General features: G+C 53.4%; 39 protein-coding genes and 1 non-coding gene across 40 annotated transcripts in view; 20 read left to right on the top strand and 20 right to left on the bottom strand.

Annotated features, from left to right (window-relative positions):
• BDP55DRAFT_205466 (UMTA methyltransferase) overlaps positions 1-292 on the top strand; it is a 2,117-nt gene extending 1,825 nt beyond the window's left edge. Inside the window, exons 9-10 of the mRNA XM_060565964.1 lie at positions 39-52; positions 119-292. Coding sequence (XP_060435484.1) covers positions 39-52; positions 119-152 — 48 coding nt within the window. The 3' untranslated portion in view covers positions 153-292. The remainder of the gene's footprint in view (positions 1-38; positions 53-118) is intronic.
• Positions 293-1,581: 1,289 nt separating this feature from the next.
• BDP55DRAFT_723380 (uncharacterized protein) lies at positions 1,582-1,976 on the bottom strand (the record flags this gene model as incomplete). Its single annotated transcript, XM_060578741.1, has 2 exons — positions 1,582-1,889; positions 1,958-1,976. 2 exons carry the CDS (start codon positions 1,974-1,976, stop codon positions 1,582-1,584), a joined length of 327 nt encoding a protein of 108 aa, XP_060435483.1.
• Positions 1,977-2,805: 829 nt separating this feature from the next.
• BDP55DRAFT_723379 (Yqey-like protein-domain-containing protein) lies at positions 2,806-3,390 on the top strand (the record flags this gene model as incomplete). Its single annotated transcript, XM_060578740.1, has 1 exon — positions 2,806-3,390. The coding sequence occupies one exon, from the start codon at positions 2,806-2,808 to the stop codon at positions 3,388-3,390; it is 585 nt and encodes a 194-aa protein (XP_060435482.1).
• A 569-nt stretch (positions 3,391-3,959) lies between these two features.
• BDP55DRAFT_626428 (Spc97/Spc98 family protein) lies at positions 3,960-7,047 on the bottom strand (the record flags this gene model as incomplete). Its single annotated transcript, XM_060571627.1, has 3 exons — positions 3,960-4,406; positions 4,494-6,457; positions 6,522-7,047. The coding sequence occupies 3 exons, from the start codon at positions 7,045-7,047 to the stop codon at positions 3,960-3,962; spliced, it is 2,937 nt and encodes a 978-aa protein (XP_060435481.1).
• An 817-nt stretch (positions 7,048-7,864) lies between these two features.
• Positions 7,865-8,794, top strand: BDP55DRAFT_723377 (proteasome A-type and B-type; the record flags this gene model as incomplete). The annotated part of the gene is made up of 3 exons (XM_060578739.1): positions 7,865-7,889; positions 8,021-8,559; positions 8,621-8,794. 3 exons carry the CDS (start codon positions 7,865-7,867, stop codon positions 8,792-8,794), a joined length of 738 nt encoding a protein of 245 aa, XP_060435480.1.
• Positions 8,795-9,238: 444 nt separating this feature from the next.
• BDP55DRAFT_540942 (C6 finger domain-containing protein) lies at positions 9,239-12,664 on the bottom strand (the record flags this gene model as incomplete). The annotated part of the gene is made up of 6 exons (XM_060568164.1): positions 9,239-9,583; positions 9,703-10,576; positions 10,631-10,693; positions 10,760-11,366; positions 11,422-12,396; positions 12,514-12,664. 6 exons carry the CDS (start codon positions 12,662-12,664, stop codon positions 9,239-9,241), a joined length of 3,015 nt encoding a protein of 1,004 aa, XP_060435479.1.
• An 8,226-nt stretch (positions 12,665-20,890) lies between these two features.
• On the top strand, positions 20,891-22,504 carry BDP55DRAFT_723374 (methyltransferase-domain-containing protein; the record flags this gene model as incomplete). Its single annotated transcript, XM_060578738.1, has 1 exon — positions 20,891-22,504. The coding sequence occupies one exon, from the start codon at positions 20,891-20,893 to the stop codon at positions 22,502-22,504; it is 1,614 nt and encodes a 537-aa protein (XP_060435478.1).
• Positions 22,505-28,552: 6,048 nt separating this feature from the next.
• Positions 28,553-29,679, top strand: BDP55DRAFT_540443 (acetyltransferase; the record flags this gene model as incomplete). Its single annotated transcript, XM_060568122.1, has 3 exons — positions 28,553-28,831; positions 29,067-29,480; positions 29,548-29,679. The coding sequence occupies 3 exons, from the start codon at positions 28,553-28,555 to the stop codon at positions 29,677-29,679; spliced, it is 825 nt and encodes a 274-aa protein (XP_060435477.1).
• A 696-nt stretch (positions 29,680-30,375) lies between these two features.
• On the bottom strand, positions 30,376-31,080 carry BDP55DRAFT_723371 (orotate phosphoribosyltransferase; the record flags this gene model as incomplete). The annotated part of the gene is made up of 1 exon (XM_060578737.1): positions 30,376-31,080. One exon carries the CDS (start codon positions 31,078-31,080, stop codon positions 30,376-30,378), a length of 705 nt encoding a protein of 234 aa, XP_060435476.1.
• Positions 31,081-31,740: 660 nt separating this feature from the next.
• Positions 31,741-34,149, top strand: BDP55DRAFT_723370 (nucleolar GTP-binding protein 1; the record flags this gene model as incomplete). The annotated part of the gene is made up of 6 exons (XM_060578736.1): positions 31,741-31,751; positions 31,853-32,175; positions 32,285-32,416; positions 32,485-32,713; positions 32,778-34,020; positions 34,108-34,149. The coding sequence occupies 6 exons, from the start codon at positions 31,741-31,743 to the stop codon at positions 34,147-34,149; spliced, it is 1,980 nt and encodes a 659-aa protein (XP_060435475.1).
• A 497-nt stretch (positions 34,150-34,646) lies between these two features.
• Positions 34,647-37,005, bottom strand: BDP55DRAFT_204576 (GDP dissociation inhibitor). Its single transcript, XM_060565961.1, has 8 exons — positions 36,743-37,005; positions 36,595-36,619; positions 36,469-36,528; positions 36,373-36,400; positions 35,962-36,307; positions 35,360-35,899; positions 35,150-35,304; positions 34,647-35,089 (listed from the first exon to the last, which is right to left on the bottom strand). Exons 1-8 carry the CDS (start codon positions 36,786-36,788, stop codon positions 34,895-34,897), a joined length of 1,395 nt encoding a protein of 464 aa, XP_060435474.1. The 5' UTR covers positions 36,789-37,005; the 3' UTR covers positions 34,647-34,894.
• Positions 37,006-37,409: 404 nt separating this feature from the next.
• Positions 37,410-38,789, bottom strand: BDP55DRAFT_644583 (mitochondrial 39-S ribosomal protein L47 (MRP-L47)-domain-containing protein). Its single transcript, XM_060573589.1, has 2 exons — positions 38,147-38,789; positions 37,410-38,086 (listed from the first exon to the last, which is right to left on the bottom strand). Exons 1-2 carry the CDS (start codon positions 38,674-38,676, stop codon positions 37,696-37,698), a joined length of 921 nt encoding a protein of 306 aa, XP_060435473.1. The 5' UTR covers positions 38,677-38,789; the 3' UTR covers positions 37,410-37,695.
• A 1,883-nt stretch (positions 38,790-40,672) lies between these two features.
• Positions 40,673-41,695, top strand: BDP55DRAFT_723367 (uncharacterized protein; the record flags this gene model as incomplete). Its single annotated transcript, XM_060578735.1, has 2 exons — positions 40,673-40,692; positions 41,518-41,695. The coding sequence occupies 2 exons, from the start codon at positions 40,673-40,675 to the stop codon at positions 41,693-41,695; spliced, it is 198 nt and encodes a 65-aa protein (XP_060435472.1).
• Positions 41,696-41,955: 260 nt separating this feature from the next.
• BDP55DRAFT_644568 (uncharacterized protein) lies at positions 41,956-45,337 on the bottom strand (the record flags this gene model as incomplete). The annotated part of the gene is made up of 2 exons (XM_060573588.1): positions 41,956-44,717; positions 44,779-45,337. 2 exons carry the CDS (start codon positions 45,335-45,337, stop codon positions 42,421-42,423), a joined length of 2,856 nt encoding a protein of 951 aa, XP_060435471.1. The 3' UTR covers positions 41,956-42,420.
• Positions 45,338-60,126: 14,789 nt separating this feature from the next.
• BDP55DRAFT_t32 lies at positions 60,127-60,263 on the bottom strand. Its single transcript has one exon. It is a non-coding gene; the product is annotated as a tRNA-Arg (tRNA).
• Positions 60,264-64,574: 4,311 nt separating this feature from the next.
• BDP55DRAFT_723364 (uncharacterized protein) lies at positions 64,575-66,827 on the bottom strand (the record flags this gene model as incomplete). The annotated part of the gene is made up of 3 exons (XM_060578734.1): positions 64,575-64,620; positions 64,694-66,467; positions 66,533-66,827. The coding sequence occupies 3 exons, from the start codon at positions 66,825-66,827 to the stop codon at positions 64,575-64,577; spliced, it is 2,115 nt and encodes a 704-aa protein (XP_060435470.1).
• An 873-nt stretch (positions 66,828-67,700) lies between these two features.
• On the bottom strand, positions 67,701-70,366 carry BDP55DRAFT_204144 (LAS seventeen-binding protein). The gene is made up of 2 exons (XM_060565960.1): positions 69,954-70,366; positions 67,701-69,864 (listed from the first exon to the last, which is right to left on the bottom strand). Exons 1-2 carry the CDS (start codon positions 70,228-70,230, stop codon positions 67,961-67,963), a joined length of 2,181 nt encoding a protein of 726 aa, XP_060435469.1. The 5' UTR covers positions 70,231-70,366; the 3' UTR covers positions 67,701-67,960.
• A 7,822-nt stretch (positions 70,367-78,188) lies between these two features.
• BDP55DRAFT_723362 (uncharacterized protein) lies at positions 78,189-78,635 on the bottom strand (the record flags this gene model as incomplete). The annotated part of the gene is made up of 3 exons (XM_060578733.1): positions 78,189-78,268; positions 78,337-78,422; positions 78,517-78,635. The coding sequence occupies 3 exons, from the start codon at positions 78,633-78,635 to the stop codon at positions 78,189-78,191; spliced, it is 285 nt and encodes a 94-aa protein (XP_060435468.1).
• A 1,965-nt stretch (positions 78,636-80,600) lies between these two features.
• On the bottom strand, positions 80,601-81,618 carry BDP55DRAFT_644527 (endoribonuclease L-PSP). The gene is made up of 2 exons (XM_060573587.1): positions 81,287-81,618; positions 80,601-81,181 (listed from the first exon to the last, which is right to left on the bottom strand). Exons 1-2 carry the CDS (start codon positions 81,388-81,390, stop codon positions 80,893-80,895), a joined length of 393 nt encoding a protein of 130 aa, XP_060435467.1. The 5' UTR covers positions 81,391-81,618; the 3' UTR covers positions 80,601-80,892.
• A 756-nt stretch (positions 81,619-82,374) lies between these two features.
• BDP55DRAFT_599728 (uncharacterized protein) lies at positions 82,375-83,575 on the top strand. The gene is made up of 2 exons (XM_060571038.1): positions 82,375-83,255; positions 83,303-83,575. Exons 1-2 carry the CDS (start codon positions 82,623-82,625, stop codon positions 83,402-83,404), a joined length of 735 nt encoding a protein of 244 aa, XP_060435466.1. The 5' UTR covers positions 82,375-82,622; the 3' UTR covers positions 83,405-83,575.
• A 471-nt stretch (positions 83,576-84,046) lies between these two features.
• BDP55DRAFT_626412 (uncharacterized protein) lies at positions 84,047-88,301 on the bottom strand (the record flags this gene model as incomplete). Its single annotated transcript, XM_060571626.1, has 6 exons — positions 84,047-85,243; positions 85,269-85,626; positions 85,654-86,517; positions 86,556-87,624; positions 87,744-88,135; positions 88,192-88,301. The coding sequence occupies 6 exons, from the start codon at positions 88,299-88,301 to the stop codon at positions 84,047-84,049; spliced, it is 3,990 nt and encodes a 1,329-aa protein (XP_060435465.1).
• A 554-nt stretch (positions 88,302-88,855) lies between these two features.
• On the bottom strand, positions 88,856-89,907 carry BDP55DRAFT_689772 (YeeE/YedE family protein; the record flags this gene model as incomplete). Its single annotated transcript, XM_060576779.1, has 2 exons — positions 88,856-89,696; positions 89,762-89,907. The coding sequence occupies 2 exons, from the start codon at positions 89,905-89,907 to the stop codon at positions 88,856-88,858; spliced, it is 987 nt and encodes a 328-aa protein (XP_060435464.1).
• A 1,118-nt stretch (positions 89,908-91,025) lies between these two features.
• Positions 91,026-92,416, top strand: BDP55DRAFT_644516 (metallo-beta-lactamase superfamily protein). The gene is made up of 2 exons (XM_060573586.1): positions 91,026-91,749; positions 91,819-92,416. Exons 1-2 carry the CDS (start codon positions 91,203-91,205, stop codon positions 92,223-92,225), a joined length of 954 nt encoding a protein of 317 aa, XP_060435463.1. The 5' UTR covers positions 91,026-91,202; the 3' UTR covers positions 92,226-92,416.
• On the top strand, positions 92,417-94,172 carry BDP55DRAFT_644514 (zinc-binding dehydrogenase). The gene is made up of 2 exons (XM_060573585.1): positions 92,417-92,847; positions 92,903-94,172. The coding sequence occupies exons 1-2, from the start codon at positions 92,789-92,791 to the stop codon at positions 93,927-93,929; spliced, it is 1,086 nt and encodes a 361-aa protein (XP_060435462.1). The 5' UTR covers positions 92,417-92,788; the 3' UTR covers positions 93,930-94,172.
• A 122-nt stretch (positions 94,173-94,294) lies between these two features.
• BDP55DRAFT_747727 (uncharacterized protein) lies at positions 94,295-95,597 on the top strand (the record flags this gene model as incomplete). Its single annotated transcript, XM_060580579.1, has 2 exons — positions 94,295-95,369; positions 95,438-95,597. Exons 1-2 carry the CDS (start codon positions 94,651-94,653, stop codon positions 95,595-95,597), a joined length of 879 nt encoding a protein of 292 aa, XP_060435461.1. The 5' UTR covers positions 94,295-94,650.
• Positions 95,598-96,050: 453 nt separating this feature from the next.
• BDP55DRAFT_689768 (ribosomal RNA assembly protein KRR1) lies at positions 96,051-97,095 on the bottom strand (the record flags this gene model as incomplete). The annotated part of the gene is made up of 2 exons (XM_060576778.1): positions 96,051-96,768; positions 96,842-97,095. The coding sequence occupies 2 exons, from the start codon at positions 97,093-97,095 to the stop codon at positions 96,051-96,053; spliced, it is 972 nt and encodes a 323-aa protein (XP_060435460.1).
• Positions 97,096-98,786: 1,691 nt separating this feature from the next.
• Positions 98,787-99,898, top strand: BDP55DRAFT_203792 (uncharacterized protein). The gene has a single exon (XM_060565957.1). It carries the CDS (start codon positions 99,016-99,018, stop codon positions 99,613-99,615), a length of 600 nt encoding a protein of 199 aa, XP_060435459.1. The 5' UTR covers positions 98,787-99,015; the 3' UTR covers positions 99,616-99,898.
• BDP55DRAFT_203773 (uncharacterized protein) lies at positions 99,122-100,818 on the top strand. Its single transcript, XM_060565956.1, has 4 exons — positions 99,122-99,190; positions 99,422-99,746; positions 99,797-99,889; positions 99,944-100,818. The coding sequence occupies exons 2-4, from the start codon at positions 99,612-99,614 to the stop codon at positions 100,664-100,666; spliced, it is 951 nt and encodes a 316-aa protein (XP_060435458.1). The 5' UTR covers positions 99,122-99,190; positions 99,422-99,611; the 3' UTR covers positions 100,667-100,818.
• A 646-nt stretch (positions 100,819-101,464) lies between these two features.
• Positions 101,465-102,693, bottom strand: BDP55DRAFT_203796 (uncharacterized protein). The gene is made up of 2 exons (XM_060565958.1): positions 102,102-102,693; positions 101,465-102,016 (listed from the first exon to the last, which is right to left on the bottom strand). The coding sequence occupies exons 1-2, from the start codon at positions 102,476-102,478 to the stop codon at positions 101,785-101,787; spliced, it is 609 nt and encodes a 202-aa protein (XP_060435457.1). The 5' UTR covers positions 102,479-102,693; the 3' UTR covers positions 101,465-101,784.
• Positions 102,694-104,634: 1,941 nt separating this feature from the next.
• On the top strand, positions 104,635-105,255 carry BDP55DRAFT_689766 (uncharacterized protein; the record flags this gene model as incomplete). The annotated part of the gene is made up of 1 exon (XM_060576777.1): positions 104,635-105,255. The coding sequence occupies one exon, from the start codon at positions 104,635-104,637 to the stop codon at positions 105,253-105,255; it is 621 nt and encodes a 206-aa protein (XP_060435456.1).
• An 80-nt stretch (positions 105,256-105,335) lies between these two features.
• On the bottom strand, positions 105,336-106,768 carry BDP55DRAFT_203708 (mitochondrial K+-H+ exchange-related-domain-containing protein). Its single transcript, XM_060565954.1, has 4 exons — positions 106,717-106,768; positions 106,025-106,610; positions 105,457-105,963; positions 105,336-105,386 (listed from the first exon to the last, which is right to left on the bottom strand). Exons 2-3 carry the CDS (start codon positions 106,459-106,461, stop codon positions 105,486-105,488), a joined length of 915 nt encoding a protein of 304 aa, XP_060435455.1. The 5' UTR covers positions 106,462-106,610; positions 106,717-106,768; the 3' UTR covers positions 105,336-105,386; positions 105,457-105,485.
• A 1,401-nt stretch (positions 106,769-108,169) lies between these two features.
• Positions 108,170-109,369, top strand: BDP55DRAFT_689764 (uncharacterized protein; the record flags this gene model as incomplete). Its single annotated transcript, XM_060576776.1, has 2 exons — positions 108,170-108,296; positions 108,369-109,369. The coding sequence occupies 2 exons, from the start codon at positions 108,170-108,172 to the stop codon at positions 109,367-109,369; spliced, it is 1,128 nt and encodes a 375-aa protein (XP_060435454.1).
• A 1,850-nt stretch (positions 109,370-111,219) lies between these two features.
• Positions 111,220-113,839, top strand: BDP55DRAFT_626403 (Cullin family protein; the record flags this gene model as incomplete). The annotated part of the gene is made up of 5 exons (XM_060571625.1): positions 111,220-111,275; positions 111,345-111,414; positions 111,435-111,645; positions 111,707-113,595; positions 113,651-113,839. 5 exons carry the CDS (start codon positions 111,220-111,222, stop codon positions 113,837-113,839), a joined length of 2,415 nt encoding a protein of 804 aa, XP_060435453.1.
• Positions 113,840-114,721: 882 nt separating this feature from the next.
• BDP55DRAFT_203570 (uncharacterized protein) lies at positions 114,722-115,335 on the bottom strand. The gene has a single exon (XM_060565953.1). The coding sequence runs from the start codon at positions 115,194-115,196 to the stop codon at positions 114,822-114,824; it is 375 nt and encodes a 124-aa protein (XP_060435452.1). The 5' UTR covers positions 115,197-115,335; the 3' UTR covers positions 114,722-114,821.
• Positions 115,336-116,591: 1,256 nt separating this feature from the next.
• BDP55DRAFT_723347 (uncharacterized protein) lies at positions 116,592-117,047 on the top strand (the record flags this gene model as incomplete). The annotated part of the gene is made up of 1 exon (XM_060578732.1): positions 116,592-117,047. One exon carries the CDS (start codon positions 116,592-116,594, stop codon positions 117,045-117,047), a length of 456 nt encoding a protein of 151 aa, XP_060435451.1.
• BDP55DRAFT_203541 (uncharacterized protein) lies at positions 116,927-119,141 on the top strand. The gene is made up of 2 exons (XM_060565952.1): positions 116,927-117,250; positions 117,316-119,141. Exons 1-2 carry the CDS (start codon positions 117,117-117,119, stop codon positions 118,865-118,867), a joined length of 1,686 nt encoding a protein of 561 aa, XP_060435450.1. The 5' UTR covers positions 116,927-117,116; the 3' UTR covers positions 118,868-119,141.
• Positions 119,002-120,347, bottom strand: BDP55DRAFT_644473 (uncharacterized protein). Its single transcript, XM_060573584.1, has one exon. It carries the CDS (start codon positions 120,163-120,165, stop codon positions 119,416-119,418), a length of 750 nt encoding a protein of 249 aa, XP_060435449.1. The 5' UTR covers positions 120,166-120,347; the 3' UTR covers positions 119,002-119,415.
• Positions 120,348-120,420: 73 nt separating this feature from the next.
• BDP55DRAFT_644472 (RNA polymerase II transcription mediator) lies at positions 120,421-121,161 on the top strand. Its single transcript, XM_060573583.1, has 3 exons — positions 120,421-120,531; positions 120,597-120,711; positions 120,776-121,161. Exons 1-3 carry the CDS (start codon positions 120,490-120,492, stop codon positions 121,033-121,035), a joined length of 417 nt encoding a protein of 138 aa, XP_060435448.1. The 5' UTR covers positions 120,421-120,489; the 3' UTR covers positions 121,036-121,161.
• BDP55DRAFT_644470 (pyrimidine 5'-nucleotidase) lies at positions 121,162-122,777 on the bottom strand. The gene is made up of 4 exons (XM_060573582.1): positions 122,087-122,777; positions 122,006-122,034; positions 121,493-121,954; positions 121,162-121,438 (listed from the first exon to the last, which is right to left on the bottom strand). The coding sequence occupies exons 1-4, from the start codon at positions 122,329-122,331 to the stop codon at positions 121,269-121,271; spliced, it is 906 nt and encodes a 301-aa protein (XP_060435447.1). The 5' UTR covers positions 122,332-122,777; the 3' UTR covers positions 121,162-121,268.
• BDP55DRAFT_644467 (uncharacterized protein) lies at positions 122,770-125,898 on the top strand. The gene has a single exon (XM_060573581.1). It carries the CDS (start codon positions 122,999-123,001, stop codon positions 125,636-125,638), a length of 2,640 nt encoding a protein of 879 aa, XP_060435446.1. The 5' UTR covers positions 122,770-122,998; the 3' UTR covers positions 125,639-125,898.
• Positions 125,899-129,145: the final 3,247 nt, after the last annotated feature.

Genomic DNA, 129,145 nt, shown 5'->3' with positions numbered 1-129,145 from the left:
TCTGTGGAAATGTCTGCTAACGTCAAGGTTCGGCTCAGGCGTATTTTCCAATGTAAGTGGCTGCCCACTCATCCAGCCGCCCAAGCCCTTAGTAATACTGACGTTTCTGGGCATCAAGGTACGTTTGTATAGGACGAAAGCCTCGTCGTTGAGACGAGCAGAGAAGGCCATATAACGATGTTGCTTTCCAGAGCGATTGATGTGTGGCGGCGTAGAGCGTTGTTTCCCAGCGAGGATTTTGATGGGCATTTTGGACAAGGATTACGATAATGACCATGTGACGGCAGCAAATACCCCGTGTCTAGCTCGCAATCCTATTTGATCAAATCTCTGTTATAGTGTTTATTTTTTGTATTCTTCTTTGGCGGTGGTTGTCAAGGATTGTATGATGGAATTGTGAGAGTACAGATGAAATTGCCTTGTCTATACGCATGCCGTTGTTGGATCTCGAAAGGCACTCGTCGATAATGTGGGATCAGACAAGTGGTGTACGAAGCGAAACGCAAGGCTTTTGTTGCATCGGAAAGGGCGTGGACTCGACTCGTTCCCTGGCTGGTCATCGTGATCGAAGAGGGCTGAAACTGAGAAGGAGGAACCAATTGTCGATGACCAGAAGACAACACAAATGAGGCGGGGAGAACGAAGATAAGTGATGTGGATCAGCGAGGATGTAGTTCCTTTTGTCTCGGGATGAACGGCACTTCATACAAGTCAGACGTGGAAGAGTATTTGCCTTGAGCAGACAAGGTCTGGGTGTTGAAAGCAAAAGGGATGGACTTGTAGTTGAAAGAGGGTGAGGCGCATGTGGAGAGCGGCGGAAGCTAAGGCAAGTGCCTTATTGGTGGTGGCGGGAAAGAAGAGATGGGAAAGACGATGGCGGCTGCCCATGTCCATGTTTAGGAAGGTACCTACTTACTTTACGAGGTCGGCAAGGTGAGTAGGTACTGTACAATGTATACCTGGCGGGCGTGAACATATAGTCAGGTAAGGCCAGGATGGTGGTGATGAACCCCCCCCGCGTTGATGGATTCGGAATGGGACGTCTTGGAGGTGGAAGAAGTGAACGGGAACTTGGAAGGCTCAAGGAGGGAGGGCAAGGAGTGTGTCAGTACGAGTCCTTGTTCGACGGAGTACTTCCCTACTTTATTGTCCGCTGCTGCTGTTTTATTTGTTCCATGTTGGGTTAGATTGGAGGGAGGCAAGACGCCAGGCCTTGCCCAGGAACGCAAGAGGTCTGCAATCTGCATGGTTTTTTACTCGCTACCGTCTCCTCGGGTTCTCGGTGAGGACCGAGGTGGACTGCAGATGAACAACTCACGTCACATTGAGCCTGCACAATCTCTCTCTCTCTCTCTCTCACACAACACACCTACGGAGTACACGCAAGTTACAACGCCACTACGGATACCAATACAGCTGGGCACATCGAACCCATGTCACAATGGAAGGGAATGGACTGTCGAGTCGCGTCTTGACTCTTGCGTTCTTGACAAAGAGGGAATCCGAATCCACTTTCATCTGAAGATAGATAATTTTCCTGGCGCCATGCCACATTTGCGGCCTCCGCACTTGCTGCCGCCCTCACAAGTTCCACGCCAGCGTCCACGCCGGCATCCACGCCAGTTCCCACGCCGGTGAGTGCCCAGAGCCCTTGTGCCATCTAGGTTCCCCGGCTTCGGAAACTTCCTCCCTAGCATCATCAGGGGGCACAGACATTTCGGCTGACGATTCCTTCTTGACCCAGAAGTTGCTGGGGCAGAGACTAAAGTATACTACTACGTATGCACCAAGCACGGAGTGCGGATACCGGTACTGCCCCTGGTATGCCACGATGCCAGGAACATTAACTGAAGCTGTCACGATGATGAAGCATGCAACGGTCAAACTTTCTATGCATGTTGATCAGATGGACGCACAACCCCCCCCCCTCCCCTTCCAGCTTGGCTGGCAGATTGACCACCCGGCCGAATCGACATTGGTGGCAGCTGCTGGAACTTGCGAACCTGGAGCCCCCGGTGGATGTGATATCGGGAAGCTTTTGCGGATGCCCCGACCCTTGTTTTCCTGCAGCTCCCCTGATCTTCGGCACATCAGGTGATTTGGGCCCCGGGAATTGCCTAGGCTTCACATTGCTTCACAAAACCTCCAACTGATCCGCGAGCTGTCACCAACACGGCCATCGACGGACCGCGTACCCCCTATTTATGCGTGTTCCAATGGATTGGAGCTTGGAAGTTGGAACACCCACAAGGTTTCCCTCAACGCATACATAAATGTGTGCGGCTGATTGTGTCATCCGAACCACCAGGCCTCCATGTGGCATGGGCCTGTCAATCTGGCATCTGGAATCTTCAGCCAATATGACACCCCTCAAAAGTGTAGAATGCGAGGGAACTACTGCCAATAGTGTGTCCAATATGTCAAACACTTTTATTCAACGGCCCCCCCACCAATGCATCCTCACGGACGCTACTCCCAGACACTGGTGCCACTTCGCGCCACCTGTAGAGGAGAGGGTCCGGGGGATGTTCCTGCTGCCGTGGACCTGGCCAGAACAGCCAACTGCTGCTGGCCAATGAGAAGCTGTGCCGAACATTTATGCATTGGAGAGCTCCCAGCAATGGAACTTTTTTTTCTGGACTGCAACTGAGAGGCGGACAAACTTGACGACGACATTGTCCCGCTACCCAACTACCTAGCTGTCTGAACGACCGACACAAAGACCGTCCAACTGAGAAACATCCACTCATCTCCCACGATCACCAAAGCCCAGGCACACGAAAGCCCTCCTCCCCTCTACTCACCATGGCTTCCCGAAACTCGGTCCGCCTCTTCCAAGCCCTCCGGCCAATGGTGCCGGGCCGGGCCACCCCCCTCCGGACGACGATCCGCCTCTACTCCGATGCCACGCCGGTCACACCCAAGCTCCTAGCCACCCTCAAGACCGACCTCAAGACCGCCATGCGCGCAAAGGACGCGCCCCGCCTCTCCGTCCTCCGCTCCGTCCTCTCCGCCACCAACAACGCCGCCAAGACAGACAGCCCCATCGCGACCGACGCCCAGCTCGTCGCCCTCCTCCGCAAGACCCAGCGCGCCACCCAGGACGCCGCCACCCAGTTCCGCGCCGCCGGCCGCGACGACCTCGCCGATAAGGAGGATACCCAGGCCAAGGTTATGGCCGAGTACATTGCCAGCAGCGGCGTCGTCACCGTCACCGAGGCCGACGTCCGCGTCCTCATCCAAAAGGCCGTTGAGGATTCCGTCGCCGCGGGCAAGACCGGCCTCGGCGAGGTCATGAAGCTCATCAACAAGGCTACCCAGGACAAGGACCTCGAGGTGGAGAAGAAGCGCGTGGCAGAGCTCGTCAAGGAAGCCATCAAGAAGGAGTAGAAGGGGGGAGAGAGAGAGGGTTTCCGAGCTGTGTTTGCTGTTAAAAACAAGAAACATGTACCAATCTGTACCAATAACGTCGTGTATAATACCTGTATACCCCCCCCAAAAACGAAATTCTGGCGGATGAAGAAGAATGGGCGAGCTGGGGAGAAGGGAAACATCTCTTCTCTTGAATGATACTTGGACGAATGAAATAATGTTACACTACTCGTGGCCACGGCGCAATATGTGAAAGTGAGCTTGGAAAACCAGCATTATGGGAGTCTGGATAATGTGTCAACATATAGATAGGCTTGGGTACTAAAAGGTGCAAAGCACCCAGTCAATGGCATTGGTATCTGTCTAGCAAAGTCCGGCCGCCTTTTCTCTGTCTCTCACACATACACCACTCACACAGGCTTTTTGCAAGTAGTTGTAACTGCTCGTCCTCGCTCTTCTTCTCATCTCCGTACCTTACGCCCCCAATAAAACGCCGTCAAAACGCCTGCGAAGCCATGCGCCATGCCATGAATCTCTGTATTTTGAAACATAAAGACGTCCTTCAGGAGGGGGGGTATACGTCGGGTTTACGCAACACTGTCGTCCTCGTTCCTCAACCCCGCATACTCAGTCCCCTGATTCGCCGTGCTCAATCTCGCGCAGAGACTCAACAGGACAACCGTCTCCGTCGCGGCGTAGTGGTTCAGCGCGTCGAGCAGGATCTGGAGGTGTCTGCTGAAATTGCCCTCCCACTTCTTCATGATCTCAAAGAGGTTACTCACGCGGGCCTCTTGCTCGGCGGCACTCACACCACCGCCTGCCGAGGATGTCGAATCGTTGTGTGAGGTGCCCGCCCCTGGGCCTGACGAGGGCTTCTGCGTCCTGACGGCCTGGAAGGCGCGCCACTGGTCTGCCGTCATGTTGGGCGGGCGTGTGGTGCCCGATAAGTCTGGGTCGGCTTTTTCTAGCTCGCGGGAGAGCCAGTTGGAGTAGGTGGCAAAGACTGTGCAGGTTTGCATAAGTTTGGAGTGGATCTGTCCGAGGTTTGTAAGTAAGCTTGAAGACTGATTCACGCACGCGCGAGATTAAACAACGGCCAGTAAGACAGAGAGAGAACATACCCTGAGAAGCTTGCTGTTGGTGAGCATGCACTCCTTCAAGCACGTATCCAAGAAATCCACATGGTCCTGCATCAACTCGTCCACCGTCCGCGTTGGCGTCGTGCCCCCGGCCGCCGCGGCCTCCTGGCCTTCCTCACCGACTTTCAACCGGGACATGAACTTTGCCCAGTTGGGCTCAATGACCTCAGCCGTGCAAAAGTATAGCAGCTGCTGCACAAAGACGAGCATGCGCGCGCGCAGCGTCCACACGCGGCGCTTCCAGATCTCGAGGCCGCGCGAGGAGCTCTTGTGCGACCACGTCAGGCCCGAAGTCTGCGAGTACCACGTAGTCGAGAGCTGGGACTCGAGATAGCGCAGCGACAAGAGGTACCGGAACAGCGCCTGGTACCGCCACACAGTCTTGCGGCTGATGACAAGAGAGACAGGGAAGGGGACGGTGTAGTCGAGCTGGAGGGACGTGAAGCCGATGGCGTTCTTGTCGTTCTCGATAGGCTGCTGGTTCGCGAGCGGCTGCAGCGTCTCGCCCTGCTCAATACCCGTGATGTTGACGACCCGCTGCAGGGATTTGACGAGCGTGATCTCGTTCATCTCCACCTTGACATCCTCCTTGAAAGGGTCCAGCGAGACGACGCTGCCCGGCTGGCGCAGCACCAGGTCGAGCAGGGACTGCAGCTTGCCGGTGTTGACGGACTTAACAGGCTTCCGCAGCTCGGATGTGCCAAGCTCGAGGAAGTAGGAAAAGTAGTCGGACGGGTCCAGGAAGAAGTAGTGCTTCAGCGACCGCAGTCTCATGGGCAGCGAGTGCGTCGTGAGCAGCAGCTGCATAAGGGACTCGTTGGCGTGCGCGTACGCATTGTTGACGTTCTCCAGGAAGCGGCTGTCGTCAAACGACGTGGGGACGTCCTGGACGACCTTGCTCACGTCTACGCCACCACATTCCCTGACGACATTGAGGTACTTGCCCGCCAATAAGACCTTGTCCTTGACACCTTCCAATTGAGGGGGGATATCGTGCTCCCGGATCGTATACCGTCGCTCCCAGTATTCGTCCGTGTAGTCCTGCTCCAGCCGTTCTCTCCGAATGCTCTTTTGCTCCTTGACCAGGAACTCGGCATGCGCGTCGTTGATACTGCCGTGGTGCAGCCACTCGTTGAGCATCACCATGTACGGCCTACTGGCGTCGCGCAGCAGCGAAGTCAGCAGCGCGCGCGCAGCCGGGTCTCCGGACATGGACTCGAGCCTCTTTGTAATGAGACCCAGCACAACGCCGCCTTTGCAAATCTTCTTCCCCGAGCCCGGGGCGAGATCGCCACCCTCCCGCAGCGACTCGAGGATGTTCTCAAAGTCGTCTGCGCTGTCGCTTTCTTCTTCGTCATCGTCGTCTAGGAGCGCGTTTCTCTTGAGCAAGTCATGCGCTAGGGAGTATAGATGTGACATCATCTTGCTTGTCGGTAATGTGTGAATGTTCAAAACGTGGAGAGTAAAAGTCTCGTTGGTTAGGAACTGTGTCTCCAGCTGCGCAATCATGATGAGGTAGTCATGTAAAAACTTCCTGATGGAGGCGCAAAGCGCGTGATTCACGGCGCCAAACTCGTCCCTACTCTGCACGTCGACGAACATCTCAAGGGCCGAGTAGTACGTCGCCATCTTCAGCATCGACAGTGTGAGGTCCTGCAGACTAGGGTCCAGGCCCGGCAGTATCCTGAACGTGGGCCCCGACAGCCGGTCCCTCTCCTCGTGCGGGTTGTACGTCTTTGCAAAGCGGATGTATTGCCCCTCGTAGCCCATGAAGACGAAGAGGAGATCCTCCAGTATCACGGCCTCTTGCGCCTCGAGAGACAGCTCGTTCAGCGGTTTCGGTTGCTGAGGCTGCGGCGCCTGTGCTGCCAACGGCGGTATTGATATTCGACACGCCAGGGGAGCCGATGTGTGAGGTAGTAGCGTCGCCTCTGGATTCCAGGGTGCTGCAATGCCGTTCAGTCAGACGCCGAACACTCTCTAACATCAACGGAACCACGCAGAACTCACCTTGCGGGGCGTCAACCTTGGCCTCCTTGGGCTTCGCCTCAGCCGTCCGCGACTTGGCCTCGCCGCTCTTCCCCTTTTCGCCTCCGCCTCTCACGGGGCTCCTCGTCCGCTGCGTCATGGTCTCGCGCTCCGTCACATACGTCCTCTCCGTCCGCCTCTCCTCCACACGTCTGTCATCGTGCATCCTGCTCGTAGCCCTGGGATTCCCCGACGCAGATCTCTTGTGCGCATTGCCCCCAGGGGAAGCCTCCCTCTCCCCTCTCTCGCGCTGCTGGTGGTGGTCTCGCTCTCGTTCACGTTCACGCTCCCGCGGCCTTTCTCGTTCCCTCTCTCGTTGTCGCGCATCGCTTCTCTCACTGCGCTCGCTCTTGAAGCTCGTCTGCCCGCTACCGGTGCCCGTACCGCTGGCCGCTGCGCCTGCTGCGTTCATGCGCGCCGTTCTTGAGGGTCGTTCCTGGTCGACGCCGGCAGCTGAGCCGTTTGCGCGCCGCTCATGGGTAGAGACCCTGGTGGTGCCGGACGACATGTCGCCGACTGCATCTGAATTGTGGAAGACTGGTGGTTGTTCCCATGAAAAGGCGTCGACTCGGCCGCGGTAGATTGAGAGGGGGAATTGGTGGTATTTCGGAGGAAAGTCGTTGTTTGGTCGTGTGGTGTGTGGTCTTTGTCTCTCTGCCCCTCTATCACGGAGTCGCAGTCCTACACTCCGCGTGTGGGTTGGGCTGGCTCGCTGCGTAGGTACGGTACCTTAAGGTAGCTAGGTACTCAGGCACTCTAACGCGGTAAAGGACCATTAATGTCAAGCGCGTCTAGTCGGAAAATCCTGGCGTGTTGTTGACCCCGGTCCCGGATGTGGTGTACCTCCCCTGGAATATTCCGGGTTTAGCGTGACGGCAGGTGTTGGAGGGGGACCCGGGAGTGACCAAGATGACCAATCATAAAGCTTCCACTCAAAGAACAGGGGGGCAGTAGGTAGACCGTAGGCGTGCCTGGGGCCCGGTCGCTGTCGGTTCCAATTGCTGCTGGGCCACACCCCCGTGCCCCCCAAAGGGAACCTGGCACACTGGAAGCTTACCCAGGTGGTGAGGTGCGGCTGCGTATTCGTAGGCTAGGTGCTTGCCTAACCACGCCTGCCATCTCAGCCTTCCACCGTCACCGTTTGTTACCTGGACCTTCCCCCAAGCTCCCCCTCCATCCATCCACACCTCAATCCAAACCACTCAGCATCCACGCAATCCCCGAACCACGACAACCTCAACCCGACGACGGCCCAAGCCATTGAACCTCCCGGTCCGAATACCCCTCATTTCCTCTAGGAACTACACACACACATCACCGCCAAGATGTTTATGGCAAGATCTGAATACGGTAAAGCACCCAAACCATCCAAATCACCCAAACCAAGCAACCCAGCTTCTCCCCTCCCATCCCTCCTTCGAACCTCCCCCCTCCCAGGAAAGCTGTCTCGTCTAACAAATAAACCCCTTCCAACCCAATAGACCGAGGAATCAACACCTTCTCCCCAGAAGGCCGCCTCTTCCAAGTCGAATACTCCCTCGAGGCAATCAAGCTCGGCTCCACGGCCATCGGCGTCGCCACTGCAGAGGGCGTCGTCCTCGGCGTCGAGAAGCGCGTCACCTCGACCCTGCTCGAGACGTCCTCCGTCGAGAAGATCGTCGAGATTGACCGCCACATTGGCTGCGCTATGTCCGGCCTCCAGGCCGACGCCCGCTCCATGGTCGAGCACGCCCGCGTAGAGTCCCAGTCTCACTCCTTCAACTACAACGAGCCCCTCCGCGTCGAGTCGTGCACCCAGGCCATCTGCGACCTCGCCCTTCGCTTCGGCGAGGGCGCCGAGGGCGAGGAGACCATCATGTCCCGCCCCTTTGGCGTCGCCCTCCTCATCGCCGGCTACGACGAGGACGGCCCCCAGCTCTTCCACGCTGAGCCTAGTGGTACCTTTTACCGCTACGACGCCAAGGCCATCGGTTCCGGCTCCGAGGGTGCGCAGGCTGAGTTGCAGAACGAGTACCACAAGGTGAGTCCTTTTCTCTCCCGCTTGGAGTTCCAGAGTGACACAGTGCTAACATCCTCCATAGTCCCTGTCAATTACGGATGCCGAGACATTGGTGCTCAAGACGCTCAAGCAGGTCATGGAGGAGAAGCTCGATTCGAAAAACGTCCAGCTCGCAAGCGTAACGAAGGAGAAGGGCTTCAGAATATACACAGACGAGGAGATGGCCGCTGTGGTGGAGAGGCTGCCTGCGAACTAAGGGGGAACCCCCGTGGTGTTTGCAAGATGATCTAGGGTGTAACTTGTCTCGGTCTCGGCGACTCGAGGAAAGAGAAAGAATAAACTCAGGCCGGGGTGGGCGAGGGAGAGAACGCGAAGAAAAGAGAGAAAGCAAGAGACCCAGAAAGCACCCGATTACGAAACTTTGGAACCTGATGTCTAGACGAATTTTCCCCCTCGAGAACTGTATCATTATTGTACTCAACGTGACGATGGCTCCGTTCTCTGAATCTCATCCATGGTGGTGACGCTGTGAATGGGCATATTGTATTTACAAAACGTACGACTATGACCTCTCTCCAAGACGTTGTCTGAGGTGCGCCTGCAACCGCTGTCACGCGTACGCTCACGCTCACACTAATATCAGCGCCCACAAGACTTGCTACCCAAGGTAAGCAGTTCACCGCCGGGAGTTGGACCCCTCTCACCCCTCATCCTTAATCACCAGCCTCTCCATCTCCTCTTCCACGCTAATCAGACCGAGAGCATAAAACGCCCTCTCCGACTTGGCGACGACGAGCACCGTGTCGTCGCTATCGAGCTGCTCGATGCGCGCGCCGATCCGCCGCGGGTTCGACCACACAGACGGCGGCACCACGGTCTGCAGGCTCGGGTCGCGCGCGTACGGCGGTCCCCGGCCCATGGCCGCCGCCTTCTTCCACCCGGACTCGCAGCCCTCGGCGATCTGCCGTGCCGACTGCCAGCCCGTGAGGCGGGCGATGTCGTGCATGCGTCTGACGATCCAGTGGCGTTGGGCGTCGCTTTGGTACTGCGGTGAGTGTTAGCAGGCATGGTAAGTACGATAAGTGAAAGGATACTCGGGGGGGTGGTCCTTTGCGCGAGAAAGTGCGTAGAGCAAAGAGGGAAAGAAAGGGGGGTCTTTCTCACCTGAATAGCGCTGACGAACAGACAGAAAGAACTCTCAATCAGCGCTGCGCCGACGAGGGTGCTAATCTCGAGCACATTGCTACAATCGTCCGTCAACCCGGCCGCGATCCGCCCAATCTCCATGGCGAACTTGGCCGTGTGCTGCGCCTGGATCCCCGCGGCGATCATAGCGGCGGGCGGCATCTTGGGGTGCGCGCGGTAGAGGTGGATGAGGCCCATGTAGTAGTTCATCCAGATGCCCGCCACCGAAAAGGTGCGGTACTGCAGCGTGGGACCAAAAGGTGAATCTCTGCGGTCGGCATACTCGGCGCCCAGGGGCTGGAATTCGGGGCCGAAGCGGGATCGGAGCATCTCAAAGGCCTCGCGGAGGGAGGTCCATTCGCGCATGGCTGCGTCGGCGGCTGCGTCCGAGTCGAGGTCGTCTTCCTCTGGGGCGTCGGGCGGCGGCGGGGAGTCGTCGCGAGGGGGGCTGAAGCCCATTGGCAGCGTTACCTTTCCGAGGTTGGGAAGCATGCCCGGGAACATAGGCGGCGAGCCACCGGGACCGCCGGGGCCCATTCCCGGCGGCGGCCCCATTCCTGGCGGTGGTCCTCCCATCATATTTGGCGGCGGCATGCCCATCGGGTGGCCGCCGGGAGGTCCACCCGGCCTCCCTCCCATCATCCCACCGGGCGGCCCCATCCCTGCCGGCGGCCAACCTTGACCGCCTCTCGGTGGCCCACCCGCACCCGGTGGTCCTCCTTGCGGTGGTCCTTGCGGTGGTCCTCCTGGAGGCCCGAAGCCCTTAAACGATTTCCTTTTCCTCGGGAGATCCTTTGATGCGAAGCTGCACAGGCGCCCAAGCAACAGCATGAGGTGGTCGTACGTTCCGTATCTATTGTTTGTCAGCCAAGTTGTGCCTTACACATTGCGACATGGGCGGATTTACATGGCCTCAAGTCGACCCATAGGCGCTCGTGGCGGACATTGCGTCCAGTGCTGGTAATCCATGCTATTTATGCGTGTAAGCCAACCAACCATTTCGACTGCATTAGTGTCAAATTCTTATGAAACTTACAAAGGTTTCCCTCCGCCCAACATGCTCTGGTACACATCCATCTTGCAGTACCACCAGTACAAATCTCTTAGATGTTCGTAGTGCTCGATATCGCGGTCCGTGTAGTAGTGTGGAGACGGCTCGTCGTCCTCGTACGAGACGTGCTGGTTGGTCAGCTTGCTGAGGAAACCGAGATCGAGATCGTCGAGATCGTGGCTCATCATGTGCGTGTTGTCGTGGCCCATGTAGAACGGGTCCATTGGCTGATTCTGGCTCTCCTGGAACAGCGCCCTCCTCACCCGTTTCAGCGGCAGAATGTTCTTTGTCATTTGCCTGAAGGGGATCTCCCTAATCAAGAGCCTGGAGCCAAAGAGATGGTTGCACCACTTTGTGTGATCCGAGTTCCAGACCTCAAAATACCCGAGCAAGAGGGAGGCGGCCAGTGTTGCTGGCGAAGTTCTCCTCTTAGGACTCCGTAGATTCTTTGCGATCCTGCGGATGGCGAGGTGATAATGCTTCATGGCCGCCGTCGGCGGTATTTGTTGCAGCTTGGCGATTTGTAACGCGCCCAATGCAAGCATGGCCTGCAGGAGGGCAGGATGTGTAAACGATATAATGGGAAACGTGTCTGATCAAGAATTAGTCAAGGTGGAACAGCAAGAACCGCAGTCTTATCAACTCACAGGTCCAAATGTTGTGTCCTGCTTTAGGCACAGAGGCATTGTTTGTCAACTTTGAGTGGTCGAAAGGATGCCGCTCGTATAGCGACATGCTTGGCCCTGTGACGTTGATAAAGTGCCAGAACAAAGCAGCAGTTCGTTCATCGTTGAGTGGCGAATTGTTAGGCGTGGGTATGTACGATGTGAGAATCGTCTCGTCAGCAAAAGCCGAGAAGGACCTCATCTTAGTTCCGAATCCATCCCAAGGTCCATCGTTCCGGCTCTGCACCAGTTGGCCGTACGCGCTCTCTTCGCCCATGAGATCTTCGAATGCGTCCTCGGAGTCGGGCATGGAGGCGTCGTCGTCCGAGCATGGGTACTGGAAGTCTGCATCCTCCACAGGAAGATTCATCTGAGGAGCGGCATTGGCACTAGGATACACATCCATCTCTTCCACCCGCGCTTGAGCTCTCGCCGGCTGATGTTTCCATGGTTCTGTCGGACTGTGGACAAACGCGCCACTATCTGTGTTGGGGCTGACCAGGTTGCTCTGTTGGCCACCAAATTGCGCCTGAAATTGACTGGCTGGTGAGATGATGGAAGAGCTTGAGTGCATGTGTTGCTCGCCATACGGGAACTGATTGAAGTCGAAAGCACTTGGAGGAGGGACCTGGTTTTGGTGTTGACCAGAGAAGCCTTGACCATATGGAAACATCGGTTGGCCCTGGAAATCTAGATGCTGCGGCGGCTTAGGCGCAATCGGTGCCAAAGGAGGACCGTTAATGGACTTGGGTGGCGGGTTGGGCAGTTGATTGAAAGACTGGTTTGGCGCCTCGGGAGGATAGATGATAGGACCGTAGCTGCCATTGAGATTGAAGCCAGCGATAGGTTCTTTGAAAATGACACGCTGATTGTATCCCTCGCAGTGCCTTTTTGACTTGATGCAGTTGTTACAGATGGGCCGGCCCTCATCGCATTTTATGCGACGTTTGCGACATGCTTTGGAGTCAAGTCAGACTCCGAGACCTAATGTCAACGTGAGGAAGGGGAGGCAGGAGGAAAGGAGGTGGGAGGAAGTCAAGGGTCAAAATTGGGGGCTCAACACATGGAACATACTGAGACAGCCGGTTTTCGTCCTTTTCCGCACGTTAGCTTTCTCTTTCTTGCGGTTCGCGTCTTCATTCTCATTGTCGTCATTATTGTCGTTGTTCTCCGAGGTCTTGGAGGGCGACTTGTCGTCCTCGACGACCACGTCGGCGGAATCCATCCTAGTAGATGCTAGTGCGCTGCGAGTAAGATCGGAAGTTGCGACGCGGCTCTTAATCCATGAGTATGTTGACGAAGACAGGCTGCATTGTCTAGTAGCAGTGGTTTGTATTTCTGCAGCGCGGTGATATAGCGAATGTCTCGTTCCCGCAGATGGGAGGGCCCCTCTCTGAAATTCGTGTAGTCCTAGGTAGGTATCGTGAAGCTAACAAGAATGGTTACGAGACAAGCCAGGTTCCGAGGCTTGAGCCACTGTCGAGAATGTGAAAGACTACAGTACTCTCTTACTAGCCACCAAGCGTCTGGGTGTGTTGTTGAAAAGTCTAGCGGCAGCGCAACGAGACACTGTGGATAATTCCCGTTTATTGTGCGCGGCACCCGGATCGAAGGAGAGAATCAAAAGGACGCAGGTATGGGGCCCCAAGGATGTAGATGAGTTTTAAGCAGCCATAGATGGTGGAAGGAAGTGAAACAGGCCGGTGCTACTTTGTCTTCGGCGAATGGGTTGTCATGGGTTAGACAAGATGCATGGACTCGTGGGGTAGGACGGGGGTAGAGGAAGGGTAGGGATGTCTGCAGCAGTTGGGAGAGAGAGAGAGAGAGAGAGAGAGAGAGAGAGAGAGAAGGGAGTGTTTGTCTCTTGCTCACGACACGACACGAGAAACGAGGATTTGGTATCCATAGAAAGAGAGAGTGGGAGACACAGAGACACTTACCCACCCTAGACAAGGAAGGATAGACTAGGAAACAAGTAGAGGTCCCAAGGCAACGTATTGTGCCTTGAGTTAGGGTCTCTGATTCGAGGCTAGAGCAGGCCAGCGTGGGGAGAACAGATGGCCACAAACAACGGGGGAGCCGCCAAGAAGCAAGTACCTTCTCTCTGGACTGAGAGGAGGCCGGGATGACCGGGGTCGGTAAAAGGACGACGAGGAAGGAAGCCGGCACCTAAAAAGTAGTCACGGCTTAGTAGTGTACCTTATTGTCGTGACTGGTGAGTACCTAGGTGCATCGAGAGTGAGTGTGAGAGAGAGAGAGAGAGAGGCACAGAACTAGACCGCTAACCGCTAAGGCGAGAATGGAGAACAAGATAAGAGAGTGTACGGAGTACGTCTTGTCTCTATCGTGTGTCTCCTGAGCTGCCTCGCTCTCTCTTTCTCTCATTCTCCTCCTCTCTTTCTCTCTCTCTTCACACACTCTCTCTTACTCTCACACTCACTCTGTGCCTCTCTCTGGTAGGCGCGCGGGACAGGGGGTCATGGAAGCCGCCAATGTCTCTCCTGCTGCTATTGTGACTCGAGAAAGAGAAACATAAAAAACGCACCAACAGTTTGTATGGGATCGCTCCCGGGACTTGGATGGATTATTCGAGGGGATGGGATGGGATGGGGGAAGCACAAGAGAAGAAAGGCGCAGCTAGTGAGCCAGCCACAGCAATGAAGGTGACGGGGGGTATCCTTGAGTTATTCGTGGATCATGTTGGTGGTGCGGCAAGACGACGGGAAGGGAGGAAACATTACGGTGGCTTGCGGACGCCGCACAGCATTGCAACACAGCGCAGCACACCCACATTGGATCTTCCCGCTGGCTGGGCTTGCTTGCTCTTTGGTTCCTTTGGTTCTTTTGGTTCAAGGTCGGGTTCCATCTGGTACTGGATATCCCCTGTTGATGGTGCTAAGACACTGGCACCAACTCCATGAATAACCTGCAAGGTGAACACCTCAGCACAGACAGAACATCTGAACCTCGTACGGGATACCTTGTCCTCGGGCAGGGCAACCAGCCGCGGGAGAAGATTGCTTGCTTCTTTCGCATTTCCATTCTCCCCGCGGCGCCAGAAGGGAATCAAACTGCCACATCAGGGGGGCGCAGGGTGGTAGATAGTAGTGAAGATGGTGTAGCTTCGAAGCTCCGTCATGATTCTGGCCAAGGTTCCACGCTAGGATGATGCGCTGCTGCACTGCTGCTAGGACGCCCAGACTTAGGCCGTTTAGGCCTTAGGGTCCCCTCGGTTACTACTGGAAGAGGGGCCGACGGCGGCGGGCGGCGACGGCCATGTACTTTGTGCGGACACCTCTGGTCTCTTCCCTCTTCCAGCTTTCCAGGGCCCAGGGGTCTGTCATGTCCCGGATGACAGCCCATCGGTGGATATAGCGCGCGGCACTAATTAAGGTAAGGCCAGCTAACGTGCCTTCGTCGCTCAGGCAGTCAGCCTACATATACGGTTGTAGTCTGTCGGTAGTGTAGGTGCCGGTAGGTAGACCAAGACTCTACGGAGTACGGATACCAAGTACCAACATCCCTGGCCTAAGAAGGTTCTGACTGACCTCTGCCGGTTGGGCTCAGTCGAGGTAAGTGGGTGTGCTGAGGCTGAAAGAGTGAGAAAAGTAGAGGAAACTCGGGGGAGCCAAGACCTGCGCGGGAATCCGGGAAGGCATTCGAGGCACCCACGGCACCGAGCCTCCTCGCGCCTCGCGTGGCTTCTCTTCTTCCCCTTGGTGACAACCCATCCATTCCGATGAGCTAATCTGTACAGATGCAATTGCGCACGGAGATTGGGAGCCGTAAGAGCTTGGATAGGGGAGCCGCCAAGCTGAAAAATCCAACGGCCTCATCCAACAAACTTTGTCCTCGCATTTCCGGGTGTCAGGCCAAGGTCGACAGGGCGTGCCCAGGGCAGTCCGTAGGACCGTAGGTACGGATTTTGTGGACAGTGGACGACGGCACGAACCATTGGGTTGCGTGACCAGGTACCGTAGAAACTCGAGCAACTCGAACTTGCGCTAGCCCGTGCCAGCCCTGCTAGCGGCCCACACTAAGCCCTTTCGAGGGATCAGTTTTATCCGATTATATAATCGACTAAACCGTATACGGAAGGCGGTAAGTGATTATTTTCCATTTTTTACTCCTACCCAACTGCCCACTTCCACCGATTACATCACCGATTTGACCACCAATTATACTGTCAATTATACCTCCAATTACACCTCCACCACGGGCCTCGTCGACGTGCCCACGATGCCCTCACGACGGGCCCTTGCCGAGAAGGATTCGAATACGGCAAAAGTGCCAATTACACCTCCAGCAGCTAAGCGCCGCGGGCCTGCTCCTACCCCCATCAAAGACCGGAAATATACACCGCGAAGTGGCCCAATCAAGCGCCGCCAGCACCACTATACCCACGATACCAAAGTCAACGTCCTGATGTTTTTAGAGCATCACCGCGTGAGGAAGCTCGACGAAGAGTCGATTTGCCCCCCGAGGCTGCGCCAGGGCGAGACCGAGCTCCCAGGGATATACAGACGTCCCACATACCAGGAAGCCGCAGATTGGTTCAAAGTCCCTCGAAGCACGGTTATCTCCTGGTATCAGAACCGCGAGTCAATCGTCAATCGGTCCTCCAACTACGCCTACCACCCTCAGTGGCCAGAGCTCGAGACAGCGCTATACGGCGCCTTCCGCCAGCGACGAAGTGAGGGAAAGCTCGTTAGTACCAGTTGGTTCAAAAGGACCGCTAAGCGGATTTTCGCCCAGCAGAACCCGAACAGCAAACATCTTTTTATTTTTTCCCCCGGTTGGTTTCGTGGCTTCCAGAATCGTATGAGAATTACCCGACGTCGACTTACCAAACAGGCAACGAAGTTACCCACTGAGTACTTCAAAGTTGTCAACAGCTTTCTTTCCTTTATCCGACGAGTTAATCAAATGGCCCTGGCTAAGGTGAAGCGGTCTAACGTCGGAGATTTACTCGGAAGTCCAGCCCGTCGATTTCCTAACTCGCGAATTCTCAACCTCGACGAGACCCCAGTTCCTTTCGAATACCTAGACGGTTACACATACGACGACGTCGGGGCCAAAACCGTGGCTGGCAAGAGCGACCGCAGCGGTTGGGGCAAGCGGCAGGCCACATTAATACTCTACATCTTCGCCGACGGCATACAACGAATTAAACCGAAAATAATATTCCACGGCAAGCCCGCAGAGGAAGGGGGTCAATTATGGAAAAAAGAGGGCCTATTATACGCAGAAGGAGTGACAGTTGAGTTCAACAAGACTGCCTACAACAATGAGTACTTGTTCAAAAGATGGATTGAAGAGGAATTGGTAGCGCTGACTAAGGGAGACGAGTACCTATTGGTAATGGATGTCGCTTCCTTCCATAAGACAGATTCCATCCTTGCGCTATTACGTCAGCACCACATCACACCCTGCCTCATACCGCCAGGGACCACTTCCCTCCTCCAACCTCTCGATACCGCAGTCAATAAGCCCTTCAAGCAGTGGCTTTCAGAAGCAACCGACGCTTACGTACTCGACGAGGAAGAAAAAGCGCTGAATAAGCAGGAGGAGCTCAAGTGGGAGACGGGTATGAAGAGAATAATGGTCACCAAAACAGTCGAGACGGCAGCCGCTAAATTGGCCCACGAGAAGGGCTCAATGGTCAGCCAGGCCTTCCTGCAGTGCGGAATATCTATTCGGCCCGATGGCAGCCAGGTCGACGAGATCCGGATCAAAGACGTGCCCGCCGAGGCCATCGATTACACTGGGTGGGAGCTCTTCGACGTAGAAGCCCACATTGAGCAGGAGACGCTGCAAGAGGAGATTCCAGACTTCGCTGTTCTGAACGACGGGTTAGAGTACATTTTCACAGCAGAGGAAGTCCGTGATGGCATCAATGGGCAGTTCGTCGACCCGACAGTCCAACCGCCGTATGAATAGGGGCCCGTTGGAGGCAGTGGGCCAGGGGACAGTCAGGGGCTCGGTTGCTTACGTACGACTGCTTCCAATTGACACTTTTGCCCTTTTTGCCAATTCGACGAGAAAAGCTCAAAACCGACGAGAAAGCCAAAATAATTATTGAATTATATCAATTGTGGGTCCGGCCTCGACGGCGAGCTCTCATTGGTCAGATCGATCGAAATGTTAACCTACGCCAAAAATAGGTGGCGGCCGCATTTAACCACTTTAGGCAGTATTACGATTCTGCCAGAGCGCTAGCAGGGCTGGCACGGGCTAGCGCAAGTTCGAGTTGCTCGAGTTTCTACGGTATCAACATGACATGCCGTCCGAATAAGACAGCCCGCCTTGAATCGCAGACTCGCAATCTCTCGCAGAGGACATGGGGGCAAGAGATGTAGATGCCGAATCTGATTTTCGTCCGAGGTTCGAGTGGTCTGGACTCACTTCCCGACAGGGTTGCCCAGCCTGCCAGCCTTCTTCTGCCCCTCACCAATTCTCTGCCCTAAGGTAAGCAATGACCAAGCGGTGATCTGGTGGGGAGAAAAAAACGGTCGACAGCATGCGGAATTCGTCGAGGCCTTGCGCGAAGGCTCTGGCTCGGGATCGGTCTTCCTGAGCGCCCGTCACCGTTGAGATTTACGAACCGTCCGTCCGTAGTTCTGAGGTTGGGCCTCAGCCAGGTCTGGAGGTCGACATTGTTGAAGTGGCATCTTGACAAGTTCTCGGCCACCGCCGAAGGCAGCGCGCCGGTGGCGTCTCTGTCCAGGCGGGATAGATCCACTTGCCATGAGCCGAATTACCATGTGCCGAGCGGGAAACTAAGGTTTATCCCCCCTTGGTTTTTCTGCGAGGTCGGGGTTTGCACAGAAGCCGTCTCGTTCTTGTTACTTGCAAATGGAGGGGCATGATCTGATAATCCATATCGTCGTGCACAAGCGTTGAGAACAGCGGCACGCGTGGCAGAAGGATGGGCCTAGTGTTCGGGTGTATGTCATGTTCCCTGCCCGACTATCCGCACTTGTCATCCAAGCAACGTCAGGGTCCATATCCGCTGGCCGCGAGCATTTCGCCGGGACGCACTGGATGGGAAATTAAGACGTCGGAAACAATGTGTTGCTGAAGGATCCCGGCAACATTCGCCCGTCTGAGGATGCTTTCAAATACATCCGAAATCCATGTCGGGGGCCAACCGTCGCGTTTCCGACCTGCTGGATGGTGTGACCGATCACTGGTCGCAGCATCGTTGACTGGCATACGGTGCAACACAAACGTTGCGCATTGTTGAACGAAAGGAGGCGTGCTGATCACCGCGAGCCGCCTTCGCCCATGCTCTCCTAAACGAGCCGGTCACATCCAGCTCCCTATATCGTCCATGGCCTTGTACACTCCCGATGCCCCTCGATACGCGCAGGAACACACCGCACCTTGGCAGATTTCCCCAGACGTTTGTTTACTCTATCCGATCTCAGTCGAAGCCCGCAAAAACGGTTGCTGCAGGTCAGAGATGCAACTTGCCTTCTCGCAGCCGCAAAGCCCGGCTCAAGGTCTGCATAGCACCACCCGGAAGAGCAACAGCTTTCGGCCCTCCTGAAGTACGTTCCGGGATGCTTTTGACAGTTTGATTCGCGAATTGTCTGTGGACTTGGGATCGGTACTTCGCTGGACGCTCCTCGCATCAACAATCAGAACAGACATTCAGTCTTCCGCCTCGGCGGTCAACGTGGGACTTGTGTCGCAATCAACTTTTCAGAAAGCTGACGGTAGCATTCGAAGGTTTCTCAGGAAGCTTGTTGTTCGCATTGAAGTCTTTTAGACATCTCCAGCTGGGCTCTTCGAAAGAGGGTGATCTGAAAGACAGTTCTCTGCGCTCGAATAGGTAAGGTCCTTTGACCTGCCACACCGTTTCTCCCCACCTCGTCTCTCTTTCGCACCGAATGTAGCAAAGCGCCCATTGACAGCCTTCCGTTGAACCGGGCAATACGCCGTACCCATGTTTTCGGGCCAAACATCGGTGCTTCTGTATTGAACTGACCCATGCCGAGAACCTGTTAATTATCCGCATGCCAGTCGGGTATCAAGTGTCGGAGCCTTCCTCCATCGGGTAAAAGAGGTCTGATGGATTAGGTCCTCCCAAGGAATGCCTCCCGCGAAATCGTCTTGGAATGGGGGTGCAAGAAGCCCTGTGGTGATGAGGGTTGCTGACGTCTGACCTGGGGATCGAGAATTGCAATGCACATCCATCCCGTTTCACCGAGTCGATGTATAAAGCATGCGACCAAAGGCTGATATCTTGGATCATACCCCGTCAGTGACTCGGAGGTGTCGAAATCCGGCGCCAAAATACACCCTACGAGTCGGGCAGGTTGTTTTCGTCTTCTGAGTTGCATGCGGCCGGATCCGGGAAGGAGTGACTGCTGTCTGAAGTGATTGGATTATCTTGCAGCGCCTCTCTGTGACGACTCGTAAACCGTTTCTCGTTGACGTCGATGAAGGCTACGTGCAGCAGATAAATCGCCGGTCAGATGTACTTGCTTCTTTTCTCTATTGTTCCAATCAGCACTGTTCTTGAGCTTGTTGCAGCCGCAACAGTATGCAGCTTGATTACTAGTCAATGTGGCCCCGGCAGCGTTGCCCAGAACTGCAAGTCAGACGAGGTTCCCAAGTCGTGTTGGCATGGATGGTAATAAACGCGGATTCGTGGCTCCTGAAGACCAGTCTGAACTCTCGAGTCCGCAAATCAGGCCATCACCCACACAGCCAGCTGCGAAGTGTAGAAACATTTCCAGGGGTTTCTAGTGTGTTGGGCTTAGTCCGAGGGCATCAACGGCCTAGCTCGCCAATAGCGTGTTCCGCAATCGACTGGCTGTAGTTCCCCCGGGGCGACATTAACAAGACGGAGTGCCGGGCTGCGCAAAATGCCGCGTTTGCGGGTATTTCTTATAGACAGGAATAAGGTCTAGGAATTCCAGCCGGCACCGTTGGATCGACTTTGATGATTGTTCCGCTGTGGCGACGACCGTTGAAACTATACTACCACACTGGCAGTCAGAGCAAGGATATCGACCGACAATGGGGCTAGAATGTTAAGCAAGAGCGAAGAAATTGCGGAGAACTACTCCGTTGCACTAAATGATTCGTATATATCTTGTTGGAAATTTGGATGAAGCGTAAAGGTCATGAGTAGATGGGAAGGGAAGTCAAAGACGGGATGCAATTGTGGAAGAGGAAGCAGAGGAAACAGAGGATGAGCGCACGGCCCACCCATCTAACTCGACTCATCCTGGCGTCGATCAAGGCGCAGGGGTGCGATAAGCGACCTCTGGGGAAAGAAAAAAAATTCCAACGTCGATAAGCCATGAGATTGAGCCATGAGATGCGCATGAGCTTCAAGCACCAAACTCGCTCACCACCACATCCTTCTGTTCTCCTAGGCGCGACAAGACCGTCACATATTCCGGTGATCTATAACATCAACTTTGGTAATACAAACATGTTCGCCGTCCCAGGATGGTCCGTCGCGGCCGAGGGTCTCAAAACCGAGACCCAGGTAAAGAAGGCCAGCAACCCCGCCAAGGAGAGCAAGAAGCGTAAGAGAGCCAACAAGCCGGAGAAGAAGGAGAAGAAGGCCCCTAGCTCGGGCGCAAACTCCGTCTTGGTGAACCCTCGCGTGTTTGGAGAAAAGAGGGACGAAGCTCCTCCCGCGACCGCTGAGGCTGGCCACGATGGTGACGATGCGGATGAGGCTGAGGCCGAGACGCCCAAGCCGAGCAAGAAGCAGAAGAAGGAGAAGAAGGAAAGGAAGAGTGAGGGAGGAGAGAAGGCGCAAGAGACGCCCAGATCCGACAAGAAGGAAAAGAAGCAGCGAAAGGAAAAGTCCAACAACGAAGAAGAACCAGCCACACCAGCAGCAGCCGCAGAGACGCCGTCAAAGACACCAAAGGCCGCCTCGACAGACAACAAGCAAGCCAAGGAAGAGAAGAAGAAGAACAAGGACGCCGCCGCCGCCATCGCCGCCTCCGTGCCCCCCGTCCCGCCTGCCGCCGCCAAGCTCACCCCTCTCCAGCGCTCCATGCGCCAGAAGCTCGTCTCGGCCCGCTTCCGCCACCTCAACGAGACGCTCTATACCCGCCCCTCGGCCCAGGCCTACCAGCTCTTCGAGGACTCTCCCGAGATGTTCTCCGAGTACCACGAAGGCTTCCGCCGCCAGGTCGAGGTCTGGCCCGCGAACCCCGTCGACGGCTACATCCGCGACATCAAGCTCCGCGCCAAAGGCCGCTTCCCCAACGCCGGCGGCCGGGGAGGAGGACGCACAGGCGGCGCACCACCGGCCGCCAACGGCCCTCAACCTCTGCCCCGTACCGACGGGACGTGCTACATCGCTGACCTGGGCTGCGGCGACGCCCGCCTCGCCTCGACCCTCGAGCCCGAATCCAAGAAGCTCAAGCTCCAAATCATGAGCTACGACCTCCACTCCCCCGCGAAACACGTCACAAAGGCCGACATCGCCAACCTCCCCCTCGAAAACGACTCGGTCGACGTCGCCATCTTCTGCCTCGCCCTCATGGGCACAAACTGGCTCGACTTCATCGAGGAGGCCTACCGCATTCTCCACTGGAAAGGCGAGCTCTGGATCGCCGAGATCAAGTCCCGCTTCGGCCCCGTGTCCCGCAAGAACGCCGTCGTTTCGCACAGCGTCGGCAACCGCAAAAAGGCTGCAGCTGCTGCTGCCGCAGGAAAGAAGACAAAGGAGCCCGAGGAAACGGAGGAGGACCGCACGGCTCTCGCCGTAGAGGTCGACGGCCACGAGGACAAGCGCGGCGAGACGGACGTCTCCGCGTTTGTCGAGGCGCTGAGAAAACGCGGCTTCGTCTTGGCAGGCCAGGGCGAGGGTAATAAGGGCGCCGTGGACCTCTCCAACAAGATGTTTGTCAAGATGCACTTCATCAAGGGCGCCGTGCCTACAAAGGGCAAGGGTCTTGCCGCGGCCAAGGCCGCCGGCTACGTGGAGAAGAAGGAGAAGCAAAAGAGGTTCGTGTGGGAGACGGAAGAGGACAGGGTCGATGAGACGGGTATCCTGAAGCCCTGCGTGTACAAGATCCGGTAGTAGACTGACCGGTTGTGTATTGTTCTTGCAAGGTTTGGTTGCATAAAAGTTGTCTTTACTTGGGGCTAATATCACGCTCGTCGAAAAAATGCATATATTTTGTAATTGCGACTGTCCGTTCTGCAATTCAGCTGGGTGCACTGTGACTATTGTGTAGAGGACTACAGCGAATACTGTCAAATGTAATGGTTCAAAACACACGAGCACGGGCAAGTTTCAAAGGCTCAGGTGGCATTACCTGAAATTCAGAGTGCCGAGTGTGTCTATCAAAACGCTTTAAACGCATATCATGTCCAGCTGCGCATGCATGATACGACGACTCCAAGTCATCCCTCCTCTCCATCCTTAGATGTCCCATAACCGTGCGATCCGACCATGCAGGCCCATTGCAACCAAAGAAAATCCGATACGCCCCTAGTCCAGTCTATGCCCCGAATAAGAGACCAGCAGCGAACTCGACATTGCCACCTGTGGCTTGCAAAGCATTGATCGCGGCTTCACGTGGGAAACCCAGAGCCATCAGCTGGTTGATGTGCTCTTCCGGGAAGGTTGGCGTCGTAGGCTGCTGCTGCTGCTGCTGCTGCTGGGGTGCAGGACGACCCTGCGGAAGGGTTTGCTGCGTCGGCGCGGCAGCAGCAGCGCCCTCGGGACCACTGACAACACCAGAACGCTGACCGATGGTCGTCCCAGCTGGGCCAGGCAGTCTGGGTTCTTCCTCCAGAGCCTCCTCACTCTCCTTGGGAATCTCCGCTTCACCCAAGAACGACACTTCCTCGCCCTGAATGATTAGCTTGTCCTTGGCTAAGTCAATGCTGGCTTGGTAGCGCTTAAGCATGTCGAGGCCAAGGAGAAGCTCGACCTGCTTGCCCTCCATGACGGTGAAACTGCAAGGCAGGAACATGGTGCCGACCTTGATCTGGGCAGAGTGTACGCGTCCAATGATGTTAGCTGTGCCCACACCACGAGCCACGCCCGCAAACCGTTTGTCGACGAGTCTCATGATGCCGCAGGCTTCCGCACATGAAGGGGACATGATGGTTGCCTGTGCTCCAGAATCGACCAACGCCTTTACTCTATGGCCGTTCACCTCGACGTCAACATACAGCATGTGTACTCGTCCGAATACTATGTAGTATTAGCCTTCAGGCCCGCACTTGTTACGCGTTGGGTTGTCTGCCATACCTTCAGGGTTGTGCTCCATGGCATTTTGGAGGTTTTCCATAACTCTCTCTTGACGAATCATCTCTTCAATTTTCTGCTGAGCTTCGACATCGAAAGGATCCTCGTTCAGGCGTGCAATCTGCCTCTGGCGCTCTTCGCGGTCTCGCTGCTCACGGTCGTAGCTCTGGTTGAAAAGTTGGGCGAATCTCTGGGGATCATCGAGCACGGCGGCGAGCTGGGGCTGCTGGCGGGTGGCTTCTGCACGTAGGTTTGGGTCGCCCAGGATCTGAAGGCGAATGAGCTCTGGATCCTGTCCTCCTGGTCGCCGGCGCTGCTGCTGCGGTGCCCTTCTGCCCTGATCCGGCAAACCAGTGGTTCCTTGCATGTCCCTCACGTGTAGCGCCAACATCTCGCCGTCGGCGATCTGCAGCTGTTCCATCGTCTGAGTATCATCTTGAATCAAGCGACCGTTGTGGTAGAGGTGTTGGGAAGTGGGTGCGATGTTGGTCTCCGCTTGGATAGCTTCGCGGAGTGTGGACATGGGCATGTCAGGAAAGATCTCAAGGGTTAGGAGATCCTGGTCCTCGACCTCGGGGTTCGTTATGCTAAGCGTGATGCGCCTGTTGGAGAGGAGAGCAGTCAGCGGAGAACGTTTCCAGTCCCGACAAAGCATCAAGGCTTACATGATGGAATCTTGTTCCTGGTGCACAGGTAGGAGCTGTTGGCCGCTGGCTTGATCGGGTGATGAAGGAAATGGACTGGCGGCGAGAAGAATGAAAGAGGCCGGTTCTGATCCAGGGAAAGCGTCGGGTTTCACTGTTGCGAAAGCGAAGTTGAAGTTACCCTCAGCACGGAGCTGCGGAGGAGGGGTGTAGGAGGGGCCGAAATTCAGGCAACACAACAGTGACGTCTCATCCGGAAAGTAAACAGCTGCTAGATGGACGATTGGACAAAGTAGAGCTCCGCGAAAAGTTTCGAGGTGACTGCGCAGTCTTGTAGCGGTGGTGAACGATTGGATAGGTGGTATCTGATGTGTTGAGAGACACTTGGTCTCAAAGGTCGGATCTCAAGGTAAGGTGGAAGAGAGCCGGGGGAGGTAGGGGAAGGTAAAAGCAAGGTAGAGCTCGGCTACTTGGGGGGTACCTTTTTGAGTGTTTCGTAAGGAAGGTGGGTGCAGTGACGAGACCCCTGGGCTACGTTTCCCCGTTTGCAGTGGCTCAAGATGGGGTCGACGGGGAATCAGGACGGGGAATGTATCCGTCCTACCTATTTACTGCGAATGAAGTACTAAGGTAAGGTAGAATGGGGCGGCTGGAATACAAACACTGTGAAGCAAACCTGCGTGTTCCCAAGGAATACCTTACTTTTCCGCACCGGTACCTAAGAGACGGGAGTGAAAGCACTGGCCACGGAAGGAGATGGTGGACAGAAGCTCATGGAAGGCTTCGGGAACTTCTCCGCTTACACCTTACCTTACAGATACCCGACTGTGTGTTTCCTGTCAGCCAGACGCATGCTTTGTTTTGTTTTCTTCACTCTGGGCATATTTGCGCGTCAATCGCTGCCGCTCAAGGCATCTATGTACTCACTTAGCCGCAGCAAGGAGGTCATTGATTACTTGAGCTTCCCAGTTCCAAGGTTGCTGAGGTCACAGCAGCACGGGCAGGTTCCCCTACGGCATATCAGCCCCACGAGCTAATCGTTGACTAAGCTGTCAAGTGTCTCCAAAGTATCTTTGACTGGAAACCAGGTGGGAGATGGTGCAATCGAGTACTTGGCCTATACCTGCGGCAGCTGCGCGAGCCAAGCAAGCGACCTCAACAACCCTTGCAATCAACTCGTGTACTTCCTTCTGGACCAGGTACAAGAGGTGAGAATCCCCTCTTTGTTTCTATTCTTTCTGCACTTGGATCTTTTTCCTTTCTTGTGCCGAACTGACATGTCACAGATCCTCAGATTGTGCCGCCAATCGATGTCTAGCAGCGACATCTCCTGCCACCTCCGCCCGTGGGTTTCTGTGCGACGATGACAAGCCTACGAGCACTTAAAATTGCCGCTGCTCGAGGCAGAGAAAACACCTGCTCCCTCGCTTAGAATATTCGTCCGTTTTTCTTCTCCTCTGGAGCCATGACGAAGAACTTCTATCACGTCCTACCTTAATGTTCGACGATGGGCGCGGCCTGAAACGGAAATACTGCATCGAGTTTCTTCTTCTTCATCGCCCCATGCTGAAGAGGTCCCAGCATCGACCTGTCTGCGACCTCACTGCTCACTCTCCACTCGGAGAGCAATCTCGCAGGTCTGGATCGAGTCAATGACAATGCATAACTTGTTCAGACGGCGACTGCAAGTACCGGGGATTTTTTCCTGAACGGAATGTTCATGATCTGACGGCACAGAATCTTGATTCCAAGCTGCCATGGCTCCCACTGATATCTCGCATGCGGCCTTTTGAAGGCGAGCAGAGATCGGCCAACCAACCTCGCTTCGCTGGAGGGTCGGAACTGCAGTCAGCTCGGATGCCGGCCTTGAAGTCGGTCGGATCCGGCTTCCGGTGGTGGCCGCATTCCGGGTTCTCGACGTTGTTTAGTTGCAATGCTCCGCGTCCTCGTACTTGGTGCAGTATGCGCTCTCAGCCTCTGCAACCCACACCAATTCATTAGGAAGGTCCATGACCACAGCCCAAGCGGGTTGACTCATAACGTACAACTCAGAAAGCCTTCGGACTTCACCCATCTGACATGGTGCAAAGCCCCAAAAGTGCCTCAGGGCCCTTCCTAGACCTTATTGAGCCTGCTGCATATGCTGCATTGCGGCGGGGCAATGCAACTCTGGATCGCCGACCCGGAAAGATTCTCGAAGTCGATGCTGCAGTTATGTCCATTTCGGTGAAGGCCTGCAGCTGTCAACATGACACGGCGAAAAGTTTTTCGTCTGCTTGCTTCGGCCTCGGGGTTGCAGCTTTCTTATTAGCCAAGATCCAGACGAAAGCCAAGGTCCATGCAGATCGACAGGCTCAGGGTCTTCTTGCCTACACAGTATGGTGTTGCTGCGGATATTCTACCTTCGTATCCAAAGATATATTATCGCCTTCTAGTATGGAGTACAGGTTCCATACAACTCAACGGTGGGCTGTTGTGCCGTACAAGTGTCAAGCACACCGCAGCAGCCGCAGTCAGGGGAAAGGAGCAACAAGCATGCCGGCCAAGACCTAACTAAGGTCAGTCGCTCGCCCATCCACGCGAACACAAAAGTCTGATTCTAAATTGCACCGCACTCCTCTTTTCAAACTTTGTCGTTGCAGTCGCTGACAGTGCCTAGATCTTGTTCGGTTTCTGTCGGCTGCATTGGCCAGAAGCAGCCTCAACCTGACGGGACGGACCAACAATCAGCGGTCTGGAAGAAAACAGCGCGTTGCTCAGTCCGCCAAAGACCAGATATTGCATCGCTAAAATCCCAGGAAAATCGTAATCATTCACTCTCCAGACAATATGCAACCCTGAGGTTATGTACTCACAAACTCTGTGCTTGTACCCTGACAGGCGTAGGCAAGACTGATCTCACTGGCAGCATAGGAGCACCGGAGCATGGAGTGATGTTGAAGTTGGCTTACTGTGGGGAAACAAGTACAAGTCAGGTCACTTTCTCTCTCTCTCTCTCTCTCTCTCTCTCTCTCTCTCTCTCTCTCTCTCTCTCTCTCAGGTCTTCCCTTGATCCCAACCGACTTTGCCCTATGTGCAAGCCTTTTCAAGCACGTTTTTCAGTTTTACCCTGCCCTTGGGCAATGACCTGGGTCGAAAGAAAGCAACAGTACCCATTGTTACCCGCTATGCCCTGCAAAGAAGACCTTTTCCGCAATCCCATCTCAAAAAGCTGGGAAGCCACGTGAACAGCGCCATGTCTCTTTCGCCAATGCCACAACTCGGAGAGGTTTTCTGGGAAGAGTGGGAAATAAGATGGAGCCGGGCAACAATTCCAGAGTCGCCTGGAAATACCCATGGGCTGAACAGGCCACAACTGTGCCACTGCGGGTAGGTCAGTCACGCGACAAACACCTCATAACCACAACCACACCTCACACAGAGTGTCCAATGATGGAGGGGTGTTGCTCTGCCATGGCCCATGGCAAGTCACTGAACTCCAATTCCCTCCAGTTTTCTCTTTGGCTGCTGCAATACCAATCCCATTTTCTACCAACTCCATACCTTTCTGTTTGGTCTACAGCCAGGTTACTCCTCTTTTTGCAATCCCGTTATCGCCTTCACAGCTCAGGTTCACTTGACTTGTCCCAACGCTTTGTCCCCTCTCCGCCGTGGACCACCTAATCTGACCTTAGCCTTTCTGAGACGTCTTCCCTCCTCCGTTGTCCGACACCCACTGCCCCGAGCTAAGGTGCTCACTCGGCCTTGCTTATCGGCACACACCGGCCGGGCATTACTTGACTCACAGCCCCGTCAGGCCCCGCTCTGCAACGACAGCGCCGAATCCAACGGCCGGCAGCACCCCGATGCCCCTCCGGAGCTACGTGTGCACTCGCCCAACCAGCCCCGGAAGCCATCACTGCAAGGAACCAACAGCACCCGCCTCTTCTGGTTGATACCCTGAAGCGTGCTCTTGCCTTGTTTGGATCATTCAGTCCCTCTGTCTACCAGCTGACGGGGGTAATTTGACCGAACAAGCTGCCCTCTAGTTGATTCCATCGCCTCGCTTCTTCTCTCTGTGTAACCAACAACTCCTCCCACTTCCAACTCCCATCTCCTCCATCTTTGCCCAGCTCTTTGCAAAAGCCAATACGTCGTCCTTATTCTCCTCATTCTCATACCCCTCTTCCACTACCACATTCTATCCCTTACGCATCATACAAGTCTCGCGCGATCCTTCGTCATCATGCCTGACGAGAAAGACCCCCCGGTCGCCAAGCCCGAGGAGGCGTCCGACTGCGCCATCGACAGTTCTGATGAGGCCGACGACGAGTACATCGAGGCTCAAATGTCCCAGTCAGAGCTGAAGAAGAAGCAACAGACGCAGCGTCGGACGATCCAGCATATCGTTCCTTTCAAATGGAGCCCGTTGGTGTTGCCTCTGACCGAGTCGAACCTCGAGTCTTGCGTCGCTCTCGAGGACGCTGCGTTTACTGACCCGAGTCATCGCGCTACCCGCGTCAAAGTGAGCCGATTTTTCCTATATTTCTTTTCTCCTCGCTTTGGTCTCTTTACCCAGTCTTAATTTCTCGTGCCCTCGAGTGTCGGTTCGCTGAGCATGAAACTACGGAGGACTCAACTCATTCTCGCATGAGACTTATGCGAGCTTCAAGCCTTAGCGGGCAGACAAGTCGCGTGGCATCTCACGGACAAGTCACCACGTATCAAGGCTCACCCTAAGCTTACACACCTCATCGCAGTTCATGTACCGCCTCGCCACCTGCTCAGACATCTCCACAGGTCTCTTCTGCAGCGTCGTTCCGGCCGAGGCCGAGGCTTTCCCCCTCTCGACCATGACCGTCGCCAGCCCCGTCGAGACAGGTCGAGCCAACGGAGCCAAGCTGGTCCTACTCGGCCACGCCGTCGCGACCCTTGGCGATGGCTCCGTCGTCAGCGACGACGACATGGCCTATCCGGACAACTGGCGCGATCAAAAGTCCGCCAAGAGCACAGATGTCGGCCATAAGATCATGGGCCGCACCCTGTGTCTTCATTCATTCGCCATCGACCCCAAGGTCCAGGGCTTGGGTCTCGGTAAGCTTCTCATGAAGTCGTACCTGCAGCAGATCAACAACTCTGGCGTTGCGGATCGCGTTGCGCTAATCTGCAAGGACGTAAGCTCCTCTAGTTCACCGAGTGACCCTGACTCTTGGATCTTGCAAAATACTGACGAATCGGCAGTGGTTAGTTAGCTACTACCAGCGCTTCGGCTTCAAGCGCGTCGGTCCCAGCAAAGCGTCTTTCGCTGGCAGCGGATGGAATGATATGGTGAATGCTCATACTGTCTACCATCCCTCGTGGCGAAACGACTAACACCCTCCCAGGTTATTGAACTCTCAGGCCCGCCCAAGAAGGGTCCCGATGCCCTCAAGGCGCGCGCCGAGTAGTGCCGTCGCCGTCACCGTCGCTGAGGTCGTTCTAGGACTTTTCTTCATCTTTTTTCACAGTCTTATCCAGTGAGTCTCGGCCATCCGAGCTCTAGACGAGACACAAATTTCTGTCTGTTTTAAGACGAGCTAATCGGAAAGAATGGAGAGTGGTATACTGAGTGGGTTGTCAACTGGGACAGCCTCATACTTGCATGATGGCTTTGCTTTTTTCTTCCTTTTTTTTTGTTGCCCAAGTCAACGTTGTCGAGTTACCACGAGATCTTCAAATCTCAAAAAAGGGTGGTAACATCATGAGGACGACAGGGCCGGAGACTACCTTACGATGAGGACATGACATAGAATGCCTTGCCACCCGGAAGGGAAAGAGCAAGGCAAAATTAAGATACAATCTTTCACAGTGTCCCCTGTTCAGCCTATATTCTATACGTGAGGTTTTGCAGGTGCTGCAAAGTCACTTCCCAAATCACTTTTATCATCCTATGCGCCTTGACCCGAGGGGCCCTATAAAGTTCCCTTCATTCCATCCATCCATCCATCCATCCCTACGAGCGCCAACCGTTGAACACGATGTTCATGATATCACGCCTGCCCAAAAACCAGACTACCAAGGCCTCAACATTTAGTCGGTGGCCTTGTACTTGGCACGGTACTCCTCAGTGCGCTTGATATCCTCAGCAGACGCAAAGCTCTTGGCGCCCTCAATAATGTCGTCGAGCGTCAGGATGGCAAAGATGGGAATGCCGTACTCCTTCTTGATTTCGCCCATGGCGCTAGGGCCAGGCTTGCTGTCGTCGCCGTCCGCAGCAGGGAGCTTCTCCATGCGATCGAGCGCGACGACGATACCAACAACCTCGCCGCCCTCCTTGCGGATCTTGGCAATGGCCTCGCGCTTGGCGGTGCCGGCGGTGATGACGTCGTCGACGATGAGCACCTTCTTGCCCTTGAGCGGCGCGCCGACAATGTTGCCGCCCTCGCCGTGGTCCTTTGCCTCCTTGCGGTCGAACGAGTAGCACGTCGTGCCATAGTTTTCGGGGTCCAGCTCGGCGAGCTTGTCCGTCGTCGAGGTCGCGAGCGGGATGCCCTTGTAGGCCGGGCCGAAGACGATGTCAAAGGACAGGCCGGAGGACTTGCGGGCCTCGATGACGGTGTGGGCGTAGGCGACGGAGATGGCGCGGAGGAGGTCGGCGCGGTAAAAGTCGCCGGCGTTGAAGAAGTAGGGGGAGATGCGCTTCGACTTGAGCTCAAAGGAGCCGAACTTGAGGACGCCGCCGGCGATGGCGGCCTTGAGGAAGTCCTGCTTGTAGGGGGCGAGTTGGGAGGACATTTTGGCGGGATTTCGGTGCCGGAAAGGGGGATTGGTTGGGGGAGGGTTCCTTAAGGGAAATGTGCTGGTCTTCCAGGAGTTTTGCTTGTCGGAGGCTGGAGGATGAAAGATCTCAAACTTGGAGGGAACTTGTTCCGCGGTCGGATACCCCTCCATTCAAGTCTGCCCCGCGGAGAGGCCCCACCAAGCAAAATTTATTGCGATAAAGTTGTGATAAGAGGAGGAATCCGCACTGCCGGACCCTGCAAGGCTTCAACCAGCCGAGACGGACTCTCTGTTGGTTTGATCTACTGGGGCAATTTAGACCGCACTTGTATCAAGAAGTTGACAAACTTCTGGAAATCAATCATCATACCTAGTTTTAATAGTGCGGTTAAGATACACCCTTAAGTGGGCAAGGTACCTAAAGTAGTTGTGACCATCAGCGTTGACTCTTGAGTGCACGACCAAAACCTCTGAGCGGCCACTAAGGGGATGGGGTCCCCCGCCCCACCTGTCCGTGCCGATAAGATAAGCGAACGAGAGAAAAAAATTCGAGTGCAGAACACCGCCCCCCATCCCAAATACCTTCGCGCAGTTCACCGACGGTGCATCTTGACCGATCGCAACATCTGAGGACTGCTTCAAGTTTTTTCCCACGCAGACCCCCAGCCGCCCAAAATGAAGACTCAGTAAGTTATGACCTTGCCACATGCGATCACTTTCAAGGAGGAGCGACATTGCAAAAAACAACATTACCAGTCTTTTGCTAACCATTGCTTTGCGCGGACAGGTGGAAGGATCTCCCCCCGGTCCCCAACTCGCAAGAGTTCCTCGACATTGTCCTCTCGCGGACGCAGCGCCGGCTGCCGACCCAGATCCGTTCTGGTTTCAAGATTTCCAGAATCAGAGGCTTCTACACCCGCAAGGTCAAGTTCACCCAGGAGACCATCAGCGAGAAGCTCGGCCTGATCATCGAGTCGTTCCCTCGCCTCAACGACATCCACCCCTTCCACAAGGACCTGATCAACACCCTCTACGATGCCGACCACTTTAAGATCGCCCTCGGTCAGCTCTCGACCGCGAAGCACCTCATCGAGACCATCTCCAGAGATTGTGCGTAGATCCAGCTCTTTAAAAGTCATTCCACCCGTGTGGGGGAAAAAGGCGGTTTTCGATTTTGGGAGGGGAAATGCAAGTGGCTAACTTGGTGCAATTTGTATAGACGTTCGTCTCTTGAAGTATGGCCAGTCTCTGTTTCAGTGCAAGCAGCTGAAGCGCGCCGCGCTTGGTCGCATGGCGACGCTCATCAAGCGCCTCAAAGACCCTCTGGTTTACCTCGACCAGGTTAGACAGCGTAAGTGGCAATCCGACGACATTGGAGCACGCACAAGAGTTTTTTGTACTGACTGCGAGAACAAACAGATCTTGGCCGTCTTCCCTCGATCGATCCCAACACCAGAACCCTCCTCATCACGGGTTTCCCCAACGTCGGAAAGTCTTCTTTCCTCAAATCTGTCTCCAGAGCCGACGTCGATGTCCAGCCGTATGCCTTCACAACGAAGTCGCTCTTCTGCGGTCACTTTGACTACAAGTACCTTCGTTTCCAGTGCATTGATACCCCTGGTATTCTCGACCACCCTCTCGAGGAGATGTAAGCAAAATCCAGACATTCATAACTCAGGAGAGGGAACCCCAGAATCTGACAGTCCTCACAGGAACACCATTGAGATGCAGTCCGTCACCGCCATCGCCCATCTGCGATCCGCCATTCTCTACTTCATGGATCTCAGCGAGCAGTGCGGCTACTCCATCCAGGCTCAGATCAACCTCTTCCAGAGCATCAAGCCCCTGTTCCAGAACAAGATCGTCTTCATCGTCGTCAACAAGATCGACGTGGTCAAGCCCGAGGACCTCGACGCCGCGACCCAAGCCCAGCTCCAGGGCCTCCTCAAGTCGGGCGAGGTCGAGATGCTCCAGCTCTCCTGCAACACCCAGGAGGGCGTCCAGAACGTCAAGAACACCGTCTGCGAGCGCCTCATTGCCGAGCGCGTCTCCCAGAAGCTCAACGCCGGCACCAACGCCAGCGGCAACATTGGCGGCCGCCTCGCCGACGTCATGGCGCGTATCCACGTCGCCCAGCCCGGCACCAGCCAGCCCCTCCAGACCTTCATCCCCGAGGGCATCAAGAACATGAAGAAGTACGACAAGGAGGACCCGGAGCGCCGGAGGCTCGCCAAGGACGTCGAGGCCGAGAACGGTGGCGCCGGCGTCTACAGCGTTGACATGCGCCAGGACTGGCTCCTCGCCAACCCCGAGTGGAAGCACGACAAGATCCCCGAGGTCTTTGACGGCAAGAACGTCTACGACTTTGTCGACCCGGACATCGAAGCCAAGCTCCAGGCCCTCGAGGAGGAGGAGGAGCGCCTCGAGAAGGAGGGCTACTACGAGTCGGACGAGGACCTCGACGACGAGGAGGAGGCCGACATCCTCTCCAAGGCCGAGATCATCCGCGAGAAGCAAGCCCTCATCCGTAACGAGGCCAAGATGAAGAAGCGCCTCAAGAACCAGGCCATCATCCCCCGCAAGTCTCAAAAGGTGCCCCTCTCCCAGATGGACGACGCCCTCGACCAACTCGGCGTCGACACCACCGACATTGTCAACCGCGCCCGCGCCCAGTCCCGCCCCCGCGGTCGCTCCTCCGGCCTCTCCCGCGCCGGCACCGAGGACGTCGACATGATGGACACGGACGCCACCCCGCGCGAGCGCCTGCGCTCCCACAGCCGCGCCCGCAGCCAGAGCCGCGCCCCCATCGTCAACAGGCGCGAGGACGGTGTCCAGGACGACGAGGCCCGCGACAAGGCCGACCGCCTCGCCAAGCTCTCCCAGAAGAAGCGCAACCGCATGGCGAGACAGGGTGAGGGTGATCGTCACACCACCGTATCGCTGCAAAGGCATTTGGTAAGTCTTACTCCACCCATAAACTGAAACACTCTATCCAAAGTTGAAAAGCAAAATGCTAACCAAATTTCTTCTTCTCTACTACAGGTTGCCGGCAAGCGTGGCCTCGGCAAGAACCAAAGACGTTAAGAAATCCCACCATCACTGCCATCGCCAGCAGCGGGAAGGCGGGAAGCCGGGGAAAAAAGACGGTAATGGATGTTTACGGAAAGAGAATAAAAGTAAATATGCTTCATTATTTTTCGAAAAGGGAGGCATGGAGGGCGTTTTGTGGTCTTTTTTGTTTCGTTTGCTGCTGCTACTGCCTTGTTTGTGTTTTCTTCATTCCTTCAATTCTCTTGCGGACACAAAACCACATCACATCACATCACATCCGAAGAGGTCGTCGGTATGAGGCTCCTATGAGTTGGGAAGCTACGAAGGAGATGGGAGAAAAGGAGACGGGGGAATTTCTGCGATGTCTTTTTTTGAGAAACGTATATCAAAAAAAGCGTCGTAGCATTACCAGCTTTACGTGTGTCTAGATGTTTGTTGGCTTTTCCAAAGCTACAAATCAAGGACCATTGAATACCCTGAATGAGAAACCTAAAATAAATCACCAGAAGACTTGAAGTGAGTCCATTTGTGAGCACTGTACTGCAAGTATCATAAAATGTTGCACCAATTTTTCAGTTAGATGGGACCGAAAATTGCAGTAAAATGGCTTGAATAACTTTGAATAGCACCACCCTCAGATGTTTACGTCCAAGATAATATATATCTACCCCGGATTGTCGTCTGTTATGATGTGCGAGGACTCAATGCCTCTCAGACTTGCCCCCTCCTCCCCTCACCCGCTTTGAAGCAAATGTTCCAATAAAGCATCCCTTTACGCTTACTGCTCATCCGCAACTTGCAGACCCTCTCTCAGACCCTCAACCTTGAGCTCCTCACCGGTGGCGCGGCGGTAGATATCCTTGACGTCGTCGGTCGTGCTCTCGAAGTGACTGCTGGCGTCGTAGCTCTTGGAGACGAAGACGTTGTCGCCGGTGCCGTCGTCCGTGGGCTCGTAGATGGGGATCGGGGCGCCCTGAAAAGAATTATTAGCATCCTGTATTTTACACGACGCGGGCTTGGGCTTCTCTCTTACCATGAACTGCTCCTCAATCTTGCCGAGGCGCTCCAGACCGGGCTGAAGCTCGACGTGGTGGTTGGCGTTCGACTCGGCAATGGTTGAGACGATGGCAATCCAGTAGCCCTTGGGGCAAACGTTGTGTGCCGATGAGACGCAAGCGATGTAGATATCTAGCTTAAGTCAGTTACACATTCAGAGCCCACTGTTCCAAATACCTGAACTTACCGTTCTTGCGGCCAATCTGGGATTGGGGAATGATGAGCTGGGAAGAGTCGGCGTCGTTGGTGCCGGCCAGGGGGTGCTTCAGGATGCAGATGGCGCGCAGAACCTGTCCCACAACCTTGACCTTTCCGGGGAAGTAGCTGGGGTCACCAAGGATCATCTTGGCCTTGGTCTCGAACTTCATCTCCTCAACGCCAGTCATAGTGGCCTTGATACCGACAGCCTTGCCGCCCTCGTACTGCACCTCGTCGACGTTCGTGTTGAGCATATAGGTACCGCCGTAGATGGCCGAGAGGCGGGCAAAGCCCTGGGGGAGCTCGCCGAGACCGTAGAGAGGGTAGATGTAAGGAGACTTGCCGTAGCGGGACACAGAGGTTCCGTACAGGCGGATGCACTCAATGGCCTCCGGGGCGCCACCAGGCTTGGTGAGGTACTCGTCCGTGGTGAAGAGAGCCATGGCGTGGCCGATAAAGTCACGGGTACCGGTCTCGAGACCAAACTTGTCGTAAACCTCCTTCATGGTGACCTTGTTGATGTCGAGGCCTAGCGCATAGTTGTCAGTCTAGTCCTACGATCTCTCGATGCCTCGTAATGCCGCAACTCACCCTTGTGTGTGCCGGGGTCCTTGCGGTCAAAGGTGCCGATCCACTCGATGAAGCTCTTCATGCGGCGCTTCTCGAAGATGCCCATCAAGGGCGAACGCAGAGCCTCGCCGGCATCGGAGGGAACCTTGGCAACAGTAGCCTTGGAGCTCTGGCCCTGCTGAACGTAGCTGCCCGCGACCTGCTTGAACTCGAGGTATCGTGTCACGTCGGTCGAGACGAGAATGTTTGTCAACTCGCCCGCGGACATGAGGAACTTGGGCACGAGATCGATGTTCCAGTCATTCAGACGGCCATACTTCGTCCAGGGCTCCTCGCCCTTTGCGTAGTTGCCATACTTCTTGTAGAGCTGCGAGCAGATCGGGTTAGAACCCCTGTCGACGGGCGGGTGGGGAAGAGTCGTGGATGTCATACCGTCTCGAGGTTAACTGAAGCTGCCTCACTGGTGAAGTTTAGCTGGGTTCATTCTAGGCGAAAGGCCAGATCGCGGCCTTAAGGAGCGAGACTTACCCGCCATAGTGGTCGTTGCGGTCAATGTGGAGGACCTTCTTGCCCTTCACACTGAGAACACTGCGCGGAGAGACAATGGTTAGCAGAGCACACACGGGTGGGCGATGGCGACGAGAGCTTGCTTACCCAGAGAGAACACACTCAGTCAGGCCTAGAAAGAGAAGACGGAGAATCGACCAGTCAGCCAGGAAGCTCTTTCGAGCAGTCGGGAACCCCACAGGCCGACGAGCGACGATGCGGGGCAAATAAAGGAGGATGGCGTAACGTCACTTACCAGTGCCCAGCACGATGACATCGTATTCCTTTGCAATCTCATCCATGGTTGCGGCTGAGGGGTGTATGCGTGTGTGACAGTTGTTGTTAAATTAGAGTCAGTCGGTGGTTTCGCAGCAGAGGGAGAAGGAGAGAGAAAAAGTATGAGGTGTTGGATGTCTGGAGAAGTAGTTGCGGTGATGTGTAGGAGGGACATGGGGGAGCAACATGCAGCAAAGGAGGATCAAGTGGGGGGGCAAGAGCCACCTACTTTGCCGTAGATTGCTAGAAACAGTTGGGTTTTGGAGGGACATGGAGGGGTTCAGCACATCAAGCGTGTCACTGGGGGCCAGTGGCCAGTGCCTACGCAGTATACCCGCCGAGGGCCCGTCCTGGCTCCAGTGTACCTCTGAATGGCCCATGCAAGGTCCGCTCTCCGCCCGCTCTTTCTCACTGCAAACTATGCTGGCCACTTGCTCACCGCTAGCAGACTTGCAACTTTGCGGCCTCGGTCGGTCCATGTCCAAGTACCTTAGCTCAAATGGTACTTCGACCTTTCTCTGCTCTGCGTGTACCTGGCGCACTCGGCGGTGTGAGTGGGCTTGTCCCTGCTACAAGGACCCAGCTCCCGCCCTTCCCCGTCCCAGTTCTGTAACATTATGCGAATACAAGTCTCATCTCTTATTCAGTTTCTCTCTCATGCAAGACTTTCTGTAGATCTTATTCAATCCTAATTCGAATTGACCACGGCAAATGTTGCCATCAAATCAAGCTCTGCGTCCCATGCGACAGTTGCAAGTCGCCAATAGTGTCAAGAGTGAGAATGTTTCCTTTGGAACGGCTTCCTTAATACGCCTGGCACAAAATATTCGTATCGTACAAGATTCTATACATGTCTGGATACAATGGTACATGACTCTCCCGTCTACGACCCTCGCGCTGAACGGGGAGACAACAAACAGCTACGTGAGCTGCTCAAATCTTCGGCTTGGGCATCGCCGGCGCGGGCTTGCTTTCAACCGGCTTGCTGGGCTTGACCTTCTTCGCTGGGTGCGGTGGCTTGACCTTCACCTCAACCTCAGCCTCAGCCTCTGGCGTGACAGGCGCAGCTTCCTTCTTCTCTGCCTCAGGCTCAGCAGGCGTCTCGACAACTTGAGCCTCGATAACTGGTGACTCGACAGCCGCGGCCTCGACCTCCTGAGGGAGGTACTTGTTGGACTCTTCCGTGTTCTCGTATCCTGCCAACGGCGTGTATGCCTCTCCTTCACCAGAGAGATTGACCTCGGGGTCGTTCTCTGCCAACCTGCGCGCATCCTCCCAGAGGTAAAAGCGTTCGGTCAAGACGTGCTTGATCGCCTTCATCGTCGTGACAACCTAAACAAGTGCCAGTCAGCATCCATCTTATAAAAGTCATGTGAGAGGCAAGATACGAACCGTCTCGTCCCTGTTGTTGGCCTCGAATCCTCCGAAACCGACTTTGCGTCTCTCACGTTCGAGGCTCGTCGTCGCAATGCGGTTCCTCTCCTTCAGACAGACATACCACAGCGAGTGGAGGTCTTCCCAGTTCTTCTTTCTCAGCTCATCCACCGTCCATGCACGGCCGTGAGACTGGTCCTCTTTGGGCGTGTTCAAGAGCTTGTTCTTGCCGTAGAAAAAGTCCCAGAGCCCGTGGTTCGGGTCCGTGAGAACCTCACGCTTGTGGTTCGTCGGCTTGGGTAGCGTCTCCCATGATACGGACAGCGGCTCACGAGGACCTGATCTCTTCATGGTACTGACGCCTCGCAAGCGGTTGTTGTCGCGAGTCTTGCGCACCGAGTGCGCAGCCGAAGTCGAGAAGCATGCCGCTGCGGTTCGGGGTTGCGCAGCCGTCGTCGGCGTCGTGGGCAGCCATTGCCGAGTCTCCTGGAGGCGCAATACGCGACCTATCGATGGCCGCATCGCATTGGGGTTCGCCATCTCTGGCAATTGGTTTCAACGTGGGTGCTGGTAAGGATCACGAATCCCTTTCCTAGAGCTCGTACTATTTCGCCAGTTTAGAAATTTGGCAAAGTCTCTGGCCAATCAAACGCTGAATCGTTGCGGCTGCGGGTGAACGAGCTACCGTGTGGGTCTGTGCGCCTGTCAAGCGTCCTCACAGACTTGTGGCTTGACCAGCCGGTGTGGCTTAGGTGACAAGTTCCTCTCCTTAATATCCCACGATCTCGCTGAATCCAAGCTTCACCCAACGTTTTGCATCTTTACTTCTCTCTTTCTCGCTGGTTGCAAATTCTGAAGGACTCTTTATTTGTAGCGAGGAGATTGGGAACAGAGACCAGCGTTTTCCTTCTACCTACTGAGTGCCCTTCCTCCATTGTTGATCTCAACCCCAGCAACCACCCACCCCTGTTTGGTACGAGGGACTTATGGGAATGGGCAAGCGCAAAGGTGAAACACTTATTCAGTGACATTAAACTAATTGAAGAGTACCAGAACCAAGTGTAGAGACTAAGTTAGCAGATAGCTCATGGGGCAAAACCAGAAGGTCAGCGATTAGCGAACAGCGATCAGCAGGCATCAACTCCCTCCAAGACTTTCAGGAGCGTAACATAATCAACATGCGACTTACAACTTCATCTGTTGCTTACCAGACTTCCCCAAGAAGGTCTTACTGTCGGAATTTCTCTTGATCGATCATCAAGGCCATTCAAGTAAGAGTCAGTGACTACATCTTGTTACAAGTTGATATTTGCGTCCCAGAGTGCCAGTTGATGCCCAATATTCTTCCTGCTCTACTCAGAAGAAATAGGATGAATATCAGACTAAAAAAAGCGCATACAGGCCCCGCCAAACCCATTTCTGTCACCAGTAACAGCAGGCGCCTTCCTAGGTCGGTTGGTGAATCATCCTCGCCCTGATGGCTATAGGGGGCTCTTCCTCGTGTCAAAATTAAATAGGAATATGTAGAGGAATACGCAACACTCACCCCGGCCCAGTACCCTCATATTCAGTCCCAGGGTCTCATTCGTCAACCAAGCCCAATCGATCCTCATGGTCGAGCGGTATAACGCCCTGGTCCGTTAGTACAGAACTTGGTGATGAAATCCTGCGAAGTCTTCTCAGATGGAGGAATTCGTAGGGTTCCCAGTTCGATTCACGGACTGGACACCTGAGCTTTTGACCTTTTTGACTTTTTGAATAAACTGGCAAGGTGATGGTATGGTCAAACATCGACAAACAATTACCCCCCCCCAAGGACGAGCACAGTAATAACCGCCAACAGATGTAGCCACACCGGCGGTGAACTCTTTGTTGCCCCCTCTGTTCATTCAGATGCCTCTGACTTACATGTTTTATTGCTATCACACGACAATTAGGCCAGCAGCTAAAACATTGATTTCTCAAATAAGCAGATATGTGAACATGCTTGATGTATATGGAGGTACAGAGGGAAGGAACTAGACATACCGTCTCCAAAATCTTTAAGAAATTGCGCTACAACCTGTCCGTTACTCAGAGGATAGGGAGCGCGCACTTTGCCGTTTGGAGGCTCTCCCTGTGGCTATGGTGTTGTCCTCCCACTCACCTCACCACCGACAACCACAACCAGCTCCCATCTATGGCTGCAAATAGTCAGGTAGCTCAGCAATCGTCCTCATGTTCTCAATCTCGATAGTAGGTATGGCTGATGCCACCGAGACGGGATTCTTTACGCATCCTTGTCCTCGACGCAAAGGTCCGAAATACCCAATCTCCCTTATTTTTTGAACCGAAAACAACGCCATTTCCAGCATCCTCGAAGAGTAAACTGTGCAAGTAAGTAACTAGATAATTCGAACAAAATGTTCCCACACACTCCGAGCGCTTTATATTCTTCTCCGCGGCCACGAACTTCCTGCGCCTACATACCTTTTGCACAAAGCTTTTTTGTTTCGTGACCTCCTGAAACGCCTTTCTAAGATTAAAAAAATAAACCATGTCTCCAAGAGCTCTGCGGTAAGAGATTCATCTATATTTCGTGGAAGTGACACGCTTGCTTGCACGCCGAGCTCACTCGCCTATCTCAAGACTGGGCCTCCGGCGGATGTCATCCGCACTTTAGGACTTAAGCCTTGTGAAACCATCATGCCGAAACCAACGCGGTCAATTCGGAAAGACGAGAAAGTTAGGAAGAAACATAGAAATATAGAAGACGGGTTTAGGCGCGAGCTCTGAAAGTTCAGGATCGTGGACAGAGGCTTGACGTCCTCCACGTCCCCACTGTTTCCATCGCCCAGAGTTTCGTCAACCAATGACAATCAAGCCTTTTCCAACATCAGAAACCCCGTCCCGTCAACTCATCCACGCAAAAAAAAACTGCTTTTCATCGCTACCGCCGCGTCCAACGTCCAGCCCTTCACTCGAACCGGAGAGATCTCGCTCGTCTTGTCTCAATTCGCATCAAGTCCTTCTGAGTTCATCTTCTAATAATTCCCTCCAGTGACTCTACTGAAAGCAGCACACCTCTCTATCAGGACCCCCCCCCCCTTAAACTACATACGCCAACAGCCCGCATTCTCTCAAAACCACCACCTGTCTCCTCTCTCTCTCTCTCTCCATCTCACAACACCCCTCCCCAGCCTCGCCATAGACCAGATGTTCAAGTAAGCTTAACCACACCCTGCCCCATCACCTCCCCTTCTGTTCCCCCCTCTTCCCGGTCCTGCCCAACGGCCCCCAAACTCAGGAACCTGAACGCCCCCCTTTCCCTTCCCCATCCCCATCCCAATGACGCCAAGGAACCAAACAAACATAATACTTACAGCCCCCATCCCCCCACAGAGCATACAAGAACCTCACCCCAAAGACCCGCCTGGGCTTCGGCGTCGCGGTCCTGGCCTGGGGCGGCGCAGGTCTCTACTACTCCGACCGGGCCGAGGAGAAGTACCAGCCGACGCCCGAGGAAAAGGCCGTCGTCGACAAGTACGTGCCCAAAGTCACCGTCGTCGACAGGTCCTGAGCGAGCAGACATCGTTCCCGGCGGCGGAGGACAGCCCGGTTGGTTTTTTGTCATCGAAGACTACAGACGAATGTTTGTAGAGAGCTGATGATGGGTAATGTGCGACCCAATATCGATTTGGTTGCAGTGAGGTTCACTGGATGTAAAATTATGGCGAAGGTGTTTAGTTTGTACAGTCGAGTCGATTTTTGCAGTTTCTAATGTCTAAGTTCATGCTACTAGTTCAAAAGAGCAATGGAAAAAACTGTGCTGGCAGTGGTGCCTCTGCATCTCGTTTGTTTTTCTTCGTTGTCGCGATAAAACAGGGAAAAAAAAAGCACGAGTACCACCCATTTTGAGGCATCTAACATTAGACCAGACCAGCCTAGCCACGCAAACCGCCGAAACAAGTCATTATGAGCGAAAAGCCATGAATAATCGTGACAACCTCGTCGGGCCACCGCTGGTGCCACCCGAGAGCCTCCCAAGTTCTATCTGATCGCAGTCTAATGCAGTGCCAACTCCACCTCCCCGTCTATCGCATGAAACCACCCGCCACAAGATGCATATCAGAAGTAACCACCGTCAATCAATCCGGCTTTGATGCAAGAGGGAATCGAGATGCTTTTCCGCAACAAAGCATATGAGTTGATGAGAACGGATCCGTGAGGAAACAAAACAGAAAAGATGAAAATGAGTAAAAAAAACAAACGCCGACCAAATGCAGGTTTTTTTTTTTTGTAAAGTCAAAGCATGCCGCCGCCCGTTGTGCCGATGTTCGTTTGCACAGAAGGTATGCCTGGATCCTCCACCACCGCCGGAAGAGGTTTGAAAAGCCGCGCCATGTCGAGTGTCAGATTTGACACTCCAAAATCCTTGTCGATCTCTCCAACCGATCCCATATCCTCACCCCTAGACGCCCCGTCCGACATTACCCACGCCTTCACCGACTTCAGCAGTTGCATAACCTGCATGAAACGCGCATCCGATTCCATTTGCAGCTCTGATATCCGAGTATGCTTCAATAGGTACTTTGCAAGCCAGTAGAAATGGATGCCGTCCCTAGAGAAACCATACCTACGGACGTTCTTCGCCGATCCAGGAGGGAATTGGTTGATCATGTCGGTGTCCCAGTTGGTCTTGAACTTTTGCAGAGCCATGCGGAATGAATCGTGCACCTGTACCGGAATGCCCTGCAAAGCTGGGTCAACAGGTGTTGCCCTGCCGCTGGAAATGCCATTGTCTGATCCACCATTCACCATCCAATCGCTCATTGGTGGAGTGGCGTAACCCTTCATAACGGCACTACCGTCCAGTTGAGCTCGTCGGATCAAGGACAGAATGGCGTGTATCATGATGAATTTTCCGTACAGATTCGTCCTGCCTGGTTGGATCTGGTAGGACCCGTGAAGTAAAGCTTGGAGAGCATAGTCCATTTCCGGTTGCTTGCTGCGCCGTGTGCCATTGGGATTCTTTTGCTGTGCCAACTCGTCTCCGTGTAAGCCCAAAGCATCTTCGCAATCCTTCTTCGTCCGTGCGTCCCACGCTGCATCATCAGATGGCAGCGGGATGTGCATCTCGAAGCTGTCGAGTTGAGACTGGGCGTTGAAATAGAGTTCCATGGCGGAGTTGCAGAGAAAGATGATGTGCATCAGGCGTATCCGCTTTTCCTGTTCAACCCACACACCCCAATCGAATGTGGAGACATCGTAGTTCTGAGGGGTAAAGTTGCTCTGGTGCAGCGGACTGAAGAGGGGCATGCTGGTGGAGACCTCCAAGAGACGAAGACGACGAGTCTGCTCCGCCATTGCTGGGAAAATCTCACGAGCGCTCTCACGATGCTGTGGCGTACTATTCCAGATCAGCAGAATTTGGAGCAGCATCACAGACTGGAGTTGCTCAAGGTCCCGATGACCGTTACTTGAAGCACCAGCGTCAGCGTTACCATTCTGCTGTTGGCCCACTGAGTTGGCTAAAAACGGCACGTCGCGAACCAGTGCGGACCTGAGGAAATTCATCATGTCGCGCACGTGATCTGGGGAAAGACGGTCAGAATAGCAAGCGCCCATGCAGCACATGCCAGCCAACAAGCCAGTATAGGCTTCCACAATACGGAACGTGGGTGTATGGAGAATGGGGAAATGGACATGGAAATGAGTGTACTTTTCCAGGAAATCGCGGATGTTTTCGGCGGAGAAGTATAGGTTGAAGCCGGCGCTTTCGTCGGTAATCGGGGAACCTGGAGGGTAAAAGAAGTTGAGGATCTGGTTGGAGAGATGGGTAAAGGGATCTTGGATCGATGGCGATACGTCCCAGGTCGAGAAAAATAGGGAATCGGGGTGGTTTGGGTGGCCAGGCGGACCTTCTGTACTTTCGACGCCGGTATTAGGCTCTGGTTTGGTTGCGATCTGCGTCTGTCCAAGATTAGGGGGGAATTGAGTATGATTTGCGTAGGTTTGTTGCGCACCAGCCTGGAACATTTGAGACCAATCAAGGCCCGATTGTTGGTTCGAGTTCGACCCGCCATACATGGACATTCCATTTTGACCCGGGGGCATATTGTAGTTTTGCATCTGTTGATTCATATTGGGCGTCATGGAGCTAGGGACATTGCCGTTGTATGCCTGCTCGAAGTTGCCACCTCGGCCAGAAGCATCCATGACAGAACCTGTCAAATCCCGTCTGTCTTGGTTACTGCCATTATCAAGCCTAGTCAGGCTGCTGGCGCGCGACAACTGATTCTGGTCGTTTGCCAGGTTGTTCATCCCGTCCGACACAGGCATCATACCAAAAGGCTGAACCATGCCATCCGCAGGCATGTTACCCAAACCATTGAGGTGGTTCAGACCGCCATCCTGACCAAGAGCTGCCTTCTGCTGCTGCGCAGCGTTCTTCTTGACATGAGCCTGAGGGTGAGACAAGTGACTAGCACCAGTCGGGTTACCTCGGCGAATGGAGCACTTCTGGAAGTGACGCTTGAGAATGTCACTTCGCGAGAAAGTGTCGCGACACAGCACACACATGTAGGGGCGGTCGCCCGTGTCTATGGATCATCCGTGTCAGCTAGGGGGATAAGCTGCGTGGGTTAGTGGGTTATGACTTACGGCGCAGGAGATGACGCTTCAAGTGCTTCGCGTGCAAGTAGGTCTTTGTGCAGTGAGGGCAAGGGAACTTGCCATCGGCATCCTTGACCGGAATGACGGTGCTCTTGGTGTTGCCAGCGCCAGCGGGAGTAGCGGCAGGGCGACCAGGAGCGCTGGGGAGAATGCCACGGCGACCCTGAGAGCCGACGACGTGTGTAGGCTGATCGGCGTCACCCATGCCACCGGGCATGACACCGCCAGGGCCATAAGGAGAGTTCATACCGGGCTGGGGCATGACACCACCGGCGGGCATGGGACGCAGGACGGGAGGGACGCGTCCAGACGCGGGAGCAGGCGCGATGGGCTGCGGGTGAGAAGAAGCCATCGTGGTCTGGGGCAGCATGGACTGAGTGCCATAGGCCTGGGGCGGGGGAGGATACTGGCCCATCTGCTGGTAAGGACCGCGGGGCTGCTGCTGCTGCTGCTGCTGTTGAGGCTGGTACGGCGGCATGTTGTTCTGGGAGCCCGGAGTGTTGGGAGTCGCAGGAGTGCGAGGAGTGTGAGGGTTGCTGCCGTACATTTGGTTCATGGCGGCGGAGGTCTGCGGCTGCAAAGGCGGCAGAGTCTGGTGAGGCAGCGGGGAGTTGGTGTGCTGAAGTTGATGAGGCGTGATGGCGGGGGGCGACGGGTAGGAGGCCGACGTCGTGTTTATACCATTGGTAGGGTACTGGGAAGCGTCCATGCTATCCGCGGCAGGTCTGTTGGCCTTTTGTCGAGACAAAGGCGCACAGAGCAGCTTGCTTGTTGCGAGATCAAGACGCGTTCTCACGTCTGTACGTACGGGACTCGTCGAGGGTCTCGTGGAAAAAGTTTTGTGGGACAAGGACAGTCAAGTCGCCGACCCGGTTGAAGATGATGCTGCAGGGTGAAAAGAAGTAAACTCGAGTGTAGTGATGCACAGTCGAGAAGTTCTTCAGGATAAGCTTTCCGCCAGACGAATGAAGGAAGTCGCGAACCCAAAGAGGACAACACGCGCAGAGAGTGTTGTTTGTAAGGTGGACTTTCTGTGGTGGGATGAGGCTCCAGTTGATCCCGTTTGGAGGTGGTTTTGGGGAGGGTCGGGAGTGGAGCAGATGGGCCCCGATCCTTTTTATTTTTTTCTCGCGTTGCTCTTCGGCAAGAAAAAAAAAACTGTCAGGTACCTGGCGCCGCCGAGAGGGGGGTGTTGCAAGGGATGGGGGGTATCTGTAAGTGGGAAGAAAAAGTGGTCTTGCTGGGGTGGGTGCCGAGGGTGTGCGAGGCAGGAACCGTTGAGCAATGGTCACTCTGTCCAAAGAGGTGGAGGGGGGAAAAAAGGGAAGAAGTGGGTTTGGACGTCGCCCCTTCTGGGAGGAGTGGATCCGGCTTGGTCTTTATGAAGGGCCTTTTTCGGAGAAAGTGTGGGAGGTTGGCCGTTGGTCGGAATCCTGGTTGACGGATAATGGATCGGTAGGTGAGGAAGGGAAAGGTGGGCAGGAAGGAGACCAGGGTGGGACGGTGTGTACCGGTGGATTCTTCTTCCTTTTTGTGCAAGGAAGGCACGAAGGGTAGGATACTCCGATATTGTACAGTACGGTATTACTGCAGGTGACTGCGAATGGCAAGGACTTGATGTTTCTGCTCAAGTTGTTTACGGAGTAGTAGGTAAGAGATGACAAGTAACCTCGAGTGCTTGGGTAGCAGAGAAGAGAAAGACTTGGCCGAAGCACAACAAGAAAGTTGGAGGTCACCGCGGTCCAAGATGAAAGCATCTGAGTGAGGTGCGGACGGCTGGACAGTACAAATTTTTTAGGAGGGGTGTGTGGATGGCGGATGCGAGTGAAAATCAGTGTGGTGGGTGACTGGGAAGGTGTGGGAGGGTGACCCGTTTTGCTTCTTTCCTTTTTTGCACTCAATCCACTTTGGGGCTAAGGTAATAAATATCAGAGGATTTGCCGGATTGTTGCTTGTGTGTCCCGTTTCGAGAACTGATTCTCGGTGATGGAATTTTCGTCGAGTCAGAGTCAGCCGTGCAGTCAAAGAATAGGTCAGCGGCAGATTGATGACGAAAAGACGAAGAGGCGGGAGGTGGAAGGCACAGGTAGGAAATTCCGAAAGAGAAGGAAATTTTCCCATGCACACATACACGCAGAAGCAAGAATAAATTACACAGACAGCCCAGGACCGCGCAAAAGAAGAAGAGAGACGGGGAGAGACCGCGCGACAGTCTGGTGCGCAGCAAGCCAGGAAGGTACAAGCACCCATGTTCCTTCCTGATTTCCGAGGGCAATTGAGAAAATTTTGAGGAAGCGCCTGCCAATGCCTGCGTCTGCCTGGGCACGCCTGCCTCGGAGACGGTTGTTGTACACAGGGCGAGCACTGTACGGTCAGATCTACTGTGTACGGGTACCTTGGCTTGGGTACGCAATAAAAGCAGAGACGAGGCCCTTGAGGAATACCTGAGGACGAGGTACGCGATTCAAGAGACGGTGGTGTGTGCTGGGAAACAGACAATGCGGGAGGGAATGGGAGAAAAAGGTGAGGTAATGCGAACTTGGGTGCTTGGTTCGGTCGACGTCCATTGTGCAGGCGAGTGTCAAAAATCGAACTAGCTGCACCTAGTAATCCATTCATGTCTGTTCGCCTGAGGAAGGCGGTACGGAACAAGATACCTGCCCGAGGGCACCTGTCAGTATTTGCACAGGGTTCACGCCTACCGTTACCGTGGTCTGCCAATAGGGCGGTGACGCGAACCCTTTTTTTTTTTTTTTTTTTTTTTTTTTTTTTTTTTTCAAATACCCATTTTCCCTTCCGACATGAGGTGCACGCGGTCTCGCAGCTGGGATAAGGTGCCTCGTCAAACGACCGTATTTGCGCTGTCCAGGTCCGGAATGAGCAGGTACCTACGCAGGAGGTGAGCCTGGGTGCGGTATTAGTTTGGCGCTTCGTAATGAGAGAAGACCGGGAAAGAGAGGAAGTAGAAATTAACAGGAGGGAGAAACAGGCATAGCATTGTCAAGGCCTGCATTAGATCGGCTGGGCTATGCACTGCTATATTATTATGCTCGACGCTGCCATTTTCACCTTGACTCTAAAACGGTGGGTTGTGTACCTCTTCTTCTTTTTTTCTCTGTGCGCTCTGCTCTAATCTATTTACCTCACCTCACCGTATCTACATCGTGATTGAGTAGCGAGTAATGATCGAATGGTCCAGTTGGTGTCAAGTCACTTGTCTCACCGTCTGCTTTTACCGCAATATCAGTCTAATTCCCCGAGCAATGCTACATGCCTTGCGTTAGGTTCGTTATTAAACGCGGTTCCAATTCTCCAGGGAAACCCTCCCCTGAATGGTATCTTATGACCTCAGCCTTCACAGCGTCCCAAGAAAGTCGCAAAACCAAGAACGGGACATTTAAACTTTCTCATCATTACCATCCAGATGACAACCTTTTGCACGATTTCAGGGAGGCAAAGGTGGCAGCAGACAGGCTGGTACCTTGGCGGTTGTGTACAGAGTTCCATACGTTTCTTCAAGACGGTTCTCCTGCGGCATTCTCATACCATGCCAACCATGCCGTGCTAAGCCAAGGTGGTAGCGTCTGCCTGTCCGCCTTCCTTGCTTCAGAGGCCCTGCCCTGGCGCTTGCCATGTCTTTTCATTGCCAGTTTGCCGTGGGCATGGGCGGAAAGAACTCCGCATCCGCACACCTTCCTGAAAATGAAACCGCATTCGAGCAAAAGGACTGGCACGCTGGTTCACTGCACCTGCACCACTGTGTCGTGTCGCATTGTATTGTATGTCATCGTAAGAGCCTGAGGTGATTGAGGGAGGGAAGGCACAGTACGGATGTTCTTCGTAGTTTCGTACTCGTCGTCCGTACTTCATACTCGATGCTATCTGTGCCTGCCGAGCATTTGTGGTTCCTTCCTTGTCGACTAGGAAGATGAAGTTGCTCGAGTCTTGTCCCGGTTTTATTTCCCTTCTTCGAATTCTTCCAATACTTCCACGACCCCCCTTTTTTTTCCCACTTCCTTTGGTCCCCGTCCTGGTTGTCGTTCCTCGTGCGCCTTTGCCCCGAACCAGCAACAAAGCACCCACCACCCTTCCCAGCCCCCGGGTTCGGGAAGAGTACGTCTCCAGTTGGTACTCTGTCACTCTGTGTATCCGTAGAATATTTGCCCTAGCCAGGCAGTGAGAGTGACCTGACCACAATTCCCGCCGTGTACGCAGGAGAGATCCATCTACTTCCCCCCTCCCCCCGGGGCCCAGCAGTGAACAGCGTCCACCATTGCATACCTTACCTTACCTCGTAGGCCCACACACCCCGAACTATCCCGTCTGGCACTGCCGCCATGCCGCTGTGGTTCCCACGCTGGCACGTTGTTGGCGGTGTCGTCTAGTGGCTTCTCCCCTTAAAAATAAATAAAAAAGAGACATGCTCTGTGCAGACTGCAGCATGCACTCCCGCGAATGTGGTCCTAGTCTCCCACCTCATGGCCATGCTCCTCTTGATTCCCGTCCAGTCAGTGGGAGTGAGGTAAGTACGGGCACGGAGGTTCCCCAAGCCCAAGGAACACACAAAGGTGAAGTATCCGCCAGAAGGAGCAGCCGCCCGCCTGCCATCTTGACCCCTCCTCGTCCCTTCCCGTCACGGCGTCGACCCCAAAAAGACCCCCCTCCCTTCACAACTCCCGTTTCTTCAGGATGAGAATACCGTACGTGCGTGGGTGGATTCCAGGTTGGATTCCACCTGCAGGCCAGCACGCGCCAGCAGATGTGATGAACCCTTATTCTTGTCTCAATGCTGCCAATTGCACTTGAACATATCATACTATATCCTGACGTTCTCTCACCACCATCACAGCCAACGCACAGTTACTCGAAACAGCGCTGTCATCCTCTCGGGGCCCTGCTGGCAGTCCGTATCTCGGCCTTCCTGGATGCCGCCCGTCTGTTTTCTTGTTACAATCCACTTGACACACCCACGACACACGATACACGCGGTTGAATCGCTCCAATTCGTCTTCTGGCGGCCTCTCCTACACCCAAAAGACGCCGGGAAAACACTCATCATTACGTCAACCCCTGTTAATCCTAGCATCAGCGCGAGCTTCGTCGCTCTTTCACATGGCTGACAGCCTGGACCATCCATGTCGCACCGCCCAAGTGGCCACACACAAAGATCAGAACTATCTTCGACGACACCCACACGAGCTCTCATCACCGACATTGACGGTTGACCAACCTACCATACAGATTACAAACCATGCCACTCTGTATTCCTCTGTACAGTACGGAGTACACACGGAAACTCCGCCGCTTCCAACGGTTCATGGCCATGGGTGTCCTTCCAATTGGGCAAGGTAAACGTCTCTAACCATGTTCGCCAAAAATTGATGAGACGATTGCCAACCCTGCAAACGTCACGACCGCCGCACGCGAATCGACGTGGTATCGTTACTCTGCAGTCCGGCCACGGCACGCTCAATGTATGGGTACCTGAAAAGGGCAGGGCAGGGTAGGGCACCTTGCTGCCCACTGCCATGCTCGCCGCCTCGAGATCCGAGGTACCCGCCAGCTGCATCTTACGAGGATCTGCCCCTGCTCTGTGGATGCACCAACCATGCAGACGCTCGCTGGGCGTGGGATACTGGGCGGCATTCATACCTCTCTTCTCATTCGGGAACTCTACCTGGCGGCACCTGCTGTCTGTCTGCTGCAGAACAAAAACACTCGCCAGGGATTGGCTGCATACATGGTACATTAAAACCGCGCACAAGTCAACCTTGATCTCATCTTCCTAGCCGTATGGATGTACAGGCGATGGTCGGCTCGTTCTGACATCCCGATTGTGCAGCAGCAGCAGCCTGCACGCGAGAGAAATAAGAAACCCATAGGTTGGTTAGGATATACGTCCGGTGGCCGGAGTGCGGACGAGCTCCGAGTGGCCTACCTACTCGACATATGGCCCATGGGTCGACTCAATCTCGACTGTCCAATGCGGCCGGCATCACACCGGTTGCACAAGTATGGATACATCACGACAATGTACAAGTAGCGGAAAGCGGAGTCCTCGGGGCCGATTACCGACGAAATCACCATGAACCTCCACGCCAAGCGTTATCAATGAAGCTCCTGGCCCCCAGGAGCATGCAGGGTCACGCTGCTACGAACACGAATCGTCTGGCGCCGTCGAAGAATAGACGGGCGATGGCTTCTGATGGACCAGAATAAAACGTACACTGCTCAGGGTGATTCGCTACGGCAGTTCACAGCAGGCGTAACCGCCGCACCCTCCAAGTCATTACGCTTCTTTCACTTCGACAGTATGACGTATGTCAAAATCCAGTGGCATGTTCTGTTGAGGGCAATGTTCGGACACCAGGGGCCGAAGCGTCCCAATCACACTCTATATTCGTACTGTGCAAGATCGACCATGGTGAGCTGCCCAGCTGTCAAATATTGTCAACAGTCCCTACCACTCCGTCCGTTTTGTGCACTTACTGAATGCTACGAGCATGAATCAGCTTGGTATGGTCATCTATTACTCGGGCTTTGCAGGTTTACCGTCACCTATCGTCCAAAACTACTGTTTCGAGCCATCATGCCATCCAGCCTTGGAATTACACGATGGCCCAGCACCAGCAGTGGCAATCACCTTGGAAACAAGGCAATCCCTCGTTCGTCGAGCTGAACACCCGAGTCCAGAAATTCTACAGAACGTCCAGAAACCCAGTAGTTCGAGAGCTTTGAACTAAGGAGGCTGGGCAAACCTTGCTACCACGCTACTTGTCCTGGGTTTTCCGGTCCTGTTCCAGGGAGAAGGGGGTGGTAGCGTACGATAGTGAAAGATTAGAACGGCCGCCGGGAAAGCTCTTGATGATCAGAAGACACGATATCAAGGTCTGCTGTCCATCCCCCTTCGCGCGCTCATGGCCATGAGCCAAGGTATACACTACGGTTCCATGTCGTTCTTGGCATAACGATACGGAAAGCTCAGGATCAATATCGCGCACAATCACCCGTTCTACGAAATACAGTATCACAGTATGAATCCTCCACCGGTCCAGAGGGCGAGCAATTGCCGTCCGCAAATCGCTACGTACCTCTTTTGCCGCTTCTCCTGACATACTGTGTGCGAGAAATACAAGGCTACTGTTACCTCATGACGGATGTTGGGATGTTGTGCAGGATCCACGAGTCAAGCGAAACGGCCCCAAAACACACATTTCCGTACAGTAAAATCGGACTTTGGCCGAGTCACCGCTTCACTGTCAGCAACAGTCGCCTATGTCCGACCGACCGTCTATTATGGCGTCCGCCTGTCAAATGCCGGCTAGTTTTCGTGGCATCAGCACCGAGGTTGAGAAGGATGGATGGAAATGCACAGGCACCGCCACGGAAAAGAATGTCTGAAACATGTCTACAGTCGTCAGTTCAATCAACAGTAATCGCGGCATGGACGTTTCTTTTGGATGCCCCAAAGAAAGAGCCAGAAGAGCCTCACGCCCCATCTCTACCCGCGCCCGCCGTCCAATGGGCAGCTTTCGCATCATTTTCACAACGGGACGGGGCCATCTCAGATGATGGAGAACGGGGCACAGAGATCGATCTCACTGGACCCATCTCAGCCATGACCACAAACTCCTTTTGTTGCGGGCTGCAGATGTCAGAAAGCGACAGCTCGATTGACGTCGTGGCATGGCATGTCAAAAGCCCAAAAAGAATGTTCAACTTTGGCAAGCCAGTTCAGCATTCCGCGACCTGACTCGACACGACACATGTCGCATACAGCGGAAATGCTTTTTCCCCCTGAGTGTCGACTTTGGTTTCCGTTTCTGCTTGGTACTGACTGCTGCCTCGAGAGCAAGCTCGCTCACTTGTACTGTGCAATTCAACCATAATACATCCACTACGCAAGCTTCCCCAGCCACTCCGACTACATCAATTTACAGGGGTACGCGAAGTCCAAACAATTGCAGGACCCAAGAGCAATCCTGATTCCTGAACCTGCTTCCCCCCGACTCTCTTCCGCCTATGAGGGTGTCTTTATCAGACACCGCATCACGCGGTCGTCGATTCGAATTGTGAACAACAAACGACACGACGCTGGCTTGGGGGCCGCAGTCGGAGACGCTGTCCTTCTCCGTGCAAGAAGTATTCCGCATCATCATCACCATCTATAATGCACGGTTGAAGGGGTTTGCTAACACCCTTCGCCTGAGAAAGTTAGAGGCTTCGCTGAACTGGTGACCAGCTTGGGTAACCAGCGCAAGAAGTAGCGACATAGGTACCAGCCAGTATGCAGATTATACCCGGCTCAATTATACCCGGCTCATCGGCATAGTTCACTCTTATTCGGCTACCTGACAGCAACCCCTCACACCCCCATGCTTGGTGGCGTCGCTGGCTGCATTTTGAGGGACACCGTGGGACGCATTGGACAGCTCGAGAATCGTGGGACGATGACGCTCGAGCATAGTGAAGTGAGGGTCCACGGCCCCATTCAACCCTTCTTGCCGGTATTCCAAGTCTCCATTATTCTCTTCTAGAAGCACAGGATCTGGAAGCTTTGGCCATATCTCGAGATTCCATCGTCAAGATGTACGACTTCGACAACTTGACATCAGACGGTGGCGCTGCAATTCTTCCCAATCCTGATGTGTTCCAAACTCTGTTGCAAGCCATTCCAAAGTGACGAATCACTCACGCCACGCTTGCATCATGAGCCCTGGGAGGGTGCAGAGATTTTTTTGTGTCCGAACTTCCCCCGATCGAGAGACATGCTTGCCATGGGATACTTCAGGACGTCGTGCTTTGGCCTGGTTCCGGCATCAAGGTTCAAAGGAAGTGAGAGGAACGAACTCGCAAGAGGCTTGGCTTGAAGGCTGGGAGCGGAGAGATATCCGACAGTTACAAACACGGTCAAGCGGCTTCCGTCCGACACCATCGTCTTTTTCTACCGTCTTTACTCCGTACCGGTACGGATACTAATATAGAGTCAGGGCTTTCCATACAGGCTGCGGGCAATCTGTTGTCAGCCATGTGTAAATCTCGCGTCCGCGATCGACCACCATCTCACAGTTAGCTCCGAAAAGCACCACTTCTCTCCCGCTGGCATATGGCGACCAAAGCTTATTGCCATCCTACAATCGGCCGAGAGAGATGACAAATGTAACTAATTACGGTCTAGCTCGGTCAAATTGGGAATTCATGTCCGCTAATCTTGTGTGACGAAGCCACGGTGCGACGAGTCCCACGCTGTATTCGCGGCCCCCAACAAGGCTGCAACGAATACTCTCTCAATGCGAGGGAAGGACAAAACTGACAGCAACGATCAGGTGGTAGAAATGGTCGAGTGAAGACGGGCTCTTTCCGGGCTGCAACAGACATCCCAGTTGCGACGACTTGGGGCATGTTGCAAGTACATTGGGATGGGCAAATTGCGTACCATCAGGCGATAGGTGCTACTGCGCGCACAGCGAACGAGAACCGAAACCAGAGCATCTCCTTGTGGCAGATCCCTGAAAGACGAGTCGGGGTTTGCTTCGTGAGGTAAACCGATGCTGAGTTGTGGCTGGCGATCTCGGCAGGGATTCGCGTCAGTGCCTCGGTCTGATGGAGGGGATCAACTCATCATCGTTTATTCAGCTACCAACGTTTTGTCGTGTCAGAAAGAGAAAAGCCCTGCTGGCCAAGGCCTTCCAGCATTGGCAAGTGTAGGCGCCGCAAGTTCAAGGTTGCCAGAATTGCTCTCACTCTCAAGGTGAGTTTTATTTCTTCCACCTGCTTGAACAGCAGTGCATGCTCGCGGCTTACAGCGGGTTTAGGGAAGTAAGTTTAAAGAACCTATTCATGAATTCTCCGCCTCCTGCTACCCATTGCTGTGGCCTGTGGATGGGATACAACGGTCGTCCAGCCTTCTTTGCGGGGCATGTGGTTCTGGCAACCTAGTCCCTTTGGTGTTCCCGGAGGAGGCTGTCTTGAAGTTGGAGAATCATCAGCAGCGGGATCTCAAGCATCTTCATCAGGGCGTCGGGACCCTCCATTCGAAGAACAAGCGCATTGTTGGTGGAGCTTTGGTCTGGTCTCCCGCGTGGCTTCAACAGAGTTGAGGCTGTTTTGCGGTTCCCCTGAAGACTCCACCATCAACCACCCACCTTGCGTCGAGATGGCAGCCGCAGGCCTAAGCTGAGAACCCTGTTGCTGTGCGGCACAAGCTCGATGCGACTGATGTTCTCGCGCGGCAGTGTTATCTGATTGCATCTGCCCCAACGCCCTGGTCGGACTTCAGGACGGCGGAATTCGCCGTCACATACCGTACGCTCATTGACCGCCATTCGCAAAGAGGCCAGCAGGTTTCGAGACTAGAGAATCGAATGCGCAGCGCGCACGTCTTGCAAGATGACGAGCAAGGGTGGCTTCTTCCCCTACCTCACGCGAGTCATGAAGGATAACTACGTCAACAGATCGCGTCGCTTCCGACCTTTTGTTCAACACTATCCGTACACTAGCAGCCCGTTACGTTTTCCCTTCTATCAATCCACTAACGAAGAGAATTCTAGCCATCCGTGAGTTGGCTTCAGTCACCGTCACGGAACTACCACACACTATCAAGCTCTGACTCGCTCGTATCCGAAGGACAGCTCGGAAGGCCGTGAGCCCATGTCCATCCAGTTCCGCTCAGCCGCTCAGCGGAAGTACGTACACACAAAAGTGCCGGCCGGGAATCCCAAGTTCTCTCGCTAGTCAGGTTTTGACACGACGAGGAGTGTTTCTTGCTCCAAATACCCCTCACGAGGCCTTTGCGAGTTGGCGGCGCGGCGGCACCCTGGGATCGCTCCATCGAATCAGGGTCTTTGCCTGCAAGATTTGGCACAGTGCTGCTAGTGCAGTCGAATGGGACGCCAGGCCGCTTGAGTCGACAAGTCGAAATATCCCCGAGACTGCAAGGATACGGAAACCAGTCATTTTGCAGCGACAGCTGGACTAAGACGCTACGAACACGGCTGGCATGGAAGCATTTGTTCCCGTTGACCGCGCCCTAACGCAGCAGTGACAGCGCTGGTCAAACTTTCGCAAACCTATTGTCTTCTTCCGAGAAAGACGCCGTGGCCGCTGCCGCCGCCGCTACCTAAGAAGCAGAGACAGACCTTACGAATACATAGGCTCACAATCACTCAGTCGCTCTGGATGACATGGCGAACCATGACAAGGTCGCGTCAAATCTCCACCTCGAACAGCAGACCCACGATAGTCCACGTGGGAGCGGTATGCGAATCCATGCCCGACCGTCGATGGGAGGTTGAGGCAATTCCTTCTCGAAAATTCGTTACGTACGGTTACACAATAGTTATGCAAGCATCTGATGGGACACACGTCGCTGGGTGGTCACACCACTCTCTCGGCGCGGTTAGCTCTAAGCTGAGGCCTGAAGCTGAGTAGGGCTGCCCTGTGACACACCACTCCAAGACGCCTCCTACAGAACATGTACTGTATAAGCGAATCGGTTCGGGTTTGTGCCAGCGAGCAGAATGCAGTTATGCCCTGCGCCGGGACAGACTTGTAAAAGCAGGGCTTCTGCCGGATCCAAGTGGGGGGGCAGTCGGGGGGGCCTGTTTTTCGAGTAACTGGCGCGAGAAGCGTCGGGAATGCAGCTCGTCTGATCTGTCGTTCGGGCCATTGTCTCCAGCTCCAGCCTTGCTTGTTTCATTTGTGGCTGCGATGGCTGAGAGATTCAGTGCAAATTCGCAAGCCTTATCTGTATTCCGTGTTGCAACTTTTGGGCACCGTGCACCCGCCCAGCGAGGTGAGCCATGCGTCTCTCTATTTCGGCAGGCAAGGGGATCGTAACAACGTCGACAATGGATGTTCCTGCAATATCAAATTGTCATTTTGAATGGCAGGTAGCATCTCCGGTCCGTGGTTTGAAGGACGCCTCACGTCCGGGATGTGCAACTCGGAAGCCGTTCACGATTCAGTCAAGCCCGGGTATGACGACAGTCTTTGAGTTAAAGGACCGACTGATTCAACATGCTTCGATATGACATCTCGGCCGGATGCCGATCATGGAGCTTTTGCCAAGTTCATCTCGCCAACTTCGGCCAATCTCACGGCTTTGAAGGGACGACTCCTGACCAGCCTCAACCCCGGGTCCCACGGCCGTGTATCACAATCTTTTTCAACAACGCGGCGCTCTTCCGGGCGGGTCCCCCGCGGGTTGCGGAGGGCTTGCGGACTTTTTTTTTTGGCTGCAAGAGATTGGAGGCAGCGTTGCAGTACGGATACGGATATCTATCTCAAGATGCAATTGCGTCATTTGCCAACAGTTCACGACTTAAGTAAATGCGCCAGAGGGTCTTGCAACTTGTCAAGTCAAATTGACGTCATAAGCAGTAATGATGGTCTTGAGACTCTGCACTTTATGCAGCAATCACGATGCTGAAGGACGGTTGAGACCTACTTCATACAGATGCCAGCGGTTGAGCGCACCCGTTCCGCGTTCCGCTTCTCGTTGTCGACGATGATTGCGGTTCCGCTTGCGGCAGCCATCAATGCGCAACTTCAAGAACGAGCATCCTTGACAGACTCGGAGAAGGCATTCTACCGGATATTTGAACAGAATATAGTCTGTGTCTATGACTTGGGAGATGAGCTCCGGTCGCAATGCCCGTATGCGAGATTGGCCGCCATTACTTTACAAAGGTTTTAGTCTCCTTCAGATTTTCACAGTGTCTATAAACTCTAGCATTCTTCAAACTACCATCGAGAAATAGCTCGCGTTGCGCAAAGAACGAGAGTAACATGAGGACTGCTTAAGGGGGGCCCAGTTCACTTGATAGTCCAGATACATATTGCGAGCAACGCGCCGCATTGCCATGGCATGAATGTTTCGGGGACTCCCCGACCGACATACGCGCGATGACCTGGCAACTAACCACGTCAAATGGCTCCTGGCGATCGGATTGGGGGAGGGAATGCAGCAAAGACAAGACTATGAATTGTTCTAGCCGAAACAGAACCCCTATTCTGTCGCATCAAGGAGCGCAAGACGAGGACGCGCACCGCCCTAGTAAGGGTTAGGGGAGCAAGGGCAGCACGTCCGGCGGCTCTCCTCAAAACAGAACTTCTAATTCGGGATCCAAGGTGAGGGCAGAGCGCGTACGAACTACAACGTATTCCACCGTACACACGTCGGTGATGTGTAATACTGTAAGGATGTCTCCTGATGCGTTTTGTTGCGCTCAGTGTTGCTGCTATCCGCTGTTTCCGCCGCATGAGCGTTGCTAGCGCTCGCCACGACCAGTTTCGCCCCCTTACTACGGTGCATAGTGGTATTCGTAGGGTTTTGTTTTATTTTTCTTTTGACAACGTGGACTCGTGGAGATGTCAAGCAGAGGCTAGAGCTTCGATCGAGCGTTTCCAATGTTCTAGAGGCGAGGCTATGTTGCGCTATGCGATTTCGAGACCCGCACATGCCGCGTACCGGGCACAAGCCGGATGAGAATATCAAGAAACACAGCACCTGGCACCTGCATTGTGGACATCCCGGGGGAGGAGACTGAAGGGGAGGAGGAGGTCCATACGGATATCGGACGACGAGATGGCTTCTCGCGTTGACCACAGTTGCCGATTCCCCGACCTCATTCGAGATGCCCCAGGTCAACGTGCGAGCCTGCTGTTCCTCTTCGACGAGGGGCCACCACACTGTACAGGCGGTTGTTGCCCCCTTTGCTCCCTTGATTCCTTCGAACCGAGACCCCGGGGTTGATGGAAATCGGTGGGTAGGTGAGAGAGCGGTCGCCACTTGACAAGGTTATGTGGAAGACTGGAGGCTCTTCAGCTTTCGTTGCAAATGGGCACACTTTTTTTTTGCTGCTAGAAGCCTGGGATACCAAGGTTCTGGAATGCCGTATGCGAGGTATTTTGTGGTTCTTTGGCACTCTGGCAGTTTGCTTGGTGTACGGAGACTCACGTACTGGATTGTGAGTCTCTCTGTGCGATTACTGAGTGAACTGACTGTGTGTACCTGTGTCTGATGTTTTTCCCCTGCCATTGTTGAGGCTTGTTTCTTGCATGACGGACCGCGTTTTTGTGGGTTCTCGCGCGGCCCCTTGGGTAATGTCTCGGGGGTGTTCTGCCGCGCGAAGAAGAGGAAGGGGGGCAAGGCTCAAGCAAGGGAATGAACCGGAGCGGAGAGAAGGACTCGAAAGTCGAGCAGAGCAGAGCATGGTCACGGGGTCACGAAGAGGTGGGGGGTGTGCGCGAATGTTCGAGACGACGAGCGGGTTCTTGGGGAATTTTGGATTATCTCGGGTACAGCGAGAGACGAGACGAGACGAGATGGATGGTTTGCTTCTGGCTTGGTTTGGTTTGGTATCGGTGGTCATTTTTTATTTTATTTTTCCGCTTGAGTCTCGAAACGCTTATTTGGTCGGAAATTTGGTACTTGCGTCTAGACGTAGGGAAGCTTTTGTGGGAGATGAGTTCTGCGTTTTTGTGACTCGAGTCCTCGACGACTTTGAGCTAACATTGCAGAAAGGACGCAGAATTGACGGTGGGTACGATGATAGTGTGTTAACCTGTGCGTGCGAATCGTGATATCGACATCTAAAAACTGCCTTTGCAAACTGAAGGTCCTTCTATCACCAGAGAACCCCATGCCTGGACACTTTGGACTCTATCGCCTTGGAGTGTGAAGGACAGACACACTGGAAGCAGATTCTCTCTCGTGGAATTACGGATATACGGACTTGGCATTCACAGTGTGTAACTGTGAATGTCTATATCTGGTTTATCACCCAACCCCCTTCTCGAGTCGAGTGACCCGACCCAAGCCCTTGACCGCCGTCTCGTTGTGTTTTTCTTTTTTTTTATGTGAACCTAGGTCTCTCTCGATAGGGGTGTGTGGCTCACGATCGTGACCTCCTCTCCTCCTCCTCACCTTACCTCATCTTCGAAAAAAGACCGCGTGACTAGAAAGCATCGGGACGTGCCCGCCCACCGCTTCTGGTTGGGGGTAGGGAAAAGAGGGGTAAGTGTAATGCTGGTGAAAATTCTGCAACGCGCCTTTTTTTTTTTTTTCTACTGATTCTCGTCACTTCTATGAATGAGAGAAAGAAAGGACACAGTAACGTAACAGTCTTGGGAAGCAAATTCGGAGTCTGGCGGGTGACGAGGTCACGATGAGTTTGTGAAGAAGGAACGAATGGGGAAAGTTGATGTTCCATGAGGAGGGCGACGGGTCAACAAGAAGGGATGAATCCTTTCGTTGATTTAAACCTAGTACTCAAAGTACTGGGTGAAAATAGGCGTCTATATAAAAATGAAGTTTGATAAACAAAAGATCATTGACCAGCCTGGGGGTCGAACCCAGAATCTCCTGATACCTTTGCACTTCTCCCACATGTTCCTCGTACAGCAGAGCCGCACGAAACGCTTAGTAGAAAGAGTCGTAGTCAGACGCCTTGCCATTGGGCCAACCGGCCGTTCTTATTGGAACGTGTTAGGTTCAGCTTGCGATTTGGATTTGTCTGGCTCCCTTTTTTGCGGAGGTGGATTTAATCTCTGTGGGCTTTTTAGGTCGCGAAAGTTTGTTCTGTTTGTGGACTCGAAGGGGGGCAAGCGCGCGCGCGCCGGCGCGGGAGGATTTTCTGGTGGTGGACCGTGGAGGGACGGGAAGGGGAATGTGGACTTCTGATGGAGATTTACCTTGGTGATCTGATGGGTATCATGGAGGATGTGCGTTTTGGTCTTGGCTTTGGGGGGGGGTCCAGTTTCGGTATGGAGTTGTTTTGGGTTACTGGTGACAAGATCACGAGGCTGAGGTTTGTTGGGTTTGGTCGGTTTAGCTGGCAGGACTCAATGGGCTCCTCTGTAGGATCAGACGGGATGATAATGTATCGATTGCTCGCTCTATTTTGGTTCCAGTATCTCTACTCGAGCCATATATCGTTTGCTTCTCTGCCTAGACTAGAGTGGCAGGCGTGGAGTCCGTGAAAGGGGCTTGAGTGAGGGGCTGCGAGGCCTCTGGTGAAGAGGATAGCGGCCAAGATCTCTTGACGGCGTGGATCTACTCACCTCTATCACTCCCATAAGTGTTTGACGGGACAAGGATATGGGGTCGTCCTCTCCGGAGGCGCCTCAACATGTTCAAGGTGCGCCAGAATCACGAGAACGGCCGCTCCGGCTTCTCGACGAACTCAGGTATCAACCAGACCTAGAGATGGACCTTGCTTTCGTCGCGGCTCTGTTCTCACTGTTTGTAAGGTGCTAGCATTCCGGCGTAGATGGGGATTCTGGGCGGAAACACTTCGCTTCCCTCCACTGCGCGATCCATGCGGATTTATACAACTCTAGAGGCTTCATCTTGGAAGACTTGGCGGCGTAGACTCTGGGCAAGGCTACGCTATCGAGACGTTGAGGATGAGAGAGGGCACGTAGACTAACAGGTTGACAGGATTTTATGCTAATGGCATGTTCTCCTCGGCTGGTAGTTATCCAAGAGCTTTTTGTTGCATGAGTGGTATGATATCTAGAGAACCACATACATGTAGAGGAATCCTCCGTACGAGTCGATGAAAAAATCAAGGTCCTTTGAGGTGGCAACGCTGGCATCGACATTTGATGAGCAAAGGCAAATGTACGCCTGGTCTTACTTAGTTGCCGATCCCGTGGTTAATCACTCGGATGGTTTGGAAAGTTGTGGTTTCGTGTTTGAGGTTTTACATTATTTCGACTGACGCAGCTATGCTACATGGCTCAAAGAGCTAACTCAGGAACAACTAGAAAAAGCCGAGACTGACTAGAGAGCTGTCCTACCTTGACATCGAGCCACACCAAAAGTGACGAGAAAACTCATGTTTTCTTCTCAGTGTGTATAACCATGTTCAACAGAGGCGGGATAGGACTGATGGTCGACTTAGAGCGGCTGTTATATTGGGTTTGTAGAGCATCTCCTCGTATACGAAACACGGCAAGGAGGAGTTCGAGCATCCTATCAAGTGCTGAGTTCCTTAATTCATTGTGAGGTCAACGATGATGAGAATCGTAACCACATGCACGAAGCAGAAGTAATTGGCCCGCCAACGCGGTCACAAATAGCATTGGTCAAGCATAACGTCACATCATGAGAACGTGACTGACAAGTAGCTGCTCCTCGTATCTACTAAGAGATCAACTATGAAGATAGCCTCGAAGCGGGCTTTATTGCCGCAAAGAAGCGGCGGTTGAGTCCATCTCGTACATGATTCCACCTGCAACATGGATATCAACCCCCCTATCGCAGTCTCGAACGTCCACGTGACCAACTACATCGAACATGAGAGTGAGCTGACCACGAGCCTCGTAAGTTGTTCGTGCCCTGCCCTAGAACAGTGATGCAATTTTCATGCAGTGGTTGCGTTTGCTTTTTGTGGTTTGGCCTCCAGTCTTTTGGCAATCATTGGCGCTGCTTCTTCTGAAAGTCGGTCTCGCTCGGCTTTGACCATCCTTCAATTCCTCGAGACAGTCTTCCACACACTGATACTATGGGTAATGGCGTAGTCCATCCTACACCCTTGAATATAAGAAATTGAGAGAGAGACAGCAAGACATAGGGAGATTGAATAGGCAACCACATCATTTCCGCATTTCGTTGTATGGGTGGTTGATATCTTGTTCCCGCATATCAGTCCATCCACATCAGCGACAGGACGTCGTGGATCCCGAGCGCTACCTTGTGTGCCTCTATCTACCCGTCAACCGTTGCCAAAGGGGATGCGACCAAGGTCTAGGAAAAGGTTCGTCTAAACTTCTTGCTTACCTCGTCTCGCAGGGCCATCATGACCATGAAGACGCGCTGATAGCCGCATAACGAAAGCTTTTCGGGGCTTCGACAGATTCCAACTTTGGTCTCTACTTCTCATTCAATCTTTGTGCAAGCAAGTCACCGGGGGGACCATATGCCCAAACAATCATGAGATACACTCATCGTTAACAGCATGTAGGAAGTCAAGAAGCACATGCGCACCATTTTTCCTTTCCTCGTCGTTGCGCTTAGCTCGATTCCGAGCGTGGATATAGATTTCCCAAACGGTAGATATTCCCAGAGAACCAATTGCGATCACCTCGGAAGAGATATTTTCGTATCGTGATGATTCCGATAATCCGTTCAGTCACTCATGGGCGAAGTATCTACCCAACTCACATGGTATATACTGAAAGGTAATTCTCATCCGTCCAGAGACTCGACCTGAACCAGCGAAAGCTACGTGTCCAGGGACTAGGTCCCTCTGCCAGTTAGCGAGCACATCTACACACCTTGACAGCCCAGTTGGCCCAAATCAGAAAGAGAGCATAATCACGGACAGAGATCCCAAAGAACACCCACTCGCAGACCTCTCTTACAAACAAAAGAGTAAACAGATATTGCGTGAACGCCCCTCTAATCACGTCCATCCACTCCAGCAGCATATAAATTGGCCCTGAAATGCTCCTTAATCTTGGTACCGAGACCTATTAAAAGCCACGAACCTACCCCAAGAGCTCTCCATATGACAGACGCCTTCTATACACTGATGCGTCTACTCCCGCGTCTGTGTCTTTTCAAGCGAGTCTCATAGATGCCCCCCAAGTGCCCATAAACTTCCACTTGTCAGCACGACGAGATGAGATTCGGGACTGAGTAAGTCATTCTCGACGGAGACGGTACCTAACATGGATACATAGTCACCACCAACTCCGGGACTAAATAACCTCACCTTCGACCGCGAGAAATGAGCACGAGACTCTGACTAGCTCCCTACGCACGAAAAGAGAGACCAATATACCAATTACCTCCCTTATGTCTTTCACTCTAAGTATTTCCTTCTCCCTTCGAGAGGTACAGAACGAAAGCCCATAGAGGAATAAAGAATGCAGAAATAAAAACCAATGGAGTGCTTCGAATGTGATGTCGAACCCACGAAATTTTCAATAGCCATTCCAGATAGGACAGTCGCACGCCAGCCTACCACGGGGAGCTCTGAACCGCTGGACACTCTTCAGGCGGGTACTTCACTTCCAGAGGTGAAACCATCTTCTTCCTCTCTGTTTGTGTCGAACTGCTTGGGCCACTTTTGATCCTTATACATTCACGCCCTGCCACCACTCCTGGGCCCATCCTCTACCCTTTGGTCCTGCAAGAATCTTATACGACACACAAGCAAACGTCGCCGGCAACGGAGCACCCCCTATCTCTCCATCAGGAACCGGAATCAACGAGACCTTGACACAAAGGCCAGCCTCGCAGTACGACACGCGCTTAGAGGAGAACACGCCGCAAAAAAGAACACTTGCAAAGTCTGAAGGATTCTATACCTATCCTGTCCCGAGTATCATACAGGTTGGGCTGCCAAACCCGTCATATCACAGACGAGTAAAATCCTAGACGAAGGCCAAGAGAGGATCTTCGTAGGCTCGCTCGCAGCTATGTTCCCCCCGAGATCACAAATCTCTCTCAACCCCCCCTGTCTCTGCTGGTATCCGTTCCACTTCATTATCAAGCAATAAGAAAACGCAATAAAAAAGCATCCCCCACGCCTCACACCCCGAGGTTTTTTGATATGTCCCTAAAACTCCAGAACACAATGTGTGCAGCCTTGTCACAGTAAAACAGTGAACAATGACCTTTGAGACTGTCAATGTCACAACCAGATATAATTCCCATGCCCGCGCTGTTGCCGCCGTAGTCGTCCCGGAAGGTAGTCTAACCCCCCTGAAGGATTTGATGAAAGAAGAAACCTGTCGTTCCCGACTTCGCGCGGGCCAAAAGCTTGGAACTACTTGAGCATGGAGTGGGTGCGGATACCCTTGGGGCCAAGCTCACTGCGGAAAGGTTAGTAAAAGGGTCTAAGGCTACAATGAAACGGCCAGTGGAGGCAACGGAGAGTAAACATACTTGTAGTCGACTCTGCTCAGGCTAGCTTGACGCTGAGCCTCGAGACCGGCCATATCGAGGTTGTGCTGGCAGAAGGCGATGCGCGCGGCGACCTGCGCTCCAAGGAACATGGCCTCCTCGAAGCCGTTCTTGTTCCACTCGCTGAGGTAGGTGGGCAGCGTCGCCAGCTTGATACTAGTGGGCGTCTGGCTGTGGAAGTGATGGCCCGCAACGGAGTGAGTGCCGTTGGGACCCGCGTCGCCACTAGGACCCGGAGTGCCCTGGTTCTGAGCGGAAGCTGTGGTAGCGGCCTGAAGCAGGGGGTTAACGCCCGAGGAGCCGGCGGCGACATTGGCGGGAAGCTGGTGCGGGGCACCCGTAAAAGAGCCCGTAGGAGTCTGCGCGCCCGTGCCAGTGGGGGTTGCGATGTTGGACGGCAGCTCCGAGGTGAACATGGTAGCCGTGCTGGGGGAGATGAGGTGGCGGGCCAGCAGTGTCTGGACAATGTTGTCCTTTAGACCGCGGAGACGTGCGCCATTGCCGACGAAGACGAGGTTGTCCCAGCACGGAGGACGCATGTACATATCGTCGATGCCTTGAACAGTGCGGTAGATTGTGGTCACGATGCGATCGATCTCGCCACGGTCAGCAAAGGTGAAGCGCTCGAGGCCGACCTCAATGTCGCGGCGGATGCGCTTGGCCTGCATCTGAGGGGCACCGTTGGTGGTAGCCTCTGCAGGGATCGTGGCGGAATGGCCGTCTGTACCATTCGTCTCGGGGGCAGTGACTGGGGCAGTAGCTGGAACTGCAGCATCTGTCGGCGCTGCAGGAGCCGAAGACTCTGCGGGCTTGACGTCGCCCTCGGTGGTCGTGGGAGCTGTGGCGTCGGCGGGCTTGGTGCCATCCGTCATCTCAACGTCCTTGGATTCAGTCGCATTTCCTGCCTCTTCCTTCTTGGGCTCCTCCTTGGTCTCTGGCTTGGGCGGCTGAACCTCCTCCATGACGACCTCTTCGAAGTGGAAGGTGTTGTGAGTTCTCTTGGAGTTGGGCAGACGAACCGGCTTCGCAGCCTCGGCTTCCTGGGTAGCCTTAGCCTTCCTGCCACCCTTTTGCTTCTCCTTCTCCTTCTTGGCGAGGAACTCGCGGGCATTTCCGCTCGTGACAATGGACGCCACATCGAGAACACCCTCCTCAGCCGCCTTCTCCTCAATGTCCTCCTCGGCGGCAGGAACGACCGGTTGCGCAGTCGGCGCGGCGGAAGGAGCCGCCTCGGTAATGGGTGCGCTGGGAGGAGCCCCTGCCGTCTGAGCTGTCGGAAGGTCCATGAGGATAGAGCTGTTTGGCGCATATGGCAGAACCTCGCAGATGTGGCTCTTCTTCAGCTGCTCCGCCATGTCGTACTTAAAGTCCTTGTCTTTGAGCTTCTCAAGGAGCTTGCGCGTGAACATGTCTCCGCCCGAGATAAAGCGCTCCGGGGTCGGGGAACCGAGCTCTCCATGGTTGACCACGCGGCCGTCGTGTATACATGTGACGTCGACCTTCTCGTAACCAATGTCCACCACGGTGAGACTGGGCCACTTGAGGCCGTATTGGGTAGCGATGCCGCTGTGGATCATGCAAAGGGAAGGAGTGCGAGTCTTTTCGAAGATGTAGCGTGCGATCGTCTCGGTATCGGGGCGGCACCATTGAGGCGAGGCCATGAGCATAATTGGGGTATTGTGGTAGGTGGTGGTGAGCATGCTGTGAACATGATCGAGGAACGCCAGGAACGCCTCCATGTTAATGATGCGACCGCCTGAAATAGGACACCAATTAGCACCCCAGATGTGAAATAATGCAGTAGCAACCGAAGAACCATACCTTGCATAGGGTAGACAGCGCCTTCATCCGAGTCGGTATCCTCAACCCATTCGTACTCATCATCGTCGGTCCGCGGACCTTCGATAGCAAGCGCGACATTAGCATTGGCCTTCTTGCGCTTGAAGGTGTGGAAGGGCCGCCACTCGTCCGTCTCGGCGTCCTTGAACATGCGTGTCGGGATACGGTGGACGGGCGGGGTAAGCTCGCCGCATCCCAGCTGGGCCATGGTGGTCTTGCTGCCGGGACAGATGATGAGGACCTGGTCCTCGCGGAACTTGCCCGTCTGAGTCGACATTTTGCCGGCGCGCGAAGCTTTCTAAGCACCGCTGGGAGTGTCCGTCAAATTGTCGTTGTGCGCGAGGTTTCCTGGCGTGCGCGGGGTTTTGGCAGCGCCTTTTTTCGGAGTCTTCGTGGGCGTAACGGGGATCGTGGGCGGGCGAGGACGCGGACGAAGTCGAGTCGCGTAAGAATTGGCGACGTGCTCAGAGTCGCTATCGCTGTTGCTGCTGCTGCTGCTGCTGCTGTGGGCACCTGGGCTGCCACTGCCCCAGCCAAAGCTGGAATTGGCTGGATTGAAGGTCCCCAAGATGGTCCGTGCCACAGGCATCGCATCATTGTTTCTCCGAGCCTTGCAGCCATTGCAGGCACATCCCACACTGGTGTGTGAGCTGAGTCTCATGATGAAATGTGTTGGAATTGTGGTGTTTGTGCTTGAGGAGAAAGAGGTCGATGAGAATTCCGTAAATCTTGGAGTTTTGAAAGGAAAGAAATAGGGTTTAGAGAGGGGCATTGAGCAAACCACTGCCTAGACGGACCACACAGTCGGAGAAAGGCACCCAGCCCCTGACCTCGAGCCGTGCCGACTTCACCTTCGTACGCAAGGTAAGGCGTGTGAACACGTGACTTCATAGTCTTAACGCGAGATCTGGCTTCACGGCTAATCAGGTTGTTCTGAATGATTGTTCATTATCTTTAGGCAATAAGTCGAAGACTAGGCTATCTGCGCTAGGTGGCCAAGAGCACCCCTTTTATAGCAGTCCAGCTCCATTGAGTTCTTTCACAGCACCTTGCAAGCTGCAAAGCATCGCCCGATATCTTCACACAATCCGGTCTCCAATTCTCTTGACCTCGGTGACCCTCAGGTACACTACTGTGTCTAATCTTCCCCATGGTATGGTGTTGTTGGTGCCTCCTTTTCCCGGTCACTCTGTTCTGTACATCCATGAACGCCTTTTGCCTGTCATAAAGTTGGTCGTTATGTATAAACTGTTTGGTATCCTTAACCGAGGATGCCAGTCCCAAAATGTCCCAAACGCCTGGTACACACATCTTGAGTGATGAAAGGAACACCTGAAGGGTCCCCAAAAGGTGCCGCGGCGCCTGTGTCGCTGAAAAGACTAGAAATAAACAAGAAGAAAGTGAATGGTATCATGCGACATTGACTGTCTGGGGAGTGGCGTGTCTCGACTCGAAGCTTGTAGTTTCCCTCAGGGGCGTACCCATGGGGTTCATGAAATCTCCCTCATCCGGGAAGGCTCCAGGTGCCATGGGCGTCGCTTGCTCAGGTTCCATGATTGTAGGGGTTTGAAGGGCAGGCACATCCTCTGTGTGTTGCTTCTCGGTCACAACAGAGTCTGTCTTCTTCATCTTCTCCTCTTCGGAAACGTCAGGGGCCGTCTCTTGGATCGACGGAACGTTGTCCATTCCGCTTCGGATTGAGGATGAGTCGATGGACTGTCTCGGCGAGAGAGTGAAAGAGGCCTGCATAGGGCTGTGAAGATGGCTGACATCGCCAATATCGCTCTTGCTAGCACGAGAGGTTCTCATAGGGCTTCTAGCGGGAAGAGGCGGGGGAATCCTCTTGGGTATGGTAACCAAAGCGCCCTTGGCGTGGATGGGAGCAGCCATGACGACTGCAGCGGGCTGGACGGCTGCAACCTCAAAGATGACAGGCTCTTCAAAGTCCTCGTCTTCCTCCTCATCCTCCTCGTCATCAGCATCGGCGTCTGGCTCATCGTTCCGGGTATCCTCCTGCTCCTCGTCGTTTCTGGAGATTACGCTGGCATCGTCTTTCGTGTAGATGCTTGAAGCCTTGGTAGCGGCGTCATCCATAGTGCTGATATCGGTGCGCAGGTGGTCGTCGCTGTCAGTCATGACAGTTTCCTCTATCGAGTGGCTTCCGCTAATTTGCCTCAACGGGGTGAAGTCAATCTTGGTGTAGTCAACCTCCTCAGGCTCCTCCTCCGGCTCCTTGAGAACAGGGAGGCTATTAATGGAAGCGCCGTCTTCGCTCTGGCTCTGGCTCTGGCTAGGCGATGTGAATGGCGTCCCGGTCGGGTTTGACTGTGTCCAAGCCTCAGACATTTTGGTGCGGCTGGTCTTGGTAGACATTAGGCTGCCTCGGTTACTCTTCGTCGTAAAGGTTTCACCGCTCTGCCTGAACTTCGAAAATGCTGGGCTGGAGGGAACAGGGTGGAATTCAAATTGGTTGCTTGTGGGTCGGAGGCGTGTGCCAGCCTCTCGGATCTCTAGTCCTGCCATCTCCAGAGCCAAGACACCGAAAGGATCAGGGTCCTCAGTGTTGGGAATGCCGAAGGGAGTCTTCGGTGATGCTGGCGAGCTCCGGGGCGTTTCGATCATGGCGTCTCCCGGTGCTGGCAATGCTGAAAGCTTCCTCAAGATGGCTTGGTCGGCATCGATCCTTCCTTCTGCCTCCTTGATTACTTCGAACAAAGGGCGTGTCTCCTCCACGTGCCTCGACACATTGCCTGCAACTACGTCCATCGCTGTTACGTTGCCACCGTAGAACCTCTCATTCTCGTTGGCTCGTTCCGTCAGGATGCAGCCGTTCAGGTTGACGGTCTGAGTCTGTCCTCTCGCCTTCATATATGTCAAAACGGTGTTGTCGAGGTCCTTCCACCGGCTGTCGACTTCTGTGGATTCCAGCGGAACCAGCGGTCCAGCAGTCAGGCCAATATCCTCGCCCAATGTGAGAGTCGGTTTAGTTATTAATGATTCGAGAGCGGCAATGTTATTGATTACCAGGACACAGTCGTAAATGTCAATGCCCATAATAAAGCTTAATGAAGGCGTGTGGAGAAGGATACCCGAAGGTGGCGACCAGGTGCCGTCAGCTTTCCGAGCAATAAGGATGCCTGAACCGCCTGATCCGGTCATCCATAGGCCAGATCGCATGCAAGTGAAAATGGCGATGCCAGCTGCATTTTGTAGGATACGTGGGGGGATCTTTTTGAAAATCCGTGCTGGGGTTTTCGGTTCGGCGTTGGCGTCGCTGCTTGGTTGTTCGTCCAAAGGCGCGAGGAAACCGTCGGCTAAACGAGCACGGTTGTGTTAGTGAGGAATCGCGGGATGATGCGGCCGAGCTTCAGCAACGTTGTAATTCTTGCCAGGGTATACTTACAGCAAAATGACTTCAATATGCGAGCTGCGCGCTCGCATTCACCGTCGAGAGTAGCCGGCCAGAAAGCCTCCCGACCAATTCGTGACGTTGTCGCTGAGACGAGGGCGTTGGTGGTAAGCGGCGCGGGAGGCTTACTGGACCAGCGGAAGACCTTGTCGAGGGGAGATTTGATACTGCTTGCGGTGACCACACTGCTTCGGCCGTTGCTCGTAGTGCTGGCGTTGCTGGTCCTCCTCCTGGCTTCCCAGGATGGGAGAAAGCTCGAAACTCGTTGCATGGTTCTTGGCCCAGAATGGTGGTGGGCTTATTATGAGCGTTGGTGATGTCTTCCTGTCCCCGTTCGCGGATGAAGACGGGGTAACGAACGCAGCGACATGCGTCGAGATATTCTGCGGTGTTGCTCATTCACAAACACCCAGAAACTCCTGCTCTCTGACTAGATCCCGCCGGTATGGGAAGGAGTTGAACAAGTAGGAAATAAAAAGCAGGTGAGATTGGGGGAGGAATTGGGCTTTGTTAGACAGGATCAGTCCAGGTCCACTGGGTCAACTCAGCCTCCTCCACTTTGCGAAAGGCCGGGCGAAGCAGCGATTTTTGCAAGGTGCAGTGCAGGAGCGACAGCGGATGGCATACAGTTTGTAGCAGCGGCAGGCTCACGGTTCACCACCCAAAATGCAGCGGGAACTTGAGGTGGGAAGGGGAGGGGGGGGGGGGGTGTCGCGGGTGTGTGGGAATAGTGTAGGTTACGGGCCAAGCGGGGAGCAGTGGGTGTGTGTGGTTGCAGACGGGGTGGGCGGAATTTTGCTGCTTGGGTCCTTGAGAGGGGCGTGGTTTGCCGACAAGGGAGGGGACGGGAGAGGCCTTGAGAAAGTTGGGAGAGAGACTGGCGAGAGGGAAAAAGGAAAGGTCTGAAAGTGGTTGCGCGCAGGTGACGTGGGCGACGAGGATGACAAGAGACGAATGATCCCTGTCCACCCTTGTCCGTTGACGGCGCCGGGCCAGATGGGCCATGGCTCGCTCGGGTCCAGGACCAGCATTTTGTTTTTTTTTACACCAGACCAGACACCAGACCAAGTACTAAGACCAGAACCAAGACCTGGCGGTTCGTAGGCTTTGATGACTCTTGAACCAGTTGAACGAACGGCAGACCCGGTGCCGTCAGGATTCCGAAGAAAGCGCCCGGTGGAGGCGAGAGACGCGCTTCACAACATCAAGAGAAATGGCGTACCTACATACACAGTACCTTGGAGTGAGGCGAGTATCCGTAATGAGATCGGGCAGCTCAGGTTCTCATTCTCAGCAAGGCAAGCCCGGGACATTGAGGGTGCTGTAAGTTTGACAAGGTCGGGTACCTCCACTGTCAGACTGTACTTAGTGACCTGATAACCTTACAGAATTGCCCTGCGCGTTGAGTAATTAGGTGTTGCCTCGTGCGCAGACAAGATGATGCGATGACTGAGACCGGGGTCAGGGGACCTGTACGGCAGAACGGGAAGATGGCGGGATGCAAGAGGTGAAGTCCTTGAGGTAAGGGTGACCACACGTGTTTCTCACACGATTCGAAATGTTGCCATGTTGGTACCTGTTACGGATACGGTCTACCTCGTCAAGTAAGGTATCTACATCAATACTACATCGTAGGTGGCTTGCGTGGGTGAACTCGAATCAGGCAAGGCGAGGAGAAGAATGAGGAAAAATGGGCGAGCAATTGGCCCCAAAGTCTGGCCCGATTCAGCGCATGCTTTGCACCTTTCAGGCGTGCACATGTCCCGGGGTACGTCTACCTGAGGCGGAGCCAAACTCTCAGCTGAGGTATTCGCAACCTGACCAGACTGTAGGTATCCTCTACCCATACCGATACCTGGGACATACGTCCATATTTGTGCCTTACACGCTGCGTACGAATACCTCAACATGCTAAGGTAGTCACTACACGAATTAGTACAGCCCACGACAAACAGACCCACGTTGACGATGAGGTACCAGTATCTGTACGCGAGACTGTGACTGGGCCAGAAAGCACTGCGTCAGGTACCTACCTTGGCCGGGGGTTGTCATCAGCGCTGCAGCTCGAGCATCCTTCACTTGCTGGTAGCGCCAAGGTCTGCAGCCTGACCTTGCGAGCCGTGGAAGCGAACTTGGCTACAACGGGACTGACAGCAAAGTGCATGCATTGAAGGATGACAACACCGTCCACGTCTGGCACCCAGACTAGTGTGACTAAGTTGCTTCCTCCCACTTACATCGAGATGTGAGGGGAAGAAAACGAAGCTATGCAGTGCTTGACCGAGTTTGGGGGCGATATAGCGGATTGTATAGAAACGTGCAAGCAGCAGCCCGGAACCTCTCGGCAAGCACTGGGCATTTGATTCATGGGCCATGCCTGTTTCCATTACTGCATGAGAGTGAGTCTGAACGTGAGTATGATATGAGATGTGTTGTATGCAGTACCGGTACGTATGTATCCGGACGTTACGCTGGCAACAGCTCAAGCACGCACTGCATCCCGAGCAGGAATCAAGTACCCATCACGCATCACTTAGAAGTTGGACTCGGCCTCAGCGACTCGAATCAACATGCAGATCGCGACCTGAAGAAGATGGAAGAGACAGAGACAGGATCCAGGCTAGTGAAGCCAAAGGAGGATAAAAAAATATTGATAAAGAACATTGAAGAGGAAGCAAGCATGGCAGCCGCCCGCTAATCCGCCGCCGCCACAGTAAAGTTGAGAAACAACAAGAAAGAAAGGAAAAAGACACCATAACGCCAATCTAACCAACGTCCCCGATCAAGTACGTTCAAAGACACGACTAGCTAGGTAGTCCTTCCAGGCTTGCCTGGTTTGCTCGGGCTGCATGGCCGCTACGCTTGAAGCGCCAGTGTCTTCAATCTAAAGCGCCTTTACCTGCATCGCCGGCCCCATTGGGTGAGGCCATCGAGAGGGTTTCCTGGCACGCTTGGGGTAAAGAGTAAGCGCAGGGAGAGAAACTTCTCCTCCCAAAGCATATTGAAATGAAACCTTGTCATTTCATTGCGAGCCTGAGCCCCAGTCGGCGTCCGCAACTTCGCAGCAACTCCGTTATCCTTCAACAGACCCTTTCTTCGCCCCTGATTGTCCCATTCGCCCGTCCGTCGTCCGTTGCCCAGAGCGTGCAGCACATGCACCTCCAATCCAAGACATGCACGCAAGGAAGAAGGAAAGAAAAAGGGTCTGGGCGCAAGCAGGCACACGGACGCTGTTGGCGTTGGCGATCCCACTCATCTTGACTCTTGACTCGCCTTGACATGCAGCCTGACCCATGCTTCGGGAGAACTATGGTGTGTACTACCGTGACTACCTGAGTCGGTGGAAACTTGGGTTCTAATCTGTAATACCTGCATGCGTGTAAGCCGCTGTCTGAGGAGAGATAGAGGGATAGATACGGAGTACAGTGCATCTTGATACACATCTGTTTTGGAAGATGCGCAAGTCAATCTGTGCAAAGAGACAGGGAGAGAAAGAGAAAGAAGAAGAAAAAAAGGTACCTCGAGACATTCAGGGCAGGAAGAAAAGATCGGGACGTAGATGCCGTGCCTCACGTGTTGTACCTGGCGCTTGCCTTTCGAATCTTGTCTCAGATGGTGGTGGCTCACTGGTTCTTGCCTCAAAAGATGGGAAAAGAAAACACACGTCTTAGCAGAAGGGGGAAAAAGGAAGTTGCCCCCCATTTTGGCGCATACCATCGACAGCAGCCACAAAATGGCTTCTTATTGCCCATTCCACGTCTTTTGCCTCGTGTCTCTCCAATGGGCGTTGCGGTTTTATTTTCCATGTCTCTCCGTTGTCTCTCCGTTGTCTCTCGGCCTCTCTCTCTTCCAGTCTCTGAATCTCAGTCATCAACGTCTTTCGAGTTTCGACCCCAACAACAATACTATCGTCCCATGCGTAGGTACTCCGTACCACGACCTTCCGCTCCAACACCAAACAAACCGCATGTTCCGAGCTCCAACTGCGCACCCACGGGCACCGTCGTCCTTTCACTTTGAGGGGCCCGGTTTGCTGCAGTAGATGCAGTGACTTCTGCAACCCAAGGCCAGCAATTGTCCGAAGGAATGGGCTCCGTTTATCGCCTGGCCCATCCGACTCTTCAGATCGCCCCATCACCCCTCCACTCGTCATATACTTCGGTCGATTCGTGCTGCCAGCCAACGGCAGCCGGGTATAGAGTACTTCTTGCTCCATCACTATCACCGCCGCCGCCATCAATAGTATTGATATCCATATCACACACCACCCACACTATCCGTATGCGTACATGCCGCAGGCAACCTCTAGAGAAGAGAGTGGAGGCCCTAGCTTTGTCCCGCCTCAAGATGTCCTTCATCCCACCAACAAGCCCCCCTCAGCTCAACATTGCCGAACCTGACAGAAGCATACGGACGACCTTTAGTTGAAGACCAAAGGGTGTGGTGCTCTATCCGGCGTTCCTGGCTAACGCATTGTCGTCGCTATCAAGTCAATATCGACGCATCCGAACAACCCTTTCCTCGTATGTGTCAACCAGACAGCCTGCTTAAGTCGACTGTTGGTCTGCGACCAGTCCTTTCTCGGCTGCATCTCATCAATTGGTCTCTTTTGGTCGCCCTCTCACTCGACCCCGCTATCATCCTCGTGTAGCGGGCGGGGAAGCATGGCCATATCGACGTTGCTCACTACCCTCCGCGGCATCGATCGCCTCTGCGCTAGCTCGTGAAAGTCAAGACGACGAGAGCCGTGATGACCGGCCACGAGCCGAGGAACCCTCCAAACCAGATCGGGTTCAAGGCTCAAGCCACCACAGGGGAACGAGAAAAGCAAACACTGCGACAATGAACCATTTCAGCCAACCCGAGAACTGTTTCATTCCACCCGAGCGTGGTCACCGCTGTCGCCTCCGAGTCTCCCGCATGAATGGAGGCCAGAAGTCATGCCCTAGGTGCCTAGGCACCTACAAGCCTACCTCTCTACAGAGTATTGACTACAGGTCCACAGGAGAGTTGTTGCTCTTCGACGAACCGAGCGCCCGGCTAGCTGACGATGCAGTGAAGTAGCACTGGCATCTGACGCTATCACACCAATGTCTCAATCCTCCCTTGGACCCGAAGAGTGCAGATTGCACTGCAGCTGCTGCATTCTTATCGAAGCGGGCACCGCAAGCATCCAAGCGTCTTTGAGACGCTTTTGCTGCATTTCGGAGTCGGTCTCTAAACTCGCCTTTAGTCTGCAGTGTTGCACCCACCCGGCCATAGATTCCTTCCTCAGCGATGTGACGAATCGACTGCACTTGCTTCGCTTGGCCTCCTTCGCCGTCGGCTGCCTGCCTCACATGCCGTTATGTGTCGCATGCCTGTTCCACGAACGCAAGAACCAACCAGCCAGGATTGATCTTGTAAGATGCCGATCCAGAAGTAGGCGGGGTCACCCGCGATTTCGATGCGATCAGCCGTTCATACTCTTCCATCCTCTTCACGCTACGGGTGGAGTAGATGTTCAGAAGTCCTTCGCAAGGCACGCAAGAATCAAGAACTAAGGCCACCAGCCGGCTAGTCTAAGTGTGTCCTAGCAGCAAAAATCTGGCGGTCTTGCTGGGCTGTCTTCCGGGGGGGGGGAGAGCGGCCTCAGCAGCACCGGCGACAACCCCCGTGTGATTCCGGATTCTTCTACGGCAAGGCGCCTCAGGGTTCAGTCCGTTTATACGGGCATGCGCGTGGTCAACGCCGATGAAATGCCAACGGGTGATTGATGCGTCAATCAGCACACCACGTTTGCCGCCAATTACGCCAAAATTCCATGAGTCTTCGTTTCTCTTTGTTCTGCATTAGCGACTTCCTTGGCTGCTTGTCGCTGGCAGTGGCAAGATTCGTGTTCACCGTCAAATAAGCCAAATTTTGCATCAACGAAGCCATGGATTCGAGGTAGCGAACGCGGATACGGACGATCAATTCGTCCCAGCCACCTGGAAACTTCGCATATACCCCAGAATGCAAGCAAGGAAGTCCCACCCAAAAGCATAGTCCCACTCGCAGCATACCAATCAGATGCTCCTTGGGGGTCGGCTGTTTTTCGCTGGGCTTGACTTTTTGTATGTTCATAACCGCAACGTCGTCTTTGAACCCACCGCAGATGGTTCACTGGTTTCTAACATCACAGTTGATTTGGGAAACCTAGCCGCGGCCACGACTGCGCAATTGACACGTATGCTGGCAGCCTATGTTTGTGCCCGAAGAACAGCTTCAACTACAAGTAAGCTCTCATCAACAAAACGATGTGTCACGTAAACCCACCGTTCCGCAGTCGCCTCTGGTAACCGGTGCGGTCAAATTGGTGGCTCCGCGTATGTTCCTATTTCAGAGCAGGAGAATTCCCGAGTGTCAACAGAAATTCGATGTTCGAGACTCATCTCGCGTGTTGTCTCTGCCATATGTGGGAAGCCTTGGCCGTGGTTGCCGTTTTGGCCTGACCGCCAGCCTCTAGGAGACTTAAAATAGCAGGATTGACCTTGGATTTGGCTCCGGATGGGAAATGAAAATTCCCGCTCGTCCAGACGAAGCCCGAGATGGATGGAGCGGAGAGAGAAACTTCCAGGTCAAGGTGCCACTTGGAGAACCAAGCCCCATCAATCTTCAGACGACCCGCTCGAGCTCGGTGAGCACTGGGCAGGGGTTTCGGTTTGTTTTCTTTCATTCCTCCACTATTTGACTCACTGAAGAATGTTCGCAGTCAGGGAAGATGCGGGAAACCGCACGACGATGGAGACAGTACGGAGTACAGCTAGGCCGGGCCTTTCTTCTGGTCTGGACTCGCCGCGTCGGCTACTCACCAGAATTGTGGCCAACTCCGACCCTTTGTTCAGGGGCGACCGTTGGGGTCGTGGGCCAAGACGCAGGGCGAGCGCCAGGCCCCATACGAGGTTTCGAGCGCAGATGAGCCGTGTGCTGAATTAACAAGTTGTCGGGGCTCCGATTCGAAATGGTACGCTGTGCATCTCCTGCGTCGTCCTCGCAGGGCAAGGCGAGTCCGGGCGGCCGCAGCCGGGGGAAAGTGTCTGTGCGACTGGCGCGGCCATTCATTCTACGAATACTCCTAACTCAAGAGAAGTTCAAGTCGGATTCACCGGGTGCCAAGGACGCTTACGTTACCAAACGTTCATTCAATGAATAATCTGGGATGGTGAGCCTAGGAGGGGTCGGGGACGTCCCACAAATGCCGACCTCGCCTCGTGCGTTGTGGGGGGCAACTGATGAGCAGAAAAGGAGACTGGATAAATTCTCTATCAACTCGGAGGCATCTGGTCTGAGCCATGTGGACTCTGGACCGTTGCTACAACATTTTCCCCGACAGTTGCAGAGTCCATAGTCCAGAGAGTCCAATGAGCGGTCGATCATTTGGTGGGAAAAGCTGAGAAAAGAAACGACACACCAACGTTCAGAGAACTCCAAGTGGAGCAAACGGCCAGGGGCGGCGGCGGCGCCCAAGCTTTGCCGGCGATCGTCACAGGTTCAGATTCACGGTTGTACGGGAACCGGGGCCACCGCGAGCCCTGCACTTTTCTCACCCGTCCACTAGGCCTTGCCTGCCCTGTCCCCGTCGGCGCAATGAAGTTTGCAAGGAGAAAAACTGCAGGGAGAGAGTTGAGCTGGTTTTCAGCTTGTTCTGTCCAAGGTCCAGGGTCCCTGCCTGTGCCGGGCAGTGCCAGATGCCATGAGGTCATCAAAATCCCTGCTCTCCTTAATCTCTCCGCAACAGGTTCTTCCTGGCTCCCAAGCGGATTGAAACTCTTTTCTCAGCCCTTGTTCACCCTTTTCATTGCGACTAGCAGCAAATATCAGTCCTCACAGTAAGTAGCCATCAGTGTATGATGGTTGGACACACCTGTATGGAGTAGCGCACAGAGACACCAGCAAAAGTATCGCTGATAAAAAGTTGGACGTTATGAGTATTGCGTTTTTTCTTCTCTCTTCTAGCGCCGAAAATTGTTCCAGAATAAGGTAATTAGAACCCAAACAACCAAACTAACGCGCCCGCCAGCCACAAGTTTATTGCACTACAGATATCATACACGCCAATAACGGCCCAATGAAACGCACTTTATTCGCTCCCGTAGTAAAAAGTTCATGGTCCTCGTGGTCCTCATGGTCGAAGCAATAGATGATCGTGCCCCGACTAAGCTTTAAGCTTCAGTCTAAATCTCATTCTTTTTATGAGGCTGAAGATTTTTACAACTGCTTCTTCAGCCCGCCGATGGAGCCGATGCCGTCTGCGACGTCGGCTGCTTGCTTGTTTCCCTTGAGTTGGTCTGACGCAGTAGTCGTTATTAGCGGGAGATTCATCAAACAGTTTTTCTTGTAAGGCGAAGAGACTCACCATCGACAAAGTCTTGTCCTGCCTTCATGCCCTGGGCCTGCATCTTCTTCTTTTCGGCTTCCGCCTTGGCCTTGAACATCATGATGCTGTTTAACGTGACGAGTGTCAGCTTGAGTCCAGAGGTATTGGGGGCTTATAGACAGCTTGCTGCCGTCATGATCCGGGTGAATTATTACTTACCCGACTTGCTCGATGATGGGGTCGAGCATGCCTTGCTGGTAGGCAAAGGTGCCTCCGACGAGGACGGCCAGGACGATGGCCAGGGAGATGATGAGGGAGTTGGTGGTTGAAGTCTCCATGGTGAGTTGAGGTTTTTGGTGGTGGTGATATGTACCGTTTGTGTGATGTGAGTTATGAGGGAGGTAGGAGAACGATGTTGCGCAAGCCGTTTGTTGGAGGGTTCACAAGTGTAGAGATGCAGAGTGTCTTGCTATTTTATTCTACGTTTCTCAATTCAACTGCCCTCCGACGACGGTTTATATCTTTACTCTTCAACCATCTCAATTCAAAAAAAACTTGATCTGGCGCATGGCTTCCCTCTCACATGCAGGTTTGCGTGTGTGTGTGTGTATGTGTGTAGCACCTGCTTTCCTCTTGCGCGTGGGATTGAATGTGAGCGAGGAGAGGGATCGGCAATGACGTCTCCCCATACCCATTTTCATGCCGGCCTGCCTTGCGTGGGGTTGGCTACGCCGCAATCGCGTGGAGGGGTTCCAGGAAGATCAGGGTCTCTGGGTCGCAGGCTTGCGTCAGAGGGGGAAAAGACATCATTGTGTGTGTTCTTTTCCAGCAGACTTGCTTATGGTAATGGCAATAGACGACTGGATGATGTAGACTTGATTGTCTTTGTTTTTTTTTGGGAGCGGGCTTTTTGGTGTCTCCTCTTCTCTTGTGCTGGGGTTTTCTCATGCAGGTTGCCGGCTGGCTAGATTGGATGGTGTTACTCGTCAGTGGTTGAGTGTATTTCCAACGGGGGCCGAGACGACACTTCCCCGCAGCCACTCTCTACACTACGTTATCCAGGCAAGGCAAGGCAAGGCAAGGCAAGGCAGAGAGCTTTGTCGGCTCCGAGGTCATGCGATGGGCTAGGCTTCCGCCATTTTGACTTCAGTGCTGAGAGGGCCAAGATTTCCATGTCGACGTACGAGTTGGCTCAGCTTAGGACGATGGGCAGCCAGGGTGGAGGCGGGGGGGCTGGTTTGGTTGCGCAGGCCTGGATCTGGACCCTTGGCATGGTGAGGTTGGGTTATCGATCTCATTGTGCATGATATTTGAGTATTCATGCTATTCTCGTTTCTAGGTGATGTCCCGAGGTGCTTGGGGGTGGTTACTGCCCTCTGGCGGTCTTTTTGGAGCCCGTGAGCTCGGCAGTTACTAATGTATGAGGTCTCGTCTCGGAGGAGCTTGTCAAAGTGGTTGCAGTTGCAAGGGGGACTGCGTTAAAGAGCGCTAGGTGGGTGGTGTTATACATCCGTTCCAAACTGTTGCCGTTACGCCGCCGCAGTGGCCATGTTCGGGAATTTGTCTAATGCACCCACCCCCTTTGGCTTGGGGATTAGATGAGGCTGAGATTAGATGTCTATTGGCGTCGGGGACTGTTAGCTGATACTTTCCCGGGTGGCATAGCCTCCCCCGATTGAAGCTTCTATGATATCGATTTGATGGGAATGCCATGATAGCATCCGTCCCCTAATGTTGGCGCCTACTCCTTTTTAGCCAATGGACCTGGGAAGACTCGATATTGACCTCATACGCATCTGAGCGTGTACCCTCTGGGCCTTGATCCCCCGGATTCTGACTGTATAAGCATGAATGTTCAGCTCGTTACAGACCCCTGACTTTGGATCATATAGAGCCGCCCACAAATACGATTATGTTGTACTTATGGGCGCTGTGGTAGTCCAGCATCCTCGGGAGATCCTTCATGTCACGAGTCTGTGGTTGGGTATTTGAGCAATGAACGATTATCTTCCACCTGTTGTGAGTCTGAAGGTATTTATTTTGGTAGGCCATGGCTCAATCCGTGGTTAAATGATACTCCAATCTGATCGTATTACGTCTTCCAAGGGCGAGAGGGTGTAAAATGGTTGGACCAAGTCGCCGGCTTGAAGATATGTTGAACGACAAAGCGTTACCCCTCTGCCATCCTTGTTACTAGGCCTGTTTCGTTTTGTGACTGTATTCCATCTTTCTAGCTGTGGTAAGTAGTGGATTGGATGATGTTGTAGTTTATACCTTGATACTGTGCTTGTTGCATGATGACAAACCACATCAAGCTCATTCTCTCTATTATTGTATGGACAGAGAGATTTGAGCAGTGGGACGAACTGCTTCCTCAATTGGGTAGTGTGTACAGATTAAGAGTTCGGTAAAACCCTTTTGCTCTTACATCTCGCTCACTAGGGCATCTCATTGCTAGGCTATTTTCTTCACAACCAAGTCGTCCCGCGTAATGCATTTTGCCGTCGAGACTCCTCACAAGACCGAACCCACCAGACAACATCACCTTCTCGCATGAGCTCCAGCTCGCGGATCCTACGCGCGCAGTAGCTTCGACTACGAACTGGCAACCTCCTTCTTGGCCGTGACCTCAATCTCAATCATCATCACGTCCTCCATCAACGCCGCCTGGATCATAGTCGCCGCGGGGCGGACCTCGCCAAAGTACTTTTGGAGCACCGGCCAGGTCTTTTGGAAGTCGTTGCGGTCGGGGAGAATGTAGCGGACGCGCACCACGTCCTTGATCTCGGCGCCGGCCTCGGCGAGAGCGGCGGCGATGTTCTCCATCGTCTGCTCCGTCTGCTCGACAATGTTGGGGGATATGACGCCTGTCGCGTAGTTGTAGCTGTGCCGTCAGAATAATTAGCACATAGGCCCCATTCGAATATGGTCGTTTGTCAAACATGATATGAATGGGTGGGCGGGGTGGAAGGTGGTGGGAGACACGGACCCCGTGGTTCCAGACACGAAGATGAGATCGCCCGAGACCACCGCACGGGAGTAGCCGATTTGTGCCTCAAAGGCAGAACCTGAGCTGATGTTTCTTCGGGACATGATGGGCTGAAAGACGCGCTGAAAATGATTGAGTAGACTGATGTGAGATGGCGTGGTTGTCCGGTATTGTTGTGGAAGGGAAAGGAAAGAGGATGTGGTGGATATGAAATAGGAGGAAAGAGGTTGAGTCACTCGCGATATCTCAGATATTCCCACATGTCACTCTCGAGATTTCTACGAGAAAAATGGACTAGGCCAATTAGAATCTTGTGCACAAGCCCATTATGGCCGTATTGGGACATGGGTTGGGGATGTAAATGACCTTTGAACATGGTATCTTTGAGCAAAAACCGCTCAGCTTCAAAAGGGCGCGAACACGAATAGGACTGTATGAGACGCAACATGTTTCGAGGCTCGACATATACGGTCCTTGAGGCGTTTGAATTGCGCGAAAGGTAATTCGTGTACGATGCTGGTGTTGTACGTACGTGCGATGAGTCAAGCGGCCATTGTGAGAGTGCCTCTTTTCGGATAGATCACTGGGCGGGTCTCTTGACGATAACGTACACAGGTGAAGCCATTCACCGAGCTTACCTGAGTAGGATTGCATCCATAAGACGCACGTGCTGAGGACGGCTTCCTCATCTTCCTCTTTCCTTCTTAAAATCTGAAGCAGTCTGGCGTCTTGAGTAAGCAGTGAGCGTGTGAGAAAAGAAAGTCTAAAAAGTCCAAAGATGATGAGATGAGCGGGGAGAGATGATTTCAGCTGCAGATAAGATGACTTGCAACATGCCACGTTTGTTAACGCAAGTAGGTCCCGCAGAGCGCCCTAATCATAGGGGAATTGTTGGAGACCTCGACGCCCGATGATCCCTCAGAGCGGTATGAAGGAAAGCACATTCCTACTTTGAGTACAGGATTGTCAGGTACGAGGGGGTCACGACCTGCCTTCATTCCCTCGAGTTGACCATCATACATGGTCGTGGCTGCCGTCTTTGATAGGAACCTATGACTTTCATATGGCTCCTTCCAGAAGAGAATTGAGAGGCAGGTACGGCGGAAGGAGGCTTCAAACGCACTTCACCTCCGCATATATTCCCGACGTGGTCTTCCAAGTCTCTCCCACAACTTCAACCTTAAGGGACCTTTTCACGATCTTTGTTCTCATACTCTCTGCACTTCCCTTACCAATCGTTACCGAGAGCAATTTTTCTGATTGCTATCCGTTTGAGAAAGTCTAGTTCAGCAACCAGCAAAAGGCGTTGAAGAGCATTCGTCATTCAACAACCACAATGTCCGCCTCTCTATCTTCGGAGTTGTCGTCTCCTTCCTCCTCGATTCAAGAATCTACTCTCTACTCCGACTATGGTCCAGACGAGAAGTTGAAGACCCAGAGCCAAGCCCACGTCAAGTCTACAACCAAATCTGCGTCCAAGAAGTCTCCGTTTCTCAAGTATCCGGCTGACATCCAGCGTCTCACCCGACTTGGCCTTTGCACCTATGGCATCAACACGGGCCCAGTACCCGATGACACAGACTGGGCCAAGCTCACTGTTGCCATGCTCAGGGAGCAGCTCGTCATGCGTGAGATGCCGGACGATGGGAAGAAGGGTGTTCTCGTTGAGAGGCTCGAGAACTTGAAGACGTACAAGCCTGAGGTCGTTGCTATCAGAGAAGCCCCTGACGACGAGCCATTCGGCCCTATCTCCAGGAATACCGGCAGCAAAGGCGAGAAGCGCTTCTTCGTGGACATGAGTGACAACGGCCACGTTGGTTCTGTCAAGAAAGCAATGAAGGAAGACATGTTCGTGATCAAGCAGTTCAACGATCTCGATAGTGGAGTCAGCTTCAGTCTTCGCGGGACCGGTCCGGATACATACGATGTCACCATCGGAGCCAAAACCTCGTGTACCTGCTCGAGCATCGTAGGTAATACCAATGCCTCATCCAAGCAAATTCTAACCTCGACTAGATGTTCCGACCCCGGAGTAATTGCAAACACATAATCTGTCAGCTGAAACTCCACCGTCTAAGAGCCAGAAGCTTGGAAGGGCATTGGTGCTATGAGACATGACTATTGAAGGCGTGCGACTGGCTTCGAAAGGGCAGTCGGCAGAAGGCTTGACGGTGGATTATGTCCAATGACTGTTCGCTTTTGAAGAGAGAGTCATTTGTGGCGGAGTTTGGTGTTCACCGAAGGACTTCATGGGCGGGAGACACGAACTGAGACGTGTCTCAGATGTACATAGATCATCACAACCCGATGGAAGCCCATAAATGGTAAAATCAAGTCATTGTCAGCGTAGTTTGCCTAGTCTTTTTTGATGTAACGGACTCACTCGAGCCGCCAAGCTTCATAAACGTTTACATCTATTCTACTTACTTCACCTCCACCACATTATTGCGGGCTTCCCTCATTTACTGTTGTAGGGTCTTCGTCTATCTCGCTGTCAAAAAGACGGCCAATTGCCTAACAGCCTCGTCAACTCTATCCTTCTGAGAATTCAAAGAAGTGCGACGTACCATCTTTGTCAATGAACCACGTCGCGATAACTTGCACCCGAACTGACCAACCTCTGCTTGAACATATCCTCTGTGCGGTGGAAAATATATGCCTGCCACTTATGTCAATCATGCATTATACTTTTTAAGCAGCCTAATAGAAGTCTGCTTTTCCTCATCTCCATTCACCATTCTAGTAACTCAAATCCCGCAATCAATCATTGTCTTCTCCATCTCTTCTATCTTCTCCATCTTCTCCATCAGTTTCTTCAGTATAAGAAGAATAATCTTTATCGGAATTATCATGCTCTTCTTCTTTATAGCCATAAAGCCATGGTTCTACAGCCTGTTTCCCTCCACCTGCTGCCAAAATCATCTCAGTGATTTTTCCGGTCCTACGATTGATAGACTCTTGTAGTAGGCTGTCCTCGTTCCTGAATACTCTCGTCAAGTAGGCAACGTGCTGGATTAGGATTCCAGCGATATCCGCACGATTCTGCTTGATAGCCGAAAGCATGAACGAGTCTCCCCCGTGGAACGGTCGATCAGGGTTAATTCCGGCCGCGGTCTCCTCGAGAAGCCATCGGATAACTACTTCTTGCCCATTCTTGACCGCGCAACCCAGTGGTGTCAGCTCGTCTCCGTCTGAAGTGTTCACAGCAGTGGGGCACTTCTCGCACATCAATTTCACAACGTCGAGCATCCCGTCCCAAGCAGCTTGATGCAAAGGTATCCTCATCTTCCGATCTCTAGCCATGATGTCAGCGTCATTGTTGACAAGCCATATTGCCGTTTCCCATTTCCCCGAGATCACTGCAAGATGCAAAGCCGTTCTCCCTTTTCTATCTCGCAATGTTCTGTTGGCAGTTTTCCACAAACATTCAACCGTGGCTTGCTTCCCGTAGAATGCAGCCCAGTGAAGGGCTGTCTTCCCTGAGACGTCAAGAACGTTAATATCTGCGCCCGCCTCTGTCAACAACGTGGCTGCCTCCACAAAACCTGCGAATGCGGCACAGTGTATCGGTGCGACTCCATGTCTGCCTTGTGCGTTGATTTCCGCTCCTGCCTCCAAGAGGCTCAAGATAGAATGAAAGGCCATGCATTCAATGGTGCCGTCAATATTTGTATCCTCCTCATAAACTGACCCGTCTTTATTCTCTGGATACGTGCAAGCATAGTGAAGTGGCGTCCATTCGATCAAATCTCGAGCGTTGATCTCTATCTCATACGATCTCAGTAAGATCTCAGTGATATGGAGGTCGCGCACCCCATAATACAGAGGTATCCAGCCGAGAACATCTTTTTCGTTGATATCTCCCGCGAAACGCATCGCCTTCACGGTGGCTGCTCTATTCAGGACCCGGGTTGCATCGTGAAAGTGTGTGTATTCAACGTTTTGCAATAGCTGTTGCTACAACTTTTGAAGCTACGTATACTTTCGTTGCAGCTTGTTTCGCTGCAGCTACACATATTTTTGTTGTCGCTATTTTCGCTTCGCTGTAAGACGCCTGGTCCTCAGAGATCTTGCACTTCCATTGACGTCCTTGAGCCCCATACAATTTTAAAAGGGCGGCGAAAATCGTTTGAGCTCTAATGGAGCCACGGAAGTTGGAAAGAAGCTCAGATTCAAGGGTTCGCTTCAGAGATGAGACTCTCGAGAGCCCTGACGAATGCTCTCTGTCGCACCCCTGTAATTGTTTTTCGGCCAATTTTAAGCCCAAGCTGACTTGCCTCAGGAAATCCACGACAATGACTGTTACTAGAGTGGATAGTTCATTCTCGAGCGTGAACGTTCTGGCGACGCGGAATAGCTACAAGTACATCTCTCCCGCCTCCTCCCATTTCTGCAGCTTCTCGTGCTGTCGGGCCTTCTCTCTTGCTAATTCGATAATGACAGAAGCCACAGGAAGCTTGTTTTCGACGCTAAGCGCGGGTATCATGCTCAGATAAACGTCACTGAGGCTGCCAAGTCCGGTGTTCTCGATGTCCTTGGCCAGCTTCGAAATCTGGTCACTATGGAGCATAAAAGACTTCCAGCTTGTACTGGCCGTCGCTTCATGTTCCGGACGTGTTTCCACGGGGCCTTCGGGTGGTTCTTTGAGGGTCATTGCTGCAGCCCTGAAAAAGCTTGAGAATATGTCCTGCGCATATAGCGACTTCAAGGGCCCGTGGAACTCGGCGGCTAAGAAGTCATGGGTGGGTTTATCATCCTCTATAGTAATGAGGGCCTTAGGTGTTTCTTCGTTGCCTCCGCTTCCATTCTCGTCATCTTCTGTTCGGATTTTTTCGATCGTGAACTCGGGCAATTCTTCTCCAATATATTGCCGACCATCGATGCCGGATCCACCAGGCCCGACGACTCTGTGGGTTTCCTTGCTTATTTCATCATTCGGAATGCCATCTTTCGGGGAAGTTGTCAATGTTGAATATCTCATAATCCTGGTTGACTCGATGGGCATCCACCACGAGAGATCTCTGTGCAAACTCTCCGTGTATGGGCCTAGGACGCGCAAACCAGGTCTCGCGGGTGGTCCTTTGACGCGCAACCACTCATCGTCTTTTTCATCTCCCATAATATCCTGGTGATTTATTTCTTCGTTCTTCTCAAGCTCATCAACTGAGAAAAGCCACATCGATAAGGCTGCTTCAAGCTCATCGGCAGGAGCGTTCCAATTCCCTTCTCGTCTGTTCAAGTGAAAATGTATGAGCTCTCCTCCCTGGACTGCGAGAGACCAGGTATAATAATTCTGCTCTGAGTCCGAAAGAAAAGATTCATTGCGGCTTCAATGGATCGTGCAAGAGAGACAGCTTCCGTGGACGCCGGCCCCTGCCAGTTTGCCAGCTGCACTAGGTGTCTCCTGATCATGACAACACGATGGGCAGTCGAAACTGTCGAAACTTTTTGCGGAGCACCTTCCTCGAATGCTTTGATTTGTGCTTGCAAACACCGAATGCCCCATGCTTGAGTCTCTAACTTGGCGTCAGATATCCACGGGCTTTTCGTGATATCCGCGAATGTCGTCGCAAACCAATCGAGTTCGAAACCTAACGGAGTTTGGAGAGATCTTGGCGGACTTGCGAGACCTCGCCGAATCCACGCCCTTAACCCCGTCATCAAGAGAATGGCGCCAAGCTGTGCAATCGATACTGACCAATGTAGCCCACGCAGGCCAATGAATTGCACGATATACCCACACAGGCTGACGGCCATCCCAATGCTCGTTCCCAGCTCTAGGGAGACTCCAGGCTTTTCGTCTCGGGTAGTAAACGTTGACATAGCTTCCTGGTTCGATGGAGACCCCGAAGGCTTTCTTTCATTACGCCTCCGCTCCGACGTTGTGATGAAAGCCCGTTTAGTTTTTGCATAGATTGCAAATGAGTCAAATACCTGGTCACTGACAGTTTTTGTCTTCTGTAACCAGACCACTTGTGCCGTCATTTTGTCCAAGGACCGGTATTTCTTTTCGATGGTGCTACTCTCAACCACATGGGCACAAAGGAGAAGGCCGACGATCAGCAGAAGCGTTCCAACCCATTGGCACGGGAACGCATACCGAGCGACGGGGTTTCCGTCCTTGAGAAAGCCCAATGCTGGGTAATGCACGGAACATCCGGCGTATGCGATGAGTCCCAACTGGGGCAGAGTTCCCCATACTGCCGCTGCGCGTAGTTCAGCTCTGCTCGTGATGTTGTGAGAATTGAGGGTGATATTTGGGGAGCTTTTCCGCGGATTCCGTGTTATAATGATGCCTGATTTCGATGGATTTGCTGAGTTCGATGATTTCTCCTTATCTTCTTCCGTGGAAGTTGACATGTTCAACGACATTGCCTTGCGAAAGATATTTCCGGGGGGGGTCGTTCTCTGACATGGGAGTGAGCTCGTATTCATTAAGTCCACTTGAAGAACTCACCAGCAAAATATTGACTTTTGACTTTTTCGAACGGCATGACCTCCACTTGAGCATTCTCAGTGACTCCAAATTCAGGCAGTAAGCAAATGAACTCTGCAATTGGAGCCGACCCCATACATCTCACTACTTCATGGCCGTTCCAGAGCTCGCAGACCTCTGTTGATGTAGACGACATTAGCTCTTGTTCAGCAACAGCAAGATTCTCTCTAGCTCTGCCAATGAGAGCCTTAAGGAATCCGGGCCCTCCGACCCGGATAGCGCTGACGATGATTGTAACGATTCCGAGAGGCACCATAGCCAAGACGACATTATCAGCCCAGCCGAGTGATTGACTCATAAACTGCATAGTGACCCTCTCTCCAAGTAGGGCGAGCAGCCTTTCGGTATACAGTCTATTAGTATACATTCTTTTGACCTAGGATGAAGGATCTGAGGGTGTGAGACTCACGGTGCTAGGTCTGAGAACAGATTATTGATGAAGTCGTCTCCATCATCTGCTGCAACGCTTGCAGCGAGAACGACCGTGAACAGAAAGGCACGGGTCATCTTTGCTGCCATTATTGCACATTTGTGTGCAAATAGTTGTCGAGTTTGTGTTGCTGTTTCACCGGCAATATCCAGAATATGCCTCTTAGTGTTAACTAGGCGCTGGATGTCAAGGATATAGGTATGATGGCTTAGTGGTCTGAAGAAGAATGACTGAACGAAGCATCCGCTGGGGACTTCTTGTTTTCAGCTGAAGGGGAATGGGTTTAAACATGTGGGTGCGAAAGTTTCTATCATTTGTGACTGCCTAATGTATCGACCTACAGGCAATATGTATATGCAGTAGGCCCAATCTCAGCTGAGCGTTTCGCCTAGTGTTGAGGCCATTGACACGTATTCACGTATTATAGCTGAGGTGTCTCTAATTGGTATATGATCTTCACGACTGGCGGCTATACGGTCGTAAACGCGGCCGACCACCTCAATGCGGTGGCAGTTCCACCTTTTTCGCTGCGCAACTGCACGAGAGGAAGGGTGAACTTTCGTCAAGCCGCTTCAGGACTTGGTAACTAAATCGGCCCTCGTAGGCGCCATTTCGATAATAAGTTCTCCAGATACGGCTTGCATCAGACAAAGGAGGCAACGAGGGCTCCAGCGCCGAACATTGAGGCAACTGTGATGAAGCTGGCAGTTGAGAAAAGGGAGATGCCGCTGAGTCCATGACCAGAAGTACAACCTCCACCAATTCTAGATCCTAGACCAATGAGGAAGCCTCCTACTGCCGCCAATTGTGGCGAGACAGCCGTACCAGCAGCACCAAGGGCGAACTCGGGGTATGCCGTCGCAACAACCCACGCGCCGGCAGCCAAGCTCGCAGAGAAGAGGATGTTGCTGTACGACGGCTTCCCCTTTTCGCCGCCGCCTTGGACCGCCCACCAGAAGTACCGTCCAATCTCGTCGTAGGAAGTCGACACACCGAGCATGGACTTGCGGGAGAGCAGCGAGAAGAGCTGCGCCAGACCAATCAGGAGTCCGCCGATGGTGGGAGCGACGACGGCGTAGGGGCTCGCAGGAGTATACTTCATGCTGGTGTAGATGACGCCCGCGAAGAGGACCTCCACGCCGACGAAGGCGACGGCCCTGCTCAGACCGGCGCGCTCGTGGACGGTGAGCTTGGGGTTTTCGGGCGGTGCCGAGCTGGCGTTGCTGGTGAGGAGTTTCTGGAGGAAGCCGGTCCACATGATGCCGGCGAGGACGGCGCCGCCGAGAACGTAGACGCCAGATTTGGTGCCGACGGCAATCTGGGCGAGGACGGTGCCGGGGCAGGAGCCGGAAAGGGCCATGCCGGCGCCGAGGACGGAGCCGCCGAGGATGTTGCCGTCGTACTCTGAGAAGATGCCTAGACGCGAGGGGCTTCGGGGCTTGGGACGGACGTAGCCCGCCTGGTCCAGTACGAGGACGAAGACGCTGTATTCGTGTCAGTTGTTTGAGAGGACCAAAGGGGAAGCAAGTGCTGAGACGGCTGGACGTACGTGCTGCTTGCTGCGGCTGCGAGGAAGGCCTGGATCATGTGCCAGTTCTCGAACTTGAGCTGAGCGATGATGACGGAGGGCTGGTAGACGCCCGCCGCTACCAGGGCGGCGCCGAATGCGGCGCCGGATAGGGCTGTTGTTGCCATCGCTTGGTGGGCTGTAGATATGTGTGTGAGAGTAAGAGAGGGAGTATGAGAGAGTGTCTGTCCGCCGGGGGCGTTCTGGGACGAACTGCTGCAGGCCGGGAGTTTGGGTTGTGTGTTGTATATATGAGAGGTTTTTCTCTTCTATGAGTGGTTATGCGAGAAGGTGGTGATGTGTGAGAGGAGTTTAAAATCGTCAAACTCTTCAAGCTGTCTCGGGACGAACTTATACAGGCTAAAGCTAAACCTGCTTAAACCTCTGAAAAGAGTATCGAAATTGCCAAGTTCTCGGGTCTGCTTAGTGAATCAAGCCCGAAAGCCCCAGATCCGTTCGGGGACTTGAAGATAGAGAGGGAAAAATGGACCGGGTAGCGGGGCCCTTGGTTAATAATCTAGCCCCCATTGTCAAAGGCCGAAGAGTGAAGAGGGCCAACCCCTGTAGGAGGGAACACCCTCAACCTGCTGGGAAACCCATCCCGTATTCTGCGGCCGAGCCGGGCGTCCGGGTTGACTTTTGTCAAAGGCGGTTTAGAGTGTAAGTGCCGGATAGGTGGTGGCGTTCGTTGTTAGGACTTGTTCCCTTTTCGGATAGCAATGACGCCTTTTGGAAGCTAATTAGCGACATGGCGCTAGCTTATTTAGAGCCCTTTGGCATTATGTATCAGAAGTTTTCTTCGTCGCGTGAGAGTAGATGATTCCTTTGAAAGAGTATGGCAGTTTACTTTGCACGCAGTTCAAATTCTCAATGGGATAAAGATGCAATTTAAGAACAGGTGATGCATGTGGTGCGTGCGCCGTTGTGGAAGGTCGGCAGTTCAGGACATTGAAGTCCGTCAACAAACGATTGATTGGGTAGAGCAAGGTGTCTGAAGAAGGGGGGATCAATAAGGTTGCAGGAGAATTAAGTGAATCCCGCCCCGGGATGGTTTCGGGTCTGCCCCAGCCCGCCAGGGTTGTTCTCCTTCCCAAGCCAAAGGACTTGCAGGAGGACGGCGACCACTTTGAAGAAACGGTCGCCGACGTCGGGGAACTGCCGGAACGCACGGGCATCACCGAGAGTGGAGACCCCTTCTTCACCGGGATGGTTTGAACCTCTCGGGGGCTTCCGTAAGCCTATGCTTCTTTCGGTGACTACTATCGTGACCGAGGGACTTCATGCTATCGTTATGGGTTCATGGACGGCGAGGCTTAGATGAGATGTTTCCAGGGTTTAGATATAAGGGTTGAGAGGGTGACCATGAAGTTGAATCATTCATTTTTGGATTGCATTACTAGCAAAACCACACCAGAACCAGCCGATGAACAGAGTCAACCAGTTGCGAGAACATATACTCAACGCCTCACTTACACACTCAAACATGGCCCAAGAACCCAGAATCCACGAGATCTTTGAGTCGGTGACAGGAACCTGGCAGTACATCGTTGCCGACCCCTCAACCAAAGCCGCTGTAATCATCGACTCTGTCTTGGATTTCGATCCAGCAAAGAACGCCATCTCTACACAAACAGCCGACGGCCTTCTTGATGTGGTAAAGAAGAACGGCTACAAAGTTGTCAATATACTAGAGACGCACGTCCACGCCGACCACTTGACGGCATCCAAATATCTGCAGTCTCGGTTGCGGGAGGCTCAGGATGGCGCGGCCCCCGATATCTGCATTGGCAGGCGGATTGGAGTCGTACAAGAGAGGTTCGCTGAAAAGTATGGCATCTCCAAAGACGAGTACGCCAATGCCTTCGACCGGCTACTCGACGACGACGAGGTTTTCGAGATTGGAGAGCTCAAGGCCAAGGCTATCCATCTGCCGGGTCATACGCCTGACCACATGGGTTACATGATCGGAGGTGAGCACTTCCCCACAGACAGTCAGGAAGAAGAAGTGTTAGCCCCATACTAACCACAACTTTCAATAGCAAACGTCTTTGCGGGCGACTCCCTCTTCAACCACGACGTCGGGTCCGCACGGTGCGACTTCCCCGGCGGCGACGCCCGCGACCTCTTCGCGTCGGCGCGCCGACTGCTGGACCTCCCAGAGACCACCAAGATCTGGACGGGCCACGACTACCCACCAGCCCACCGCGGGCCCCTGGCGGCGACGGAGGTCGCGAGGCAAAAGACGGAGAACAAGCACCTCGCGCAGAACGTGACGGAGGAGGACTTTGTCAAGTGGCGCGAGGAGAGGGATTCGGGGCTCGGCGAGCCCAGGCTCTTGCACTGGGCGCTGCAGGTTAATGTGAGGGCTGGAAATATGCCGAGTCCGACTAAGGCTGGGGATCGGTTGTTGCATGTGCCTGTTAAGATGCAGGGTGTGACTTGGTGAAAGGGAATTTCATGCTGTGTAGTGTGAGCGTGGAAAAGAGCTTAGTTGACTCCCGTGTATAAGAGATGAGGGATGCGGAAGCGTCTTCTGTATAATTAGTTACCTCTGGCCACGAACATGAAACAAATCCAGGGAATCCTTCTTCGACAGCCAGCATTTCACTTTCGCATGCCCACGTGAAGTTGTCACGAAGATCGAAATGGGTAGAGCACATGTAAGTGCTGGTGTTTTACTCCGTAATTTTACATTCATTGGCCCATGCATTGCAGGAGCCCCCCCCCCCCCGCGCCACCGCCGCGTGGGGAATGTGCCGAGGTCTCATCACTAAATGCGGGGAGTTCGGCCCCGGCTGAGTGGAGGGAGGCCGGGGGACGTCTATTCCCGCCACCAAATCACAACGTCAACATCGGCAGCAATCCGGCATCTCATATTATTAATCTCGTTCAGCTCAATCCTTTCTGTTCACATAAGAGCTGGCGTAGCCCCCATTCAATTGACTTTGTAAAACCAAAGTGGTTCTTACCTGAACTGGTGACGACACCATCTTTTTCAAAGTATTGACAATGCCTCACTCCATTACCGTTAAAAAGATCGAGGGGAAGCCCGGAAAGGTGTATTATCCGTAAGGTATCACCCACCACAGCTAATTAAACCATCGTAATTAACTCGAATCTCAGCCTCCAACTCAATGAGATCCCAAAGCCGACTCCAGGGCCCAAAGATGTCTTGGTGCGATTAACGGCCGCGGCTCTCAACCACCGTGATCTCTTCATCCGGCGCCACCTGTACCCAGGCATCTCATTTGACCACCCGCTCATGGCAGACGGATACGGCATCGTAGTCGAAGTCGGAAAGGACGCAGACAGAAGCCTCCTCAACAAGCCTGTTCTCATCACACCCAGCCGCGGCTGGGCCTCGAGCCCGGACGGGCCGGAAGACATTCGCAAATTCAGCGTCATCGGCGCCACTCAGACGTACCCGGACGGCACCGCGCAAGACTACCTCGCCCTCCCCCAGGACGAGGTCGAGCTGGCCCCGGAGCACCTCACCCCCGCCGAGGGCGCCGCCCTACCCCTCGTCGGGCTCACCGGCTGGCGCGCGCTCGTGACGAAGAGCGGAAACGCGGAGAAGGGCAGGAACATCCTCGTCACGGGCATCGGGGGCGGCGTGGCGCTCCAGGTCCTCCAGTTCGCTGTTGCATTTGGCTGCAACGTCTACGTAACCTCTGGCGACGAGGCCAAGATTGAAAAGGCCAAGAGCATGGGCGCCGCGGGGGGCGTGAACTACAAGACCAAAGGGTGGGAGAAGGAGCTGCAGGCCCAGCTGCCCAAGTCGAGGCCGTATCTTGACGCCGTGGTCGACGGTGCCGGCGGAGATCTCGTTGGAAAGGCGGTCAAGGTGCTCAAGCCGGGCGGTGTCATTAGCCAGTACGGCATGACAGTGTCACCGCAGATGGACTGGCTGATGCAGGCTGTGCTCAAGAACGTGGAGCTCAAGGGCACGACTATGGGCTCGCGCGAGGAGTTTAGGGACATGGTTGCCTTTGTAAGGGAGAAGAAGATTAGGCCTGTGGTGAGCCGGACGGTCAAGGGACTGACGAACCTCGAGGGGATTGACGGACTGTTCAAGGATATGGAGGCGGGGAAACAGTTTGGCAAACTCGTTGTTGAGTTTGAGGAGCCCTCTGCGTCGCCTAAGCTGTAAGGGGGAACTTTGTGTCGCCATGTACGACGTAGTATATGCAGAGTATCCTTGATAGTCACGAGGATTTCTTTGAGTTTAATCAAAACCTGGCAAGGAATGGAAGTGCTCTTACTTAAGCCTCCTTAGTATCGAATGCTTCCATTTGGTTGACCGCTATCTTTGAGACTTTCCAATCAACTCACGTCAAGGTAACTGAGCAAGCCAATTACATCCTCCAACTTATCAACTAGCTGTGTAGGTAGCCTCAAGAACATCGCTGTCTTCTGCAAGACCATTCTTCGTGGGAGGCATCTAACACTAGCTGTTGTCTATGGGATTTTCATCGAGATATGTTTGGGCCTTTACATTGTCTTTCAAGAGATCTCGCACAAACACAAACAACGTCATGGGCTCTTGCGGAGAACTTCCTGTCTTTGTTTGGGTTAAGCCTTCCCAATTCAGCTCGTTGAATCTACTCTACTACCCCAATCTAGGCATGGGCTTCACCTGAACTTTGGTCCACACACGTGTAGGTTGGTGAATATACACACGTGATGGGTGCTCTTGGAAATGATGAAAATTCACCTCTAGCCCTGGCCAATGGCTTCTTTCAGCCGAAACTTCCCTCTTCCCTCATCCCGGACGAAGGGTCCCGCCTGGAGGTATCTTTCTCTGTTCGCCAAGCTCCTTCTTTTCACCTACGACAGACAAGAAAAGATTCTCCCTCTCCCATCTCAACCACATGAACAAATCAAACCCCGATAATCATATCACAAACACACTCTACGCAGCCCTCACTCCCACGATGTGGCACAAAGCCATGTTCCTTGTCATGGCGGTGGCCTTGATGCTCTTTGCGAGCGTCAATGTCGTCACTGCTACAGGCTCCATAGCAGACCTCAACACTGTCGGGGTTTCCACTGAGGACACTTTCAGCAATGGTCTCTCCAATCGCAACTTTGCCCTCGGCCCTCACCTTGCTCCCAGGGAGTTTCCTCACGACAACCCTCTCAACATCACCGAAGAGGAGGCCCTCAAGCATGGTCACAAGATCATTCCCGTCAACAAAGAGATGTGGGCTCACCTCGTCAAGACCGCCGGCCTCGATCGCAAGTACGAGCCCCTCGAATACAACCCTGAACAGCACAACGAATCCCTCTCCACCATCGACGAGCGACAACCGAAATGCGGCACAAATTACGACCTCGAGAAGGGACCTCCTGACCCTCAGAACTGGTGCACTCCAAGCCCAATCGTCGGCGACTGCCAGCTCGGTCTCTGGTGCCAGGCCGACTGGCCGGGCTGGGCGCAGTGGCCTAGCCGCGGCTGGGTCTTTAACAACGCCTGCGACCATATTGGAGAAAACGTGCCTTTCCAATGGGGCGACTGGCAGCCGATCTGCAGTCCCCTTCCCTTCGTCACTCTCTTCTTCGCCCACAAGGACCGATGGCCTCACATGGCGTAAGTGCTGTCCTCTCAAAACCTTATGTTGCTCCTTGTCCAATGAAATCTAACACGATTTGTTGTAGGTATGGTGGCAAGTACTACAATAGCTATGCTCCCGGATGGGAAATTTACTATCCCGGAGAGCCGGAGGGTGGTCCTTTCCCGGCTAGCTACTACTACCACCGGACGTTTGACTGCTCTATGAAACCAAAGAAAGGAGGACAGATCGGTACAGTTAACTAAGGGGTAGACGAATGCTGGGATTTGTTGCTTTGCGTAATTGATACCTTCATCACGTACCTTTCGCAATAGAGGTGACGGATTCGGATCATATACAAAGAAACAGAACTTGCCAGGGGATAGGGGATACATCAGGTTGGAGATAAAGATCAGTCCGGCTCACCAAGCCTGGATAGTCAACACCTCAATTTCTCAAGACAATTGCATTAACACATCGTGACTTTTCCCCTACAGTGACATTTCGCTTTTGATTTACAAACCCTTGAGGTGGTGTAGTCTGAGTGGATTGCCAACGTGTGAGACGACTCTTGGACTCTTGAATGGAAGGGTATCTTGAGTGAGCTAATACCTCACTTACGTATGTGGCGACCCCTTTTCTGCAAAGATGCAACATACACCTGCCCCAGTCTACACAACTTCTTCCGCCTTCTCCACGTCCCAGATCCCACTCCCCCCTTACTCGTCGTCCTCGCTCTTCTTTCTCTTCTTCCTCTTGTGGCCGAGCTCCTCGGGGGGTATAAAGTCCTTTTCCCTCTCGCGCAGCCTCTCCTCCTTCTTCGCTTTCTGCTGCTCCAAGCGCTCGGCCTGCGCGGCCTTGTTCTTGGCCTCCTTGCCCAAAAAGTACTCGCCCGTCTCGATCTGCTTGTCGACCTTGCTCTTCTCGGGCGCGGGCGGGAAGGGCGTGTAGACCTTTTTCGACTTGTCCGTGACCTGATGCGGCACGCGACGGTGGCTGAGCGTCTTCTTTTTGAAATTAGGCAGGAAACGGTCCCAGCTCTCGTTGGCGAGCTCCGGGTCCTTTGCGAGCTCGCGCTTGATCATGAGCTCCTTGATGTGGTAGATGGGGTGGATGTTCTCCATGCAGTCCTCGACGACGCGGCGCACCTCCTTGAGGCCCTTGAAGGGTCCCATGACGGAGACGGTGCTACCCTGCACGAGGATGTAGGTCTGAGTGAGCAGCTCAAGGGCCTTGAGGGTCGAGCCGTTGGGGCCGAGGATGCGCTGGCGGCGCTTGACGTAGCGCTCCTTGTTGCGGACCAGGTTGCGGATCTTGATGATGTCGGCTGCGACGCCGTCTTCGAGGATCTTGAGAGCCTGCGGCGCGGGGACGCTTCGGGCCAGGAGCTTGATGAGGTCGCGGGCGTTGAGGATGGCAGCGGGGTCAAATGTTTTTCTGGAGGCAGATCATGTTAGTTGCTGTAGGCTAGGCACTGAGGAGGAATAGAATCGCAATATCGGTGACCGACCTTGTCGTCTTGACGGTCATTGAGCCCTCAATCAAGTCGAGCGAGCAAGCAATGCCCGTCTTCTCGAGGGCCTTTGTGACGAGAGGCCATGCCTCCTTGAGGTACACTTCGCGGTACTTGGGGAAAACGATCTGGAAGGAGGATTCCTCAGCAAATGTGCCGCCGGCGTTGTCGGCCGGTGTGAAGGTGTCGATTTTCCATTTGTCAATGTCGTCCGTATCCCACGGCTTGTCCTTGTTGTATACGGAGGGCATCTTGTCGGTTGTCGCGTGTATGAAAGACGAGTGACGCCCGAATTGTATGCAAGAAAAGTTTCGTAGTTACTTACCTACTGGTGGCTGCGGCGAACTTTTTCTTATCGATAACGCTGGAGACGGCACGTGGGGTACACACCGGTTTTTATGGGACTCCGCCAGGCGAAGCCGGCCCAGCTAACATCGTGGGCAGTGACATTCGCATTGATACCTTGACAATGTACAATGTTTACAATTTAAAGTAGCAGTAAGTCAGCTAGTCGCGGATTAGTGATGCGCATCGGAACGACGTTTTCAATAAGCCAGGGCCGCTGCTTTCACAGCTGCCAACGTGGTAGTTGCGAACTCCTGTGTGCGAGCCACCATTAAAGTAGATATCGCGGATTATGATTAATTGTGTTCTGGCGCGTGTCATTTGCGCAGGCCTTTGGAACTTCGAACCCTTCCAGCGCCTCTGAACAGAATGATCGATTACACGTTCGAGTTTTTTTCACCGGCGCTCCAAATCGGGAATCTGCAAAGTGTATCCGTACCACCCTAGGTAAGAGTCGGCGTCGCCGTGAGATCTTCATATCAGATAACAACGAACCTTCTTTCAGCGCTTATGCTTGCGGGTACAGGGGCCGCTGTGACCCCCCTAAACATTACCTACTCTTTCTGATGATCAAGGAGAGAAAACTTCAAGATCCTGACACATCAGCGCAGCGCGTGCTGTAAGGCTGACTTGGGTAGCCGATCCAATCAAATCGCGGCTTCCGTAATACGGTCCAGTGGGACGACCGCTGGGTAATCAGTATCGCCGATAGGATTAGTTCGCAGTTATCGCGTCCCGTCCATCCCCAGTAAATTTGACCCTCCATCCTGATCGATTAAGGGGATGCGGGATGAAATCAATCCATTCACCATTCCATCCATTCTCCCCTATTCTAAAAGACAACCAGCTTTTCGCGTCCAACGTGCCTTTTCAATGTCTGAGACCTGGCTGTAGCTTCACCTTGTAACCTTAGTTTTCTCCCCGCAATTCTGGCCTAGGGAACGTACCTGCCTCCCCCTCCAACTCAACCATTTGCTCCTTTCTGAGTCGCCTCCAGCGCGTCTTTCCGCTGAACAATTTTTTTCGCCCTCCTACGGATCTGCACCTGTCATCTACCACCCACGGCCTGACTACACAAACACACACACGTCTCGCAACCTCAACTTCACGCCTCGCCCCGAATTCTCGACGCAAGCCCCTTTTTTGAGCCCTGTACTTGGGTCTCTCTTGCGAAAAGCTTGCGACTGCACCACACGCGCATCCTGCGATCGCGAAGCGGCATACGAAAGCCTCCCCTCCTTCAACAGAAACCTCCCGTCCGCGACGATTTCGCTGCAACCGCCATCCTGGCTGCCGTTCGAGAGCCTTCTGCGCCTGCTCCGGCATTGGACAACCTCGCAGAGCACGAGCACGATCACGATCTGCCATCCTTTCGAGACGTCATGGAGGAAGCCACGGCTCTGGCCACCCTCGCGTTGCCACAAACGAATCTCGAGACGATCTCGCGGCCCAGTTCCACGTCAACATCGGAATCCGCATCCGCAGCCGCAGTTGTCGCCGCGGCCTCGACGGTTCCTCAGTTGCCAGGCATCTCAGCGCTTGCCCAGGCCAACAACTCTGCGACGAGCTCGCCTCAGATGCGGTACGTCAGTATGCTTGGTGCCAGGCGAAGAAATGAAGAAGGCGCAGAGGGACAAGATGGATGACCAGCCTGGTGGCCAAAATTCACATGCGCTATACGCGCGCTGGTTGAGTAACTTTGGAGTCAATCTGGCAAAAAGTAGACGATTTAGCCATCGCGCTCCATTGACAAGTCCCTCTCTGCTGCAATATCATTGGCCAGTCCAGAGCCCGGTTTCAGTGCTGGGAGAATCAGTCGAGACGGGATGCAAGGAAATTGGACCAAGAAAGTGACGAGAGCTTCATGTGCTGACTTTCATCCACAGAGAAGCGATTCCCGCGCCCGCTCCTGTTGCCGCCTCCACACCGACTCAGGCGCCCGCGCCCGCGCCAGCTCCCGCGCCGACGCCGACTTACGCTTCTGGCGGAGGGTCCACCACGGTATGTCTGCATTTACCTTACCTTATCCCACCTTGTACGGAGACCATCGCGGGAATCTTATCATCGAGTCCAATCCCGAACCCCAAGAAAATCCCCCATCTCCTGCGTTAGTGTTATCGCAATTACCGTTCAGGTATTGCTGTTATCTAAGAACCAATGAACCCTGCAAGGCAGGTGTGGGGCAGCAACTGGCCGCGGTCGTTCCTTCCCTGTCTTATCTTTGCTCCACAGATAAGTTTTCTTGTTCCCATGCAGCGACATTCGTCAACACCAATACCAGAGTCCCAACTCTCATCGCGCGCTTCACCCCGTCAAGCACCACAAACAAGCAAACAAGCATATTCTTTCGAATTTCTTTGGAGAAAATACTCAAAATCACTTTACGAAATCTTTTGCGATCATTTCGCTGGCGTTGCGCACCATGATGGCCACCCAAGCTAACGAATCGACGCAGCCAACATGCCAAAACTGTCAGACCTCAACCACGCCCTTATGGCGGCGCGATGAATATGGATCAGTTCTCTGCAACGCATGCGGACTGTTCCTCAAATTGCATGCAAGTCTACCCTATGCTTCTCATACAGAGGCGAGCTAACCTGGTACTAGGGTCGTCCGCGTCCGATCTCGCTCAAGACCGACGTGATCAAGAGTCGAAACCGCGTGAAGACGATGCGCCCTGATCTTGCGTCTAAGAAGAAGGTATGTGGCTCGTATGCATTGCCTGGCTTTGGCTAATCATGTTCCTAGCAACAGCAGCAGCAACAACAAGCTCATCAGTTTGGCGCAAACGATCCGAACGGCCTCGACATCCATGGACAGAACCAGCGCAGACAGTCGCAAAAGTCAAACGGCAATCCGGATGGCTCTGACTCCCCCGTTTCTCGTACCGCGACCCCGTCTCTATACAATCCTAGCCTCCCGGTCTTCCAGGGTATGGACGATGCGCAGCTTCAGGCTGGACTGCAGGGCTTCAACGTCTCTGGCTCGGATAACCGCTCGGGTTCCCCCCTGAACGGCGACCGTCACCTCGACGCCCCACAAACACATGAACAGCTCATTGCCGCTAATTCGGCCCTCAAAACCCGGGTCAGCGAGTTGGAGCTTATCAACGAACTATTCCGCGGTCGACTCGGCCAAATGGAGCAAGACGAAGCAAGCGCAAGAAGGGGACAAGAAATCAGTGGCAAGGCCGAGGCCCAGCTCCGGGCTCAGCTCGAGAGCAGTAAGAAGCAATTGGACGAGAGCCATCGCAGAGAGAACAACCTCAAGCGGCGCCTCGACGAGATGGAGCTGGAGCTCAAGGAGGTCAGAGATGCCCTGGACCTCTCGGACTCTGGCCGCGCAGCAAAAAAGCCTCGGATTGCCGAAGTGATTGCCAGCGCCCCCGTTGTCGCAGCCGCCACGTGTGGAGGAGGCGGTGACGGTGGTGGTGGTGGAGAATCCGAGGTCTCGACTCCCCAGTCTGCCGCGAACTGATATGGCACCATACGGGGCCCAAATCACCATCACCTGCGCGATTTCCAACTCCACGTACATCACCATCACCACCACCACCCCCCAAACACCTTGGGACAAGCTTTGCAAAATTCTCCACGCTTATACCTATAATGTCGCGTGTGTTTTTCCGTGTTTCTTTTCTTGGTTTTCCCCCGGACGTCCTACGGGATTCGGGTACGATGGCTCGGGCTGCTTGCTGCTAGAGGGACAGGCGTTGCGGCCCCGTGGGTCAAGGTAGTCAAAAGTTTTTATTGTGACAAAAAATAGAGGCTTTACGGAATTGATGACCACACACACATACTCTGTTTGGAGTTGTTCGCTCTGCTGTGACTGTGATGGCCGTTGTCTGGCTTTGATACGCGTTGTACATCAACTGTTTGATCTGTATGTGATTGGTGTGAAGGAATATCGGAGGACAAGGACAGTATCACAAATAGCGAAAGGGTATACTCCGTAAGATGGCCGATATGTATCAATGAATGTCATCGATGAGTCCCAAAGGAGGAAGAAGACTGAACCTCCCGACGTCATGGTCACTCTTGTAAGCCGCCGTCTACCCCTTGTATATGACGTTCCGTAGAGAGACTTGGCCCGGGGTAGATTATCTGCATAAGAGCGTAATAAGTGGGTAGCCGTCCTCAATGCCGATTTGTCTATCGGCGCAGACGGTTTTTGATCATAGCGATGGAGGCAATTGAGTTGGCAGTGTGTATTAAGAGGTGATCTGATGTGGGTGATACAGGAAGGGCGAGAGGAAGGGTAAAGGGGGAGGACCAGAAAGCGTCAGTCATTCTAATATCGTAAAGTTTCTTTGGATATGGACTTCTGATCGTACAAACGGCGGTCGAATGTAAATAAGGATACTTGGGAGGACGACAGCAACGTGAACAGGGGAAGAATCCCAAGAGTGGTGAATATGAGACTCTAGACTTAAATTGTCTGTAGGCTAGACATTTCTTGATCGTCATCGTTCTCTAGAATCCACGCAGCATGACGGCTGTATCATTGACGACGAGATCGGTCGCAAGATGTAAGAGCACCCAGAACCTTCAGCCTTAAACAAGTAGTATCAAGCACAGATGTACTCCTCGAGACCCTCACGCTACATATACCCACCCACAACTCCCAAACAGTCCAGTCACGATAGCTAGCCGAGGGGGACTAGCAGATGGGATTGTTTTATCACAAACATGCAACTTGCCGTCGAGACTTTCGCATGGTTGCCATGCAGCGCCATAGAAAGCTGGCACATTAAAAAAAAGCAAGTGTGGTTGTGAATGGCATGTTCTCAAAACCCCCCCACAGGGAGCCGAGGGAGATAGTCCAGACCTGAAGTGCGATTAGATAGTGAGGTAGAGAGAGACATGCGCGAATGGACGCCGGGAGAGGAAAAAAAAGGTACAAGGATATCTACTCGAGTGGATGCTGCTGGACGAGACGGGCGCATCTTCCCGCCCGGGCGGGCTCCATATTTCTCCCATCATTCGCGGGGTCGATAACGCCTCTGTTGACTTGACAAGGTTTCAATCGTTGAGGAAACTCTGAAAGTGGACTGTTGAATTGGTTACGTGAATGTCTGCCGTTCGTTTCTCTCTCCCCCCAATGATGCCGCGCTGCAGATTGACGTATTCGAACGGCGATGATCTCTCTTGGCTTCTTCGGACTCTGTTTGGTACGGGGGTAACGGATACCGGTACCCAAGTTCAGGGCAGATTCACACACAGACTTTGGTGATTGCGATCCCTGGAAATCCTTCGCCCCGGACTGGGAAGGCAGGGATGATGGCAACATTCAATTTTTGTTTTTGGGTGCAAGGGCATCATTTAGGACGTGCACGCCTGCGATAGAGGGGTTGGGGGGAGATATCAGATAAGACATCACTATCAAGGTTATCGTCGAGAAAACGAAAGAAAGGGAAATAAATCAATAAAAGGCCCTTCTCGTTCCCCGATCTCCTACTGCCTATGTAACTGCGCGGTACATCACAGCTGTCAAACCCCCCCCCCCCCCATTTATTTATTTTTGGCCTAGTGGGAAACAAGTCAAAATTCCACAAGGTAATAATAAGCTGAACAGATTGGCATTAGCAAATATGAATGGAGGCGCAGCAAGAAAACAAGAAAACAAGCCATTGGACAATCTACACCTGACAGGGTGTTGAAAACGGATTTTTTGTCATTGTGGCGAACATTAGTGGCCTATCCGCCGAACATATGCAAAGCAACAAGCCTCGGTGGCTTTTCACTGGAAGGGCAACAGGACTCGGGGGAAATGGTTCTGCGTGCCGTGGGTGGTTGTGGGCGACGGGAATAAAAGATTATCACGGATTCCAGAGCTGACGCACCGAGGTTTGCGAACTCATTTCTCAGATTCCCTCCCCATGTGGTTTTGTGGTGAGGTACTTACTTTGGGCCATGCATAACATGGTATCCAAAGTACTATTACGCCCCCCTCGATCTGATGGAGAGGGAGCACTCGCACAAAATGTTTGGTCGAGAAGTAACCCCGATGGCGAAAAGGACACCACCCTCACCAAGCTCTCTCCTGCCAATACTGGGAGGAGGTTCGAACTAGTCCCTCAACATTCTCCTTAGGTACTAGACATTGCTGCTTGTGGTGGAAGACCCTCTTTCGCGGGCGGCGGCCCGTGGTCTAGGTAGAGATCGTCTGGAGACGAATTCAATGAGTGACTCCCAAGGCAGTGGATGTAATTCGGACTTTTCACAAGCTCGGACGTCTGGAGTCCATGCACACTTTACCACCGGGCGGCCGATGGATCGACCAAGGCAAGCAGGCAAGCAGGTCAACGCTTTTCGCAACGCAGTCACTCCAACAGCAGCCAGCCAGAAGCAGAGAGCAAGAGAGGAAAAGGCGCGGGCCTAGACGTGGGCCGGAACTTCTTGTCCCTCTACCGTATCACGTTGCCGTAAGGTACCTCCTCTTATGTACCTTAGTACATTCGTGGTCATCTCTCGGCGGCCTCGAACCATTGGCTGATGGGAGACTCGTTTCCCTGTGCCCAAGCGGCCGCTTTAGGCAAGTGGAGTTTCCTCCACTCCAACCCCAACCTGGGGGAGGACGAGGACCCATGGGTCCTGGAGGTTACTTCACGCTTACGGGCCCACGGTCCCACGGCTCACGGAGGGAATCGGGGGAACGGACGACGAGCGAGAGAGGCGTGGCGTGCTGCAAGCCGAGAAAGAGTGAGAGAGAGACGGATGGAGAGATACCTGCCTGCATGCCGATTCCGCCATAAATTAATTCCCATATCAATTGGCACATCCGACACGCCCGCACTCAACTCGCGACTTTCTCTCGCAAATCCCACCTTCACATTTCATCCTCTCGTTTTTTATTATTATTTGTGCGTCTTGTGTGTCCGCCCGTCTCTCTTTTCTTACCTCTTATCCATACTTACAGAGTTGTGTGGAACATTGCAGTTACAGGGTGAAATCTCGCAACTGACACCAGGGAGGAACGCCGGGCTCCATCCCTCTCGTGTCTAGTTCCCTCCAGAGACATTCCAGACGGGGCGCTCAGCTTTCATATCTCTCATATCTCGGGGCTACCTATCTCTTCACCACACAAGCCAGCATACCAATCACCCAATTCACTTTTTTTTTTTTTGATTCGCCTCCATTATTGACATTGGCTACCTTCTCCATCCCCCTCCCTCGCCCTCTGGAGCAATCATAATTCTCTCCACAACACCATGTCGAGGACGGGAGGTTGACCATTCACCAACACCACCAACCCTCCCGGAAAGCGACCCACGTCTGCTTCTTCCCAAAGAAACACTGAAGAATCCACATCTTCTAAATCGATCATCGCCCTAATCACACGCCTAATTATACGTCTCTTGACGAACAAACATCACTACGCTGATAGACACGCCAACATAAAAAAAAACAGAAGAAGAAAAGAAACACCAACACACAATCACAAAAATGCTTCAAATGTCACAACTACCAAACAGGGCAGGCTACAGCCCCCTCGTGCCCTCACCCCTAAACCCAGACGTCCACGCCATCGCACCGCAACGGTGCCAAAGACTACGCGAAAAGAGACGCCAGCAGGGCCGCGGCGACGTGAGCCCGACCCAGAGACTCCTCCGCCACAAGGCCGCCATGGCCTGGAAGTCAGAGGCCCTGACGCGGGAGAGCACAATGTACACGAGGGACGAGATTCTCGACATCCTCGCAGAGTGTGATCGCCAAGATGAGGTCGCGGCGAGGGGCCTCGTCGTCATGGCTACCTCGAACCAGCCGCCGTGGCCGCCGTCTCAGAATCAGCAGCAGAAAAAGAAGCAGCAGCCAAAGGTCCACATCCGGGCGGCGCACTGGAAGGAGCATGAGGGCGAGGAGTATGATTTCTTCTGCGAGGCCGACGACGATGCGGACGAGACTTCACGGCAGTGGGGGTCGCTCGTGCCCAGACTACGCAGTCCCTTCTCCAAAGACACCGCTCGCCGGGTTGCGCTGGCATTTGGGTTGATGTGTATCTGTGGATGTCTACCGGCCCTTCGAGCCCACGGTTTCCACATGTACTCAGCTACCGAGGCTGCGTAGATGTCATGGTCTTCCCACTACCGGCCACACTGAACAAATCCACAAATTCTTCGTCATCATGGCGGAAGGAAACTTCATAATTCTAGCCCAACCCAAAGGCAATGGAGAAGAGTCTGTCTATCAGAGCGGGGCTTATCGTCATCCATACATCAGCCGGGACCAGCTCACGTCTAGAGAGCATACATTACAAACATTACACACATCCATCATCCTACAAGTCGTTGCTGAGGCTACTTCTTCTCCTCGTTTGGGTTGGGAGGCTTTTCTTTGGCCGTCGTGGGATCGGCGTTGACTTGTTTTGCGGCTTCCTTTGCGGCCTCGTCCGCGGCTTCAACAGAAGCTTCTTCTTCCTTGGCCTTCTTGGCGTGGTTCACCTGCCAGATGGCCCGCTCGATCTCGACGCCCAGCTCGGGGACATCAAGCGTCTTGGCAATCCGTTGACCATTGGCCTGTGAGAGCAGGATTGCCTCGTCCTTTGCGTTGTCTCCCTTGCCTTTCAAAGGCTCCGTGCTGCCAAGGGCCGGTTTCGACGGTGTTACGGTTGTGTTTTCTGGGATTAAAGGCGTATAAATGTCGTTCAACAACTTTGACGGGGACAGGGCCAGGAGTTTATTATCAACGAGGAATCGGAGGTGCTTGCCTCCCTCGAGAGCGCGCCAATGCGACCAAGCTCTGTAGACGAGATAGAAGAACGGCAGATTAGGTATCCTGGGGGATAGTAATATCAGCAATGCAATTCTTCCACAAAGAGATTGGAGTTCCAACTTACACGGGTACCAGGGCGAATGGCGCCGAGATGGGCATGCCAATCAAGCACCATATAAGCTTCCTCTTGTGCAGCGCATCTCGTTCCGTGGCCAGAGTCCTGACAACCTGCTCAGCCTGCTTTGTAGGGATAATGGTATCCGGGAAGACCAATTCGATCTTCTCCTTGCCCTTGAGCTCCTCATCCTTGCGTCGCGCAGAAATGGGTGGCACCGACTTCAGCCCCCATTCCTCGTACGGAATACGACGCAGGGCGTAGTTTCCATAGCTGACAACTTTCTTCTGCCATCCGCTCTCCTTTGCTTCCCAGCCAGCCCACAACTTAGCTGCCCTCTTGCCGACCTTATCTGCCAAGCCTTGTTGGTTCGTCGTCGCAATATTGAGTCGTTGTGAGTAGAGGAGAGTTCGACTCGTGGTGATTGGGAGGAGGTAGAGACGCATATCGGATGACGAGGGGCTCAGCCCGAGCGGTGGATTTCGGGGGTTGTTTTGGGGCGATTAACTTCTTCGTCGTCGAGTCGCTCGAGGATATGCGACGCGCTGCCCCGCGGCAGTTGCGATGGGACGGAGGAGGGGAAAAAGAGGATGCTCTTGGCTCAGAAATTAGCAGAAACAGCGTCTCCCAGTCGGCATGGCGAGTGTTATACTGAATTAGCCGAGGGGCGAAAAGAAAAGCTCTAGAGAAAGAAAAAATACCAGGCGGCCTCTTGTCCCTGGTCGAAGAAAGGAGGCAATTTTGACGTGTGTCGTGGAGTTCCAAGTCTGGAAGCTCTCAGCCTCTTGGACTTTGAAGAACTAGAGCCCTGCCCCCTGTCATCCATCTTAGCTTCTGGGTCAAGCTTCCTGGACTGAACCCGGACGCAGAGCAAGTGACGCAGGTCGGCGTCATGGGTCGTTCCTGTGATTTGAGTGGTGCGCCGAGTGCGAAAGGACCACTGTTAGGGCGGTACATGAAGGGGTATCCCCGGAGCTTAAGAGTGCTTGCATCAATGCCTATCGGAACCCCCTGCTCAGCTGCGCGATAGGGGAAGAAATGGGCCTGACACCATGTCTGATATCCACTCAGCTCAAAATCGACTGCCAAGCTGACATGTGCCCCTCTATCACGACTGAATTTTACTCTGGTCCCAGATCGCGCTCGCGCAAATTGGCTTTCGAAACCCGCTAAATTCCTCCATCTCGAGGGTGGTGACTGCCCATAGACTCGGAAGTACGTACCGTCTATTCTCGCAGGCAGCCGGCATCAAGGGGGCCCACATAACGGGTTGCTCCAGTCGTTAGGTTGCTCCAGTGCACCGGGTGCTACCAGCCTTCCAATCGCTTTTCCCTCTCTCTCACTTCCGATTCCCTTTCCCCCAGCCCTCCATTTTGTCGTCCAGTCTGTTTGGCGCCGCAAGAGGCGTCTAAAAGAGGTGTCTGGACTCTGCAGTCTTTCTGCCAAGTTTCCCGGTTTGCTGGAACGCCCGGGCAAAAGTTGCGGTCATAGACCTGGAGTGGCACAATCCGAGTGTCGTGTGGTTTGCTCTTTGGTGTTTTCCTACGAATACTTAGGCTGGCCACCGTCGGTTTTGGGATTCACCCTGCAGACAGAACCAAAGGACGGTACTGGACGGGGACGACGACGAAGCCAAGAAATAGCGACGCCAGCCAGCACCACTAGCTCATCTCTCCCCACGAGGACACAGCCGCCGCCTCCGCCGCCGTTGAGAGAGACACAGGGCGCACCCAACCGTTGCTAACTGTCTCCCGTCACGCGCACCTCTTTCTGCCGTGTCTTTTTTTTTTTTTACTTTTACCGTGGGCTTTGGGCTTGTTCACGGTTTCGTTGCTGCTTTACCTTCTTGCTTTTCTCAGATCATAATCTTATTTTCTTGCGTCTCTCACCCGCTCCTTCGCCCTTACGACTTTCCTTCCCAACTTGTGTACACACCTTCGACAACAAAGTGCACGATACCACCTGCGATAATAATATCGATAGCTCGCTTCGTACGGCCTCGACCGAAAGGCGGAGGGCATACTAATATGCGAGCCTCTTTACACGCCATTGACGAAGCGTTCCACTCACGACGCTCACAATCGCAGACGACCTTGTCATAGCATCCCCTCTCCTCCAGTTCAGCGTCCAGCCTCAACCAAGGCTGCGACTGCAATGAGCACATCCAGCCACCCGCCTGGCAGTTCCGCCTCAGCCGACTTTCGAGCATCAGTAGGCACAAGCAGTACCGCAATCGACAATGGTGCCCCGCGCCTGCGCTTACAACCGAAATCGCTCCCACGTAAGGATACTCTCCGGCTCGTTCGGAGCTTTGATTGAGCAGAAGGCCATACTAATCACCTTGTCGCAATAGCATGGATAGATTCATACGAGACGAGGTACGGCCAACCCAGCGAAGACCAGCTTCAACTGCTCTCACCCCCGGCACGAACTGTTCCACCTCACCACAACCACCAGCCTAAGGAGCCTGATCGTCGGGTGTCGCGTGACGGCTGGGTCGACGAAATGGGCGACCCTGTCTTAGAGAACGCTCGCCCAAATACAAACAAACGGCTTACAGACTTCTTCCGCGGCAAGGGCGCGCAACACGGAAGAAAGTGGGATCACCTACGAACAGCAGAGCCCGTCATCGTCTCGCAACACAGGCCCGCAACCCAGGGCCCACCAGCAGCATGGAAGGACTTTCTACACTCATCGGCCTACGGTCGCACGGAAGGCGAGGAGTCGGAGGTTGTGGACGTCAGCATGCTAGATAAGCTGCAGCCCGACTTTAATAAACGATACGACTCGCATGCCCACCGAGATTTGGAGAAGGGATCGATGAAACAGAAGAGAACGAAGACCTTTGGACAAAGAATGTGGTCCCTCATTCTACGACACTACCTAGTACCCCTGGTTTTCCGACTTACAGTCATGTTCACGTCCATCATCGCCTTGGCTATAGCAGCGCGGATATACGAAAAGGAGAATGCTAAGAGCAACGTCAGTCCGGAACGCGCGCAAAGTATCGTCGCTATTGCTGTCGATACGGTGGCAGTGCCTTACATCGGGTATATGATCTGGGACGAGTACACGGGCAAGCCATTGGGCCTTCGACCAGCCGTCCAGAAGATTGCCCTTATCCTGCTTGACCTCTTCTTCATTATATTCAAGTCAGCCAGCACTTCTCTGGCCTTCGAATCGCTAGTCTTCCATAATGTTGAAGCAGGGCAAGTGAGGCAGTTGAGTCAGGCCCTGGCATCTTTCATGCTGGCGGGTCTGCTGGCGTGGACCCTGAACTTCATGGTTAACATTTTCCGGACGGTTCAACGACTTGGAGGAGGCGAGGATGAAAGCTCTCACGATCGCATGTAATTTCGGGGGGCATGGGAGGGGGTTTCTTTGGTCTTGTTGGGTATACCCGGTTCATTAAAAAGCCTGTACGATAACTGTAGCGCGCAACGGTAGCTGCGGTCCTTCCTCTTTGTTCATTATACATACTTCTGGCTGTCTAGTCACACGTTGATACCTTCCTTTACACAATCTCAATAGTGGAATTTGTGGTTGACCTTTTTGTGTAGTATTTGTTAAAGTATGATGTGCTCTGATATGTCATATTAAAGGTGAGAGATCTGACTCCTTATGGCTGGGGATGCTATTCACAGCTGGCGGTGTCTACCTCCTGGGCTCTCACCTCTGTAGAAAATAGAATTGACAAACATCCGTAACAAGGACGTATTACAAAGGTAGCAAAGCATGGGATTCAACTTGAGGTGGAGTTAGTGCGATGGCAAATAAGAGTCAGCAACAAGTAGTCTATATGTGACACGAACGGACGTATCCATATCCAAGATGCTTGTTATCTAGGAAAACCAATTAGGAAGCAGATGAAAGAGTCTTGTCACTTTGAAGTAATCGCTAAGGGGAGAGGCTTGGTCAAGTAAGAGCCATGAGTCAAGACCTAAACAATCTTTGTCCACGGGGCATCGTCCGTAGCAGCAGTGGAAAAACTTCCTGAGCGAAATGACAAAGTTGGTCAGTCCGGTCATATCTGGTGCAGAGTAAATGAGGTTGACTGCGATCAAGAGTCTCAACTACAAGATGCCGTTGAATCGGTAAGGTCTAGGTAGGTGGGTGCAAAATGCAAGAGGACAAGGTATTCGTACCAATCAAGAAGTAAGGTAAGGCTGAGAAGTTCCGATGTCCCCTCCGTTCCACCCCCGGCAAAACCCTGAAGTAAGGTACCTTTAGGCTGTGTCTTAATAGCAGCTTGCCTGGTCGCGTACCTGAAGCAGACGACCATAAAGCACGCCTTCCCTATCGCAGATTACCAAAGCTGATGGTCAGGGGCGGTAACGCTCGGCAGAATTATCTACTAAGCCCTTCCTGGTGATGACCCACTTACCTTTTCCGACAGCCAGTCCCAAGCACCCAGGCCTCACCCAGGTTCAGAGGGCAGAGTCCCCACTCTCCACCACTCACGCTGTGACGAAGAGGTGGGCGTGGGCTGGCCTGAGTCTTGTTACAGCCCAGAGCGTGGTTGTGTCGTTACCGTATCCGTAGCTGGCCACCTCCAGACCTGGATCCTCCTCCACCACCGGACGCCGCCTCCATCTGCAGCGCCTTTCACCCAGCAAGCAAAGCAGCCTTTCTTTCTACCCACGAGTCAACCAGTGTCTGCCTGATCGCGTCCGCAGCTATTGTCTCCAGGCTACAAACTTCTCTTCTTCACTTCTTGCTTTCACCGTTCAAGGTGCTATTCGAGCAAAGTACGGCCTCAGTTCCCTTCTCTCTGACTCAGACAAAGGGTGCCGTGTTCCTTCCCTTTCCGCCCCCCAAGACCACCGTAACGTAAGGCAGGCTCTCCCTCCTTCCAACCCTTGCGACCACCGGCCTTTCCTTTGCATCTCCGTTCTTCGACTTCGATTTCCAGAAGCGTCCAAGTCCACGCCACGACATAAACCTTTCTTCACCATCCACTGACTCTCCTTCATCCTTCCACCAACGGTAGGACTGGAGGATCAAATACATTTTTTTCCATCTCTTGCCTAGACGGTCTTTCTAAACTTCTCGTCTCTCGCAGCAGGCCCCCCGCCTTCCACGCCGAATCGACCCCCGAACCAACGTCCGCCCCTCCCCCACCACGACGGCCACGACGGCCTCACCGATTTCCTCCGCCGACAGCGCGCTCGATCTAAGAACTTTGGGTCATGTCTACAGCCAAGATGGCGCCCGCCGTCCAGATGCCTCCAGTCCCCAACCGGGAAGACATTGGAGCCACGTGAGTGGACCTCTGCAGCCTCGCGACTCCGTCGCCGTTGGTCGAACCCCCCGCGCTGACTGCGTACAGATGGAAGTACCTTGAGGCTGGCATCCAGCGCATCATGCTAGATCTTGAGCGTGGTATCGATATGCAGATCGTGAGTTGAACTACCCGAAGCTGCTCCACGTTCCTCGTACAGGATGGAAGAGTGCTAACCGCTACTCGCTCGCCACAGTACATGGGAGTCTACACGTACGCCTCACTGACCGGTCGCTGTCTTCACCTTCTAACTTAATCTCTAGTGCCGTTCACAACTTCTGTACATCCCAAAAGGCCGTCGGATTATCCGTACCCCAGGGAAGCATCGGATCAGGCAACCACAGAGGAGGTGAGCATGGAACACGCTTCCGCCTGCTGCGTAGGGTGGTCAAACTGACATCTTGTTATAGCTCACCTTCTCGGAGAGGAGCTGTACAACAAGCTCATCGAGTACCTCAAGCAACATCTCGAAGGGCTTGTTCAGCAGTCCAAGACACACACCGACGAAGCCTTGCTGACCTTCTACATCAAAGAATGGAACCGATACACGATTGCGGCCAAGTATATTCATCACCTGTTCCGGTATCTGAACCGACACTGGGTGAAACGCGAGATGGATGAGGGTAAGAAGAACATCTACGACGTCTACACGTTACACCTGGTCCAGTGGCGAAGGGTCCTCTTCGAGCAGGTATCGACTAAGGTTATGGAAGCGGTTCTGAAGCTGGTCGAGAAGCAGCGCAACGGCGAGACCATCGAGTATGGCCAGATCAAGCAAGTTGTCGACTCTTTCGTGTCCCTCGGTCTCGACGACGCCGACCCTACCAAGTCCACTCTCGACGTCTACCGCTTCCACTTCGAGCGCCCCTTCTTGGCTGCGACGAAAGAATACTATCAGAACGAGTCAAAACAATTCGTCGCCGAGAACAGCGTCGTCGAATATATGAAGAAGGCGGAAACGAGACTTGAGGAAGAGGAGGAGCGGGTGCGCATGTTCTTGCACGCTGATATCATCACGCCACTGCGCAAGACGTGCAACCAAGCCCTCATCGCCGATCACTCTACGCTACTTCGCGATGAATTCCAGGTTCTCCTAGACAACGACAGAGAAGAAGATATGGCCAGGATGTACAAGCTCCTGTCTAGGATTCCAGAGGGCTTAGATCCACTGAGGCAGAGGTTCGAGACACATGTCCGCAAGGCAGGTCTGAGTGCCGTGGAGAAGGTGGCATCCGACGCCGAGAAGCTGGAGCCAAAGGTCTACGTCGATGCGCTGTTGGAGATCCACTCCCAGTACTCGGGCTTGGTGACGCGTGCCTTTGATGGCGAGGCCGAGTTCACGCGGTCCCTGGATAATGCCTGCCGCGAGTTTATCAACCGAAACGAAGTCTGCAAGTCAGGCTCCAACAAATCGCCAGAGCTCTTGGCCAAGTACACAGATGTGTTGTTACGCAAGAGTAGCACTGGCATCGAGGAGGGCGAGCTAGAGAACACGCTCACCCAGATCATGACCGTGTTTAAGTACATTGAGGATAAGGACGTGTTCCAAAAGTTCTACTCACGCATGCTTGCCCGCCGCTTGGTGCACAGCAACTCCTCATCGGACGACGCGGAAACAAGCATGATCAGTAAACTCAAGGAGGCTTGTGGTTTCGAGTATACCAACAAGCTCCAGAGGATGTTCCAGGACATGCAGACGTCCAAGGACCTCAACGTCAGCTTCAAGGAGCAGGCTGCCGATCCTGAGAGCGTTAAGACCACCCTCGATTCCCAGTACTCTATCCTTGGAACTGGTTTCTGGCCCCTGACCGCACCAAACACCAGCTTCACTCCCCCGCAGGAGATTAATGACGACTGCGAGCGGTTCACCCGATTCTACAAGGAACGGCACGAGGGCCGCAAGCTCACCTGGTTGTGGCAGCTTTGCAAGGGCGAGCTGAAGGCTGGCTACTGCAAGAACAGCAAGACGCCCTACACATTCCAGGTATCTGCCTACCAGATGGCCATCCTGCTCCTGTACAACGATAAGGACAAGCACACTTACGAGGATATCTCGGGCATTACGCTATTGAGCTCCGAGGTTCTTGACCAGGCCTTGGCCATTCTTCTCAAGGCCAAGGTCCTCATTATGTCCCCTGCTGAGGGTAAGCCGGAGGACGGCAAGAGCTTCCGCCTCAACTACGACTTCAAGAGCAAAAAGATCAGAGTCAACCTGAACCTTGGTGGTGCCAAGGAGGCGAAGCAGGAGGAAGTGGAGACGAACAAGACGATCGAGGAAGACCGCAAGCTTCTGCTGCAGGTAAGTTTGGTTTTTTCTTAAGACACTTGAAGTTCACCTACTAACAAGGCAACAGTCTGCCATCGTTCGTATCATGAAGGCCAGAAAGAAGATGAAGCACACTCAACTCGTCAGCGAGACCATCAATCAGATCCGGTCGCGCTTCGTGCCAAAGGTTTCGGACATCAAGAAGTGCATAGAGATTCTGCTCGACAAGGAGTACTTGGAGCGACTCGAAGACGACGAGCTTGGATATCTGGCGTGATGGGAAGTGGATCTTACTTTCGGGAGGAGGAAATACCCCCTTGCCTCTCTCGATGGCTCATGTACTACAACAACCTCAAAACTGCATACAACACCACACCTAGTCTCACCAGGCCGATTTGACTTACCCGGACACATATAAGGCGTGTGCAGGTTCTTCGGCAACAGAACGGAGGAACACTGATGAATGGGATTTATTCTGCTCCGGGATACGGGCAGTGGGCAGGCGGGGAGATTTAGATAGCTGCATGCGGTTTCCCTTGACTGTTCAACAAAAAGTGTTTACACGGTGATCTTGGTGATGAGCAAGGAGAAGCCGGGCGATATGGCCACCCTATGGGTCAACAGTGATCAACAGCGTAGATCTAAGGGGAATTCTCGTGATGAAGAGAAGTATGCAGACCTTGAATTGTCAATCAGTAGAAATTTCGCGGTGCTGTGCCATGGTGCTCTCTGTGAGGAGAAGAAGTACTTGTCAATTATGAAAGTGACTGGAATTACGACGGCGAGTTCAGCTGGCCTGAGGAGTTGAGGGGTGCCTAAGGTAGGTAGTGCGGATGGTGCAGCGTTGAAACAGCGTTGAAGCAAAAGTACAATAGACAGAGCCCAGGAATCTTATTTACACAGCTACTCCGTACATTGTCTACAATTAATCTAATTTCATTCTCAAGATCGAGGTTCCGCTCTATTCTCATTGCCTTGTTGCTGTAATCCGCAATGCCCTAGTCTTTGCTCAGTGACTAAGCGGGGGAACCTCCATCGCAAGATGAAGAAGACAGTTGTTGATGGTTGGCGACCTCCTCTCAGCCACGGCACAACAAGAAAACGATTCACACACGAAGAACCGAATTTGATTTTAATATTTTCCCTCTCCGTGGAAAGGTATTTTTTATTTACCATTGCCTTTTTTGTTTTCCTGTGTTGATGCAGGGGAGGTAGCTGCGCGGTGTCGCGTCTTCTCACGATATGTTCGGCTCTGCCTTTCAAATCTCCCACATACGACCATACCCACTGGAAAACTCGGGATCCCGTCCGCTCTCCCATAGATAAGCCAGTGAGGGCCGGATTAGTAGTTGGGTCGGTGACGACCAGCGAATACCTGGTGTTGTATGTTTTTTGAAGATTTGCTTGGTGATGCTTGGGGTGGGTGGTGGACAAGGGCTCCGCTGGGTGGAGCTATTGTGAGCCTCGGGGCTCCGCGACTTGGCCGTGAATGTTCCCTTGTGCTTTAGTACGGATAGCTTGAGCTTGACTATGCCGTTTGGATTCGTTTCCATAGAGTGAGATTCGTGTAGATAAGAAGGTGAGTTGATGTTGAGGCGTCTCCGGACATTTGGTATCATGTTTTTTTTTTCCATGTTTCAGTGTCGACTGAATCTCAGATTCCGGCATGAGATGGTCGCCTTGTAGGCTGCCCAGGAAGCGGGAGGCCTATCGATGTGCTTTTTAACTTGCTTGTTTAACCGTGGCTGGTAATTAGTCTTGCGTGTATTCAACCCTAGTACCTGTCTCTCAAATGCTAGGCCCTCGGTGTGACATGAGTCTCCGTTTGCGGAACATCCAGAGCGTCTACGATGTGCTAGGATAAGTATTTTGAAATAAACGTAAAGATCTAGTGGGTTTGTTGAAGTCTCCATTTAGTCTGAGCACTATGCTCGGGGATCAAAGAGCCGATGAAGGGCGATAAAGCCTTGTTTTTGGGGTGCCATGAAAGATCAAATTAAAGCTTAATCTATCTGGATGTTCTCGGGACAGAGTCGGGCTCTCTTACCGCTTCTCTTCTGATGTAGGTTTAGTTCTCAACTAAGAAAGCATGGCACGTGCAATTTATTTAGACAACATCCGTCCAAATGACTCCAGTACGCTCTTCTGCAATTATCCAGCTAGAGAATCTGTGATCCTCTTTCCTCTGTACGTATTGCTGATGGTATTGTAACTTATTCCGTTTGATTGTAAAGTCAATGAGATGACAAATTCAAAGCGGGAAGTTCTCGGTACTACTCAATGTATTCAAGCTGAGGCCGTGGGTCAGAATTCAACCCAAGGGTTATATGCTTCATGAGAGGTGGTTCGGCGGGTGCTTGAGAATGGATCCGAAACTCAGTTTCCATGCCGACAGTTCGTCGACGGTCGTATTCGCTGATATGTAACCTCGGATCTCTTATTCTCTAGGCAAGGTAGGACTGGTGAGCTGTGTTGAGCTGCCTCCTGCTGCGCCGTCTGGCTTGGAATCGTGACTTCCAGGTTGATTCTGTAAGTCAAGCTTTTCGTTGGGTAAGGACTGGCTGACAGCAGTTCCAGTCCACCCAAGCCCGTTATTTGTAGATATTTCAGGTACCAACCAGATTGTCTCCTTATCCTGTCTGTGGTGGTTGCCGGGTTTGCTGCAGAGGTTGCTGACGCAATAGGATGTCATTTTGGGACAAGGCTGCCTGTGGTCTGCATATTCAGCTTTCCAGCCTGCGTTTGTCTACACGAAAAACCAGAATTAGATCCCTCGTTGCACCGCAGATGGGCAGTGCGGCGTCAGCACATCGGTCGTCAGGTAGTTCATGCAGCCAAGCCTTCCTGGCCACGGGGCGAGAAGCCATAAGCTTATGACGCATTATGGATGCGTCGTAGGTGCGTTGAGGCCCCCACGGGCTGAGCCTGATTTATAGTGCGCAACTCTTGATCGTCTGCACTTAGTAAAGAATTGATTCCATCTGCTATGCTCGCTGTTCAAATAGTTCAAAAATTGGAAACATCTCAAAATGTCGGCTCACCAAGAACCTCTCCCTGGTGCTAGAGATGAGCCATCTTCTAGGCCTTCGTCTGCATCATCCACAGATGGAGTACATCACAGCACGAACATATCAAGCCAGCAGCCGAACAACTTGCAGAACGATGACTCAATAAGTGGCTATACTATCATTTCTACAGAGGACGAGTTTCGAGAAGACATCCACCAGGCATCGCCAGCCAGTCCTGGCATCGATAAGGACGATCTCAACCAGACTGAGAAGAACAGCTTACTTTACCAGCCTCGCGACCGAGTTGCGGCCTTGAAGCAATGGAAACTAGAGTTCGTAGCACTTTTGACCTCTGTTGTCGCCTTTATCGTCATGGTTATTCTCTTAGTGTGTGTTCAGCAATGGAAAACCGCAGCCTGCTTGGGCATACAGTGTGAGCATCAATACTCTTGTTGCCATATTGACCACGCTCCTTAGAGCTGCAATGTTATTCGTGTTATCAGAAGGTCAGTAGTTTATTCAATAAAGTTTAGGGAATACATACCAATGAAGTCAGTCATTGGACAAGCCAAATGGCCATGGATGGCAGCGGCGCGGCCACTTCGTCATGTCGAACATTTTGACAATGCTGGCAAAGGCGCATGGGGATCGCTGAAGTTTCTAGTGAGTTTTCGTAAACCGTAAGCCATAATTTCCCTCTTTCTAGTCTAAAAATGGTCGAAATTGCTAATAACACGTACCGCAGGACCGCAACGGTTTTAGGTGCTCTGATCGTGGTTGCCTCTTACGCCACCGGACCTCTTTCCCAGCAAGCTGTCAAAACATATCCCTGCGAAGTCTCAGCTGAGGGCATTGCTCGTATCTCAACAGCTGAACGGATTACGAGGCACGATTCAATGATAAGTGGTGCAGTTACCAATGCTAAGATGAGCACGGCCATTATCAACGGTATACTTGGCTTACCTCCGGACAATTCACAACTATTCCAATGCGAGTCGGGCAATTGTGTGTTCAGGAACTTTTCTGAAGTCACTCACTCGTCCGTTGGAGTTTGCAGCAATTGCACCGATGTGAAATCCGACTTGATCGAGTTTGAGGAGTCAAAGACAAAATTGGTAGGCAGATATCGGAACAGTTATCGCTTCCACAACAACTCCGGATTTTCCATCAACACTGGCGTTGAGCCGGAACTTTTCAACGTAACAACACCTGTAGCGAATACTATTGATTCCAGGAAAGATGGTCCGATCAACACGTCTTTCCTGACGCTCTCAGTGGCAGGCTGCGTTGCGCAGCCTAACTCAGACGCCCCGACAGATCGATATTGCGAGCACGACTATACCAATATGCCGAGACTAAGCTCCGACCTTGATATTGTGGCTGCCAACTGCAGCCTGTATCCTTGTATTCGTCATTACAACGGAAATGTTACGAACGGTACTCTGAATGAGCATTTGGTATCAACGGACCCAATGGAGTCGTATGCCGAGGGCTATATTTCGGTCACTCAGCCGTGTTTTCTCATAGACAAATGGTATGACTTGTCCAATATTAGCAACGCCCCTCGAAATGGCTTGAATTGGACCTCCTGGACTTCAGATGGAGCTGAAAAGGAGGCACCGGCTCAATGTGTCAGTACCATGGACTATACCGAGTTCCGTGGCATTAGATACTTCCTCAAGGCCAATCTAAATGGACAATGCAAACTCTACGATCTTACCGAAAGGGGGCCAACATCTTCTGATGCCGTCAATGGAATCGGAAACTCCAGCCAGCTACATTGCGAAACAGGTTGGTGGCTTGACGCTCTTTATAATGGAGGAATGGCCACATTTGTCAGCCTAGAAGCTGCTCACGGCAACATGTCTATCGCGATTTCGAACCGGATGCGTATTTACGGATTGACTTCGTCAGAGACGGATACATCAAATAGTTATCAGGAGGGAACCTGCAGCAAAACATCGATCTGTGTAAGGCTTGAAGAATGGTGGCTACTTTACCCTGCGGCACTTCTGGTATTGACATCAGCCTTGCTCGTGTCTGTTTATGTGCAAAGTTGCAGGGACAGCGGGAGGCAGCCCATCTGGAAGTCGTCAATGCTTCCTTTGATATTCTACAACATATCAGAGGAACACTGCTCGGATGAGCGAAATGATGGACGACGAATTGGCTCATCAGTACCTCTTTTGCAACTCCCGGAACTGGAGTCTCGCGCCGACAAGACGATAGTGAGTTTTTGCAGTGGCAATGAAGGCGCTAGGTTCATTGTTGAAGAAGGAGTCGTGGAAGCCAAATGAGACCCGGGAAGCAAAGATGTAAGCCTTGGTGGCTGATGGGTACGGGAGGAAATGAGAAGGGAGTAGATGTGATGTAATGATAGCTCCAGTCCTATGCGTGTAGACAGATAGGGGCAGAGATTAATACTCGATTTAACCTGATTTTAGCCTCGAAGTCCTGCACCAACTGCCCTATGCCATTGTGACTTCGAGCAAAGGCATGCTACCTACAACAAGATATTTGGAAATGGGCCGACTACCTTCCAGCGTCGCGATGCTATTGTAACCCATGGTACAGATCTAAACGTCTGAATATCGGTACTATACACCACTAGGCTATCTCATGTTGTGCTAAGAAATGTTGAGTTGGGAGTTTGTTTGCAATAAAATCTTGTTAGGTTCTCACTCCATAGCCACTCGACTCTTCTTTTTTTAGTGAAGAAATAAATACGACACTCTCGCTCCTGCGTTGATTCCTGACAAGTGCCTCTCAGCGAGCTTGTTTCAACTCCTGCGCGGTGTACCTAGCATTTTGTTTGGTTTCGATGCTTGATGGCTTGACCGAGACTTCAGTCCACCTCAGAGACTTCCGGCTTTGGACTCTTAAGCACTCGCTTTCCATTGTGTGTCAAGATAATCTGTGACTCGCTCTCCCCGTCCTCGGCATGACGCATCGTCACGCCAACGCCTCTCAGGCCTTCCTCATCCGCCCGCTGATTCCAGAGCATCTGCTGCACCACTCCTTCCCTGGAGCACGAGATGAAGCCCATGGGCCAGCGGCTTCGTCCCAGAGACTCTCGCACGCCCTTGCTCGCCGGCTTCTCGCTAACAAGGAAGGCAATGACTCCTTCACCCCGCCAGCCCACCGGGGCGCCGATGAAGGAACCTTCCAGTTCCCTGACTATCGAAGGGCCGACGCGTTGGGCACCTCCCTTGCACTGAATAATGACCTTCAGATTCTCGGTCCGTGAAGGAAGACTCCAGGTGCCGAGGAGGTCAATGCCTTGGTCGAATGCTCCGCCTACACGCTTGGCGTGGATGCCGTATTGGGCGAGTGTTGAGGAGACTGTGTACTCATAGTGAGTTCCGACGTATACCGTTGATGCCACGTCAAGTCCAGTACGACTTGCGTATGCGAGGAAAGATGTAATATCATGGTGGCTTGTTGATGGAGCGTTAGGGAATAGCAGCTCCGGACCCTTCTCTCGTCGTTTTCTTAATGATGAACATGTCGATAGGGGAGCTGAGGATATTGATGAGACGGTAAGTCGACTGTGGCGGGACAATTGCCTCGGTAACGAGCGTAAAAGAGCTTGCATGCTCTTGAGATTTCGAATCCAGGTCCAGATTGTATGTAAAATTGGCAGGCAAGGTCACATTTTATGAGCACTGGAGAAACGCCCCTCCGTGTTGTTCTCTCAATCAAGCACATTCAGACCAAGAGTTTAGCTGAAGTTGAAAAAGGTACGTACCGCAGCTTCCATCCGATCCTGGGCTGGCCAGTGCGTTCACGCCTAGGTGCATAGCAGCCGGCCCGCAAAATAACGTCCCGCGGCGCATTCATACCCTTCAAGGTTGTCTGTCACTGTTAACTTCAATATTACAACCCACCACACTGCGCGGAATCACTGCATACCAGCGCGATGGGCGACAGACTTACTCAATTGCAAGACGCTGTGGATCAGGTATACTTCCCTTTGTTCTTCGTCTCTCATCTGCTCGTCTAGCAAATGCTAACTTCGGTCTCTAGCTTGCCCAGCAATTCGTCGCAAGCTTCCACTTTGTCCACCGGCGCCACGATCTCGAGCTGCTCGGACCCAACGATAAGATTAGAGAGGTCAAACAGGATCCGGAACAGAAAGAGGGTATGTTTCACTAGAATTATAGACCTGAATATGACAGACAAATGCTAAACAAGCTTGCTCGTAGTCGATCCCCTTCCCGCAGACGAATTCAAAGATGGCCTAGCTGAGCTGTCGCGCGACCTCATCATCAAGGAACAACAAATCGAGGTCCTCATCTCCAGCCTGCCGGGTTTGGACAGCAGCGAAGCCGACCAGGAGCGCTATATCCAGGAGCTGGAAGACGAGCTCAAGGTCGCAGAGAGTCAGAGGCAGGACGCGATACGAGAGAAGGACCAGATTCTGGCAAAACTTGATGAGGTGATCAGAAGCGTTCGACGACCTTGATATATCACACTGGTCACCGGGACTGCATTGCATTTGGGGTGTTATGGGCGTTGAAAAAGGTCAAACGGGGGGTATTCGAGTTTAAGGATATCTATGAATTAGCGATACCCAATCCAACACAGAAAACGTGTGTCCGAGCCTTTCATCTTCGTATACTACTGGCTTGGATCCTTCTTCGCCTTCTATTCGTTTCCGTCTACGGTCGTTCAGTCATTGTTCTTGGTTGTAAAAGTCTAAGCGTTCTTGGACTTGAAGAATTGGGGAAAGGCGTCTCGTAGCTCCCTGAGGTGACGAATTTGATGCGCGGATGCAGGTGTCCTCGGCACAGGAAGATCTTCCTCAACAAGATGCGCTACATTCCAGCCATAGCCCTGGGCCTTTTGGCAGTTCAGGTAAGAGTCGTCTATGGCAGATAGTCAGTGCTCTATCTCTCAGGGGTGAATCGGCGATGACATACCAACGAAGTAGCAATCCTCCATCTTTTCAACACCTGCCTCACGCATGGCCCTCAGGTACATCTCCTTGGCAGGCTTGCAGACAAGCGGCGCCTGTCCGTAGTCGCAGAAAGTGAGGCCGTCGAAGAGGTCTTCAATATCCAGCAGCTTGACCACGCGCTTAGCGTGGTTGACGTAGGCGTTGGTGAGAAGCCACATGGTGCATTTGCTCTTATCAACATCTTCAAGCAGCTCGCGCAGCTCAGGGTTTGGACTGAGTATGTCCTCAAGGGGAAGGGCGTCGTCGACCTTAGCATTGTACTCTAAGGGGTCAATCTCATGGTGGCGGACCAGGCCCTCAATTGCAAGGCCGTAATTGGTGTAGTACTCCTTGTGCAATTTCACGGCGTCATCCCAGCTGAGTACGAGGTGCTTTGCAAAGTACTCGTCAATCAGCTGCGACATGTGGTCCTGGACTCGTGAACCTGGAGAGAGTCAGTCTTAATGATGCCGTATGAACATCTTCCAGCACATACTTTTCGGGTAGAGGCAGTTATCGATATCACTGTGCGATTGTGAGTTGAGGTATTCATCTGCATTGATGAGGTTCAACTTACAAAAACAGCACAGGTTTGGAAGTTGACACTCCATTTGTCTGGGCTTTGCTGGGCTCCATGGCTGAAGTGGTATAGTACGCGCCGTCTAGTCTATGTCTGAAAACAGAACGTGAAAAGGAAAGAGGCCTTCGGTATCTAATGCTGTGATTTGTTGTGAAAGGCTGGGCCCTTGGTGGAGAAAAGAGCCGCAATCGGGCTGAGGAAGAGAAGCTTCGAGGTATGTTTGGTGGGAGTCTGGTCGGCATGAAGCAAGGGAAACCACTATTGTCTGGATTTTGACACTTATGACTCTTTTCCTTAGACTCAGAATTGTACGAAGTCGTTATTGGCTTACAAATGCACCATGGGGCTTTGTGAGGCTGATCACAATACTTTGGCAGAAGTATTTAGTGTTGACTCATGCCGAAGTTATGTCTCGCATGCCGCGTTATGCTGTTGAGGTAATTACAGGAAGCTACAGGGGACTATTTCGGGCAGATGGGGGATCTTGGCGCTAAACATTAGTGATGACTCTGACCAAAATACACCGAGGCTGGGGAGCTCCGAGCTCAGGTGGTGACATAACTCGCTTAGCTGCATGGCCCGCCCAAGCCCGAATCACCCATCCAGGTCCACAACTGATTTCGATTCTTATAAGGATTTATCCTTGTAGGAAAAGTTCACAAATAAACCACTACTGATGGCCCACGACCCATTTCTTTTCCTCTCAACATCCACCAGCGGCACGACGCCTTTTCTTCATCTTCCACGACGTTGCGGAAATCACTGCACACAAGGCTGCTGTGCTTTGGGTAAAGTCAACAGTGCTGATTCTTACGATATTGCTAGTCCTGTTTGTCTTCTTGGATTCCTTTCTTTTCGCGCTTTCTTGTTCTGCTGCGGAGGATTTCCTTGCGCAACTTGCACTTCGCCATGGCTCAAGGCCAGCTCGCATCAGTACCGCCGTTGGCAAATGGGACATCGTTGGGTCTTTCAAGAGATGAGCTACACCAGATACAGCAGTACGAGAGAATCGTGCAGTTTCGCGATGTCATTCTTGCTGGCTCGCATTCCAAGATCAAGGTGCTAGCTCAGTTGGCGAGCCATACACCAACCTCTGCCATAGCATCTTCATCAAACCCCTCCACGCCAGCAAAAGAGACAAATGGAAGCACAGCGCAGGGTTATCAAGTTGGGAATCCGCAGTCGTTCGCGACCACCACGCCACAAGCTTCTCTTCCTGGTTTAGGAAATCCGCCTCCTGCTAACGCGAACCTGCCCGCAAGACCGTTCGTTAGCTCTGGCAAAACCGAGATCAATCCCATTTTTCTTCAAAAGTCTGATGATCTCATCAAGGCCGAGATACAGCTCCAGAGGCAACGCCTTGAACGGGCACTGCGCGACGAGGTTGATCAACGTCGGGCTTCTATGAAGGCCTCGGCGCAGTCTGAGCCTCTGGCCGACTTCGACCTCTCCGATGTGCTGTCCAAGGCTCTGACTCTGGTCCAAGCTGCTGCTCCTTCGTCTGTCAATGCTACGCTAGCTGCTGCTAACATTTCAGCTGCAAGTGACTCTGTTGATGAGAACTCTTACTATTCTTCCCAAGTCAATTCGCCAGATTCGTCGCACCGCAGCTCGCGCGGCGGTAACAATGCCGAGGTCACGACACAGACACACAAAGCTTCCACCACAGGCCAGCCGTTCGAAGGCCAGTCGCAAGTACAAGCAGACCAGAAGGCTCAAACTGGCCTGCAGTCCTCAATATCCCATGCCTCTGCTACTCATCAGCCACAGGGCCAAGTCTCGAACTCCAATCCCTTCCAATCGCGACCGGTTCCAAGTCGACCCGATGCCGCGCCCGAATTTTCTCGATATCCGTCGGTAGGAACGACGCAAAGAACAGATAGGGGTGATAATACGGGGTTGTCTACATCAGGAGGTGGGAGCGGAAACACCAGTCGTTCTGAAGAGTCAGGCGTAATGGACCTTGACGACAGTGCTGATAGATCTGTCCCTGCCGCAGGTCAACAGCAACTTAGGGAGTCCATGCTCGCTCGCCAACCCTCGCCTTTGATACAGGTTCGCGCCCACAACATATCCCCCCTAGCGCCCCAGCCCTCTCATGTCTCGCCTCTTGCAATGGTCAGAGGTCAAGCAGCGGATGCTCAAGACTTGACCATCCCTCAAGGAACCACAGCTCAAGTTGCAGCACTACGCAACGAGCCCAACATCATTTCCAGTCCAGATAGCTCGCCGCAAGGGGGTCGGAGCGGAGAGAAGCGGAAGGGGAAGAAGAAGAAGAACGGCAAGAGGGCAGCCAGGCAAGCGCCAGACGAGCCTTACATCAAGCCAGAACCGCGATCGCCGTCCCCGATGAATGCGCCGTCTTTCATTCGGCCACAAAAGCGGCAAAGAAGACAGGGTGACGAGGAGCCTCGTTATGCCCAGCCTGAGCGTCAATTTTCTCGATCTTACAGGGAGGAAGGCGCTGCGCCCATGTACGATACCCAAGAGTATCGCCCACGACCAGCAAGTCAAGCCGCGGCGATAGGTGACTATGGGTATGGACGAGAGTACATTGAGGAGCCCCGCGTTTTGAGCGGCGCTGAGTATGTGCGGCATGTGCCGTCGCCTGGTGTCTATGCAGTTCATGCTGCGCCAAGTGAGGTGTACGCAACATCCCCAGCTAGTGTCGATCGCTACGGTAGGGAACCTCCACGATACTATCGTGATGGTTACGAAGTGACGCGCATGAGCACTCGTCCCATGACAGATCGTGCAAGATCTCGCTCGCCCATCATGAGAGAGCGGGCGTCCCCGCTAATGGGACCACCCAAAGCACCGTCCGGTAGGGTTGTGGTAGATCCCGCTACTGGTCGTCGATACTACGAGCCGCCGACTGTTGTTCGCCAGTCTGTTGCGCCGTCACCACTTCGACCCGCCGAGCCCGAGGTTATCTACGAGAGAGCACCCATACGAGCAGAGTCGAGACGCCCCGGCCCACCCCCTCGGGATGACGACGTCCTCTACCAGCGTACTTCGCCGGTGTACGCGGCGGCGCCTAGGAGAGTCGTTACGCAACCCGAGTACGTGTCAGACCCTCAACGAATCTATAGACAGCGAGAGTACTCGACGAGGCCAATGGCACCTCCGGGTGAAGAGTTCATTCCTGCTAGAGGTGGTATGGAACAGCGGAGGATTATTGAGGAAGCTCCGAGAGAGTATATGATGCGGGCAACAACGGCTCGCCCTGCGGAGACGGCGGTACGATATGAGCTTCCGCGAGAGTACGGAAGAGTTCAGAGTGTTAGGCCGGAGCAGGTTCCCATCCAGGAATACGCCTCGGGGCCCATGCACCCCGACGCTCGTCGGGAAATGATTCCACCTGGACCTCGGTCCTACAGTGTGCGGCCCGCCGAGCCTCATGTGGTGCGGCGGGAGTATAGTGCCAGGCCGGTGGAGCAGCAGCCTTACTACGGACAGCCGGTCCCCGCACGGGGCGAGCCGGAAGTGTCATACATTGAACGGCCCATGTACTACGCCGACGAGGCTCCGCGCCCAGTCTACCGATGAAGAGAATTGAAGTCCTGTTCTGGCCTTGATATGAGACAGACTTTATTATGCCGTATCGGAATTGGCGGGTTATAGGCGTCAGGAAATGCTGGGACTCAGCTTGCGGAACTCATTTAGGGGGAGGGTTAAAAGTCTTTATTGATGGGACGGAGTTTCGGCAATAGGAACCGGATGGAGGGGAATAGGGTGAATACCTAGTCACTAGCGGTAATCAGCAGCGTGTGTACGTTAATAATCAGGAAAATCCAGTTATTCTCACTCAGTCGACATGCTATCTTCTGGTGATATTCCCAGAGTAGATCAAGCTGGCAGACACCAAAGGTAGAAGCAGCGAGGCAACGATCAAAGAAGGAAACTATCTAGAAACCCGAGACAACGTTGCATAAAGTATAGGTCTCGGCGAATAGACCTAAATCGTGACAAACCTTGGGTCCTCACACAACAAACATGAAAGAAAGGACGATATGACAACGGTTGAGTTTCCCCATTCAAGGGAAGGTAGGTAAGACAGACAGACCATGGGGCTTTTGCACAATAGGCCGCGCGCAAGCACAGACCTTGGGCTCTCAGAGCGTCGTCGTCTGTAGATTTTCTTTCCGTTTTTCTAGTCACCGCATCTTTCCTTCTTTTAGGGAGGGAGATGGCGTACTTCCTTTCTCACTTTGGTCCCTAGACCATTTGTGTCTGTTCGCTCAAGACAGGACACGGAGCGAGGACTGTGAGGATAACCGCGAGAGCCATCCTGGGGAAGAGGTACGACTTCGATACACATACACATGGGAAACCGTACTTCGGATCCGATGGATGGGTCCTGAATTGCTTATCACACAGAGGGATACATGAACAGCACGAAGAAGAAATAGCGCTCTGTTGTGGATTTCGAATTTGGCTGACGGTGGTTATGAAGTCATTGCGAACCTCACTCAGCGATTGTGGACTCTAAGGAAAAGCGCTACCTGTCGGGTTTCCCGCGCTTCAAGTTCGTGTAATGTGTGGGTGGGGGGAGTGGGGGGGACTCAACGAAGATCTGTATCCGCAGAAGGAACACTGATGATGACTGTACATGGAGAAAAGCAATACTGTACGGATACTCCGTACATATTCGTACCAAAAGATGGAAAGAAAAGTCAACCGAAGCATGGAGAGTGGATTCCGTTCTATGCGAGACTGAGGCATATTCCCTTTCGTGCCAAAGTTGGGTTGGTCAGAGATCTTCTAGTGGGCGGATCTGACAAAGTCTAATTCTCTGCTGTCTGTCCGTCTGTCCCTCGCAAAGCGCTGTTGGTCAGACGTAGATAGACGATTCTACGCAAGCCGGTTTTATTTTCATTAGCTGCTCTGATAAACTGATAGTGACGGACGCACGAAAGTCGGCAGGGGGGAGGAAAGGGAAATATCATACATGGGGAGGGGTCAACACTACCGATGCATACTCTAAACCATGGCCCATTGCCCAACACACGTCTTCCGGCGGGTCCGGCACACGAAGGTGTTCGGTGTCGTAGCCCTTGCATCAGGGTAAGTGCGCGTTCCGTGCGGATACGTGCAAAAGAAAAACGTTTGTACCCGTAGGCCAGCTCGCCTCGTCCAGAGAAGGTTTGTCAGTCAGATTTACCCAGTCAATTTGGCTCCAAGGACGCACCTAGAGAATAATAGCATGGCTCGTCGTTGTACTTATTTTTTCTTGGTCCGAGTGCCGTTGTGTGGAGGACCAGTTCGAGGTTGAAACGTTCATTCCAGGATCATCGATCGACATCTCCCCTTCTCCAGGCTAAACGGCGAGAACGGCGGCTACTTTGGTGGTTTGGTTAAGGCCGGGTTCGCGCTGCATATCGGCGTTGAAAGGGGTCCAGTCCGACCTCTCATCAAATCTGATCAGGTGCTTTCCCAGTAGGTACTAACGTTGGGCGGCACCAGGAACCAACGCACATTTGAGCGGGCGTAGTAAACGTCTTCTGCGAGTCTATTCGCCAGGGGGGACACACATCTGCAGTCGGTCCTCGGTGGGCAAGGCGCGGCCACCTTTTTTCTTTCGTGGGTTGCAGATCAAGCAATCGCACTCGTGCCAGCGCCTAGTCTTGTTTCCAGGCGACGATACACTTGAAGGCATCTTCCCTGTCTCGGGAACATCATCGAGGGGAAGCGTCTAAGACAGGACCAGGTTTCTCTGGCCTGCGAGGGAAGCCCTAACTCGTCGTGGTGGTGTTTACCTGACATGTGTCAGTTGCCCTCATCAAGCCACGCCGCCGTACATGGCGTGCGAGATTGTGCCCTCTTGCGGGACGTAGAATTGAAGCAAGACTTTCCAGCGATGGAAGAGGGCAAAGAGTGAAGCCAATGACAAGTGCCGTGGCCAGGATTACATTGTGCAGTGCCGGCGCGCCGATGTAGCCCTATGGAAGAACCAAAGCAGACGACGACTAAACCTCGTTGACTGGCCAGACGACGGCCGTGGTCCGTGGATGAATGGCGTGGTGGGATTCGGGAAGCTTTCGCTCGAGGCTCGAGCTCCTTACGCCACGCCTAGTATTTGAGACGCAAAGCGGCAGGAGTTGGTCCATGGGCCCAGGGATGTTGGCTGACCTCCGGGCAAAATGCGAAAGTTCAGTTGAAGCTCCAACACGTCGGGGAGTGACCATTTGGGAAGTTGCGGTGTTCGTTTGTTGCGCCCGGCCGATTTTCTCTTTCCAGATGGGACATGCAGCAAGGAAGGGGGTTGCATTCTTGAGTAAAGGCAGTAGTCGATACCATATTTGTCGTGACTTGAGTCGCTAGTGTGCTTGAGTAGCATGCATACTGTACTATCACGAAGTTGAACGTTGTTGGCATGTGCTGGGAATTCCAGCGTCGTGTGTAGCTCAACGGCGGCCAGGAAGTCGCCCAACTCAGCGCTAGTGATATGATAGCCGGCTCGAGACAACCTGGTTTGGCTGGTCATCGGTCAACGATACCTGCATTGCTTCTGGGACGGACAAGTTGGTATTCGTTGTTGGAAGGTGAAGAGGAAAGAATTCTTTGTCAGCTTCACACCAGACTGCGTTAGGTTCCGCAAGGATTGCCTTTGGGTTCCATAGGATGCGGAGGAAACGCTGACCACACTGATATAATGACGACGATGACGAGCCAATGAGAATAAGCAACGTCCACAACAACTTGCGCCGGCCTGGTGGTGATTCGGATTCTAGACTCGGAATGCTATGGTAGCTATGTTTTGCAGTCTTCAGTCCGCGGTACTCATGCGTTGCTCTTGGCTTCCCGCTGTGCGTGAACGGAGAGTTGACAACTGTACGTGACGTACCGTTGTACTATCGGCAATGTGTTCATAGGCGTTGGTCCATGATGCAGGCCGCAACGACGCGCAGTGGATGATGGGGCAGGCGGCAGGATCGATCCATGTTGGCTGTCAGTCGCGTGCCCAGCGCTAGGAATTCAGGATCAAGTCCCTAGCGAAACGAGGGAGGGTCTCATCGGCCGTGTGCGGTGGGCAGTGCAACGCGCTGGCGACGG

Source organism: Colletotrichum godetiae (assembly GCF_030913485.1).
Source record: "Colletotrichum godetiae strain CBS 193.32 chromosome Unknown BDP55scaffold_3, whole genome shotgun sequence".
Lineage (NCBI taxonomy): Eukaryota > Fungi > Ascomycota > Sordariomycetes > Glomerellales > Glomerellaceae > Colletotrichum > Colletotrichum godetiae.
Note: the sequence above shows the minus strand (reverse complement) of the source record. Positions and strands in the feature narration are given on the sequence as shown.

Coding starts and splice junctions, on each gene's coding strand:
- BDP55DRAFT_644467 (XM_060573581.1), top strand. CDS start 122,999: ATGGCTCAAGGCCAGCTCGCATCAGTACCGCCGTTGGCAAATGGGACA.
- BDP55DRAFT_644516 (XM_060573586.1), top strand. CDS start 91,203: ATGAACAGAGTCAACCAGTTGCGAGAACATATACTCAACGCCTCACTT. Junction 91,750..91,818: donor CATGGGTTACATGATCGGAG/GTGAGCACTTCC, acceptor AACTTTCAATAG/CAAACGTCTTTGCGGGCGAC.
- BDP55DRAFT_644472 (XM_060573583.1), top strand. CDS start 120,490: ATGGGCGACAGACTTACTCAATTGCAAGACGCTGTGGATCAG. Junction 120,532..120,596: donor TGCAAGACGCTGTGGATCAG/GTATACTTCCCT, acceptor TTCGGTCTCTAG/CTTGCCCAGCAATTCGTCGC. Junction 120,712..120,775: donor GGATCCGGAACAGAAAGAGG/GTATGTTTCACT, acceptor GCTTGCTCGTAG/TCGATCCCCTTCCCGCAGAC.
- BDP55DRAFT_644473 (XM_060573584.1), bottom strand. CDS start 120,165: ATGCAAGCTCTTTTACGCTCGTTACCGAGGCAATTGTCCCGCCACAGT.
- BDP55DRAFT_599728 (XM_060571038.1), top strand. CDS start 82,623: ATGTCCGCCTCTCTATCTTCGGAGTTGTCGTCTCCTTCCTCCTCGATT. Junction 83,256..83,302: donor CGTGTACCTGCTCGAGCATC/GTAGGTAATACC, acceptor AACCTCGACTAG/ATGTTCCGACCCCGGAGTAA.
- BDP55DRAFT_203708 (XM_060565954.1), bottom strand. CDS start 106,461: ATGCGTCTCTACCTCCTCCCAATCACCACGAGTCGAACTCTCCTCTAC. Junction 105,964..106,024: donor CCATTCGCCCTGGTACCCGT/GTAAGTTGGAAC, acceptor ACTATCCCCCAG/GATACCTAATCTGCCGTTCT.
- BDP55DRAFT_644527 (XM_060573587.1), bottom strand. CDS start 81,390: ATGTCCCGAAGAAACATCAGCTCAGGTTCTGCCTTTGAGGCACAAATC. Junction 81,182..81,286: donor TTCGTGTCTGGAACCACGGG/GTCCGTGTCTCC, acceptor CTGACGGCACAG/CTACAACTACGCGACAGGCG.
- BDP55DRAFT_644583 (XM_060573589.1), bottom strand. CDS start 38,676: ATGGCGAACCCCAATGCGATGCGGCCATCGATAGGTCGCGTATTGCGC. Junction 38,087..38,146: donor AGGGACGAGACGGTTCGTAT/CTTGCCTCTCAC, acceptor TTAGGTTGTCAC/GACGATGAAGGCGATCAAGC.
- BDP55DRAFT_204576 (XM_060565961.1), bottom strand. CDS start 36,788: ATGGATGAGATTGCAAAGGAATACGATGTCATCGTGCTGGGCACTG. Junction 36,529..36,594: donor ACTGAGTGTGTTCTCTCTGG/GTAAGCAAGCTC, acceptor CTCTCCGCGCAG/TGTTCTCAGTGTGAAGGGCA. Junction 36,308..36,372: donor CTTCAGTTAACCTCGAGACG/GTATGACATCCA, acceptor ATCTGCTCGCAG/CTCTACAAGAAGTATGGCAA.
- BDP55DRAFT_644470 (XM_060573582.1), bottom strand. CDS start 122,331: ATGCCGACCAGACTCCCACCAAACATACCTCGAAGCTTCTCTTCCTCA. Junction 121,955..122,005: donor TAACTGCCTCTACCCGAAAA/GTATGTGCTGGA, acceptor GACTCTCTCCAG/GTTCACGAGTCCAGGACCAC. Junction 121,439..121,492: donor GGAGGATTGCTACTTCGTTG/GTATGTCATCGC, acceptor TATCTGCCATAG/ACGACTCTTACCTGAACTGC.
- BDP55DRAFT_203792 (XM_060565957.1), top strand. CDS start 99,016: ATGCAAGGAAATTGGACCAAGAAAGTGACGAGAGCTTCATGTGCTGAC.
- BDP55DRAFT_644514 (XM_060573585.1), top strand. CDS start 92,789: ATGCCTCACTCCATTACCGTTAAAAAGATCGAGGGGAAGCCCGGAAAG. Junction 92,848..92,902: donor CCCGGAAAGGTGTATTATCC/GTAAGGTATCAC, acceptor CTCGAATCTCAG/CCTCCAACTCAATGAGATCC.
- BDP55DRAFT_204144 (XM_060565960.1), bottom strand. CDS start 70,230: ATGCAACGAGTTTCGAGCTTTCTCCCATCCTGGGAAGCCAGGAGGAGG. Junction 69,865..69,953: donor CATATTGAAGTCATTTTGCT/GTAAGTATACCC, acceptor GTGCTCGTTTAG/CCGACGGTTTCCTCGCGCCT.
- BDP55DRAFT_203541 (XM_060565952.1), top strand. CDS start 117,117: ATGAAGTCAGTCATTGGACAAGCCAAATGGCCATGGATGGCAGCGGCG. Junction 117,251..117,315: donor CTAGTGAGTTTTCGTAAACC/GTAAGCCATAAT, acceptor CACGTACCGCAG/GACCGCAACGGTTTTAGGTG.
- BDP55DRAFT_203570 (XM_060565953.1), bottom strand. CDS start 115,196: ATGGAAAAAAAAAACATGATACCAAATGTCCGGAGACGCCTCAACATC.
- BDP55DRAFT_203796 (XM_060565958.1), bottom strand. CDS start 102,478: ATGTTGCCATCATCCCTGCCTTCCCAGTCCGGGGCGAAGGATTTCCAG. Junction 102,017..102,101: donor GTCCAGCAGCATCCACTCGA/GTAGATATCCTT, acceptor ATCGCACTTCAG/GTCTGGACTATCTCCCTCGG.
- BDP55DRAFT_203773 (XM_060565956.1), top strand. CDS start 99,612: ATGATGGCCACCCAAGCTAACGAATCGACGCAGCCAACATGCCAAAAC. Junction 99,747..99,796: donor GACTGTTCCTCAAATTGCAT/GCAAGTCTACCC, acceptor ACCTGGTACTAG/GGTCGTCCGCGTCCGATCTC. Junction 99,890..99,943: donor ATCTTGCGTCTAAGAAGAAG/GTATGTGGCTCG, acceptor TCCTAGCAACAG/CAGCAGCAACAACAAGCTCA.